Source organism: Columba livia, chromosome Z, assembly GCF_036013475.1.
Source record: "Columba livia isolate bColLiv1 breed racing homer chromosome Z, bColLiv1.pat.W.v2, whole genome shotgun sequence".
NCBI lineage: Eukaryota > Metazoa > Chordata > Aves > Columbiformes > Columbidae > Columba > Columba livia.
This window is the reverse complement of record NC_088642.1, coordinates 63,138,308-63,282,486: the sequence shown is the minus strand read 5'-3', so window position 1 is coordinate 63,282,486 and position 144,179 is coordinate 63,138,308. Positions and strand designations below refer to the sequence as shown.

General features: G+C 39.7%; 1 protein-coding gene and 1 long non-coding RNA gene across 39 annotated transcripts; one reads left to right on the top strand and one right to left on the bottom strand.

Moving 5' to 3' along the window:
• Nucleotides 1–27,307: 27,307 nt before the first annotated feature.
• LOC110360814 (uncharacterized) lies at nt 27,308–37,956 on the bottom strand. Its single transcript, XR_010468988.1, has 4 exons — nt 37,804–37,956; nt 32,879–32,948; nt 30,208–30,307; nt 27,308–29,624 (listed from the first exon to the last, which is right to left on the bottom strand). It is a non-coding gene; the product is annotated as an uncharacterized LOC110360814 (long non-coding RNA).
• Nucleotides 37,040–139,668, top strand: MPDZ (multiple PDZ domain crumbs cell polarity complex component). 38 transcript variants are annotated; one of them, XM_065046132.1, is made up of 50 exons: nt 37,042–37,132; nt 45,308–45,383; nt 45,975–46,141; nt 54,181–54,402; nt 55,260–55,399; nt 57,250–57,463; nt 59,362–59,490; nt 60,684–60,887; nt 66,448–66,562; nt 68,704–68,792; nt 74,983–75,178; nt 76,498–76,587; nt 78,796–78,875; nt 80,057–80,203; nt 80,865–81,032; nt 81,995–82,180; nt 84,834–85,043; nt 86,617–86,733; nt 89,236–89,394; nt 91,702–91,989; nt 92,903–93,026; nt 97,144–97,342; nt 100,225–100,266; nt 105,428–105,532; nt 106,331–106,423; nt 106,898–107,075; nt 109,143–109,253; nt 109,782–109,865; nt 112,557–112,658; nt 113,852–113,923; nt 116,545–116,707; nt 117,313–117,509; nt 119,234–119,325; nt 119,588–119,678; nt 120,017–120,097; nt 121,175–121,267; nt 121,359–121,433; nt 122,745–122,922; nt 126,203–126,348; nt 126,709–126,792; nt 126,900–127,093; nt 127,352–127,499; nt 130,645–130,731; nt 132,144–132,240; nt 132,883–132,923; nt 134,004–134,126; nt 135,015–135,119; nt 135,237–135,349; nt 136,429–136,552; nt 137,383–139,668. In XM_065046132.1, the coding sequence occupies exons 2-50, from the start codon at nt 45,368–45,370 to the stop codon at nt 137,527–137,529; spliced, it is 6,426 nt and encodes a 2,141-aa protein (XP_064902204.1). In that variant the 5' UTR covers nt 37,042–37,132; nt 45,308–45,367; the 3' UTR covers nt 137,530–139,668. The 38 variants fall into 38 exon arrangements, with proteins under 38 accessions (XP_064902175.1, XP_064902177.1, XP_064902184.1 ...); XM_065046093.1 differs by having other exon boundaries at nt 132,880–132,923; XM_065046099.1 differs by having other exon boundaries at nt 106,328–106,423; nt 126,900–127,021; nt 132,880–132,923.
• Nucleotides 139,669–144,179: the final 4,511 nt, after the last annotated feature.

The following is a 144,179-nucleotide window of genomic DNA, read 5'->3' as shown; positions in this document are numbered from 1 at the left end:
TTTAAAAAGCAATGTATTCAGGCCTCTGTGTCATTCTAGAATAATCACTATATATACTGAAGAAAAAATACTCTAAGTAAAAAAAAAAAAGTTCTATGAGAATAAATGGGATCTTTTTTTGCAGCCAGATAAACACACTTGCAGATGTCATTGCATGAGTGCTGCTCCAGAATTTTTAGTTCACTATAAATGGTTCTAGTCCAATATCCTACCCTCCTTACACTCATTTAAAACTGAATAAGAATTCAAATAAGGGTTAACCACCCACAAAGTCTGGCACAACAATAGAAGTACTCACTAACTTTTTTCTTACATGTTATTAGCAGAGGGAATTAAGGTTAAAGAGGTTCATTATGAAAATATAATTTTTAAGTCTTGACTCTCTGCCTTTTTTTCATTTCTTCTCAACAACTGAAAGCTTCCACATGCCCTTGTGGCCCTGCATAAACTTAATTCAATAAATATTTTAGATAGTGAATAACAGACATTCTTATGAACATGTCATTCAGCAAGACAAATACACTGTTTTGGTTTGCTGAATTGGAGTCCAGTAGTGGGAAAGAAAAAGGACTAATTTCTTGTCTATCTCTTACCTTTAGTCATCCATTGAAAACAGTTAAAATTGGACAAAGGCAACAACTATTTACAGACTTTTAAGATGCTTGGCTTCTAATTTAACAGTAGTATTTATTTCAGTTATTTTGAACATTTGTGGTAAAGAAATAGAGAAAAGATTACATTTTTAGTTTTCAAATGCAGAATGTAATGGGCTGAAATAACAGCGGTTTTTATTCCAGCCTAATTTTTGGATGTTAACATGCTAATGAATAGTTGAATCTTGGATGCTCCAACCAACACTAAATACAACTGCATAAAATTACTGTTATTAGGCTTGTGAAGGCATATCCAAAAATTGAAATTATCCAGGTTATTCTGCCTTCACATCCAGATACCTGCACATAAAATATTAGTGATGAGATTACAGAAATAACTCTGTAAATATGTAAATAACTTCAGTAGATTTTGGAGCTGTTGTTTTAAAGTATTGTGACATCATCTGGAAATGTTACAGTGAAAAGAATGGTCTGAAAAGCTGTTTTATTCAAGCTAATGGCAAAACTCCTGTTTTTTTAATAAAACAAGAATTTCACCTTTGAGACAAGTGCAATGCATTTTCCCCAAAACTACAAAGAAACTGTGGTAGTGCTCTGTGTTACTAAACTCTTCATCTGAAACTACCTGTCCAGGGAGGTTAAGATGAAAGCACAGAAGAGGGTATTGACCTCCAGCATTGTGAATCAAGACCCCATCAGATGCTGTCTGTGTGGATGTGCTAACACAGGTTGAACAGGAACTCAGTACTAAGAGAAGATGGCAATTACAGGATCATTAAAATGGAAGTTTGTCAGAGTTCTACTGCGCTGGTTTGCTGTATTGATTACCCATGCCTTTCAATAGAACTGTATTGTCATGCTATTAATACATAATTTCTTACCTGTGTTTATTAGAGTTAACTTCTTATGAGTTTTAGCTGCAATTGAAACCAGGGTGTTAGCAAATTAACAAGCACTGTCTTGCCCTTACTGCAACAGATCTGCATTTCTAAATCTTGTCTCTCCTTTCTATTGTCTAGGTTTCTGCCTTATTTTTTCTTCCTTAACAGCTAACTCTCAGTGTGCATACAATGTAGAGACAGAGGTCTTTAAATACCCATATGAATTGTACACATTGTTCCCCTGAAACAATGCAGATGGGGTGAGACAAGGTTTTTGCAGGATCAGAGCCGTAAATTATACTATGGGGCATGTTGAAAAGGAGATTCTGTGACTAGGTCCTCCTTCCCACTTTTGTCTACTAGATAGCATGGTAGAAGAAAAAAAAAATCTAATTTCAACTGGAAAACTAGTTTTAGAAAATAATTATTTGAGTAGCTGACATTCTATTTAATAAAGAGGGCCTCATCTTTCCAGATATGTTTTCCCAGCTCCGAGTCGCTTGTCTGAATACTTCATTTGCAAAGACATAATGTTCTCTGATTTAAAACAAAACATAACAAAAAATCCCGTACCCCACCAAAACTAATTTTCTTGATTTTATCTTGGCCAGACTGCTACATTTCTATAGAATTACATCCAGTCCAGAGAACAAACCATGCAGTCGGGTTTTTTCCAGGCATTCATAGCTTTTATTGTCTTTGGGTAAATTTTTATTTTGTGTAATGAGCCTGCGTGGGACCCTATCACACTTTACGTCTCTGTAATATTTCTGGGGTGAATGATCGAACAGCACAATGGTCTTCAGAAGTATTCTGATAATTCTCAAGTTGTCCTGGAGAGATATTGCTCACATCAGGAAGTCAAAGAAACCCCAATATTCATGCTCTGAGACACCAGAGCTTTATCTCCTGCTTCAAGAAAGAGTGGTGTCTCATTGTGATGGAGAGGGCCAAAATTCCTCTCCAGTGTCCAAGGACATTTCATATTAATTTTGTTCCCAGTGCTTTTCCCTGCTTTCAGTGTTTGCTCATTGAGGATGTTCCGTGTCATATTACTGCAGGAAGCTACAAACTTTTATCTAGTATCCACAAGTAACGAAAAAGACTGAACTTGTAAATGTGGAATCTGTTCTGTGGTGGTGGGACACAGCTGCACTTATCCCATCCAGCAGCAACCATGTGGCAAAAGATGGAGGATCTAAATGAAAGAATGGCATCTCGTCTGTTTAAAAATAAATACTAAATTATGGTACTGCTTTTTCAGCAAAGCTTAGGGTTTCTTTTAGTGGTACTTGCCATCTGTGCTGTTCGGTGGTCCCTGGCTTGAGTCTTGGCTGCCAGGAGGGGTGTCTCTTTCTGTTACCCATTCAAAGCCCAGCTAGACATCAGCACTCCTACAGCATAACCAGCAAGGCAGGTGAAAGTGAGTCATGAGCTTTGCACTGTCCATAGGGCCATGCTGGAAACCATTCATACACATAGGCTCAAGACTTTGTGTTACCTGACAAACCCTAGTTTTCAGCCCTGCACTAATACATTTAAATGCAGAATTCAGAGGATGGGTTGAGCTACCTTTAACCTTCCTCAGTGCAATGCTTAACAGGACAATCTGAGCTTCACATTGTTAAGGTTACAGAAGTCCAACTACACACTGTCAGGTAAACTGCAAAACAAAAATTACACACAGGCAAAATTTGGGAAAAATTTTCCCAGAAAGACATCCGATTACAATACTTTTATGAATGTCAAAAATAAGAAATTTGCCGGTCACATATTTTTCTATAAAGTATTTGCTTGTTTCTATTTAGTGTTATAGAACTGATCAGTCCTTAAACACTTGCCTTCCAAGCTCATGTTTTATCATGGACCTGCAAACAGACTGAAAATAACCAGCTAGTTAGAGAGACAGATGTAGCACAGAGCTTTTGTTCTTCTTCCTTTTTTTTCTTTTTTTTTCCTCCTTGGTTAAGTACACAGGTATCCAAACTAAATGTTCAAATTACCACAACCAACTCATATGTGCTATTTGTATGGCTTGCTAACAATTTCACACTTTTTAGGAAATTAATTTGCCTTTTAAAAATGAGGCTCTTGTGTTCAAATGTAGTGCCTACCCTTCAACTCAGTAGGTGCTTGATGGAGCTGAACAGCTGCAGCGGTCTGAAAAGAGTTGTTATTGTGCATTGCTCATTATGGTCCTGAGAGCAAGAAAAAACTGTGGCCAACCATCATGGCTCTCTATATTCACTGTTGGTGAGTACCCTCAAGTTGAGAAACTGATTCCACTGATTATTTTCCCATGTCTTGCTTTCCCCATGGTGATAGATCTCTGTGGACAAATCTCTCACGTAGTATTCATCCTTGAGATAGGAGAAGTGTAAGGGGTGCTGTTATGGGTGATACAGGTGGAAGACAAAGTGCTGATCTCTGATACTTCATCACTAGTTGGGGCATTTTTCTCTAGCTGTAACTCCCTGGTGATGTCTCAGGCTAGGTAGCATTAAATATCCATGTCCTGGTTTCAGCTGAGATAGAGTTTATTTTCTTCCTAGTACAATAGCTGGTATAGTGCTGTGTTTTTGATTTAGTATGAGAATAATGTTGATAACACACTGATGTTTTAGTTTTTACTAAGGAGTCAAGAACTTTTCAGCTTCTCACACCATGCCAGGTGCACAAGGAGCTGGGCAGAAGCATAGCCAGCACAGCTGACCCGAACTAGCCAAAGGGATATTTGATACCCTATGACATCATGCTCAGTATATATTTTGGGAGAAGAAGGAAGGAAAGACATTTGGAGTGATGGTATTTGACTTCCCAAGTAACCATTAAACATGATGGAGCCTGGCTTTCCTGGAGATGGCTAAACACCTGCCTGCAATGGGAAGTATGAATTCCTTATTTTGCTTTGTTTGCATGCACAGCTTTTGCATTACTTAGTAAATTGTCGTTATTTCGACCCGAGAGTTTTCTCACTTTTACTCTTCCAATTCTCTGTCCCACCCAACTGGGGGAGGATGAGCGAGTGGCTGTGTGGTGCTTAGTTGCCAGCTTGGGTTAAATCACAACAACTCACTATTTAGCCCACACTGCAGCCCATCTAGAAAGAGAAGGACATTGTATTGCAAGTGCTGACTCATTTTGAGTGCCAAGTGCAGTAGTCCTAGCCACAAAAAAATAATGCTACATTCAAGTGCATGCCATGTATTCTTCCCAACGTGCTCTTTAAGGCATCGTATTCTAACTAGGCAGGAGGTTCACATCTGATGATGACCAATGCTGTCTCCTTGCTTTGCTGGCTGGCAGGTGCAGGTAGTCCTGTGGAGGTAGCACAATTGGCCCCTGGGGATGAAAGAGTCCTTCACACCACTCAGCAGCAATCTCTCCTGACAATTAAGGAGATTTGTGGATAAAATCCAAGGGGAATTGCGACTCGTTTTCCTTGGCTGCAAGAATGAAGGCTCTGGTCTGTTCAGGCAGGGCTGCATACAGAGAAAAAAGGAAAAAGCTGTTTGCAAACACCTCCCTTTTGGGAGACAGAGATGAACCAGAGGCTATTTTAAGACTAAAACAAAAGTGGTACCTTTCAAAGAACAAAGCAAATTTTTTAACCCTTCAGCTCTTTCTAAACTAGCAGGTATTTGGAGTACTGTGCAGCATATTTAAAGGCTCGTGCCCCTATCATGGTATGTAAGTGCAACACCACTGAGAATTTGTGTGCTATTTATTCACTGTTGGTCACAATGACATGGCTTTGACATTCACATCATGAACAGTCTGGGACAAATGCAGCACCAAGGGGGACTAGAAAAACAGTGGTGTAGATGTTATATGAGGGAGTAGGTAGAGGGAGTAGAGGGAAACCCTGAAAGGCTTAGGTGTAGGGGCCTGCTTTCGACTGTCAGACAGGGCTGAGTGAGATCTAATTTAGTGATTTTAAGTGTATACTTGGGATATCAGCTAGAAAAACTGCCAATACCTTGACTGTCCTGCCCTCAAGGGTTGCAAGCTTCATTATGGATTTGAGGGCTTTGCAGGTAATATCTTCAAACCAGCTTGTTTGCTGCTCAGTGGCAGAGGTGCTGACTGTGGTTCTTTACAGGCAACACCTGGGACTGAGACAAAACCTACCTGAGAGTGAAGGAAGGTTACCCCTGTCTAAAATCAGAAACCTTATCCCTCCATCTCCTTTGCAGAGCTTGGGGAAGTCAAAGCAGGGAAGCTGTTGTAGCACCAATCCATGATAGATTAATAATCATTACTATTTCATGTTTCGCAGAAATCTGAGTTTTGAGGCTTTAAACTCACAATAGCCTCACAAAACGAGGCATGAGCATGGCCTTTTTGCATGAATTGAGTTTTTCACTTTAAAATACTGCAGGTTAGGCTCAATTGGACCTACATACACCTTCCCTATGCACAGCCCTGCCATCAAACTACTCTTTCTTATAGCTATTAAAAACCAGTGGAAGAAAGTAATCTTCCCACAGTGAAATGGTCCTTAATCAACATCAAGTTATTAACCAACATCAAGTGTTGCTCAGTAGCAACATTACTGTGTGTCTGTGAATCCAAGAGGAAAGGATATGACTTATTAGTAGCTCTGCAGGTGTATTATCAAGAAAACACTCTAGCAACTCCTCTAAACAGATTTATTTATCTGATCATACTAAATCTTAAAGTTGAAGAAAATAGCCTTCTTAGAAACTGGGGAGCATAGAATATCCAGGTTTTGCCCATTTTTTTTTTTTTTTTTTTTTTTTTCAGTTTTTATGTCTTCCAGGGGAATTTCGCCTTTGCCATCCCTACAAAAGGAGTTCCCCCTTCTAGTGATCTCTGTTCATTCAGCTATTACAATGTGATCTCAGAAATCCTTTAGTTTGCAAAGTAAGGGGTGGTAGGATCAAAATACATTTTTAGAGAGTAAATCATGCTCATATATCTCTGTTGCTTCCAGGCATCAACAGAATTATGTCTTATGTTACATTTCTACAGTAGCATCTCTTGCATTCCAAGAGAAATACAGCTTGTATTTCTGCAGTTAAGAAACAGGATGCCCTGATGCAAGACCACCAGTAGCTCTCTGGACTGCTCAAGTATGTGCCCATGCACAGGAATATTGCACTGTGAGCATAGCGTGAAGTCAGTTCCTCAAAAAAATCTTAAAATGGTCTTTAAAATCTGTTTTCTGTCCCCTTCCTCCACACTTCCATCCTCAAGTATGAGACGACCAGCAGGATTTTTTTTTTTTTTTTTGTGGTCATTGTGGTGTGATGTTAATTACAGGATTATCCTGGTCACTCCAGGACATGTAGCCAGCTGGTCTCTCTTCTATGTGTGGGTAATAAACACCATGCACATTTCCTGTTTCCTGATCTCACACTGAGATCTACATACGTAGATTTGATGGTTGATTTGAACATTTATCACTGTTTCCCAGATCATTTCCACCTTTTCGTCTCCCCAAAGCACACTCCTTCCTGAATTGTATCAAAGTAAAGTACATTTCTGGGTGGTGAACATTTGTTTCCGGACAGGTAACACGCAGCAGAAGCAGATAACTCTGGAGAGTTGATGTTTCAGCATGCAGATATTTTTGCAGAGCCACTAAATCCCAACACAGCTCCTGCACTTCCTACTGAAGCTGGCAAAAGAAACCCTCTTTGCCAGCTGGTATGGATCAAACTTTTCCTCACTCTTCATTTCACTTTGAGCTACATACCATACGGCAGTTGGTGGTGTGCCTAAATGTAAAGGAATAACAGTGCTGAATCCAAACAGGGAAGTTACATCTAGTCCATACGCACTGTATTTCCAGTGCTTCATCCAGTCTTATTTCATGTCTAGCACATGTGTGATGGCTTTAGTTGCACATAATGCCTTTGGCATGAACAGATGCACGGGAGCTTTATTTTATTAGCAACTTCATAGTTATAAGGTCTGCTTATTATTTGCTGATTCTTTTGTTCTTGTTTGGGATAGGCTTTTTTATAACTCTTCAAGCTTTGAGTACTCATTTTTTACTTTGTCTTAAACAATTCCTTTTCTTTAAAAGATATTTGCTTTTCAAAATAATTCCTGTTTCTGTTTAAAAATCTTAGTATTTGCAGAAGATGACATTTTGATGACAGTACAAACTGAAGTCTACTTTTTTGCCTGAAAACTCTTCTACCATGTATGGGAGCTAGATCTGCAAAAATCTGCTAGTCTGCATTGACCTGTTCCTTGAGGTACAGCTCTTAAAAAGAACTCTGTCCTCATACCTTGCTCACTCTTGTTTTTGATCCAGCTTGGATATTCAACAGAGGTGCCATTTAGAACAGGGTTTTTTTTATTATTATTTGAGAGAACTGAGAAAAGACCACTTCATAAAGGTCACTGATGTAACTTTTGTTGAACAATGTAGTCTGAGCAAGTGCTGGATTTTGCACCTGGGACACGGCAAACCTGGCTGTACATACAGACTGGGGAACAAGGTGCTGGAAAGCAGCCCCACAGAGGTTCTGAGTGTTCTGGTCACTGGCAAGTTGAACATGAGCCAGCAGTGCCTTGGCAGCCAAGAAGGCCGACTGTGTCCTGGGGTGCACCAAGCACAGCATTGCCAGATGGGCGAGGGAGGTGATTGTCCCACTCTGCTCTGCACTGGTGCAGCCTCACCTGGAGCAGTGTGTGCAGGTCTGGGCAACACAGGATTAAAAAAAAAAAAATATAAAGGTACTAGAGAGTGTCCAGAAAAGGGATATGAAGTTTTTGAAGGGTTTGGAGAGGAGGCCGTATGAGGAGCAGCTCAAGTCACAGCCTGGAGAAGAGGAGACTTAAGATGAGACCTCATAATGGCTACAGCTTCCTCGCAAGGGGAGTAACCAATGACAGAACTTGAGGGAATGACAAGAAGATGTGTCAGGGAAGGTTTAGGTTGGACATTGGGAAAAGGTTCTTCATCCAGAGGGTGGTGGAGCACTGGAACAGGCTCCCCAGGGAGGTGTCACAGCCCCAAGACTCACAATGTTTAAGAAGAGACGGGACAACACCCTCAGACACACTGTGTGAACTGTGGGGCTGTCGTATACAGGGACAGGAGTTGGACTCAATGATCCTTGTGGGTCCCTTCCAACTCAGGACATTCTATGATTCTCTGATTCTGTGATTTCAGTTATTTGAACTGCTCATCTTCACATGAAGGACTTTTTAGGCCATTAATTTTTTCAAACCCTTACACTAACATTTAGCTAACTGATCTCCTACCACTCTTCCCACAAAAATGCTTTGTGCTTATGTAACTCCTAAGTTTTCTGTCCACAAATTACAAAAGCAGTATCACTAAGCTTTAGTGGTGAGTTTTCAAACAGTGATGTAGGAGTTTTGCCTCGTGGTGCTTATTAAATGTCATGAGTCATATGACTAAATCCACTCATAAAATGAATTTGAAGTTTAAGGAATAGTCATTTTAAACCAATGGACATGAATCCAGAGCAAAGATAAATCACCCCTACCGGAAGGTATATTTAAGTGAACTGAACATACATAAGTTCCTGGGACCTCACAGGATGCACCCATGAGTGCTGAGAGAACTGGCCCAGGTCACTGTGAAATCATTCTTGGTTAGCTCTGAAAGGTCGCGGTGATCAGGCGAGATCCCTGATGACTTGAAGGCAGCAAATATCACTTCTGTCTTCAAGAAGGACAAGAAGGAGGATCTGGGGAGCTACAGGCTGGTCAGCCTCATCTCAATCCCTGGCAAGGTTATGGAGCAAATAATCCTGAAAAAAAATCCAAACATACTGAGGATAAGAAGGGGACAGAAGAAGTCACTATGGATTTATGAGAAGGAGATCATATCTGACCATTCTCATAGTCTTCTGCAATGAGACAATGGTCTCAGTAGATGAGGGGAAAGAAGTGGATGCTGTTTAGCTTGACTTTAGCAAGGCTTTTGTCACCTCCTCCCATAACATTATCACAGACAAGCTGATGAGGTACGGGATAGGTAAGTGCACAGTGAGGTGGATCGAAAGCTGTGGGAACAACTAGGCTCAAAGTGTTGTGCACAGCAGTACTAGGTCCAGCTGGAGACCAGTCACCATTGGTGTACTTAAGGGATTCATACTGGGTCCAACACTATTTCACACTTTCTTTAATAAACTGAATGATATGGCAAAGTGCATCCTCAGCAAATTTGCTGACAATAAAAAACCAGGAGGAGAAGGTGTTACACCGGCTGCCTGTGTTATCATTCAGAGGGACCTGCATAGGCTGGAGAAACAGGATGACAGGAACTCCGTGAAGTTCAACAAGGGGAAATGCAGAGTCTGCACCTGGTGAGGAAGAATTCCATGCACTGGCAGAGACTGAGGGCTCACTGGCTGGAAAGCAGCTTTGCAGAAGCAGCCCAGGGGGTCCTGGTGAACACCAAGTTGACCATGAGGCATCAATGCGCCACTCCCACAGAGAACTCCAACAGTGTCCAGGACCATATCAGAGGGAGTATTTCCAGCAAATCTGGGGATGTGATCCCGTCCCTCCACTCAGCACAGATGAGGCCTTACCTGGAGTTCTGGGTCCAGTGCTGGGCTCTCCAGTACAAGAGTGACATGGACATGCTGGAATGGGTTCAGTGAGGAGTCACAAAAAAGATGAAGTGTTTGAAGGATCTGCCATAAAAGGACAGGCAGAGACTGCTGGCACTATTTAGCCTGGAGAAGAATCAGGGGGTCTTATCTATGTGGATAATACCTGATGGGGCAACTGAAGAAGATGGAACGAGACTCAGTTGTGCTCAGGTAAAGGATGAGAAACAATGGGTATAAACTGAAATGCAGTAAATATTATTTAAACATAAGAAAAAACACTTTTTTTTTTTTTTTTTTAATTGCAATGGTAATCAAACACTTTAACAGAGCTCAGAGAGGCTGTGGAGTGTCTGTCCTTAGAGATAATCAAACCCAACTGGACATGTCCCTGAGCAACCTGCTGTAGCTGACCATGCTCTAAGCAGAGGTGGGACTGGGCAATCTCTAGAGGTGCTGGCCAGCCTCAGCCACACTGTGGTTCTGTGATTCTGTGACTCAGGGAATGAAATCCAATGAAAAATAAGTTTTCTTTATTTTTCTAGTAAATAAAATAACATGGACCTTAAGGGGTTGAGTAGCTTTGTTAAAAAATAAGTTACACAAGAGAGAAAATTCTTTCTCCATTTTGAAAGTTCCTGAACAGGTCAATTTTAGTAATAGAGGGGCAGTAAGAAGACTGTAAAATCAACTCCAAATGTTGTCACCTCCTTATTGCATTTGTGAAAACTGTTTAGTTCCATGTAGGTTATTTCTTAAGCCTTTCAAGTTCTTCATTTGACACCAAAAGATAAGATACCATATGCAAAATAGAAGGGATATTGTATGTCTTTCTAGTGACTCTTCACAAAATGTTCATTGAATATGTTTAAAAACTAGATTACATTTTTCTGGTAGATTATACCTGGGTTAATGCCAACTAGTCACATATTCCAAGAAAGGTGAAAATCTCCCCAAACTACAGGGAAATTAATGCTGCCAAAACTAGGTTGAATACTCTCCAAAAGTATTTCCAAATAAAACTCCTCCATTACTCAGTTGGATGCCAATAAACAGGTCAACTTTAAACCTAGGAACTTAAATACAGTGAAAGCCAAGAGCTCATTTGCTACATTTTCATGACAAGCAGGATTTTTTTTCTTTTTTAATTCAAGCTGTTAGAGGACACTTTCTAGATTAAGAAATAAGTTGCTTGTCCTGGTTTTACTTAAGTTATCAAATTTTGCGATATTACATAGAACAAAAGAACTGCCAAAAAAAGTTCTAAGGTTAATTCCTTCACAAAGAAATTGGTGAAAACATAGAGTCATAATTTTCATCTTTACCACTGTAACTGAGGAGATGATACATTTTTCATTCGGAAATATATTCTGAGTGCCTAGCAGTCTAGCTGTCCTTTCATACATTTTTTTTTCCTTTTTTTTTTTTTTTTTTTAATAGTGAAAGGTGGTCTAATGGTTAAATTTTTAGTAAATTAACTCATTATACTGCCTGTATTGAATCCAACTTGTCAGGCTGTCATGTGTGTAACTATGTAATTGGAATATCTTACGGAAAAAAGTAACAATAAAATATTGTAGTGTGCATAAAAATGAAATAATTAGGAAAAGTATCCAGTTATGAATGTAATTATTTTTCATTTTTAACATTTATTACACTTCATAAATTTAGATATTTTATGGATCTTTGATGTCTACCAGCATACCCTGTGCTGGATTTCGCTTCTGTGTTACTCCAGCGACTGTTGTGCAATACATCAGTGATATATTCAATCCCCCATGGGACCCTGTTGTGGATGGGGAGGGCATCTGACTTCATACAACTCAGGAGGGGGAAAACCAAAGAAGAATCAGAAAAACAGATATTTGGAAAAGCAGGATGAAAAAGAATGCCCTTAATAAAACTAATTGCAAATACAAACTGAAAAATAAATCAGAGAAATAGCTAAAGGAAAAACAAGGTAAAACAAACAAACAATAAAATCAAGGATTATGATTGTTACAGCATACATACACACAGTCTGCTATTAATTTCACAGAATCACAGAATCACAGAATGTTAGGGATTGGAAGGGACCTCAAAAGATCATCTAGTCCAATCCCCCCACCCGGAGCAGGAACACCTCAATGAGGCTACACAGGAATGTGTCCAGGTGGGTTCTGAATATCTCCAAAGAAGGAGACTCCACAACCACCCTGGGTAGCCTGTTGCAGTATCTGTCACCCTCACTGAGAAGAAGTTTCTTCTCAAATTTAAGTGGAACCTCTTGTGTTCCAGTTTGAACTCATTACCCCTTGTCCTATCATTGGTTGTCACCGAGAAGAGCCTGGCTCATCCTCATGATGCTCACCCTTTATATATTTGTAAACATTAATAAGGTCACCCCTCAGTCTCCTCTTCTCCAAGCTAAAGAGACCCAGCTCCCTCAGCCTTTCTTCATAAGGGAGGTGCTCCACTTCCTTCATCATCTTCATTGCCCTGTGCTGGACTCTCTCCAGCAGTTCCCTGTCGTTCCTGAACTGAGGGGCCCAGAACTGGACACAATGTTCCAGATGGGGTCTCACCAGGGCAGAGTAGAGGGGAAGAAGAACCTCTCTCGACCTACTAACAACCTCAATTCTAATACAACCCAGGATGCCATTGGCCTTCCTGGCCACAAGGGCACAGTGCTGGCTCATGGTCATCCTGTTGTCTACCAGGACCCCCAGGTCCCTTTCCCCTACACTGCTCTCTAATAGGTCATTCCCCAACTTATACTGGAACTTGGGCTTGTTCCTACACAGATGCAAGACTCTACACTTGCCCTTGTTACATTTCATTAAATTTTTCCCCACCCAACTCTCCAGCCTGTCCAGGTCTCTGGATGGCAGCACAGCCTTCTGGTGTGTCAGCCACTCCTCCCAGTTTGGTGTCATCAGCAAACTTGCTGACGATGCACTCTATTCCCTCGTCCAAATAATTGATGAATATACTGAATAACATCGGCCCCAGTACCGACCCCTGAGGCACTCCACTAGATACAGGCCTCCAACTAGATTCTGTCCCATTGACCACGACTCTCTGGCTTCCTTCCTTCAGCCAGTTCACAGTCCAACTCACTACTCGGTCATCCAGACAGCACTTTCTCAGTTTAGCTGTAAGGATGCTGTGGGAGACTGTGTCAAATGCCTTACTCAAGTCAAGGTGGACAACATCCACAGCCCTGCCATCATCCATCCACCTCCTCATGTCCTCATAAAAGTCAATGAGGTTGGTCAAGCATGACTTCCCCTTGGTGAAGCCATGTTGACTGCCCCTAATGACTCTCTTATCCTTGATATGCTTTGAGATGGCACCAAGGATAAGTTGTTCCATCAGTTTCCCAAGGATGGAGGTGAGGCTGACCAGTCTATAGTTACCTAGGTCCTCTTTCCTGCCCTTTTTGAAGACTGGAGTGACATTTGCTTTCCTCCAGTCCTCAGGCACCTCTCCTGTTTCCCAAGACTTGCCAAAGATGATGGAGAGTGGTCCAGCAATGACCTCAGCCAGCTCCCTCAGCACCCGCAGATGCATCCCATCTGGACCCATGGATTTATGGATGTCCAGGTTGCCTAATTGCTCCCTAACCCAGTCTTCATCAACCGAGGCAAACTCCTCCATTGTCCTGACTTCCTCTGGGACCTCAGCGGTACAGGGCTCCCCAGGACAGCCTCCAACAGAGTAGACAGAGACAAAGAAGGCATTCAGTAACTCTGCCTTCTCTGTGTCTTCTGTCACCAGGGCACCCACCTCGTTCATCAATGGGCCTATATTGCCTCTGGTGTTAGTTTTATTTGGTAAATGATCACAGACAAAAAGCTGTATTCTTTAGATTTCACCAGTGCACTGAACCTGCTGGAGAGATCAGAAGTCTACATCTGATGTAGGATTTTAAATACAGTAAGATTTTTTAAATTTTCATTCTAACTATTATATTCATACATCTTGTGGATGAACTGGAATTTTATATACACTAGTACAAAGGGGAAAAAAAATTCTGAAGCACCTCTACTGTTTCTTTCCCCCAACCCCTAGAAAGTGCTGGTATAGCTTTTTGGAGGGCTGAGATGATACCATATATAGAACTTTAGTGACTCACTTTAACTGTGCCATGAAACTCTCTGTGTCTTGGAGGAGGGAAAGAAGTGTAAGGAGTCAAGAGTATGAAGAAATACACTTCCTGCACTGCTCTGCTGGAAGAGCTTTCAGGATCTCAAGCAGTGTCAGCAGAGGGTATCCTCCAGTAGCATCAACCTCTCTGCATGGAGCCACTCTGCTGCTGCCCCATCTCTGCACCCCTGCCTGGTTTGGCACATCGCTGCTCTCCTTTCTGTTCCCCAGGCTTTGACCCAGAAATCTCAATTCTGACAGCAGGAAAAGATCAACCGTTTTAGCTCCTGGCTTAGTTCCCGCCACTTGCCCTCTCCAAAACTCTTACAGCCCAGATTGGCATTACCAAAAGGACATCAAGTGCCCATTCCACAGTAAAAATTCTGATGCCAGCAACAATATAAAATAGTCACAAAAACATCTCCAGGATGAAGGAAGATGGCTGGACAAGGAGGTGATGGGAGTGGGGTCAGGAGAAGAGAGCTCATGGCGGGGGCAGAGTGTGAGGGTTGTGGCCAACCGCGGGAGAAGGGCCAGGGAGAGGAATTTTGTATGCTTGCAGTACCTTGCTTCAGTAAGTGCACCACTGCCATTTAGCACAAACATTTTTGTGTCTGTTTTTTGTGAAAGTTTTCTGCTGATTTTAATGCAGGTTCTGATTACAGCTGATGGAACACACAGCAGTGTTCTAAGGATTCACAGATAAACACAAAGTAGGTTTTGAAACAAATTGGTTGGGGTTTTTGGTGTTGCTGGTGGTTTTTTTGTTGTTGTTCTGTTTTGTCTTTTTTTTTTTTTTTTTTCCCCCAATGTCTTAAAAGTTGTCTTGAAATAACTGAGCTTGATATTTCAAAATATGCCAGAGGACTGATTTACTCTTCACATAAAGATTCTTCTGACTTCCCTTCCAATTATACTATCGCTGTTAGCTGTGTCTAGATGTTTGCCTCTGTCAGTGCTAATAATGTTGCATATAACTTGTGCCTATGGAAGTCTATGGGATATAGAAGTAGTTTCTCAGATCTTTCTTTATCCTCCACTATGCCCTGGCAATTTTCCTTCACAGCTCCAGGCCAAGCAAGGGGAAAAAAAAAAAAAAACGTGTTTGCTTGCTGCATTGCTGACAGAAAACAAATGAAGTGAAGCAATTAATTCAAATAAAATTATTTTTGTTATTAGTGCTCCCATAGACAACTTCTACTATAGTTCAGCTTTAATGGAAAGATCACTCAGCTATGCTGTGAATTTCCACACACAGACAAGCACTAAAAATGGAAAGCCAATTTATATAAAAAGAAGAGCTATCCTTGCAAACCCTTTGTGTTGATCTAGCATCTGTCCTGGCCATACCAGCCAGCAGAGACCTCTAGAGGCAGCTCATGGCTCCATCCTTCTGCGCATTGGCATCCATCATACAGGAGATCCATCTAAATACTCCACCATCTGTGGGACAGCCATTTGCTCCCACGGTGCATACATGAAAGTCCCACAGCTTTCCCATTTCTGGACCATATGCTGCTCTCATTTATATCCCATGGATTTGGAACTGAGGCATAATGTAAATGGGAAAGCCTAGTTATCGGGATCTGCTGTTTAATTTATGCAGAACTGGGGCACTGTCATTCTGCAAATCATATGGTGCACATTTAGGAATTCATCATTTACATAAAGATGGGGGTGTCCTAAAAAAGTCATATGTGTATGAAGACACACATCTGAATCACAGAATTCACACCCAGATTTCTATTACTACCTCACCTGCAAATTCCACGATACTCACTTCTCACTTTTAGGTTAGATCATTATGGATACAAACACAAAATTTGCATCTGGGCTAGGTTTCCAAATGCCTTCAATATTTAGTTGCATCTGAGATTTTCAGTCAGCCAGTCTGCATCAAAAAAGGTCTTTTTCCTCAAAATTCCATGAAGACTCTTCTTTCTGTCTTTTAAAAGTACATTTTTGACCAATTGAATCTGAGAATAATTCAGTCCCCTCAAAATGATACACTTTATTCCTTCTTTTGTGAATTAAAAAATTGAGTTAGCTCTACCGTGGACATGAACTCTGTAATATGTGTTTCAAGTCAAAGGATGTTTAAATTTTTTTTTTTAAATTTTTGTTTTAAAAATTTGCCTTATAGGTCTGACAAGCATCAGCAGTCAAACTCAGCATATTGCTTCCATCAATGCACACTCATGCACAATTCTTTTACTTTTGTGACATATACTTTTAGTATGTTTGATTCGAAGTATTTAGAAGTGTTGTGAGCCTTTTGTTGATGTCAGACTGTTGAGGCCATGACATCACAGTCCGGAGGGCACCACCAAGTAATATGAGAGCAAATTGAACTTCGACACCTTTATGTGTGCCAGTCTCGAATAGCTAGGCACCTGATACTGTCTAGAAAAAAAGAGTGGAGAAGGCTGAAACATAGTAGACTCCTCATTGCATTTGCTACAATTTGCATTCCCTTGTGCCCTTCTTCCTACTAATATGCATGCCCTTGTGCTTCTCTCAGAAGACACGTTTTCTTCCTGTTGCCCTGACTGAAGGCCAGAACCACAATTCTTCAAGCAGTTGTGGGTTAGGAGCTCGGTGCCTAAATGCTTTGTGGATTTGAACTTCAATGCCTTCCTCCTGCCACCGTGAAACTTTTGCCTCTGCCATAAGCCACTGTACCACTGAGGCAAATAATTGAAAAACTGCTGGTGGCACCAGAGGACTTGTTTATTTTTGTTGCTATCAGGACCTTTAATAAGGTAGGCTGCTTTTCTTGTCTCATTTGTGGGTCTCTCTCATGACCTTCACTATTGAAGACCCCCTTCAATACAACAAGTGACCTAGCAGTCTTCAAAAAAGAGAAAAAAAGAAAAGGGACAAAGAGCTGCTGACTCCACTGTGTTACTCAGCTCACCCTTCCTTTACTTTTTGTGACACTACCATGCAATATGAAGGGTAGGCAAACACACGGGTACACACTCCAACTTAGCCTTTGAGTAAGCTAGCAAAGCTGCATATCTCATAAAGTTATGCTAAGCGTTCATTGCAAAGCTACAGATATTGGAGCACCTTGCTATCTCAGCACTGAGTTAGTATGTTGGGGCACAACTGGTACCTGGTGTATTCCCAGGAAGAAGTTGAGTAGGACAAAGGAGGGCTTAGCCAAGTTGCATATGTTGTTAAGTGATGCCACCATCTGGTGAGCTATCATTTTTCACAGCAGATTGTCATGACACCCTCCACCAGCTGAGCAGTCACTTCAAAGGCTATGCTTTGAGCTTAACTCACCTCTGTCCGGACAGATACCCCTCCAGGGACAAAGATCAGAACAACTGTCTTGGGGTCAGCCAGGGTGTGTGAAGGAAAGCAGGTGCTTCAGCAGCTAGCAGAGGAGACATGTGACAGTGATATCCTAGCTGCACGTCCCCTGCGTTTCTCTCGGTCTTTCTGATTTTCCTGCTGGGGTGAATTTTGTGAGCTAGTGGTGAGGCCAATCTACCTAAGGATTATTAAGGCACTGAAAGCTCTTGCACATGCAATAGCATGAAGAACCGTGGTGAAAGCAGGACAAAGTGAACACTCAGATAGGAAATATTAGCAAGGTCTCAATGATTATGCAGACTGTCAGTTCAAGACAGACACTGTGCTATCACTTTTTAAGGTAATTTTTAATTTTAAGTTAAAAGCAATAGTGCTTAACTAGATATAACCCTCTCCCACAGAAAGTCATAGAATCCTAGAATCATTTCTGTTGGAAGAGACCTTCAGGATCATCAAGTCCAACCATTACTCTGGGCAGCCTGTTCCAATGCCCAACAACCCTTTCCATGAAGAAGTTTTCCTGATATAAAATCTAAACCTTTCCTGGTGCAATCTGAGGCTTTTTCTTATTGTTCTATCACTTGTTACTTGGCAAAAGAGATCAACACCCCCCATGCTACAACCTCCTTTCAGGTAGTTGCAGACAGCGATAAGGTCTCCCCTCAGCCTCCTTTTCTCCAGGCAAAACAGCCCCAGCTCCCTCAGCTGCTCCTCGTCAGACTTGTTCTCCAGGGCCTTCACCAGCTTCATCGCCCTCCTCTGAACTCTCTCTAGTACCTCAGTGTCCTTCTTATGATGAGGGACCCAAAATTGAACACTGTATTCAAAGTGGGACCTCACCAGTGCTGAGTACAGTGGCACAATCACTTCTCTAGTCCTGCTGGTCACATTATTCCTGGTACAAGCCCATACTTGCTGTGTTATATCTAGTGAAATTTATCTTTTGTCTGATGGTTATAAACCTTCACAACAAGTGGAAATTTTTTTTCTCTTTCACAGAGAAAAGCCCTCCTTGTGTAGACCCTATTGTTGTGCTATTGACAGAAGTACTGGAGGAACTGGCAAAATGTTTTGTAGTGTTACATGTTATTTTCCCTTTGCTTTAACAGGTGTCTTGATTTTAAGAGGCTAGTCCATCCCTTCATAGAGAACAAATACTCTTCTCTGTCTTTGATCCTAACCCAGACTGTAAATTAAGTACTCTCCTAAGTGCCTGATTCCATCTCTCTTCTTTTGTGTTGATAGATTTGGTCAGAGAACCTGGTGTTACTGAGGCATTTCCATCCCAAGCTCTGTAACTATCCTCCTCTACTGGATATTATGTACTTCATACATCTTAGTGTCAGCTGCCTGGTAATGATCATCAATGTGGAGCTGATTATTGACTTTCAGGAGAAACACAGAGATTGTAAATAATACAGTCTCATAAGTTTGATGAAGACATGTTAAACTTTCTATGATTCATGAAGCAAAAAGAACGATATTAGTCAATAACAGAACTGCTGCTGATTATCCTGGCATCTTTAGAGAACAATGTGCATTTTTCAAAACACTCACAAAATAATCCATCTCATTGTAGAAAACTGATATTCGTGCGCAGCCAAGACACAGATAACAAGAGTCAGAGGGAAAAGACAGAAGCATGTGCTTTGGTGAAATTCCTCCATTTCATTGCTCTCTGATCTGAATTCCACCTTGAACATTCTCATATGAGTTTCTGAAGCCCTAAAGAAGTAGAACAATCTGCCCATAATGACTATGCTTAACTTGATAGTAGTATGTCCAAGTTTCTTTAAATACAGTCATTTAATGGAGATTTTTATGTCTCTCTGCTACTCCTTTGCTTTCAGATAAACATCTCAATGGATTACATTCTGTATCATGGCCATGGACTTTGGGTTTCGGACTGAGTTTTGTGTTCCTGGGTCAACAGTCAATGACATCACTAACACCTAAATTATCATGGAGAATATAATTATGTGTTCTGGTCTAGGTGTCAGGACCATCATCAGCTATTCTGGAAAGAAAAAAAGAACCAGCATCTTGGCATATGAAAACTTAAAATGAGGAAGAACAGCATCATGAGCTATTTTACTTTTTAATGTTATTATAAAACTACCCATTCAACATATCTGGTCCCACCAGCTCAACTGCCCATATAAGCCACCTTACGCATGTGTATTTGGGAAAAATATAGAGGTGTATAGAAGTATAAAAGGAATGTGAAATATGTGTGTGGGGTTCAAACTAAAGCACATTCTTCCTGCTTAGCTTGGATCTCATAATTTGCATGAATAAACTGTGATCACTTTGTCTATGTGGCATTTGAAGGCCTTGGAAAAGGATCATCTGTTGTGGCAACTAAAGCAGCTGACAGAGAAGGTACATATAATTTTTGATTCTCTTCTTTGGGGGATGCTACTGTCTTGTTTATTCCAAGGTAAGCAAAACCAGGCTGTGTTAAGGATTCAGTGTTCAGGGTATTGACACTTGATAAAGTTAATCCAGCCTGTTTTAAATCACAGGGTCACGTACCATTGTATGTGTGTGCAAAGTATACATAAGAAAAAGCAATTTTTATGTGGTATGCTGTTGTAGCTATTAGACTATCAGATTTGGTAGGCTGAGTATGGTATATTGCCCTAAATAAAGATTTTTGTTTATGTTGATGCTGCTCATGGTGTTAATTCAGGATTCCTGAAGGATTAGGGTTTACTCAGGATTTCAACCCAAGGAGAAAGACGTCAAAAAGAGAATGAGAGGAGGAGAAACAATACGAAAATACTGTGGGAGAAGAGTCTTTCCAGACCAGAGCTGATAAATGGGAGTTTGCCACGTCCCTATGCAGAGATCTGATGAAACAGTTTGGTTCTGCACTTGCCATTCTTGCCTCCTCTTTACTTTGGGGGTTAACCAATTCCAGGGTCTCTTCTTACTGACTACTTCAAGCTTTATTCAAACTTAGCCATCCCCTTGAAAGTCAGAGGAAAATTTTGTAATACAGTCTAAATGGAAGCGATAGTCCTCTCAGCTCTGGACTTGTCCTGGAAAGGTCAGAGAAAACTACAATTATCTTTGAAAAATTGTAGCCATGCCTTTGCACAGAATGCTAATCCCAGGTTTTATTTGGAACAAGCCAAGTCCTAATACCTATTTCTGTAAATGCTATGGATTCAGTAATGTACAATCAAGTGGTTTTGGAAATAAAATGGAAAATCAGAGCTGCTGTTCAGTAAGTAAAGGAAATGCCTAGAAAATACCTTTGAAATTTTTAACATTGGATATCTCTTCAAAGTCTTGACACTAAAAATGAATCAATTTTAAAAGTACAGATTCAGTCTCTCCCAAAACTGTCACATTAGGTGTCTCATGAAACACTAACTTTCATCAGTATACTTTCATTTATCTCTAGCAGTGAGCATGAAGAATATACTTCGCTATATTGCAGTGTTGAGTTCAATGATTGTACTGACATCTACTGGTATAATAATATTTGTAAGCATTATGTTTGATATTTGAAGGAAAAATTACAAGCTTGTTAAACTTTTTAGTTGTGGTATAAGAAAACATCATTCCCTGCAATAACCTTTTTTGTTTATTTTTTTTTTTTTTGGTTGGTTGGTTTCCTTTGTTTTGTGTTGGGTTTTTTGTTTCATTAAAATAGCCAACTATGCTATTATGCTCACATCCTGCTAATAAAGGACTACATTTTCAGGAACTACATTTTCATTGGAATGAATCTACCATAACCAGGGCTGCAATTTGAATATTTTGGTCAGTATTTTGGTTAATATTTTGGTTGGTTAGTATATCAACCAATTTTTCATTGTTTTGTTAGCACTTCCTAGTCATGCTTTGGAAGGAACTGGGCATACCGCAGGCTAATTCAGTACTACTCAAATGTCATTGCAGTGACATGAAGGGGATAGAACAGGATAGAACACAAATTTAACGGTAGGCACAGGTTTTCTGAGTCAGAGTTTAAATGCCCTAGCATTACATCAAAACTGCTGTATTATCACTCTGACAGTAGAGAGGTCCTGCAACACAGCATATGCATGAGGACAGAAAGACACCCATCTCTCTCCTGCAATCACTTCTGACTGAAGTTATTTTGACATTTCTTGGAGCTTTTAATTTATAGCTAGCTAAGCACATCATATCATAGTACCATAGAACCCCAGGTTGGAAGGACCTCAAGGATCATCTGGTTCAACCTTTCTTGACAAAAAGTTAGTCTAGACGGCCCAGCACCCTGCCCAGTTGAATCCTAAAAGTGTCAAATGTCAGGGAATCCACCACCTCCCTGACTAGATTACTCCAATGGTTCTTACAGTGAAAAATTTCCCTCTTGTGTCCAATCACAACCTTCCCAGGAGTAACTTGTGTTTCCCATATGTCTCTTTGTAAAAAGGGAGTCTCCATCTTCTTTGTAGCCATCCTTTAAATACTAGAACATGATGATGAAGTCTCTCCTAAGCCTTCTTTTCTCACGGCTGAACAAGCCCAGTTCTCTCAGCCTTTCCTCCTATGACAGGCTTCCCAGTCCTTCGATCGTCTTTGTGACTCTTCTCTGGACCTCTCCAGCCTGTCCATATCTTTTTTGCATAGCAGGGACGAAAACTGAATGCAGTATTCCGGTTGTGGCCTGAGAAGTTCTGAGTGGGATAATGACTTTTTATCTCTGCTGGTGATAGCCTTGTTGATCCAGCCCAGCATCCTTTTGGCTTTCTTTGCTGCAGCAGCACACTGCTCATTCATATTGAGCTTATTGTCCAACAGGACCACCAGATCCCTTTCCAGAGAGCTGTTCCCCAGCCAATTAAATCTCAGCCTGTGCTGCACTCCTGGATTATGTTTTCCCAGGTGCAAGAACTTAAACTTGTCCTTGTTGAATTTCATAAAGTTTTTGTTAGCCCTTTGCCATCCTGTCCAGGTCTTCCTGCAGGGTGGCTCTCACTTCTGAAGTGTCCACTTCCCCACTCAGTTTGGTGTCATCAGCAAATTTTATCAGGGTACACTCAATCCCATCATCCGGATCCCTTTAAACAGTGTTGGGCCCAATATCAGTCTCCGGGGAATCCCACCTCTGGCACACTGCCAGTTCATAAAGGAACCATTTACCACCACTCTCTGGGTGCATAAATGGAATGGAATGCCATATAGAAAGGAACATGCTAAAAAGCTGATGGACAGGGAACACTACACCTGAATTATTGATCTTCACAAATTTTCAAAATACAAAAAGCCAAACAAGCAAGAACTTTAAAAAGTAATAGAATTTCCAATGAAATGTATCCTCAGCCATTTTACACACAAAGGTTTCTTTCCAAACTTTAGTTTTTAGCCTTCTAATAGATAACTTTTGCTATATTTTAGATGTTTCTTCCTCAAAACCTGAGGAACAAAGAGGTATGGTAAGGTATCACCTTCTAAATAATGTCTCATTGCTAGATTTCAAGTCACATTTCACAATTTCAATTTTTGTTAATTTCTCTGATTGCAGAGCAACATTTTTATCTTGACTATAGGAGGGAAACAAAATGTGTACTGTGCCTATTCAGGAACGGAGAGAAAAGACCAAGAAAAGAGATCCTCTGAGACTTAATAAGAAATTTGTACGCTTTGGCTTTCAAAGGACCTTTGAAATGGTCTGTGGAATAGACCATTTGATAATGAAAATTGCAGGGTACGCATAGCAGCTGTTGCTTGATTTCCGTCTATGTTCATAATTAAATCTGCTTAATTAACAAGATGCACAAAACTCTAACATAACACATTATAGGACTGTGCTAAGTTGAAAAGAGCAACCCTTGAAATTATTCCTTTCTGTTTTACCTGCAGTCAGACAGGAACTACAGTTTTACATACTTCTTAAATATTATTATACTTTTTATCTCATGTTTTCAATTCTACCAAAATAGTATGAAAGTATGAAGTTTAAGATGGAGAAGCAGTAAACATAATAACTGATTAAATGCTTAATCTGGGAGGTGAAAATACTGACAGATGTCTTGATTACCAGTAGCTTTGGACATAAGGATATTTTGTACATGTGAAGATCCCATATTCTTTGTAAATCAAACATCATAATTACATTAGATAAATACTTTGATGCTTCAGTCATTATAATTGTAGCTTGCTGAGAGAAACTGCTGACCAATAACCATGTTTAATTCTTTGCCTTTACTGATGTGTAGTTTTCTAGAACTACAACAAATCACAAGCAATCTGGCCTAATCTGACCATCTTGACCTGACATGTTGTCAGTGTGGCACTACAGCAAGGCATTAGGAATATAAGCTAATTTATAATACATGGTTGTTATTTTTAAAATGTTTAAAATATTATTTGAAAAGGCATTTAAAAGACTAACTTATTGTTACTATAGTGACCATATGAAAAGCAGTGTATTAGTTAAAAAAAATCTCTTTTACAGTGTTTGTTTATGAGAATTACATTATTTATATTTCTCAATATGCAGTAATCCTTGCATATCACAGAATCATAGAATGGTTGAGGTTAGAAGGGACCTCTGGCGATCATCTACTCCAAACCACCTGTTAAAGCAGGTTCACCTAAAGAAGATTGCACAGGGATGTGTCCAGGTGGGTTTTGAATGTCTCCAGGGAAGGAGACTCTGCAACGTCTCTGGGCAGCCTGTTCCAGTGCTCTGTCACCCCCAAAATGAAGAAGTTTCTCATCGTATTCAGATGTATTCAGTCTGTGCCCATTGCCCCTCATCCTATGGTTGGGCACCACTGAAAAGAATCTGGTCCCATCCTCTTGACAGCCACCTTTGAGATATTTATAAGCATTGATATAAGCATTGATACCCTTCCAGCCTTCTCTTTTCCAGGCTGAACAGACCCAGCTCCATCAGTCTTTCCTCTTTAGAAAGATACTTCAGACCCCTAATCATCTTTGTAGTCCCCTGCTGGACTCCCTCCAGTAATTCCTTGTGCTTCTCAACGTGGGGAGCCCAGAACTGGACATAGTACTCCAGATGGGGCCCCACCAGGGCAGAGCAGAGGAGAAAGAGAACCTCCCTTGGCCTGCTGGTCAGGCTTTTCTTAATGCACCCCAGGTACCATCAGCTTTCTTGGCAACAGGGGCACATTGTTGACTCATGGTCAACCTGTTGTTGACCAGAACTCCTAAGTCCTTCTCTACAATGCTGCTTTCTAGCAGGTCAGCCCTAACCTGTACTGGTGCCTGGGGTTGTTCCTCCCCAGGTGCAGGACCCTGCATTTTCCCTTGTTGAACGTCATCAGGTTCTTCTCTGCCCAGTCCTCCAGACTGTGCAGGTCTCACTGAATGGCAGCACAGCCTTCCAGTGTGTCAGCCCTTCCACCCAGTTTGGTATCATCAGCAAACTTGCTGAGTGTGCACTCAGTCTCTTCATCCAGGTCATTGATGAACAGGTTGAACAAGACCAGACTGCGTACTGGCCCCTGGGGAACCCCACTAACTACAGGCCTCCCACCAGACTCTGCACCATTGATCACAACTCTCTGAGCTTTGCCATCCAGCCGGATCTCCATCCATCCTGCCATTCAAAAATGTCTATGGCTGTGGTAACCTAAATAAATAATAATAAATAATAAAACATAAATATTTGAAAATGAAAATTTAGTACTCTTAAACAGGCTTAAAGCTTACCTTTTATTTTCCAACTGTGAGAATATTGCAACAGAGCATGCTCTTTGTAAGAGAAGACAAAGGTGAGGATTCTGGTTAAGTTGTTACAGATGCTCTTAGCAACTTTTGATATATTTAGATATCACACTTAAATGCCTTTATGACTAAACTTTCCATCATATGCCTTATATATTGTAAAATTTTGACACCAATGGTCAAATCCACCATGTACTTTATGACAGCAGACTTGACACCCCCGTTTGACATACTTCAGTACTTAAAGTGAGGCTTACAAGAAGATGGAGAGACGTTTTTAACCAGAGCTCATAGTGACAGGACAGGGGGAAACAGCTTTAAACTGGAGGAGGCTAAGTTTAGATTGGACAAAAGGAATAAACTATTCACAGTGAGGATGGTGAGATGCTGGAACAGGCTGCCCAGAGTAGTTGCGGATGACCTGTCCCTGGAAATGTCAGGGTTGGATGGAGCTTTGAGCAACCTGATCTAGTGAAAGACATCCCTGCCTGTGGCAGGGGAGTTGAACGAGATGATGTTCAAAGGTCCCTTCTACACCAAACCATTCCACAATTATGTGATTTTACACGGTGGCTTCTTTTCGCAGATTATTGGTATAATCTGTTTTAACCAAACACACTCTCTAGTTAGCTACTGCACTTCTACAGTAAGGCATGCAGGCACTATCTGACTGTTTCTAATGAAGAGTATGAGAAAATTATGATCATAAATGTAATAAATATTTTCTCTCTGTCCTATTGTTTTTCATGTCTTCACATTTAAGTCCTGAATAGATTTTCTTCCATATTTTTTTCTAAGCTTTTATTGATCCCATGTAAACTCCTGTCCTGTGGATAGGAGCTCCACACCCTGCTCAAAAAATTATACCCTCCTACTTTAATTAGTAACTTTAATTTGAGGTCTCCTAGTACTTGCAGTGGAAGAGAAAATTAACTTTTTTCCCATTTTCCCTCTTTGTCTCATTTTCTGCTCTACAGTTTCCCTCAATCAGTGTTGGTTTCCTGTAAATCAAGGCTGTAGTAGCTATTACAGCATCTGTTGGGGAGAAGTGTTTGATGTTGGTATCAGTCAACAAATTTGTGTATTTTCAGCTTCAATCATTTTCACTGAAAACATTGTCTGTATTTTATTGTATTGTAAAACGGTGATGGTATGTTAGTCATCTGCATGCCCTGTGGATTGTTCATTACTTGTAGTGTATATCTGATAATCAAATATACCTACGTGATGCAACCATGTGGGTACCAGGAGCAGCATGATTATACTGGCAGTGTCCACCTGGGCTAAAATGCTCTGTTGCCCAGAACTCATTAGCCAAGTCAAGGTACCGCATTAATGTGCATTTACTGTTTTTGGTACCTAAGCCATCTCACAACACAACTAGGTTGCCTACATCTGCACAGCAGTGCAGCATTCCACATAGGCACATCTGAAGTGTTAGGTAGCAACAAGAAGTCAGGACTGGTTCCAGCGGCAGTTTGAACCACCTTGGGGACCAGTTCTGCAGAGAAACTACCAGAGAACTGACACTTCTGGTGCTTTATGAGCTTGTAATTTGTTCAGCAAGTTGCAGCAACAGATATTTGATTACACTATATGCCTCTCATCTGACACTTGGTAAATGTAGTCCTTAAATTTCTCTCGGTTTCTCTCGGGTGCTCAACTGATTTATTCACAATTTGGAAGATAAATTAAGATACCCCTTTTTGAGCCATCTGCCAAATTAATTTGAAGTACAAATCTCTTTTGTTAATACTCTCCAAGCTTCTATGCTAAAAGTCTATTGGATTTATTATTTCACTCATTGGAGAAACACTTATTAAGTTTTAACAGATGTTCAAATTCCTAAATTTCTAGAGTTTGCAATTCTCCCCTGATCTTAACAAGTGTCTTCAGTACCTCTGGGTTACAAGGCATTTATATTCTCACACAAAATTTGATTTCTCAAATCTCCCACAAAGTTTGAAAAATCACTTAACCCCTGACACACTTGTAAGGAAAATACCCTTGTAAATATTTCATGACTGTCACTGATGTACTTGGTACACACTCCCCTATCAGATTGTTGATGTTTATGGCTTAATGAAAGCTTGAGGCAGCTGTAAGTCAGAAGGTAAAACTGGTATAGATATTTTTATCAAGAATTTTTATATAATTGGGTATAAACAAACTGTTCCTGAAGAAAACTGCAGACGTAAAGTAAGTCTTATTACACTAATTGACTGTACAAAGTATTTTTGAGCATTTCCTTTACAATTCATACAAAAAGATTCAAATAAAGATGGTCCCAAAGTTCAGAGCCTTAAATGAAGTAAGAGACCTGTCTGGATGTTTTCTTGAAACAAAAAGTAGAAGGTAACAAATCTGGACTTGGATCCAAAGGAAATGCAATTGTCCAGCATGGTATGCACTTGCAAATATTTTAGATGCCTACTCCTTGATATGCTTTCAGGGACTTCATGGAAGTACGGAGCTACAGACAAAGAGCATTTGTTGTCTTACTATGTGATGGTGGGCCAAAAACTGACTTAGCAAGGAAGAACATAGACAGAGCTATTTAAATCTTTCTCCCTCCTGGGACTGAGGCACTTCCTATAATGTAAGGTTTATGGATCATCAATTTCTCTGGATACTTGATACCTGAATCAAGACCTTGCTCCTTTTCATGAAAAGCAGAGATGTTCACATATAAACAGAATAGTTCAGTAAACAGACTCTCCAGCTGTAGTGTAGCAGACCCTGATTCAATTTGTATTTCTCTTTTTGTTTGGACTGCAGTCTCTTCTGACCAGGAACACTGCTGGAGTGAGCTAGGTTAAAGACTTCTGGTTTCAAATGTCATTAACGCCATATATGAGGACTGTAAGATGGAACAGTCTTTGTGTCAAATGCAGGGGCTGTGTACAATCAGCATACCATTAGCTAGGATTGTCAAGGTTAATTTTGAAAGAAATGTGGGTATAAATCCCTTTGAAGAGCAATCTCAGTTCATTTGTCTGAATGCCAAACTCTTCCTTAAAATTGGTGGAGTAGGATGCCCTTTAGTTGTTGTGGTATCTGGGCAGAAAGATACCTTCTAGCAGACAAGTCTGAGTACAGTTCTCCAAAGCAGATGGAAAAATATTTGGTTTATTAATTGTAGGTGAGCTTACCTGAGGGTAGACCAGAAGTACATCAGGAAACAAAGATGGAGTCATCTAGGTAAATTCAACGTCACAAATGTAATGTTAATGGATCTCCAGGTGTGAAGACCCAGTCAGCAGCAGACGTGGAGGTGGCTGAGTTGGATGCAACAAAGCTGGCAGTCTTCTCTAGGTACTTACACAGATCTGGAGAAAGGCTTTTTGATCCCTCCAGCTTGAGTAAATTTGCTGAGAACTTTTTCTCCATAACTTTTCTGTGGATAGTTTAAATACATAGGTCCAACAACTGTTTCACTACAGAGAAATGGACAGTGGCATTATGAGAAAAAGCATCTGCAGAAGATGTCTACAGTGAGGGTGACCTTGCAGACACAGATGTCTGAAGGGACCAGCAATGTTCCTGCAGTGAAGTCCACGTGAGTTGTCCTGCATTAGGTCTCAGAAAAGGAGAACAATCACAGTAACCTGAAAGGAGGAAAAAGAAAGGCTGCTTGTAGCCACATGAGCGAGATGATGGACTCTGTGATGTATGGTAGGGCATTGTATGCAAACTAGTGATACAACTTTGTGTACAGCCAGTTCCAGCTAGTTTTTGCAAAGAGCAGTCCTAAGGACTACCTGGGTTGTCCTCCTGCTGCTGGCTTCCCTCCTGTCTCTCCTGTTGAGTTTTTCTTATTGAAAAACACTGAAGGGAGAGGGGGAGGTGTAGAAACATCTCTCCTGCTGTTTGCAGCAGCAGCTTTCTGCTGCTAGAGTAGCATTTTACAAACCAGATGTGCATTTGGGAAGTTCAAGAACTTTCTGTGTATGTTAAGACAATACAGGTTTATGAGATGAAATCGGTTGAATGTTTTTGTGCCCTTTATGTTCCCATGTTTGTGTAGTTGCCTGGGCATTTAGAAATCTGTTTTTCAAAACTCAAGAGAGAGGGATTTTTGTTTAGCTGCGTTTTGTTTATTTTCTGAAACTGCATTATTATTCTTCATTCCTCCTGCATACAAATTAGATTCAGAGTTCAAATATTATTAACTGCAGCTTTAAAATTCATCACTTCACAGTTGTTAAATCCGTTTCTTCTTGGTTTGTCCCCTTGGTAACAAAAATTAAAAGGCAACCACATAACGAAAGAGAAAAAAAGGCAGCTCATCTGAGCCTGTCTTTGCATAACACATTTTGAGATTCTGGCTGGTTGTAGACTTGATGTTGCCTCAAGCCAGAAAACTGGAGGAAGTTTACGTGTGCCTGGAGATCTTGTCCTATGTACCACACACCGTATGAATCCTTAAAAGACTGGAAAAAAAAAAAAAAAAAGGAGACTTAGCCAATTGCAGTGGCAACACCATCTAGCTGGAAAATGAAACATTTCTGCATACAAGTTATGAGTACAGATGGGCAACCATTTTATTGCTGAAAGTGAAGGCTTCAGCTTACTACAGTTGCATGTTTTTACATGGAATATTCATTCTTATTTTTACTGATGATGGAAGTTTCTGGCACTTACTGAACAGCTAAGGGCACATTTTCACATTTCATATCCGATTATTCAAGAGCTCCTCATAGCAATGCCACTGTGAGAAGGAAACCTTATAGATAAGAGAAGCAGCTGACCTTACCTGAAGTGCATTTTAACGGAAAAAAAAATGGATTTACTGAATCAGCTTCCTGCTCTAATACAGCTCTTTTCATGTTGGTGAGAGTAGAGTTGAACTAAATTTATATTTGTTTCATTTGCTAAAGTGATTTTGACTCAGTACTAAATTCATATTTAAGAATGAAGTAAAATGGACCTTTCAGTTGTCAGACATATGTATAAGTGGGTTTATTACAGAAACACCAACATTTTTAAGCCTTTTAGTCAGTTCAAACCCCCTACCTTGCTGTGTTTTTTTCAGTTTTCCTTAGTCCTTTCTTGACGGCATGTAGGAATAGTGAACTCCTTTGCAGCAGTCCAGTATGAGCAGAAGAAGGTAAGCCTGGCACCAATCAAAACAAATTGTAAGGACTTTTACATCAGTTAACCTGCCTGAGACCTTAAAAACTTGGTGAGTTACAGACATGCTCATTCACATCTGGGCCAACAGTCTGTAGCACAAAGCACCAGAAGTTTCTTCCTTTCATCCAGCTCACTGAATAGGAGATGTTCTCAATATGGGAAGGGTTCCTCCCACTCTTCCTGTTTTTACAGGTGCTGATCTTGCTAAACAAAATAGCATTGGTATAGGATGACAAGGATAATGGCTAATAAAGCCTTTTTCCTAGATAGCGTCTTTAAGAGATTAGAGCTATTTCCTTCAGAGACGACACCTGTCAAGCTCAAATGACTGGGTTAATGTGAATGAGTAATAAGAAATTTGCAGATTCCTAGGCAGAGGGATATGTACTCAGCATGTTTGGATTTTAGACTCAAAATCTCCATACCAACACCAACACCAACACCAAAAGCAACACTGTGTTGGCAATTCCTAGTCTGTAATAATAAAATATTAAACTCAACTACGTATTAATGGTATTAACTGCAGTTAATAACACTAGTAATACTAATAGTTTTAGTCCTAAACCAAAGTGCATAAACACAGTGAAAGAAGGACACAGATGTACATTTGTGTCTTTTCTGTACATGTAACTTAAAATGAGAGAGATGATGCAAAGCCATATGGAAACAGCCCCTTTGGAAAAGCATCTGTGGAAGGTCATGGAGAAGGGTTGTTTGCAAGGTCCCCCTGTACACCAATGACTTGGCAAAGTGATCTGTAACTCTTCATTGCCCTCTCAAACAGACTACAGTGTTGATGGTGATCCTCATCTGGGACTGGGAGATATAATTTTGATGGTCCAGTAGGCAGGGAACTGTTAACCCAAAATTGACAACATCATGACTGCTTCTGGCAATAAAAGGCTCAAGACTGCAAATGCAGAGCTGTATCTTTCCTCAGGTTTTAACCCCAAAAACTATTGAAAGAAAAACACCTTTTCAATTTCACAGTTTGGATCAGAAGCAAAGAATTGAAGGCAACGTACTCTGAAAGCTAATCTGCATCATATGCCGTATAGGGCAGGATCTCAGACGCACTGATTAGCTAAATCGTGCATACAGAGGAAAACACAAGCTATTTGGACAGTGATAAACTGCAGAGCCATATGACAAATCGACCTGCACATACTGCTCTGCTTTACTTTAGTTCCACCAATTCATCTTCAAGAGAATTTATTCTGAAAATATATCAACCTGCCGGAGAAATATATCCTTTTCTTCTTATAAACATTGTTTGCTCCCATGTAATGTACTGTAGTTTGTGTAGCTGTAAAACTGGATAATTACACAGAATTTTTTCAGATAAATTTATACCACTGCTCTTGATATCCCAACACTTAGGGAAGAGGTGTTATCATTTTCAGTCCATAACATTAATTAACATGATCAGCTGCATACAAACTCCTGAACTGTTCAGGTCAGTTCCTCCCATTCTGAGTTTTTTAAAATGCAATGAAATCTCATGTAGGACCCACCAATTTTTCTAACACAAAATTTATTAACACAAAATTAATTCCTTTTCATATACTAGAACAACTGTTGCATTGACAAGTACCCCATATCACATGTTGCTCTGGACTGTGTCCCTTGAGGCACTTCTGGAAGAAGTCTTTCAAATTAGATTTTCTAAGAGTGGGGTCTGTCAAGTATGTGGCCACCTTCAGCACAACACGAGATTTGGAAAAAAAAACAAGACACAAAAAAACCCCAAAAAAGCCCCACGTCATTTATCTAACAAAACCAGACTCTCCTTGTAGGTATTATACGTCTGAAAAATCTACGATAAGGTTAATAGGCTTTGTCACTCATTTGGCTGCACTTCTTTGCTATGGGCAAAGCCTGTGGTTTTAAACAATCCTGTTTGTGTGTAAATAAATGCCCTTTTAATTTGCCATAATTTCAAGTATTTTGTTTTGTAGTTATAACTAATTAACATACCTTTTATGATTTTTTTTTACTCTGTCTTACCTTACGGGGCATACTTTCTCTTCTACGCACATGTGTAACCTCCAATAGCAATAATAACAGTTATGAAGTATGTCCCCAGGGGAGACAATTTCCCTAAAAACCTTTAAAATGTAAATCTATGCACTATTCTTGCCAACATGTATGCTCCAGTAAGTTAAACTAGTATTCTATACTTGCCAGCATAATAATCAAGAAATTGAATAAATTTCAAGAACCAAAGTTAAGAGAAAGTTCTCAATTTTAACTCTGCATAACAACATGCATGGCATTACCTCCAACTGCATAGCAACTTCTTGCCATCTGACTTTTGAAGCATAACTTTTATGTTGAATTGATGGAGGAGAAGAGTGCTATATTTGACTGTATGCTTCTGCTAGTATGACTTCTGGAAAACGTAGCACAAAAAAGTATTGTAATCTAAAGAGCTCTATGAAAAATAAGAAAGATGGTGATCCAGCCTTGTTTGGATAGATAAGAATAGAATGCATAACAGCATACTTAATTTATCTAGATTAGCAGTTATAGCAATTAGAAACATAGTTACCTTTGATCTCAGATTGGTTTTCTACAGTTCAATTCCACTTAATGCAATGGATTACTCTTGGTTTGCACACCTGGAAATAAAATTGATCTACAATAATTATTACTATTTCCTAACAAGGAAGATTTTTATTAGTTGCATTTAACTTAAAACTTGAGTAAATGCTCTGGTGAAAAGTGTAATATTGTGTCTATGTATGCACAAATACACATGAATGTGCATTAACAAAATGATACTGTAATATTGAAGAACAGGGTTATAAAAGCAGAAACATCTTCAATTTTTAATTGAAGTAGTACTTATGAAAGGGTTTATTGGACTCTTTATGTTTTACTGTAAGTTCAGAGACAGGATTTTTAAAGTATAAATACAAAATAAATATTCCTAAGTCCTTCCTCTTGGAATTCTTCTAGGTTCCTAAAAAATATATTCTACCCATTCTGTGGTGGAGCACACAATATCAATACCCATACCAAGATACAATACCCCAAGTGATGGAACTAAACAATTACTGTTGTGAATGTGGGTGTTTTTGTTAGGAAATACATTGACTGGTGACATAAATGTTGTCAACTGTGTTTCATAGGCAATATCCTTCTCACAACCATATCCTGGGCTGCATCAAAAGAAGCATGATCAGCAGGTCTGAGGGAGGTGATTCTTCTCCCATATTCTGCTCCTGTGAGACCCCACCTGGAGTACTGTGCCCAGCTCTGGGGCCCTCAAGAGCCATAAGAGGGACACAGACTTGTTGGAGTGTTTACGGAAGAGAGCCATGTAGATGATCAGAGGGCTGGAGCACCTCTCCTGAGAAGACAGGTTGAGAGAGTTGGAGTTGCTCAGCCTGGAGAAGGCTCTGAGGAGGCCTTATAGCAGCCTTCTAATACCTAAAGGGGACCTAAGAAGAAAGCTGGAGATAGACTTTTTATGAGGGTATGTAGACATAGGACATGGGATAATGAATTTAAACTGAAAGCGGGCAGATTTACTTTAGATACAAGGAAGAAATTCTTCACCAGGAGGGTGGGAGGCACTGGCACAGGCTGGCCAGAGAAGCTGTGGGTGTCCCATCCCTGGAGGTGTTCAAGGCCAGGTTGGATGGGACTTCGAGCAACTTGGTCTAGTGGAAGGTGTCCCTACCTATGGTAGGGGCGGTGGAATTAGATAATCTTTAAGTTTGCTTCCAACCCAAACCATTGTATTATTCTATGAATGATTTAATGGACACACAGCCATGTTTTGGTGCCTTTGTTATTTTTCTAAAGACTTTTTCATGAGTTTACTTCTCCTTCATGTTTTCTAATAAATCTAAGGAGTACATCGTCAATACTAATTGCTGCTATTTTACCAGCAGTAAGGCAGACATCTCATCTGACATCTCATCCAATATTGAAGTGTCTACCATGAGTATATTATAAACTGGCCTGAGAAATGAAATATTACTGGAGATTAATACTGGATAACACAAAATGTAAATACAGCAATTATTTTTGTAGCTTGTAAACACTTTTAGACTTGAACTACAAAGTAGATTGTCCTTCTTCACATTTTAAAGACAGCATCTCTCAAAATTACACAATGTAAATGGCCACACTACTTACACTAACATAACCATGCCATAATTGAAATGTTATGTGTCACTGTACATCACTGTACATCACCTAGCCCACCCTGGAATCATTAATACTTTGAGACCTTCTTTTTCTGGGAATGGGCTGGAGAGTCAACATGGTTTCCTCATTTTGGAATCAGTGAAATGACTGTCTTTTTGTCCTACTTTATAACACTTCTGGCAAATGAGTAAATATTAATTGCTAGTTATCTTTCCAAACCTGTTAGCAAGTATATCCACAAGACCACTAGTGTACTCCAACTCCTAATAGTTTGCTTTGCTGGAACAGTGTCTGCATGACTCTTCTTCAGAGTCATCAGCTACAGTACACCAGAGCTCATTATGTTATTGTGATGCAAATTCAAATTACAGACAAGCTGTATGTTTACTGAGACGGCTAAGTTTGTGAGTACAGTTATGTTAGCACAATTATACTCATGAAAATATTTTTAATACATGGAAAACCTAACGTAGCATGATGTTTTAAACTCCAGTAGGTATAATCTACTTAGTATATACTTCAAGGGACTTGACAAAATCTGAACATAAATTAAAATGAAATTCTACTTGAGAACAGCCATTTGCATGTTAAAAAATTATCAGAAAGGTATATCCCATACAAACACAAATTGCACTGGGAAGAGCTATTACACAGCTGATGTTACACACCAGGAAGCAAGTATGATTGCACTTAATATTGACCTGGTTTTACCTCCAAATAAACTTACTAGAGTCACTGTATTTTATTTCAGTGTGATGCTATGGTTAAAGCCTGAACAACAGAAAAAATTACAATAGCTGTCTAATTTTGGACTTATATACTGTCGCTTATTTATGGAACAATCATACCTGCAAACACATTGTACCTTATTTTTAAGATTTCATTCTGGATTCAATAAAGGCTTATGTAACACAGGAAGCTCGTGGGACAGCTTTCTGGTGGAAAGCTGGAGGGCACATTCAATGTCCTAGCTCTAGCATACAGAGACCCTGTATTTGATTTAAAAAAAACCACACTCTGGATCAAACAAACTAACCTGTGAATAAAATATTAAAATTTATTTTTTTCTTAGTTAAGAAGTGGAAGAATGACTGTTAAACTGGTGTAATTACATTCACATTTTGATATATAGCAGATTAAAAGGTAGTTAACCATTTGGAATTCTTTGATCTGTCAGCAGTAATAAGCAAGAGAACTATTGTTTGAAGGGTTAACTTTTTTCCAGACGTTAATCTTGCAAATTAAAAACAAAAAATCCATGCAATGTACAAAGAGCCGTGTTTCCTAAAGTTTATATCGTAAATGTTCTCCTCGTGAAAGTGTTTGTACAAGAACTGCATTTATTAATCCTCTCAAACAAACAGGACATCATTCCATTCTACCTCCAAAACAATAACTTTCTGTGTATTGTTTGTGGGGAAAATAGAAACATCTCAAACAACTACCACTTCAATATGATGTCGCTTACAGTTAAAATCCATTTGGAGAAAGAACCAAACCAAATCGGAAGGCAAGCAGATGAAAAGCACACCAGCCCTCCGCAGAGGCAGGGCCGCCATCCCCAGCAGAACAGCCGGATGCCTTCCCCTGTGCAAGGCGCTACCTCCACGGAGCTGCATCTGCGACAAAGAATTATCTCCTGGCAAGAAGGGGAGACTGTGATCCTGATAACGTTGGCTAGGTGAAGCAAAGTTAACAAACAACAAAGTACTTCCACTTTTTGCAGAACTTTTTTTTTTTTTTCTGGTGGCCATTGCAAACACTCCTGTATTATTGTGCTTTATTCTTACAACGTATCTGCATACGTGGAAAGTGCACAGACAACATCGTCTTAAGACACCGAAGAGCTGTTTCTTAGGCAAAATCATCCTTTCATTAGCCCTATGACCTTATTTAATACTTTATCTAACTTTATCATGGGTTGTTTGCTATGCGCGGTTTTGGGGTTTTTATTATTATTTTTTTTTATTTCCAAACACTTCTCATTTTCCTCCGTTCCAGCCCAGTCTCATCTTGTTGAACCAGTAGGGGTAAAGCCGGTGGACATCGGTTCAGCAAGAAGGAGCAGACCCTGCGGGCACCCAGTCCCGGCCGGAGGAGGAAGGCACCCCCTGAAAGAGGCGGGTGGGGGTGAGCCGCCGCCGACTTCATTTCACGAAGCCGGGCAGGGAACACCACGGCAGCCCAGCTTCTCGGTGTCATCCCCGGCAAGGCGTACGCTCCGCCGCTCGGCCCCGTCTGCCGCCTCGCCTGGAGCCGCGGCGAGAGAAACTCTGCAGGAAGGGCTAAGACGGGACACGCCAAGGACGCAGCGGGCCGGGGAGCCCCGAGCGTGGCACCCCGACTACCCTGAAACTCCCGCCCCCGTTGTCGGGATGCGCCCGCAGTTCCGCTCTGCGCTGCCGGCGGCCGCCCGAGTCCTGGGGGATCACCGCTCCCGAACACCCACCGCCGGGGAAGCCGCGCGGGGCCGGGGCCGGGGCCGGGCCTGGCCGGGGGGGCGGCGGGGCAGGATTAGGTTTCAGGCCGCCGGGGCGTGCCTGAGCGCGCTTCCCCCGCGGCGCGGCTCGGCGCCGTTACTTGGGGGCGGGAAGGGCGAAGGCGGGGAGCGGGGCCGGGCTGCCAGGCCCGCTGAGCCGCTGGGGTAAGCGCAGCGCTGGGCCGGGCGGCGGGCTGCGGGGCGAGCCCGCCTGTGTCGTCCTGCGGGGATGCGGGCAGGGGCCAGCAGTGTTGCTGGAGTTTTGAGTGGCCTTTTAAAATGTGTTTATCTCGCGAAGTTTAATTTATCATTGTTCTGTTGGTCAGCCGGATTTCGCGGGGGCTGGGGACGCGGTTGGAGAAGGAGAGAGGCCGTCGAGCTGCGGGGGGCCTGAGCCTTTTTCTCCCGCGCCCCGGGCAGAGCGGTTCGCGGGCGGCGGGGAGCGGCGCCGGGGCTGGGTTGGGCTGCTGCTCCGGCCCGGGGCGGGCAGGCGGGCGGCGGCCTGGGGCGGCCTGGCGGGCAGTCGTCGCGTAAACAAAAGCTGAGCTTCCCCCGCTGCTGCGGGCAGCGCTGCGCACCCGGCCCCCCTCCTCTTCTCCCCTCCCTGTTTTAACCCCAGGGGGAGTGTGTGCTGCGGGGAGGGCTCCTCATCTGCAGCCGCCACAGACCTGCGGGCGGCCGCGGCCCGGGGAGGCTGCTGCGCGCAGCGGCCCTCGCCCATCCCCTGCGGCCGGGGGCCTTGGGACTCGCTCGGAGCGCAGAGGCCCGAGCGAAGCCCGCGGCTTCCCCCACGGCGGGTGTGCCGGCTCCTGGTGGAGCGGCGGCCGTGCCGGTACCTGTTGCCGCGCTTTTGCCGGCGCTTCTGGCTCGTCCACACCCTGCTGTAGCTCTCGAGCATCGCCACGGGTTTGCGTTTAAACGCGAGCGTTTTGTCAGAGTGGAGGCGGAGGGGCGACGCACAAGCCTCAGTTGTGCCCTGTGATGGGTCTGGTTGTGCGAAAGAAAGGGCCTTGTTTTTGGGACGGTTTGTTTCTCATGTGGTGTCCCCCCTTGCTGCCGGTACCTGTCTGAATTACTGGAAAGCGCAATAGGGATAAAGAAAATACAAGGGAAGAACTCACAAAGCCAGCCATTTGAACTCTGTTTACCACGTTTAACAGATTCGATTTGCCATTTGACAGGGCAGTGTTGTATTCTCCTGTCACTTCTATCAACATTGCCTCATCTCTGCATATTTTTGCTTCTTAACACATGCAGAAGATTTTGTCAGTATAAGCTATTGAACAGGAAACGTCATTACAGACTATGGTGCCAGAAAGGGTAGCAGAAGTCTCTTGGAGGAGCACAGCAGTGATTTACTGTAATCCAGTTGAAGGGTCTGAATGTTGCCATTGTGGAAGTCAATTGTGTAAAGCCTTGTGGTTTCTGTATCAGCTCTGCATTTTCCAAGATAACAGCAACTCGCTGTGATCGAGGATTCTAAACTGGAAAAGGGGAAAGTGTTGAAATATTTTTGGAAATGTTATTTGATGTGGAAATGAAAAAAAAAAAAACAAACATTAGAAGAATGTAGAATGAAAATATCTAAGGACATATCCACCTTTACTATCAAGATTTTTTATGACAGAGGACTTCACCTTATTTTTTTTAATTTTCAAAATTGTTATCCATTTTTAGTATACATATTTTTTTGTCTCTCTATTTTGTTAGCAGTACCATGCATGTAACATCTACTGATTAGCATGGGTGTTTCTAATGGCTTCCTTTGTGCTTTCGAGAAGCTTTTTCGTCAGGAACTGGAGACATTCTTTCCTCTGCACAAAAGTGCACTAGGAAAGTTAGATCAATATCAGCACTAGGGAAAAGAGAACTGCACTATTTACGTACTAATAGACGATCTTTATATTCCGTCTGGATCTATGTCTGAATTCTTCAGAGAAGAACACCATACAACTTCTCAGTTGCTCCAGTTGCTGTGAATGGCTTTGTTTTAATAGATAACACTTTAATTAGTGTATTGAGAACCATTATAAAGACCTTTTAATTCATCAGTTCCATGTTTCATGTTAGAAAACGTAAAATTCTGTGGAGTGCATCCAATAAATTTTCTAATTGGGCTTATATCTGAGCACCCTGCTGGAGCAGTTTGAGCCGATACAATGCCATGCTGGCAGTATCTCATCATTGGGAAGGACAGTTTTGTTTCACTTTTAGCATTCCCAAGGAGTCAATATATGAATATGCCATTTTTTTTTCCCAGTGTCTTCTTTTCACATAGAAATTGCTTTGGAGGAGCATTGTTTTCTGCTTATGGAATAACAGGTCTAGACAGTATTTGGGTATTTATTTTGTAAGCTTTTCAGACACTGTCGTTATGTCTGAGAAATACCTTGCGTGGTAGGCTTGTTACATACTGTAGTGATTTTCTGCATTGCTTGCCTGTTGTCACAGTATACAATGATGAGTTTGTGTTTTCAGTTTGTAAGGAAGATGGTGACTCTTTGTTGAGGCTTACTGGCAGCCATTCAGTGGGGCTTCTTATTTATTCCTTTATGTATGCTGTTGTCACTTCTGTGAAGAATGCATTGTACATTAAGAAGTGCAACTGCTGTAGGAATGACGTTTCATCGAATTTCACTGAGTTTAATGAATATGATAGTTGATTGCATATGCTGAAAACATAAAGAGACAATACCGTGCCTGAGTTTCGTACATTCAGTGTATGTAGTGTCACTTATATTCTGCATGTATGAAAATGTTACTTTTCAGTTTCTGAAGCTAATCCTGTATTTCAAAAATTAGAATAAAGTGATTCTAATTCATCTCAATTTAAAATATTTACTGAAAGATTTTGTTTGTTTTGTTTTTGTTTGATTTTTTGTGTGTGTGTTTTTGTTTGTTTGTTTGGTAAACAGATGATCGTTAGTTTTCTTAACCAATGAAACCTCTAAAAAGCCCCACCAGCAAAAGTTCCCCTACTATGAGGTTTTTGCAATAACCTTTGCTTTTGAATGACCTGTATCACACATGTTTATCAGTAGGTGAAAGCATTAAGTATAGTTTGGGCCCATTTCCAAGTTGCAATTATAACTTGCACATCAGCTAACGTGGGTATTATGCTCATGTCAGGCTCTTTACTGTGTTACAGAATATTATTAATTAAACAGAAGCAAACAGATTGCTTGTTCATCCCGAAGCATTGGCAATAACCTTAATACATTACTGTGATGTGTACAGAAGCTTAAAAATATCTCAATGTTCAAAATACTACAAAACACTACAAAAAAAGTACTACAAAACTACTTATAGCCTTAGTACAGGCTGTGTGTTAGCTTCCGGACTGCCTTTTTCGTTCTGCTTTGAATGTTTCAGAACAATTTCTCATTAGCATAGCTTTTAAATGTAAATTTCAGGCTTCTGGTGCCTGCCTGTTACATTCCAGGTAGTCAGTGGAAATTTGCTTTGTTCCTTGTGGAGCAGTCCACGTTCATCTTGCTCGTATTAAATCCTTAATTTGAATCGGTTCTCTCTTCTGTCATGCAGAAGCATGCAGTCCAGGGTCTCATGGCTGATGAAACCAAGTGGTTGATGTTAATTTGGCGAGCTGACATCCTATCAGTAAATGGGAAGGCTAGCCTTTTTTCCTCGTCTTTCTTCCTTTCCACTTTTTGTTTATCCTCCTTTACCTGCTGGTCACTGCAGTCTTGCATTTGTTTCCCCACGCTTTTGCTGCATTCTCCAGTATGTGTATCGCTTTTGTCACGATTAGTGAAGGCTGTATGAGTCAGGCTACAGATGTCAAGTCCTTGTAACATTGCTTGTAATCCTAGAAAGTGCTGTGTGCAACAGCAAAATTGTCTTTGTGACAGTGGAAGGATACATAGAAAAGATCTTTCAATTTACTGTGAATGGTTTCAGCTGCCTTTATACTGAGAAGACTCCCCATAAGGAGTCTGGGCATGACCTTAATTTTCTTCCCAGAGATGGTACCCAGTGTGCAGGAGGTAACTGGGCGAAACAGAAGAGCTGGTGGAAATCGCAAGCAAAGCAGAAGATTTAACAGCAATTAGTTGTCTTCCATGCCCTGTGTTGTTGCGTTTCCATTCCTGCACCACACAGTGCTAAAGTAACATGCCTGTTTGAGTGATAGCCAGAAAGTAGGGGTGTGAAATGACAAGGGATAAAAATTAGGTATGGAAGGATATCTCTAGCCTAGCCAAGTCCAGGCCCAGGTGTTGAAATTTAGTTTAGAAGTTTTGAAATACTCTTTATAACAGCTATAAAATGCAAGTTGTGATTACTGTGCTGCTTAATTGAAACACTTAGTGGTTTTTTTCTATTCTGAGGCAACTCCTAGCTTAAGTTTAGTCCTGGAGACCACTCTTAGGATATGCATTTCCTCTGTGTCCTCAGGGCACTTCAAGTAATGCAGGAGATACAGAGCAAAGCCTATTACTGTGTTTTCTATCTTTGGCATTGCATGTTTGCTAATCCACTACCATGAGCATTAGTTTCCAGGGTATTATCTGAAATGGCTTTAAGAAATAGTAGATGGAGTATCTGTCAGTGAAACACAGTAAGGTTCCGTGTGGGAGCTACATGATCAGGTGTGAAAGAGTGAACAGTGGAAGTGGGTCATCTTTCCCTTCTCATGAATTGTTTGGCTGTTTAGCTAAGTGGCTTGCATGGTTGCAGTGAAAAGGAGGTGCTTAACCTAAATTTTGTGTATGTTTTTTAAAATTCTGACACCTGTGTATTTTAGTGTTTTAGGAGTGGTCAGAAAGAAACCAGAGCTGCAGCATGCCAGCTGTGTGCTGGCAACCAAACTTGTGGAAAAAGGGCAGCATAAAGAGTGGAGACAACACATTTTTGTTTGTTAGCATGGGAAGAACCAAATTTCAGGAGTGCAGGTTTGAAAGAGATCATCTTTAACTTTTTTGCATGCTAAGTAGAAGATGGCATGTTTCTCATCGTGTACTTGTCTAAGATTACTTGTGCCTTCTACATTCCTGTTATAAAACAAGGGGAAAAGGAGAAGGTGCTTTTTTATTTTTTTAAGTCACATCTTTCACGTACCTGTGCCTTTAAAAACTTGAAAGTGAATTTAGCTTGTTATTCACTTAGCTGTATTTCTTCAGGTTGCCAATAAAAAAAGTCTTAGACAGTCTGTGTTCCTATTACTGTGAAGAGTTTAATGAACTTTAGCACTGAAATACAAAAATAGTTAAATCTACTTTGAGCTAAGCTAGTAAGCTCTTTGAGATGTGAACAGTATTTGTATCATGTATAGAAGAGCCGGTTTTGGCTTCAGACTCCTGTGATATAGACTGCTAAGAGTCTGCAAAATGAGAGAATCAGAAATAACTTCCCATTTGCGCATCTAGAAGTCTGTGAGGGCGTTATAAAAATATTCATTATAACAAATTATAGATTTGTGCCTTTCAGCAAATAATCATGCATGCTTCCATATTTCTCCCCTGTGCATTATTGTTAAAATGCTGGAGAGCAAGTGGGTTTACAGACCAGGACTGCAGCTGTAGTGGGCAGTGGTTACGTATGGGAATGTCTCTGTCCTGCATTTTGGACAGATGCGTGCTTGCTTCACATGTATTTCGGCTATGTTAATGTGCTACTAAGCTGGTGCTGACAGATCCCACTTGTTCGCATGGCTGTGGCACAGCAGGAGCACAGTCACGTGGCTTTTCACCATTTCAGAGTGCGGCCAGAGCAGACTGGTCATCTTGAACTGCGACATGTAGAAATGCTGGTGTGCCTCAATGTGTTGCTTCTGCGTCAGAGGAAGCGTCCTGAAGGAGAACATCCTGACAGCAGTTCTGATCTTGCTTCTGCGTAGTGCTGCAGTCAACAAAAGCATTAAGCTGGTCAGCTGAGGAGGGATTCCCTGCTAGTAGAAACAAAAATAAGGAGAATTAAACTGAGACTTAAAAATGGGTTTGCTAATGCTAAGACAGCTCTAGACCAGTATTTCTACCTCTGAAGTGTGATGTAAATAGAAAGTATTTAACAAGTGTCTTAGGAGAGGTAAGGACTTTTCATTTCAAATTAGATAGGATCATCTCCATCTACAGAGCGCGTTTAGAACATGTGTGCACTTTAGAAAGCTTCCATCATAAATCATCAGAGTTTGTACCTCTGGGATTTCACAAACATAGTGGTGACACTTGTAACACACGACTTTCACAGCACACCAAGAATGAGATTTTAGACAAGTTGGATCATAACAGAAAGCAATATCCAACTACTCTGAAAAATACAGAGTTTTTGCAGTTGCACCTCTTCTTGAGATTCTTGGGGAGCTAAGTCACAATGGTAACCCAGTATTTTTCCTGATCAGTTTTCTTGGAAGATGAGAAATAAACATACAGTGCCATGTGCTTGTGCATATAGTACTGTGATAAACAGGACTGTGGCACTGAAATAGCTGAAAAATACTCTATTTTATTTTTTCCTGCACAGTTCTCTGGTTGCCTCCACAACACAGCCCCATGAGTAGCTGTGGAAGAAGAACTGGAACAGTGAAACAGGAAAGAACTGCTTTGGTTGGCATTGCCACTGAGAAAAACACCTGCAAACCTGACATAAATACCTCTGTTTGTAAATAGGGACTCTGAATGGAGGAAGTGTTCATGATTTGTTCATCTAGAAGGAAAAGTCATGAGTGATAAGGTTTGGGGAAGCCACCTTCCTTCATAATATTTAAATGATCTCATCTAGCTCTTCCCATGTAAAACAGACATTTTTTTGTCTTGCTTAATGGGGTGACGAGGTCAGAACACAAGGTGAAAACACAAGGTATTTGGTTTGGGTTTCAGATTTGGTAATCAGGTGCTGGGATTTGCCTTGGCAAGTGAGAAAACATTAATGAAGGCTTATTTTTTACTGATATGCGTAATTTGGATCATGGAATAAGGTTACTTTGACAAATTCAGATTCAGAGGATTTGAGTGCCTCTCCCTAAGTGGTACACTGTTGTAAAGAGGATGATCGGCAATTCTATACCAATGTATTGGAAAATTCAAATGCAATACAATAAACTGTTATGACACCTCAGACATATGTAAACTAGGGAAGTCTTGGCAATGGAACTTGAAATCATTTTTAACTCATTTGATTTGGGATTTCTGCAGAAACCGCAAATAATACAGGCTTGTCAAAATGTTCATCCTGGCTTGTGTTCCTTCTAAGTGCCTCCATCTAACAGCTGTTTTCTTGCTTTTATTGCGAGGATTGATTCATGCTTGTCTTGCTCGGGTTCTGTTATAAGTAATGGTCCTGTTGAATTTTAGTTAGGCTGTCTTACCCAGAGATCTGTCAACACCATTCCTTGCCCTATTTTTCTCCAAAGTTTCAAGAAAAACTCTTTTTTTCCTGAGCATTTAGGCATCACAGCTCCCTGCATATTGGTAAGGTTAGTGGATTCAAGTTGGAATACTGTACTGAACTGCTTTCTTATTATCCAGAAAACAAAGGCACCGTTGTTAAAGATGACAAAATGCACAGCTGAGTTCATAAACCTGTAGTGATACTTGAACTCCTTACTTCTCATCTATCCATCTCCATCAACATATTCTGCTACTACAAAATTCTAAGCAGTTGCAGACACAGTTGGGAAAAATAATAAACCATGGCGAACACCACCACCACCACAAGTCAAACCCCCAAAAGCAATAAAAAAGAATAAACAAAGCCATTTCAGAATTTCTTCCTCCCAGTGTAGAATTTGCTGCCTAGAAAACCATGCTGGCAAAAATCCAGCTGCCGTACAGATCTGAGTTTCGGTTCCAATAGCTGTTAATTGTGGAGGCTGTATCGTGAGAGTCTTGCAAGTCTGTGTAGCATGAAGACCTTCTGACTTACATTACATTTCTTTATGAAAGGTGACTTTGAAAAAACATACTATGGTTCATGCACCTGAAATTGTCAACATAGAACTTGAAAACTGATCCCGCAGGGAATGTTTTTTATGAATCACTGTAAAGGAAAGTAATGAAACTGTAAAGTATCAGTGACAGCTATGATTCATAGCTTCTGATTAAAGCGATGTTGTGCAACAGTATGCAGCAGCAGCTTTGTCATGCAATGCAAAAATATTACAAAGTATATTCCTAAAAGCAATTTTCAGGTAGGCTTTAAGCTCCGAAGTGACTCAGAATATGGTCACATCAGAGGTTATTTTAATTATCCAAGGAGACGTGGGTTTTTTTGTGGATTGTAATTTTGCAGGTCTGTTTCTTGTTTGCAGAAATCAAGCCTTTTTTTCTTCTTCAGGGCTTAGTGCTTCTCTAAATGTGACCCTTTTCCCTTTCTGTTGTTTTTCAGGAAAGTACTGTATTTGCTGCCACTTCCGGTTATTGGAATAGAATCTGAGAAGCAGAAAACATGTTGGAAACAATTGGTAACCTTTTTTATTTGTATTGCTATATTTTTGTGGCCAAATCAAGTGTGCATAATAGATTCAGGACATTTGTATGAGAGAGGTTTTGTAAAAAAATATCTGCTGTGCTTAGAAATACGTGACATAAATTTGAGTTTTTGTATTTTGTGTCTGAAAACAAAAGGTGCACCCTCATTTGCTTAGTGTTTCAATTCTTAGCCTTTTGTCTTGATTTCATTGTTTTAACCTTTAATAGAAATAAAAAGTTTGTATGAAAAAGGCAAATGTTTTCTGTTGTGGCTGGTTTTGTCACTACATATTTAAAATGGCCTGTAGCCACAGTTCCCATAACTAAATTTTAATAAAGCCTGTTTCACTTTTGTAACACAGTTCTAGATGGAGAAAAATGTAATTTTCACCGGCTTCTGCTTTGTGCTCTGCCTCTGACTTCCTAATTCATTAGATGTGTTTGGGCTTGGATTTTTATTCAGAACTGAACCATTAAAGTCCTCTGTAGTTCGAGCAGTAAGGAGGGATATGTTTAAACCTGTTACCTGCTTGTATGTGTCTTGTTTCTGAACTGCTGCTGACTAGGAATGGTTATCACTACAGATACACATCGGGCCCTCCAGGCCATGGAGCGCTTACAGGCAAAACTTCGGGATCGAGGTGACATTGCAAATGAGGAAAAGCTGAGCTTATTAAAATCAGTGCTGCAGAGTCCTCTCTTTAACCAAATTCTCAACCTTCAGACTTCAGTTCAACAACTGCGAGACCAGGTAGGAAAAGCAGCCTGCAAGGCGCAAGAGAAAAATTGCTAAGAAGGTGCAAAAATATGTATGTCTCTGCTTGTTGAATAATGAAATCAAGTAGCCTAAATTAAACATCAGATCCAAAGCTTCAGGGAACCAAGCGGGACATATTCATTGCCTTTCCTGGGCTTTTTGGGAGCCCATAGTTTGTGTATGTGGTTTTTTTTAGGTATATGGTTGTTACTTCTGGTGTGCGTAGTTGGGAAGTGATGATACTGTGTAATGAGTTAGCATAAGGCTTTCTGTTCTGTCCTTCAAAAGGAACATGTTTTGTATGAGGTCTTAAGATTATTTGCCTGGGAGCCTTTTATTGCTTTTTGTCTCTTACCCTGCTAAAATGAGAATATAAAAGGGCAGCTGTGGAATGTTGACTTCATAAGAAAATGAAGATCTGTTTTTTTGTACAGGAATGAAAGAGCAAAGAGAAGCAAGGGCTTGTATCGCTTTTTTCCTTGCTCAGCGTTTTAAGTAAAAGTATTACTTTTCTACATGTCTTTGGTGAGGATAAGAAAAGGGACAGCAACTCAGCTATATTGACTTGATTATTTATTACTGTAATTTCTTTGTCAGCACAATTGGAACTTGAAGAATATAAAAAGCAGTTCAGTAACTGCATTAGGACTAAACTGTGTATCTGGCTTTGCGAATAGTTGTTTTGTTGACTCCTGCAAGATAGGCAGCTTTGTGGCTGGTATGCAAAAATGCTGAAGTCGGAGGATGAAGCCCCTGCCCACCGACGTTGTCATCACTGTGGAGCCGCATCTGGTCCCTGAATGGACTGTGGCTGGTGAGGCGTCCTCACGATTTTGACGCTGCTAAAACTGTGTGGCATAAGAGCACAGTCTAGCTTTTTATTGCTTCTTGTAGATCATCTTGATTCTATTTAGCACAGACAAGAAATACGTTAGAAAGGTGTCCACACTCTTCTACATTACTGTGTTTTTCACAGTTTGCATGTTTTGTATGTAAAGACTTGATGGCATTGGAGTGGTTTAAAAAATCTAGGAAAAAAAACTGTTCTGATGGTTGGTTTGCTATTTGAAAAGGAGACTTTAACAGCGACATCCAGAAATAATGTGAATTATGTTGTGATGACTTTGGGAACATCCAGTGAGAAATAAAAGTGCTCCTGAAGCATTAATGGGTATTTGGTAAAAAGGCAAATTAAATTTTCACTTCCAGACATTAGCTGTGAAATTAGAGGATGCTTCTCTTTTTGAATACAAACATCTAAATAGGTAAAACGAAGCAGCTGATACTACAGATAGGTAATTTGAAAAGAAAGTGATAATTTTACCTTTTTCTGTAATGCTTCAAGTTTATCTTTGCAGTAACTTCAGTGGCCTGTGCGTGTTGTATTGAACATATCCAGTCTAGTTGACAGGGCAGCTGTTTGTATGTGAATTCTCTTCTTGAGATGTGCGTATACGAACACTTGCATGTGCAAATGTTTGTTTCTAGCTATTCTTAGATTTGGGTCAGCTCTTCAAGAAACTGTCATGTATTTGCTCTACAGAATCATGTCTTCCTTGCAATATAACAGGAGAATGTTTCTGCTTTATTTAATTGTTTATAAAGCATTTTGTAATAAGACAAAGAATAAAATCATGAAACAGGCGCTCATTTTAAAAAATACTGTCTTTCTTGGCATTTTCGAAGGCTCAGTTTGGTCCAAAGTCACCCTTCAGTTTTATTTTTGTGGCTGGGGAGGCACTATGCTCTTGAAGGTACCTGCAGGTTGGTGAAAACTGAAAGGCATGTGAATAGTGACCAGGCTTTTTGGCCGAGCTGTGCCAGACTAAGGAAGGAAACAAGTTGTTTCCCAAGCACTTGCAATCAGAGCTATGTTTGAGACAGGATGACAAGTGGTGCTGAGCTGTTGAGTGATTTGGCTTTGCAGTCTATACGCCTTTGAACCAAAGATGGCTGAATTTTTTGGATGTTTAACGATAAGCTGCACTGAAAGTTGAACGGGGGCCTGTTTCTTGTCAAGGTGAAGTGTGATGCTCAACTGCTCATATGTTTTTAACTAGTTTATGAGTTTTTAAAGAGCCACGAGACTATTGCAAAATTATAAGGAGAAGGCCATCTTTTTAGGAAAGTATAGATTGAAAGAGAGGATGGGGCAGAGGAGCAATAATGGCAATCTACTTTCTAAATCAAACTGATTCCTTGCAAGCATCCCAACAGAAGTGGCCTCAATAAATTTTGGGGTAGGATATATTCCTGTCTCGAAGCCCTGTGTCTGGAAGGCATAGAGATGATAGTGAGAGCCTGGTTTTCTGTTTGTGCAGCGAGTCTGGAAAATGAGCTGGCAAATCTTGGAAACATCTGTCATATTTTTCTAGCAAAAAATAGGATGCAAATATACAGTTTTAGCAGACAAATATTGCTTGCATTCCAGTGAGAGTTACTACAATTTTTTATGGTCTAAAATGGTAGACTTTCTTTTCTTTCTCTCCCTGCCCTCTCCCTCCCCCCTATAAGTGATCTTTCAAGCGGATAAGTGATCTTTCAAGCACCAAAAGATCTGAAAGAGTGTGTGTTTCTGCATGCAGGGAGGTGTTTCAGATTTGCTGTCCTATTTCCTTAAAGCTTCTGTGTGTTGATTGGAAACTGATCTCCTTCATTGTTGGTGTGTGCTTAACAAGAGCCTCTTGAGTTTGCATTTGTGTTACATGCAGTGTTGTGGACTGAGTGGCATCTTGCTTCATCTGGATGTTGGTGAGGCATGATGCTAAAGTCAGCAAATCTGATGCTTTGGTATTTATTGGCAGGTGCTTGAAAGACTTTTTTCTTAAACAGGCAAGCAGTATTTGCTTGCACTGCAAATCTGTCGTTGTGAAGTTAAGAACTGAAGTGAGAAAAGTCTAAGGACAGCAAAGGGTTGGTTTTTTTTGAGAATGGCTATCCTGACTTCGCTGTTCACTGGAGTTGAGCAGGGAAGGAACCAGGTCTTTTTCTGGCTCTTTATATCCATATTCTTCAATGAATACTTGTTTTCTTCTGCTGAAGAGCAGTCTCCTTATTTGAAGATAAGGGAGCGATAGAAGAGAAAAAGAGAGATTGTCGTGTTTTGAACATTTCAAGAATACTTCATTTTCTTTACAAGATATTTTAAAGAAAATACTCAGACTGTGCTGGTAGTCCTCTCCCGCTTCTCATCCTGTCCTTTTTGTCTCTCCCTTGTCTGCCTCCTCCTCCCCTCTTCCTCCCCTCCTCCTTCCACTCCACTCAGGGCTCTGCCAGAGCAAAATACTCTTCCCTTGGCTAGGCTGCATTCCTCAGATTCTTTTTGCTTGTGAGTTTGACCAGCTTGAACTGCTTGTTCGCAATGCAGTAATGGAGAATAGTCCCTCTGCAGCCCAGCACATAGAGGGTTGCATGGGATAGCAATGCTTAGTGTCAGCACTAGTGTGAATTTAGGGAAGAAGTGGAGAAAGCATGTCTTTTCATATTGCCTGTAGCTCTTTTTGTTAAAAGAATATGCTGAACAACTGTGACTAAGCATTGTTTGATTGCATTTAGTGTCTACCTGTGCAACTAACTTGAGTTTTATCATACTCGCTGGTATTTGTGAATTTTTGTCTTGTACCAAATTATGTCCACATTGCAGATGTTATATACAGTAAGGAGAAAGCAAATCAAAGAAAATCAGGATAAGCCAAATTATAAAACAAAGCAGCGTTCTTTCATATGATACTTATATAATCCCAGTGCTGTAAAGCTACTTCTTGATGGAATTATGGTGATTTTATTACTACAAAGTACTGTAATTTATATATTATTAAAAATATTTCATGCAAACACGAGAGCATCGTCTTTCTAAGATTTCCACTTGTGGTTTATTGCTCCCCCTGGAATGGCCTATACTTCTGTGGTTAGCAGGAATATACACTGTTTCTTCTCAACTCTTACATGCCTGCATTTCAGAGGGAACAGGGAAAAAAGTGATTATCACATTTCTGCATGTAATTTGTCTGCAGATTCTGAACTTCTACCTTTAGGGTCATTATAAATGTCATTTTAAACCAGAAATGTTTTAAAGTGTATGGGCATGTGTGTGTTTTTTGTGTGCACACGCAAACACAAACACACAGAGCTTTATTCTGTTAACAGTTACACATTTTTTCTTAAGAGTTTTGTTTTTTTTTTCTTGGAGTTTCACAAATCAGAAACCACTTTATTTGAGGTAGACTTCCCATGTTAGGCACATCCTCCATTGAATGTGTGACTGTGTTTGTTTAAAAAGGTTTGATTAAAATGAGGTGGTGTTATCAATTCTTCTTGAAGAGGTGGTGTTTGATACTGTGTTGTAGCTGTGCTGTGATCACAGTTGTACTGAAGATTTGAGGTGAAGCTTTTAAAAGTTCTAGATAAACTGGTGTCAACTGGAGAGTAATTTGTACCTTTTCCTGCTATAGATAGTGTGCAGCACTTCTTTTTGGAGGCATTTTAACTGTCATGCAAATAAAAAGCATCCAGTGTTTTCAGAATAATGGAGTTAATAATTAGTTATGGAAGATGTCTTAGAAAAACATGAACAATTTCCATCTTCTGGTTTGTAAGGGAGAAGAAATGTGAGAGATCGGTTAATGCCTATATGTTTGCAGTGATGTCCCAGCTCATGCAAGTATGCAGAAGGGGTCAAATGTCAGACTGAGAAAGGTGGGCACTCTGTTGCCAGTTTAAACAGGATTTGGTGTATGAAACATACAAGGTAAAACTAAAATATGGATCTACCTGGTGCTATACTTCTATTCTAGCATGGGAATGTGTGAGTTTTATATCAGAAAGAAAAACATAAATCTCTAGGAGACTGTCTTATCTTAACTGACCAACTCTTCAAACTCACCTAGAGAAGAAAATGGTGATTACTTGGGATACGTTAAGGTGGAAGTTAGTGTGCCCATCATGGCTGGCCCGCTGTTTGAACACTACAAACAGTGAAATGCGCTGTCTAAAGCAGTCCTCTGTTTAGCAGTATCAGCAGAACATATGTAGAACATAGTGTAAGTTGGGCATAGAGTTCCTCTACATACTGGGATATTGAGTGGTACGAGAAGGACAATTCATAGTAGGGGTAATGTGTCATACTCAATAACCTTTTATTTTTTTATACATAACTCCATTTTTTTCTTTGCTGTTTGTGCATAAAGGGAAGTGTATGTTACAGAAAAACAATATAATGATGTAAACACCATATATATACCATTCATGCTGTTCTGAAAATGTCATATTGTAGGATTATTGTGTCTTGGTTGTTCTGATTTTTTGTGCATTGCATGATTTTTCCAGCGTTACAACTTGCTCCCTTCATATTTCTGTGTAAAGGAGTGCTCTAGATACAGGCAAAGAGGGGTTTCACAGGCTGGGATTTTCTGTATGTTAGCAGTCTGCACATCATGTGGTAACATGGAAGAAACTGAAAGTGAAATTCATGAGGAAGATGGAAGGGAAACAGACAGTGGAGGGGGCACAGCAACAGTTCCTCAGCTGCAGTCAGTTTCTTTGGCTTAAAATTATGTTTCTGTCCTTTTTTCCTTACATGGCTCTTTCTTTATAAAGCAGAAAGGGATTTCTGTATATAGTCTCAAATTTTGCTCTTAGTGTTATTGTAGGATATTCTTTCTTTTCCTTCTTTTGTCTTAGCAGATGACTACACACTCCGTTCAAAGCAAGGAATTCAGGCTCATTTGGGTTTTACAAGACTATCAGTAATACCAGTGACCTTTCCCCTTATGCCATCCTGAAGAACGAAACCTCAGGAAGCTCCTGCCACATTAAAAGGTTCCCCAGACAGAGTGATTCTGTGCTTAGAGCAGTGCTAAATGACACTGAAGGCATTTCATGTATTTGTTGCTAGGTTTAATCATATTGACTGGAGTCATTAGCACTCTGAGCTGCTGAGCCTTGCCTACTTAGTTTGTGGTTATGACTCCAAAGGCTGCACTGAAGAGGTTATGTGAACTCTCACTAATCTACATTGGACAGAATCAGTAGGTTTTGCTCATACTGTAATTTAGAAAATAAACGTATATCCCTGACTTACTGACATTTCTCATACCAGACCCATATACTATGGTTCTGAAGTGCGCATGACAAATAGTTTGGATTTGCATCTCATATACTCTCAGGTTGATTTTTCTTGCTATGGGCATGCAAAAGTGTTCTTAAATATAAGCAATGCAAGACTGGCTAATTACAGTGTTGTTAGATACTCTTACTAATAATAATGTGAACCATGATAGTTTTTTGTGGGAAGGAGCGTGTCAGCATGGTACGTAAGAAGATTTGAGGGTGGAGGAAATGAGGCACCTTAATTGACCAAATTCAGTGATATATTTTTATACATTGAAATGCGTGACATTGGGAAGGTGGAGGTAAGTTAACCTGTTGTGTGGTTACACAGTGTGGCATACACATTATTAGTTACAAATTCAGGGATATAATGTAAGGGGAGGTCTTGAGTTGAGGGAAGGGCAGAATTCGATTATGTCTCTGGGTGTTGTTACGTGTAATGAACTGTGAAACACGGCTTATCCACCTGTGCCTCACAGGCTTGCTGAAATGACTGTGTGTGATTAAAGAAAGTGCATGTGTGCACATTTTAGGTGTTATGATTTGTTTGAAACATAACCCAGGTGATTCCTCACAAATGTGGACAACAGAATGTAATCACTTTGTGATGGAAATCACTGAGTTCCAAACATGCTGGTTTCCTCTTTCCATTTTTTTATGACAGACCAGGCAAATTGCTGTTCAGGACTTTTCCTTGCTGCCTTTTGGTATTTTTTTCTGTAACCTGAGGTTCTTCCCAGGCACATGAGGTGTCCAATATATGATGTTTGTTCCATTACGTTTTCCTAAAGCACCCAGCTGAGAAGGAATTGTGTGATGGAGAATGATACTGACCTTTTCATGACTGGACTTTTGGGAGAAACATGCTTATACAGTTGAGACTGCAGTAGATGTTTTAGAACACATTTACAGTTTTGAAATTTTCTGTTGGTACTTGAAGTTTTAAAATAAGGCTTCAAGGAAGTGGAATCCCACTCTTTTTTATTGTCATGCAGAACCCTAGAAAACTTTTGCTATAAAACTATGAAAAGTATTTGAGGCTGCAGTGTGCTCATCCTATATTGTGGGTAATGTGCCAGGCAAGCATGTAATAGATTGATGTGGAGTAAAATACTGCTTGTTGACAGTCAACAAGCAGGTCGGAAAACAGCCAAGTGAGGGCTCCAGCTTCACCTGAGCTTTATGCATTTGTATAAAGTGGTGTCTCTGTTCCTCTGTGACTAGAGTGGTTGGCAGAAACCTGTTTGCAAGTAGGTAATTTACTATGGTTGGGCAAAGTGGAGCATTTTCTTATTTTCTTTTCTGATCTAAGGAAAGCATGGTGTCAAGGCTGCCTGTATAAAGGTATGACTGTGGTTTGCAGATCAGCCTGGTGTTTTTAGACTGGTTCAGTAATTTTGTATTTAATTTTACCTCATGTAGAAGGTCATACTGGCAGCCATAGATCATAGTGATGCAGAAACTCTGATTAGTGAAATATGTTCTGTACGTAGCCCATGAGGTGTCTTTCTTTTGTTCATCAAAATACACATACCATTTTTTAAAAATTTTCTTGTAAAATAATTGATAAATTTGTTTTGAAAAATACTGGTACTGTAGAAGAAGTCTGTTTACACTTGCTTGCCTCTACAGTTGTGTTGGAGTACTTCAAGCTGCTATGCTGATATGAACAAGATAATTTTAGGCAGACCATGGAAAATAATTTTAGATTATTTTAATAGATTTCTTTCATGTTTCATGCTGATAATTCACAACTTTACATCTGTTATAAATATTGAATATTTTTGTTTTTAAAGTGTCTTTTTAAAATTGCCGATTGGGATTTCGAATATTTTTAACAAGCAATTTGCCTATCATAATGCTCTTTGATAAAGGAAAGTTTTCTGCTGTGTCTACAAATGTACATTGCCATCAATCTTTTACAGGTAAATATTACACCTTCCATACATTCCACTGGTGAATTCCCCCAGCTTCTCCATCATGGTGTGAACATGGGGTCCTTGCCACATAATGAGTCATATTTGTTGGCTCAGCAGAATGGCAGCCCAGCTAACGTGCTTGAAGCATCAGTGAGATCCATTACTCCTCAGATTAATGGGAAGTCCTCTGGTGATGATTTTGAGCAGCTGATCAGAAATATGTCCCAGGTAAGCATGTCATCTCGTAACCGTAAAATGTGGATCACTGATTATCTGGAAGATTAAAATACATGTATGTTTCTTTAAAAGCAACTTTGTTATTAGGCAAACCAGACCTCACTTGCTATATAAAACAAAACTAAACTTTTTAATTTGAGGAGCAATTGGTAAATGAGAAAACAGTTGCAAAAGTCGTCTTGATATTGTCACTGTTGAGTTATTGTCCTTAGCTGGGCAGCATGCCTCTCACAGATCAGCACGCATTTATCTTTCTGTGCTCATTTTAGGACTGCCTCTCTGTGCATGAGAGAGCTGCTTGGTCAGACCGTGCTCTTGTGTGCATAACTAATGCAAGCTAGTTCAGTGACTTGCTTGGAAATAGATGGAAAATTCCTTTTTGGCCTTGCTACACATTGTTCTGTAATCTTACTGCTTTTCTGTGATAGACAGAAATGTTGTACAAGTCATTTCAGTGGCTGGAGCTGAAAATGGCCAGGCATATTTATTCTAGCAGTTTTCTCATTAACCTGTAGTAGAGCCAGATAGTTTTCCTGGTGAGCCTTTTGCACTTTTTTCCCCTCTTTCTGAAATTCATTCTCTTTTTCTAGTTCTGCTTGAAAGTTGACCTATTCCCTCTGAAGTTTTATAAACACATAGTCACTATTAAACATGAACTCTATATTGCACTGTTTCTTGATTTCCTCTTCTGGGCCATAATAAACTCTATTTCAGTTATTAGCTAGTGTAGCCTTGTCCAGCTGTAGCTGTCAAATTAGAAACTAATTTCCAAGGTGTTTACCACATTCCTTAATGCTGCTTTTCAACATTTTTAACATTTGTAACCTTTTTAAAATTTTACTGAGCAGGGTCGTCATGTTGAGACCATTGAACTTATTAAACCTGTAAGTGGTGGTCTGGGCTTCAGTGTCGTGGGACTCAAGAGTGAAAACAGGGGAGAGCTGGGAATATTTGTGCAAGAAATCCAGGAAGGAAGTGTGGCGCATAGGTAAGATTACTACTGGAATATTTTACTGTACCAGGGGTTAACACAACACTGTGATTTAGTTGTTTCATTGCTGTTACTTTTGTGGTACAAGGGCACGTGTCTCTTGTGTTCGAAGACATACATCACAACAGATTTAAAATTCCTCATCACTACAATTTATGTAACATCGGAACAGGGCAGTGTTTGATCAGTCGTAACTAGTAGGGTTGTTTGTGAGGTGGAGTGCCACTGAGCAGGTGTGAAATCCAGCTTTTATGTCAAGCAACGCTTTACCTAAAGTTGTTGGACTCGTAGAAGAGATATTCAGCTTATGTTATCAGAAACTCAGGAATAATAATAGCTTGATGAAAGTAGGTTTTCGACTTTAATCCTGATTCCATAAGTAGCATTGAGAGAAGAACAGTGTGAGGAAGATGAACTTGGTGGTGGATGGCAGCAGCTCTGGTTCACTGCAGAGCAGTGGCGTTTATCACTGTGTATGGATTTGCTGCTCAGGATCCTGGCTAGAGATGCTTTGTGATGCACTTTGTATGTTGGGTAGGGCAGCTGGGTTATCTTGGTGCTATTTCTCACTATGCTGTCCAGGGAAATTTTCTGATCATTTGTGATCTGAACACTGTCCTTTTAACAGAGGGCAGAATGTGGACTGCAGAGTTTGTTCTATTACAAAAAAGCAACGTGCTCTGTGTCATTCCAACTTTTTAAATCTGCCTAAATTCCAATTTATTTTTTCTTTTTTACCTCCGAGAGGTCTGTGCTTTTACTTGTCTTACTCCTCTTACTCCATGGAGTTGAGACCTGTCTTTACCGAATCAGGTCCTGCCTGTTTGATTTCACTGGTGGGAGCAGCTGTTACAGGGCTCATAAATCAGAAAGGCCCTGGCAGTAGTAAGTCTTTGGGAGCACTCTGAAAAACAGTTCAAAGCAAAATATTATGGCTTGGAGGTAAATAGTCTTTGTCCTGAATGCTGTTGAGTACCTTGGCTTCTACACTGTACGTGCTCACAAAAGCTGGTGTAACAGGGATCCTTGTTTTCTTTTCTGCCCTTTGTTTCCAAAGCATTGCCACTTAGGGATATTAAATACAAGATTCCAGAGTTTTTCTGCTTTGTTGCAGAAGCAATAGAAATGGTTGAGGAGGCAGAGGGTAACTCATCTATGTAGGTTTCATACACTTCCTTTGAAGGAGGTCTGAGAAAGGTCTGAGTATGTAATTTTACAGTAGTGCTTCCTTTGTCAGAAAGTGAAGAGTTATTTTTTTATTTTGTTCAGGCCTTTCTCCCCTCATTTAAAAGGGTTCCGTTTTGTCATTTTTTTGTTCTTTCTCTCTCTGCCTCTTCTTCTTTTTTGCTTTTTTAAATTTTTTTTCCCCTTGGTTTTGTGCAAAACAAAATCAGTTTCTCTACCATCGTGATGAAAGCGTGTTCCACTCCATGATTTGATGAATATTCAGAATGGGCGCACTGAACAAAGTGGAGCACTTGGTCTGTTAAGCAAGAGGCTCAAAGTCAAGAATAAACATAAGTTCCCAGGCTATGGTTGGGAGTGACTGAGATCTAATATGCTTAGTCTCGGATGGGGGTACAAGGAGAAGAAAGCTAGCTAGGGGGTAGTAGCCAGGGGAGAGTGGCAGTGGGATTAGCTTCAAAGGAAGTGATCACCAGGGTGCCGCATCAGCTCCTTTCAGCAAAACTGCAGGGAGAGATTAAAAAGTGGGGGGAATACAGAACAGGTTATTAAAAATACTGGAAAACTGTCAAAATATTGTAATTTCTGTGGCAACACTTCTTTGGTTTTTCTTGTTTTTTTTATTTTGTTGTCCCTCTTCCCTGTTTACATGTATGTAACAGAGATGGAAAGCTGAAGGAAGCAGATCAAATCCTTGCTATTAACGGACAAGCCCTTGATCAGACAATTACACATCAACAGGCTATCAGCATCCTACAGAAAGCAAAAGATAATGTCCAGCTAGTTGTGGCCAGAGGCACTTTCCCTCAGCTAATCAGTCCTGTAGTTTCCCCATCTCCATCTGCTGCTAGCACAGTTTCAGCCCATTCCAATCCGGTGAGTATACCCCAAATGTCTGTGTATTCATTTCTGGACATATATGCGCTTACCGCATCTAGTATTTTGAGACATTTCTTTGTTGCTTGTATATACATTTCTTTGCAGTTCTTGAGGTTTTTCATCTATTCATCTTTGTTGATCCTTTTCCTGTGCAGAGTAGAAAATATCCAGGCTTGCTAGGGGGAAGTTAATCATGGCTGTATTCCTTCTCCCCATTTACCAAACTCTCTGTATCCACCTTACTTTATGAGCTTTATTTTGAGGTAGCAATAAACAGGATCTTTTTTTCTCTTTCCATTCTGCTAGAGCAAACAATATTTTTGAGGCATTTCAATCTGATGTGCACCACCAGCCGAGTGGGTGCTTCTCTGTTTGCTTCTCTGTTAGCAGTGGGGCTCATGTAGAGCTACAGGAGAAAGCCATGAAAATGCCGTGTCCAGGGACACACTAGGATCCCAGAGAACAGCTCTGCTACATTTCCTTTCTTTTGAAAGCTTTTGCATAGGTAGGTGTAGAGAACATTGCTCAGAAACGTGGTGATCTTCACCGCACTTTTTCTTCTGGTGCTGTCCTTGTGTAATGGCTTATCCTGAGATGACATGGCCTATGCTCGGTTTCTGTAGGTTTCACCGTTGAGTCATCTGTCACCCTTTAAGGCAGTCGATACCCGGAAGCATACGGAGCAACCAGTCTGGAAAAAGCAGCCATGTCAGTGTTTATTTTAGTCCTTAGCACAAAACTTTTAGTGAAGGTATTTCAGAATGTTTTGTTTCTTCTGTGTGCAGGAATAAAGCTGGTTGGCCTAACTTTTCCTGTCAGCACACAATAGAGGCCCGCTTTCTTCTAGTATTCCTGTGATGCACATTTTTCTCTGTGTGATTGCCTCCATGTTCTACCAACAGCGTCCATTGCTTGAAAAAATGTTCCTTTCAAACCTACCACAGTGCCTTCTGTTTTTTTTTCTTATGCATGCCTTCCCCAGTCCTTGTGTTCTCTTCACTTTCAAACGCTGGGGGAAAGCAGCTTATCTGGAGCTGTTCTTTTTCCTTCAGGCTTTGCTTGATTGTCCTTGGTTAAGACTGTGGATTCTTGAACAGGTACTAAAGGGCTTTTAGTTTGAAGAACCTTGGCTATTCCAAAATAACTGTTTATTTTCAAGATCCTATCTGGTGGAGTACCAGCTGCAGTTTTACATTTCAGATGAGCTTACAATGTGGTTTGTTCTTCAGGAGAAACAATACCAGGAGCTTCCAGTTGTCCCTTCAGTACCGCCTCATACCAGTGAGCTCTTCTGTCACAGCAGTTTTGCTTCTGTCAGAACATGAAGCCTCCCATCAGAGCTACTTCATTCCAGTGCTGTTGATATGAGACAACCCAGAAATCTTTGTTTGTTATACAAGGGGCAATTCTTCTCATGCATACTTCACAATACCTGGTGCTGCTTTCAGCCTTAACCTCTGAATTTGCTTTATTCTTTCTTCTGTGCTTTGTTATAATGGCCAGTGTGAACATGCACCTATCTGAAGATTTTAGTTTTCAGCCTTGTGAGGTTTTCAGGCAGCTGTATTTTTCTCACTGATTGCAGGTGGACATGGAGGTGGACAGTCCTAGGTTGCTGCTTAAATTCGTTCAGCAAGTGATTGAAAGGCCTGACCTACTACCTAGCTCTGGTTTGTACCAGAGAAGTTCCAGCTGTTGTGGAATGAGCAAGTTATTGCTTAAATGTTATGTAATCGTATACCTAATAGTAATTTTTAGAAAGGTCCCATATTTCCACCTTCCTCCCGCCTTCCTTTATTCAAAAACATACCCAAGAAATAAGAGAAAATATTTTTCAAGTTTTAATATGTATGTCCTTATTTAAATCATTTGCAATTTATATTTATTCCTTTTAGGTGCACTGGCAGCATGTTGAGACCATTGAGTTGGTGAACGATGGCTCAGGTTTGGGATTTGGAATAGTTGGAGGAAAGTCAACTGGAGTGATTGTTAAAACCATCCTCCCAGGAGGGGTTGCTGATCAGGTAAATGCAACCTACCCTTCTGTTTATAGTTCAGTAAGGTGTGAAGTTACTCTTTTATAATCATGCTAAGTAGTGGTAGCTATTTTCCTCATAAGTGTGAAAAAGAGAGGCCTGGTGGTGAAGTTTATCCTCAGTAAAAGTGTGTTTAGTGCAGGGATCTCTGTATTTGAATATAAAAGCTGGATTAGGCTCTAAATCACATTTTCAAACCTCTTACATCGTACATGTGTTGTGCCAATGCATTTAGACTCCTAATTTTTTCATTAACATACTGGTTGTAATCCAGAGGTGGGGAGGCACCAAACACTTGCTCTGCCTGAACAGCTGAGAAGAGCATCTGCTTCTCTCCACTGGGCTTACTGAAGCTTGGAGGAAGTGTGTGGCTTCATGTGTCTTCCTCAGGACATAGGCTCTGCTCCTGCCTGGAGAACTTGTGAGAACTGAATTTGGTGATCACAGTCCATTTCAAGCTTGCCCTGTGGACAAGTGTCTAGGATGGTGTTTATGAAGGTCGAGGACTGAACAGGCACAGAGACTGGTCAGTCTTCCAGCCACAGAAATGGTGCCTGCTAACAGGGGCTGGAGATGCATGGACAGGATTTACTGCTGCACTCTTTCCCTGAGCAGGTAGATTGGTTCCTTTTACAGACCTGTATAATGCTTTTCATATGGGCGAGATTCGTGTGAAGCTTTTTTATTTATTAAAGATAAATTGCTAGGAGAGTTAAACACTGTAAAGCAATATAGATAGCTGGATCACAGTAAGGGAGAAATGCATTTTAGTTTGAAATTACAGTTAATCCTGAGGACCAGTTTTTAAACAGAAGTGCAAAGCCGAATATAAGTTTGTATCCTGTCTTTTGGAAGTGCGTTTGGAAATAACTTGAAGTTCTCTAGTCTAAATGCAGTTGACAGTAACTATAACCATATGCATTTTTTTCTGTGCTTGACTGCTTGAAAAAGGATGCCCTGGATATTTCTGGGGAAAAGGCCTAGTAAAATTAGTATGTCATTGTGCAACCTACTTTTCTTCTCCATGTTACCTGCATATTGACTGGCCTCCAACCCCAAAAGTCAGCTGGTTCATATGTCTTAAAAGTGACTAAAGCTATGTGGTCTTTTTCTAATTGTATGGGACATGAGAAGAATGGCAGGATGATAATTTATTTTTTCTGCCATTATTCTTCCTTCAGCATGGGAGATTGTGTAGTGGAGACCACATCTTGAAAATTGGTGATACGGACCTGGCTGGAATGAGCAGTGAGCAGGTGGCACAAGTTCTGAGGCAGTGTGGAAATCGAGTGAAACTGGTAATTGCAAGAGGTCCTATTGAGGAGCCACCTCCACCAGCAGTCCCTCCAGGTACACCAGTACCCATCTCCACACCAGAGAAACAGGTAATCAACAGTGAACATATGTAACTCATGGCAGACTTTTACTGCAGACTTCCTTTTAACTACTGTTTGAATGTCTGTCACGCTGATGTTCTCAAAAACCAGGATTTTCTTTCCCAGTATTGGTGTTCTCAGCTGACAGTCTGGGACAATTATATGTCAGGAGTCCATAATGCAAGGACCTATATGCTTGTAGCCTTTTGGGATGAAAGCTTAGGACTTCCGTATGTATGATCAAATAACTTCTGATTCTTGGTTGCTTGTGATTGTGCAATAATACTTTGGGAGTAACTGAACCTGTGCAGTCTTTTCTTCAGACAGACAAAGCTGGCTCTGCAGCATTTCTCTGTCTGCCTGTCCATTTCCTTTCAAGGAACATTTCTTATTTCAATATCATTGCAACCATTCATCAGACAGTTCCTCCCTGTGCTAGCCAGCACACAGATGCTTCTTTCCTGCATCACCTGACATTGCTCATTTGCTAGACATCTTCCAAAGAAAGTCAGCCAGCTGCTACCCTTATTCCCCTGCTGATGATAATGCTTTCTGTGCTATTACTCCTCTACAACTGTCAGCCACTTAAAAAATGCTGTAAACATTATCATGTCCTGTCACCTCAAAGCCTCTACAAACAGGTCATTTGTATGTTTACAGCAAAGCCTGGTTTCACGAGAGCCAGGAACAGTAGTGTTTTGTCACATACAGTTATGAGCAGATATACTTAAATGTGGTTACATGTAGTGACTGAGTGAAGAAAAGGTAATTGTTTCTGAGCTTACAACTAAATACAATAATTTTTTAATTTACTTTTTCCCATTGTTTTTCTAGACATTTCATTCCTAGTTACAAATCACATTTCAGATAGGTCACTTTGGAAGCAAAAAATCTTTAACAATTTTTGCATGATTACGATTATCTTCTCTCTGTCTTCTGTAGTGGTATCTGTGGAAAACAAATGTATTAATTCTGTCTACTGTGGCTTTAAGGCAAAGAAAGTTAATCGTAACATGGAGTCTTCTGAGTATCTAAGAGAGACAGTCTGGTATTTCTGTGTCTCTATATCACTCAAAGGCATGAAAATCTGGCTGTATTTTAGGTAAAGGGATCAGTATTTAGCCCATATATTAATTATGTGAAAAGCAGCAGTCTCAGAAGCTGAATTTGATAATTTCATCTGTGTATGTTCCTTCAATATTTGCCTTTCTGAGGTGATACGGTGCAATGTTGAAGGCTGTATCTGCAGCTGCAGGATATATAGTCTTTCTAGTACCAAGGAAATAACTCAAAGCCACCAAGTAGCAAAATGTGACTTTTTTGACACCTTCCTCTCCATTCTCATCCTTTTCAGTACCTTGTTCCTGGCACATCTTTCCTGGCAGGAGGCAGGCTATCTCAAAACTGCTGCAGTCAGCATGAAGTTTTGTTTTTGAAGGGAGCGCCCAGTTGATGGTGCTGCAAGCCATATTAATTTGGGCCTGGAGTGAAGATGATGATGGAAACAGCTTGGTTTGTCTGTTTTTTCCTGGCAGATACAGGGTGGATGAAGACTACATGATGCTCTTAAAGCTATTAGTCAGTGCAGAATGGCTTTCCAAAATGAGCACTTCTCATTATGTCCCTTGTAGATGTCTATCCTGTAAAAAATTATGAGGTTACGGAAATTGGAGCAGTTTTTTAGTGACATTGCCTGTGGCCAAAATACTCCTGTATTATCAAAAGGAGAGGAAGAAATTTATTCTTCTTGTGTTTGACTGTGGTTTTGTGTGGAGTTACTTAGATGAAGAACTGAAGTCAGATTTGCCTTTGTAAAGTAACATCATACATAGCTCTACTGAAGTCGTCTTATTTTGGCACATGCTACTCATCTGGTCAGACTGGGTTTAGTTTGGATCTGTCTGGTTGCAGTATTTGTACTTTAAAAAAATATTAGCTGCTATCTGTCATGCAGGATGGACAGAATAAAATCAGATTATAGCAGGATCTTGATAGATATCTATAATGTTTATGAAATCCCATTTGAATATGTGCATGAATATTGATGTCCACATAAATACACTGAAACTGAAGCTTGGTAAATGTAATCATATACTGATATATATCAGTTATAGAAGTGGCTAGTAAGTATCTGGTGTACACAGCTGAAAGATGAAAAATTACCCCCACAAACTTTTTAAAAAGTTGAAATTTAATTTTATAGGTAGATTTTAAAAATTTTAATATGAAATCAATATTGTTGAAATGGGATTATAATACATATTGTACTGCCACTAACAATAAATAAATGAATTCATTACCCTAAACATTCTTTGTTATTGAAATTCAGAGGATTGTAGTAGATGTTAGTGGATATTGTCATTATTTAACTAGCTGGAAGTATAATTGCTGCTTTCAAAACCAGAATTTTTAAGTCTTTCAAAAGGAAAATATATAATTGCCTCAGTAGAAAATGCTTTTATTATGTTTTAAATTTGTCATGGACAGGAAAAAATAGCTAGTTATTTAGTAGGAATTTAAGTAAATAGAATACAAATTGTAATTTTGATCTTTTTGAATAACACAGCACTCTAAAGCTGGTTCTGAGGAGGTCCAAGAACATCAGCAAGCTACATATTCTAACATTTAAGCATGGTTTGTGTAACTTACTGTACAAGAGATTAATTGTTTAATTTATACAAATTTCACCCGTTGATTTTGTCACCAAAACGTTGTGTAGGTTAGAGGGTAATATCCCAGGGACAGTGAGGGATGGAGGGAATGATCTCCCTTGCTTTACAGTGAAGAATGGTGGCCAAAACCAGCAACAGCATCCTGGAGTGCATCAATAGTGTGGCCAGCAGGACTAGGGAAGTGATTATCCCCCAGTACTCGGCACTGGTGAGGCTGCAGCTTGAATACTGTGTTCAGTTTTGGGCCCCTTACTACAAGAAAGACAATGGGGTGCTGGAGCAAGTTCAGGGAGGGGCAACGAAGTTGGTGAAGGATCTGCAGAGCAAGTCTTATGAGGAGCCACTGAGAGAACTGGGGTCGTTTAGCCTTGAAAAAGGAGATTGAGAAGAGACCTTATGGCTCTTCACAACTACCTGAAAGGAGGTTGTAGGCATGGAGGGCATTGGTCTCTTCTCCCAAGTATTAAGTGATAGGATGAGAGGAAATGGCCTCAGGTTGTGCCAGGAGAGGTTTAAAATGGATATTAGGAAAAATTTCTTCACAGAAAGAGTTGTGAAGCACTAGAACAGGTTGCCCAGGGAAGTGGTTCAGTCACCGTTCCTGGAGATGTTTAAAATTACAGAATCACAGAATGGGTGGGGTTGGAAAGGACCTCTGGTAATCATCTAGTCCAACCCACCTGTTAAAGCAGGTTCACCTAAAGAAGATTGCACAGGAATGTGTACAGGTGGGTTTTGAATGTTTCCAGAGAAGGAGACTCTGCAACCTCCCTGGGCAGCCTGTTCCAGTGCTCTGTCACCCTCAAAGTGAAGAAGTTTCTCTTCATATTCAGATGGAACCTCCTGTGCTTTGGTCTGTGCCCATTGCCCCTCATCCTATAGTTGGGCACCAGTGAAAAGAGTCTGGTCCCATCCCCTTGACATCCACCCGAGAGATATTTATAAGCACTGGTGAGATTGCCTCTCAGCCTTCCCCAGGCTGAACAGACCCAGCTCTCTCAGTCTCTCCCCTTTAGAAAGATGCTTCAAACCCCTCATCAGTTTTGTAGCCTGGTGCTGGACTCCCTCCTGTAATTCTTTGTCCTTCTTAAACTGGGGAGCCCAGAACTGGACACAAGTACTCCAGATGAGGCCTCACCAAGGCAGGGTGGAGGGGGAGGAGAGCCTCCCTCAACCTGCTGGTCAGGCTTTTCTTAATGCACCCCAGGCACCATTGGCTTTCTTGGCCACAAGGGCACATTGCTGGCCTGTTCTCCACCAGGACTCCTAAGTCCTTCTCTGCTTTCCAGCAGGTCCACCCCTAACCTGTACTGGTGCTTCGGGTTGTTCCTCCCCAGGTGTAGGACCCTACACTTGCCCTTGTTGATCTGCATCAGGTTCTTCTCTGCCCAGTCCTCCAGACTGTCCAGGTCTCGTTGAGTGTCAGCACAGCCTTCTGGCATGTCAACCCTTCCACCCAGTTTGGTATCATCAGCAAACTTGCTGAGAGTGCACTCAGTCTCTTCATCCAGGTCATTGATGAAAAGGTTTAACAGAACCGGACCTAAATTGAGCCCCGGGGAACCCCACTAACTACAGGCCTCCCACCAGACTCTGCACCATTGATCACAACTCTCTGAGCTCTGCCATCCAGCCAGATCTCCATCCATCTCATCCAACCTGCACTTCCTGAGCTTACCTATGAGAATGTTTTGAGAGACTGTGTCAGAAACTTGCTAAAGTCAAGGTAGACAACATCCACTGCTCTCCTCTCATCTACCCAGCCCATCATACCATCATAGAAGGCTGTCAGGTTTGTCAAACATGATTTCCCCTTAGTGAATCCATGCTGACTTCTCCTGACAACCTTATTTTCCTCCACATGCTTGGAGATGATGTCCGGAATAAGTAGTTCCATCACCTTTCCAGGGATGGAGGTGAGGCTGACTGGCCTGTAGTCTCCTGGGTCCTCCTTGCCCTTTCTGAAGACTGGAGTGATGCTGGTTTTCTTCCAGTCCTCAGGCACCTCTCCTGTTCTCCACGACCTTTCAAAAATGACGGAGAGCTGCCTAGCAGTAGTATCTGCCAGCTCTCTTGGCAGTCATGGGTACATCCCATCAGGGCCCGTGGATCTGTAGGTGTCCAGTTTGTCTAAGTGAACTCTAAACTGATCCTTCTCGAGCAAGGGAAAGCCTTCCTGTTGCCAGACTTGCTCTCTTACTTCCAGGGTCTGGGATTCTGGAGAACCTGTCTTAGCAGTCAAGGACTCAACTCATTCTTCATCCCCCTCAGGCAGAGTTTGATTCATTCAAGTTGCTCTCTCACATAAAGAGCAACTCTTCCACCTTGCCTTGCTAGCCTATCTTTCCTAAAAAGTACATAGGCCTCCATAACAACATTCCAGTCATGTGAGCTATCTCATGTCTCTGTAATAGCAATGAGATCACGGCCCTGCAACTGCACATCGATCTCTCATTCTTGTTTATTCCCTATGCTACATGTTGGTGTACAGACACTTCAGAGAGGTACTCTGAGCATGAGGGTTTCTCATGAGGGGTGCAGAAGGATCCACTGTAATCATATGTACCCTTGAGGTGGTTGGCCTTCTCATCTTGGGTGGCAGCTAAGGAATATCTGTTGCTGCTCTTGTTGATGTGTAGTTGTATAGATGAGGTTCCTGGGGACATGGTATAGTGCCATATTTAGGTTAGTGGTTGGACTCCATGATCTTTAGGGTCTCTTCCAACCTGAATGATTCTATATCTATAGTTTCTCTGCTGAATACCAAATAATAGCAGAAGCAAATTTGGTACTTTATTTTTTTACATTTGTGTACAAGTTATGTGTTTATGACATCAAAGAATGTGGTGGATCTTTAAAGAAAAAAGGTTCCTTTCTAATAATGCTTTTCTTTTTAGGCAGATGCTTCTGTTGACAGCAGTGAAGATGGGGAGAAATTTAATGTTGAACTCACTAAAAACATCCAGGGATTAGGAATAACTATTGCTGGTTACGTTGGAGACAAAACATCAGGTAGTAATTGATTCCCGTAGTTTAGTATACAATCTGTTGTGTGCTATGGTGTATGTGCATCAAAGTCTTGATTATAGTTTTGATACAGCATATCTAAAAAATCATTGATCATCTAAAATCTTTTTAAAGTTCGTAAATAAAAGGGAATTGTTTTTCCTTTTATGAGAAGGACATTCAGATTAGAAGCAATCAGTTTTATTATAAATTCCCACCTCAGCATTATTTAATTCACTCTTGGCTAACGCTTGTGCTTTTATGTTTTTACAAAACACTTCTAAAATAGATTGAGGCATTTTAATTGGAACTGCTTGGGATTTTTATAATACATTACATTTTCATTTTTTAAAAGGCTCTTGAAAGATAGTGCATTAGTTTTCTGAAGATATTGTTATTACTTTTTAAACAATGTGTGTAGTACTGCTGGCAGATCAAGAATTCCTTAGTGACTTCTGGATGCGATAAATATTTGTTGACCTCTGGGCTGTTGCAGACAGTAATTCAGTTAATTTAAATAGAGAAGTGCAACAGTGTTCATGTACAGTTCTGTATTTTACTTTGTAATTTCCACTATGTTTTTTAGAAAAACAATCCAGAACTCTGTTAGGTCTCCCTGTGGGGGATTTGGCAAATGCAGTACTGCTAGTAATGGATCATTGTTGAATGTGTTCTAAAACATCTCAAAGAGTTGGTGGTTTGACTTCTACCCATGTATATATTGTTAGAAAAATGTGTGGATAGATTTGTCACATGTTATTGGCAGTTCATAATCTGTTGGCTTTCAGAAGCTGCACTAAATTTTAACAACCTGTTCCATAGGACAGGATGGTCACTGTTTGTGTAAGTCCACTCAAAACTTACTTCTAAGCAGCTTCCAGTTGAATCTTTAAAAGGCAAATTAAGTTGTACAACATGTGGTAGATCATATAGCATATTTTAAATTATTTAGTGTTGGAGTTTCTTCAGTCTTCGATTTTAAATTACTGTGCTGCATTTAAAAATACTCCTGCTTAGGAACTAATTGAGCATGTCATTTAATTTTGTGACTTAACAGTTAAAGAAAAACTTTGCTGTCAGAGAAGCAGTAATAAAATACTGCATTACAATAACTGCAGCTGAATCTTTCATGAATGACAAATAGCAACTTGTCACGTTACCATCCAGCTGTTACAGGATATAAAAATTTTTGGTAGTTAGTAGGACTAGCCATTCAATTATTCACAAAACCTGGGGGGGGGGAACAAAACAAAAAACAAAACGACAACAAAAAAAAAACAAAACAGAAAAGAATTGCCAATGTCATGACTTAAATATATCTGTAGCTGCATATAGTAATTAGAACAAAACATAGATTTCACCCTCCTTCCTGCTAACTTTTGTAATATTGAGGCCCAGTAGAACATGAATTTCAGGTCTACAAAGGCACTGGGATTTCTTGACAGCTGTTAAAACCCACTTGTTGGAGCTTTTGTTGAAAGTAGACTCTGTTAAAGTTTCTGATACCGATGTTGCAGGCTGGTGATCCTCAGACCTGATCTTATGCCAGTCTAAAATGGTTCTGTTTAGGATTTTTTTTCTTTTTTTTTTTTTTTAATTGGCTGAAATACTGACAACTGTAGTTAAAAGCCTGTTCAAACCTAAGTTGTAGTCCTGTTGGCTTGTAATTTTATGCATTTGGTTATCCAAACTTGCATTTCCTTAAACAGTTATTAAGTACATAGAAAATACAGAATTTACCAGTTTAGTGTACTCAAACTGAATTTTTTGTCCTGTAGTTTTAAATCTCGCCAAGAGTCGGGGTACTTTTTTGTCAGTATTGATTTCAACATTTAGATTAAAATATGTCAGAATGTTTCTTCTTTGCAGCAAGAATTTGGAATTTCGCATTGTAGGATTTTAAATGAAATCTGGTCCAATGCAAGCTTACATTGATCAAAATCATCCTTTAGGAAAATAATAATATACATGTTTTACTTGAAGCTTATATTTTTGTGGTGATTCTTTCCTTATCTTACCTGGGATTGTATTTTCTTTCTTTTTCTCCATTTGATTGGTGGCATTAATTGGAGGTTGTTGCATTATATAATTTGTTTCTTAATAAATTAGTTAATTTAATTTTATATTTTATTTTTTTTTAATCCCAGAACCCTCTGGTATCTTTGTGAAAAGCATTACAAAAGGCAGTGCTGTTGAACATGATGGCAGAATCCATGTGGGAGATCAAATTATTGTTGTAAGTAAACACAGAAAGAAATTAGCTCACTTGTCTGCAAAACTCTGCTTCTTTAAGTTGTATGCTTGTGTAGTACTTTTTTGAAACATTTAGGACTGATATTGAAATGGTGAGTCCTTTTTTTGACTGAGTATTCAGTCACATTATCTTTCTGATTATCAATCTGTGTGTAACATGTTTCTTAAGAAGTTCTGTGTTATATGTAGGAGCTTTGAAAGGTAGAGTTTCAAAGTTTGATTAAGTACCTGTTTCCAGAATTATTTTTAAAAGTATGTTGTTAAAGCCTTAGATAGTCAGAGTAAGACGAAAATATTTTTGTGAGTCAGCTGTTGTGTGGTAAAAGTCAGGTCATAAATGCAGGAACCATGTTTTCGTGGCTGTTGTAGATCTGGCCTTGCATTTGTGTGAGGACAGCACTGAGGAAAAGTTACGGTCTCTCCCCAAGTACAAATGTGCCTGTGTATTTATAAATAGAAGTATATATAGGTTTTATAATGATTTAAATGGTGAGTACAAATGCCTAAAATTGATTATTCCGAAATTTGGTTTCTTCTTCTATTGTGGATGCAGGAGGAGAAAGAGATTTGTGACCTCAGACAAAACGATAATAATAATAATTTTGTAAATATGGTTTGTTTAATTATGGAGGAAAGATTAAATAACCCCAGCTCAATTTTAATTACTTTTTATATTTAGAAGAGCCCAGAGTTAGAAGAAGTTCAAAGAAGGGCAACAAAATGACCAAGGGTCTGGAGGGAGTAATACTTCATGATGGAGAAATTAAAATAATGGAATATGTCTGTTTTATAGATAGACCAAAACAACTACAGGAGTCAGGAATATAGTATTGTTAGAAGTATTTTAGAATTTAAAGGCATTGAGGGGTGAGACAGAGACAGGACAGGATCACGTCAAGTCAGCTGATGGGAGCCAGCCCAGCGAGAGCCAGAGCCGGCGGGGTTCAGCCGACCACGAGGTTCAGCCGAGATTAGGAAGCTCAGAGGTAAACGTATAGGGACAGCGTGATTCCCGTGGAGTCCTGATCCCTGCAGCCCCGGCAGCCATTGCGAGAGAGCGGCTGACATGGGGGGGCGTTCCCGCGGTGACGGTGACCACACCCCTTGCCTTGAAAAATCCTTTGGGAGGGCAGCAACTAGTCGCTGCCCACCAGGTGCAAGGGAGGAGCAACCACCTTGTGTAGTGGGTGAGTCCCACCCACACTGTGCCGCAGCAGCAGGTGTGGTAGCTTGTGTAGCAGGGTGCAGAGAGCAGTTGTCGCTTGTCAGCCCCTCTAACTTATTGCCAGCATCCCAGACTGCTGACGACCATGGTCGCCTCCAGGAGGAGAGCTTGTCTGAAACAGACTGTGGCTATGCAGACTGAGGAGGTTCTGTCCTGAACGGTGGCTGTTCAGGTCTCCGGCTGCAGGGAGTGCCAGAGCCTGCTGCTGCCAGGGGAGGGAGGCCAGCTCTCCACCTGTGTGAGGTGTGAGCAGGTGCAAGATCTGCTTGACATGGTTGTGAAACTTAGGGAGGAGGTTGAGGCGCTGAGGACCATCAGGGAGCACGAAAGGGAGATCGACTGGTGGAGTAACACCCTGACGTGCCAGTCGGAACGGTCCCAGGGAGGTACCCCCCAAAAGGAGATGGACCTCCTGCCCTCTTGGACAGAGGTGGAAGTCCTGAGACGGCCCCACCCTTGTTGCTGTCGGGCAGAGGTAGGGGACCTAAAAGACGACGAGGGTTGGAAGTGTATTCCGGTTCGGCGTCACCGGCAGCCCCCCTCCCTGCCTGCTTTGTCTCCCCAGGTGCCCCTCCGTAATAGGTTTGAGGCCCTGGATCTTGAAGAAGAGGTAGGTGAGGAGGTGGTGCCAAGCCTGCCTACAAGATCACATAGGAAGAGGCGGTTGACTTCACAACTTAAGACTGCCTCTGATAAGAAAGAAAGAAGGGTGATTGTAATAGGAAATTCCCTTCTGAAAGGAACAGAGGGCCCAATATGCAGGGTTGACCCTCATCTTAGGGAAGTTCGTAGTCTACCTGGAGCCCGGATCAAGGATATCACTAGAGAGCTCCCCAAACTGGTGCGCCCGACAGACTACTACCCGCTGCTGGTCTTCCAGACAGATGGGGAGGAAGCTGCTTCCCGTAGTTTGAGGGGAATGAAGAACGATTTCAAGGTCTTGGGAAGGATGGTGAAAGACTCAGGGGCTCAAGTGATCTTCTCTTCACTCCTTCCATCTTCAAGGGACGATGTGGGATGCAATAGGAAAATTCAGTCTCTTAATGGTTGGCTCCAAGACTGGTGCTACAGGCAGGGCTTTGGATTTTTTGACAATGGTTGGTTTTATAAGTCACCAGTCTGGACAGTGTCACATGGGAAAGGTTTATCTAGCAGGGGCAAAAGGATGCTGGGGCAGGAATTAGCTGGGCTCATTTGGAGAGCTTTAAACTAGGCTCTAAGGGGGATGGGGTTGTAGCTGGGCTTGTCCCAGTGGGGCAGCATTCTAAAACTGATGAGGACCGGGTGGCCTCCTATGCCCCAGGGAGAAATCGGTGTGCTCTGCTCGCTCCCTGAAATGCCTGTACACAAATGCGCTCAGCATGGGGAATAAGCAGGAGGAGTTAGAATCCTATGTTCGGTCGGGAGATTATGATCTGGTGGCAATTAGGGAAACATGGTGGGACAGTTCACATGACTGGAATGTGGTCATGGATGGCTATGCCCTTTTCAGGAAAGACAGGCCAGCCAGGCGTGGTGGTGGAGTTGCTCTCTATGTGAGAGAGCAACTACAATGTACTAAATTCTGCCCAGGAGTGGATGACGAGCGAGTTGAGAGTGTATGGGTCAGGATCAAGGGGCAGGCTGGCAGGGGTGACACTGTTGTGGGCGTCTGTTACAGGCCACCAGATCAGGCTGAGGAAGTTGATGAGGCTTTCTATGGGCAGTTGAGAGTGGCCTCACAGTCACAGGCCCTGGTTGTTGTGGGGGATTTTAACTTCCTTGATGTTTGCTGGAAGGACCATTCAGCCAGCCAGCCACAGTCCAGGAGATTCCTCCAGTGCATTGATGATAACTTCCTCATGTAGATGGTGGAGGAGCCGACTAGGAGAGGTGCACTGCTGGATCTCCTCCTCACTAACAAGGAGGGTCTGGTCGAAGCAGTAAAGGTTGAGGGCTGCCTGGGTTGCAGTGACCACGAGATGGTGGAGTTCAGCATCTTGGGTGGCAGGAACAGAATAGCAAGTAGAATTGCAACCCTGGACTTTAGCAGGGCTAACTTTGGCCTTTTCAAGCAATTGCTGGGGGAAATCCCATGGGCAAGACTCCTTGAAGGAAAAGGGGCCCAAGATAGCTGGGTTGCATTCAGAGATTGCTTCTTCCACGCTCAGGATCAGAGCATCCCCACACGAAGGAAGTCAAGGAAGGGAGCCAGGAGGCCTGCGTGGTTGAATAGGGATCTGTTGGGTATGCTCAAACAGAAGAGGAGAGTTTACAGGTCATGGAAGCAGGGGCTGGCCACTTGGGAAGAATATAAGGCTGCTGTTAGAGGATGTAGGAAGGCAGCTAGGATAGCCAAGGCCTCCTTAGAATTACAGCTGGCGAGAGGGGTCAAGGACAGCAAAAAGAACTTTTTCAAATACATAGCAGATAAAACTAATACCAGAGGCAGTGTAGGCCCACTGATGAATGGGGTGGGTGCCCTGGTGGCAGAAGATACAGAGAAGGCAGAATTACTGAATGCCTTCTTTGTCTCTGTCTACTCTGCTGGAGGCTGTCCTGGGGAGCCCTGTACCCCTGAGATCCCGGATGAAGCCAGGTCAATGGAGGAGTTTGCTTAAGTCGATGAGGACTGGGTTAGGGAGCAATTAAATAGTCTGGACATCTATAAATCCATGGGTCCAGATGGGATGCATCCGCGGGTGCTGAGGGAGCTGGCTGAAGTCATTGCTGGACTGCTCTCCATCATCTTTGCCAAGTCTTGGGAAAGGGGGGAGGTGCCCGAGGATTGGAGGAAAGTAAATGTCACTCCAGTCTTCAAAAAGGGCAAGAAGGAGGACCCAGGTAATTATAGACCGGTCAGCCTCACCTCTGTCCCTGGGGAAGTAATGGAACAGCTTATCCTTGGTGCCATCTCAAGGCATATCAAGGATAAGAGGGTTATTAGGGGCAGTCATTATGGCTTTACCAAGGGTAAGTCATGCTTGACCAACCTCATAGCCTTTTATGAGAAGGTAAGAAGGTGGATGGATGATGGCAGAGCGGTGGATGTGGTCTACCTTGACTTCAGTAAAGCCTTTGACACAGTCTCCCACAGTATCCTCACGGCTAAGTTGAGGAGGTGTGGTCTAGACAATAATGAGGTGGGTTGCAAACTGGCGTAAGGAGAGAAGCCAGAGAGTGGTAGTCAATGGTGCGGAGTCTAGTTGGAGGCCAGTATCTAGTGGAGTGCCTCAGGGGTCAGTACTGGGGCCAATATTATTCAATATATTCATTAACGATTTAGACGAGGGAATAGAGTGTACTATCAGCAAGTTTGCTGATGACACTAAGCTGGGAGGAGTGGCTGACACGCCAGAAGGCTGTGCTGCCATCCAGCGGGACCTGGACAGGCTGGAGAGTTGGGCGGGGAATAACCTGATGAAATTTAACAAGGGAAAGTGTAGAGTCCTGCATCTGGGCAGGAACAACCCCAGGTTCCAGTATAGGTTAGGAAATTACATATTAGAGAGCAGTGTAGGGGAAAGATACCTGGGGGTCCTGGTGAACAACAGGATGACCATGAGCCAGCACTGTGCCCTTGTGGCCAGGAAGGCCAATGGCATCCTGGGGTGTATTACAAGGGGGGTGGTTAGTAGATCAAGAGAGGTTCTCCTTCCCCTCTACTCTGCCCTGGTGAGACCCCATCTGGAATATTGTGTCCAGTTCTGGGCCCCTCAGTTCCAGAAGGACAGGGAACTGCTGGAGAGGGTCCAGTGTAGGGCAACGAAGATGTTTAAGGGAGTGGAGCACCTCCCTTATGAAGAAAGGCTGACGGAGCTGGGTCTCTTTAGTTTGGAGAAGAGGAGACTAAGCAGGGACCTTATTAATGTTTATAAATATATAAAGGGTGAGTGCCATGAGGATGGAGCCAGGCTCTTCTCGGTGGCAAACAATGATAGGACAAGGGGTAATGGGATCAAGCTGGAACACAAGAGGTTCCGCTTAAATTTGAGAAAAAACTTCTTCTCAGTGAGGGTGACAGAGCACTGGAACAGGCTGCCCAGGGAGGTTGTGGAGTCTCCTTCTCTGGAGACATTCAAAACCCGCCTGGACGTGTTCCTGTGCGACCTCACCTAGGCGTTACTGCTCCAGCAGGGGGATTGGACTAGATGATCTTTTGAGGTCCCTTCCAATCCCAAACATACTGTGATACTGTGATACTGTGATGTGGAGTTCTCAGGGAGAAGAGGAATTAGCAGTGGCATGTATTGGGGACAATGGGATGAAACTGAGCAGTGCCGAAGTCTTGGGTTTCAGAAAAAAAATCGTGAGTTAATGAGATAATGGAGTAGCTTCAAACAAAAGAAGCCAAAATCTTGTTCTTTAAAATTTAAAACGATGGACCCAGAGATAACATCTTGCTGCCTGGGACAGCGTTCGATTGGGAAATTTGACTTCATGGTGTTCAGTACTAGACTTCTCTGTGTCTGATGTTACTTGGCCTCAGAATGACTGTGCTCTGTAGTTCTTCCTACCACAGTGGACAGATGTGTCTCTCCTCACCCTCCCCTCCTCAGCGCCCCTGGCCATGTCTGTGTTGGTTTATTCACCCAGTACTTTCTCCTCTGAGGCGGGGATGGTGGGAGGTCAGGCAGACAGGCTGCACAGCATGCCCTGCGCAGCACATGCTGTGTCTTCTCCCACCTCACAGAGCAGATCTGCCTGGCCCTACTGTGGTGGGCACCCAAAGCGCTACTCCTGACTTTGCTGTGGTACTGGTTGTTACATCTCTGTGGGGTACATATGCTGGTGAAAGTGCTTAGTGCATCTAATGTCATTAAGTTGGCCAGGTTTTTGTTCTTGTGCTTCCATCTCTTTGTGCTCAGGCTAACAGAAGCTGAGAGTTTGCCATATTATTTTGTGCTGAACATTTTTTTTTTTTTTCTGGGTGATGTCTTGTGAGCTGAAAAGCTGCTTTATCCTGCAGGTGGATGGAACAAATCTTCAGGGTTTTACTAACCAGCAAGCAGTTGATGTTTTGCGGCACACGGGACAAACGGTTCGGCTCACTTTGATCAGAAGAGGGCTTAAGCAGGAAAATCATATTCATCCCCAGGAGGACTTCAATGCTGCTGTTGAAAAGGACTTACTGTTCCAAACAATGGATAGTAGCGCAGCCAAAGGTAATTAAAACTGGCTTTGCTTTAAAGTTGGCTTGAAACATTTTTCTTCTCAATTGCAAACTGGAAATAAAATGGGCCGGATTCAACCTGTGTAGCTATTAGTGATGGGAGGGCTGCTGTACATGAGGGGAGAATTGGGTCTACTATGGTTAGATTAATCTTTTAGACACAGTGGTATTATTTGCTGCATTTTCAAAGTGAGTGTTGAAAGCTCTGCACTACTTTGCACTTCTGGCTGAATTGCTTAAAGACTTTGATCCCGCAAATCTTCAAATGGTAAGAAGGCAGTGAATGTTTTATTTGTGCTCAAGGGTGAAAGCTGCATTCAAGAACAAGCAAAGAGATACCATCCACAATGAGCAAAAGCAAGTCTCAGTTCCTTTCACTCTTCCATGTCAATTTCACAAACTTGAGGTATGAGAGGAGTAGCCTATATCTAGAGATTATTAATAGTGTGATAGGGCATTAACTGTATAGGTGTACAAAGTTCAGAAGCCAATGACCAATATTCATTTTGCTGCTGATGAGGTGAGATTAGTGAAACTTAAATTTAGACTGTGCAAATCTTGAAGGATATGTGCCAGATCCTGAAAGTCAGTGTGTTTGGATAGAGTATCTGCATAGAGGCTGGATGCACAAACCAATTTTTTTTTAGCTACTTGTGTTACAGGTTGATATCAGCAGAAGTATATCACAGTTTGTAGACTGAGACATAATCCTCACCTTTCACAAGATTTTGAAAGACCCAGTAGTATGATGTCTGTATGGCACCCTCTCATTCCAACCTCTAGCACAAGTTTATTCAGCCTAGAGATGTACAAGAGAGCTGACAGCCAGCAACATACCTAACAGAACTCTGTCGTAGGAGAGTCTTTCTACAAGTGAAAAGTCCATCAGGTATGCCAGTCTCCAAGTCTGTAGCATTTTTTTTTTTTTGGTGTCAGCTTCCTGAATTGCACAAAGGGAAAAAGAGGAAGAAAACCAAAAGATAATACAAGAGTGCTAAAGAACATTATATGTAGATGCTTTCCAGTAACTTTTCTTTCAGTCATAGAGTTTCAGCTACTGATAGCTGTGCTTTTTTCTTTTTTTTTTTTTTTTCCCCTTCTTATTTCATTGAAAAATTCACTGGAGAAGGCAAAACTTTAACAGAAGACAAAATGTCTTTAAATATGGCATTTCTTCCAGCCCCATCATGCCAGATTTCATTTGCTAAATATAGGTCCAGTTAATAGAGACTCAGTGCCCTGAGGCATGCCTGTGAGCTTGATGAGTGTTTAAAGACATGAAGTAGCTGAAAAGACTTCTTCTTTTTCCAGATAACAGTGAAACAGAACAGGGATCCCCATCACTGCCATGCAGTGCCACTGTGGTAAAGATTGGAGAGGACATGAAACAACTGGAAACAGGTTCACAACGTTTAATATTTTATTCTCTGAAAATGTGCGTGGTGGTGCTTATACAAAGATCAGGTGTTCTGTGTGCCTTTCTATCTCTTCTGTCCTATGTAGCTGAGGTACAGCTAGAAACTGAAAGTATTCATAGGTTGGATATTAGGAGAAATTATTCATGGAAAGGGTTGTCAAGCACTGGAACAGGCTGCCCAGGGAAGTGGTTGAGTCACCATCCCTGGAGGTGTTTAAAAGACATATAGATGAAGTTCTTGGGGACATGGTTTAGTGCCAGTGTTAGGTTGATGGTTGGACTCGAGGATCTTGCAGATCTCTTCCAACCAAAATGCTTCTGTGATTCTGTGATTCCATACATGTAAGCATGTGCTATTCAGTGCTGTAACATCATTGACTACTGTATGTCTCTGAAACTAATTACGTGTCAAAGATGTCACATGAAGCAGTCTGCCTTTGCTATATGCTCAGCCCTCTTTTTAGTCTAGTTTTGTATTTCTACTCTTTTTAATCTAGTTGTGTATTAAACTTTTCCCCCTCCTCATTCCACAACATGCCTTACCTTTCTAGCTGACTGCAGCTTCCCGGCTATAGTCCCAGGACTTCTACCTCTTCTCGTCAGCTTCCTTTTCAAAAATTCCTGAGCTTTTATTCATTTCAATCTGTGTTATCTGATAATGTTTGAAATGAAGTCAGTTCTGATGCTCTGCTTTGCTCTGATGTTTTCCTTACTCTTTGTGGAAATTCTTACTTCCTAATGGGTATTTTGCTTTCCCTCTTGAGCTGTTAGGTCACTGTGCTGCATTTCAGAAGTCCCAATGTGATTATATGCTTTCCAGATTGAGACAGCACTTCATGGTTTTCTAGCATTATGTTACTTCCTGAGCTAGAAGGCAGCGGAAAAGCATCACCCATATGAGTTCTGTAATATTTATCTTTTCATAACTCATGCTTTCCATTATCCTGGATAGCTGAAGAATTTCTTCTTAACACCTTTCCTTCAAATACTGCAAGGTCTCTGCTTTGGGGAAAGTATTATCATATTTGAAGGCCACACAACACCTGCCTCTATTTTTAGTAATGTTTTAGTAATGTTCCTGAGCAATGACTAGGTTAAAAACACTGTCTGAAGCTGTCAGTCACTTAAAATTCTCACTAAAAGTCAGTGAGAGTTGAAAACTTGATCTTATAATGAAGATTCTAGTCTTTGCCTGTGACAAGCATTCAGATCTGAAGAGTTTGATACTTAGTGTAGGCACAGTACAAACCATGGATCTTGAATATGTAGGATCCTGTTAAGTCTGCCATGTTTGCTGACTATTCTGTCTTAATACTGCTTTTTATTGTTTCCTGCCGTAGAGTCTAAACAGTGTCAGTGAGGGGAAAATGAGCAGGAGGAAAGCATTCCTCTGTTTTTTTCACCCTGCAGATAAACTTTCAATCAAGCTAAGAGCTGCTGCAGTTTTCTGCCTAGCCTGTTGTATTTTTCACAGCATCATTCCTTTTTTCCCCTCATTGCCTTCCAATTTCATTTCTGCTCTTTAGCTATTAGAATTATTTCTCAATTTATGTGTGCATATCTGTGAATGTAACAAAAAAAAAAAAAAAAGAGCTAGGACTTGAGATATCTCACTGCCCTCTAGGGTCCGTGGTTTCAAAAAATCTGTTACAGTTGTGCTCATAGTCTTGAAAGTACAAAACTTCCAGATTTTGTTCGAAAACTTTCCTTGGACACTGTAAAATGCAGGATCTGTATGCAGTATCACATAGGTGAGTATTTCATCCATCCCCCTTAATTGATCTGTGATCAGCCCACATACAGTCTGGTTTAACAAATGCCTGGGGCATGTGACTTCTTCATTTGCTTTGTGTCCATTATCTCATAAAGTTGCATTAAATTCACTCAACCCTGAGGCTGTTTTAAGTGTGTGTTCTTTCTTCCCAGCTATTCACACCAAAGTTTTTGTCTGAACTTCACGTCTGTCAAGTTAGTTTTACAGGGGCAGGATCCAATACTATTTTGCAAGTTTTTTCCTCTGGTAAACCCAATCCTGGTGAGACAAAACATGTCAAGTTTTTAGTTATATTTAGGAGAGTTCTGGCATAATGGGAATGATTATGTAGTCTTGCATAGTTCATATATTTTATCAGTTGTAGGAATAAATAGCTTATTTTATTTTTTGTCACAGTAATCTCAGACATAACTTTTAGATTTCCAGCTAACTCCTACGGAAGAAGCAGCTACGAAGGCAAAGTGGCAGAGGATTATGGGTTCAAATTATGAAATAGTGGTAGGTAAATTTTGATTACTCTTACTAAATACCATTTTATCTGTCTACCTATGATGTTGCTAACATACAGATGCAGGTGTCTTTGTACTGATTTTTTTCCACTATTTATAAAAATCATACATAAGCTCCTTAATCTGTTGAGATGATTTTAATTATAAATTTTGAACATAGGTATATCTTCTTCTGTATTGATTGTATTGCCTATGAGTATCGTTGCACAGATTTCCTAGCTTCAAGAGGATAAATGTGTATTAGAGGAAAAAAAATAATATTTAAGGTGAACTTCAAAGCTCCCTTTGTTAGCCAGAATTTGAAGCTAGTGCTTGAAATGCCTACCCATTCTGCATACTGAATGAACTGTTTGATGTAATGATCTAAATAATGCATAGGAGGTTTCCTGTAGATACAGTTGAAAAGCAGTATCTGAGTTTAGGACTTAGTTCAAAATTCTGTGCCAAAGCTGTGATCTCTGTCAAAGTATGTATTATTAGTTATATTTTTGTCATACACTGTTCACACTTGTTTATGCTGAGGTGGTGTGGGATCAAAGTTTCAGTTTTTATCTGACCGACCCCTGATACAAGGATTTGTCACATTTTTACACAAATGCATTGCAGACCCTCTTCCTTATCTGGCACAGATCATACTGGACTTGGCTCTGTTTCAGTTTCTGTGCTTAAGGGACTTTCCTTCTTCTTATGTAAGAGTCTGAAGCACCACATAAAGGAAGGTAAAACAGAGTCTTTGATGCTGGTTTTCTGTCCATGTGCATGGGGCAACATAATTGTATTACTCCAAACAGTGTTTTGCTCTGTTGTGGTTTCTGGGTAAAAATTAGTGAATCTGTGACAGTAGTTTCCTTTCCAGAATAGTCTGCTATTTTGTGATAGTATAACTTTCACTGAATATTACCTGCGGATTTTAGTTTTTACCTGGTATTTTGTTTTCCCTCTCAATACTTTTCTTATTGGGAAGTTAAAATTTCATTTTTTTTTCTTTTATGCTGCAGGTATTGTTGAAAAACCTAGGCTAGTAACAGTTTAACAGTCTACATTAGACCTGACAGTATTTCTGGTTTCTCATTTCTGGAATATTCACCTCATTGTATTTAAATTTAAATGGAAGGTAACAGGTACAGCTGTAAATGTGTCTAAAGTAATAATTTCTTTATCTTACTTTAGGTGGCTGTAGTTAACAAATTTAGTGAAAGCAGTGGGTTAGGGATAAGCCTTGAAGCTACAGTGGGACATCATTTCATCAGATCCATCTTACCAGAGGGTCCAGTTGGACGAAGTGGCAAGCTGTTCAGTGGAGATGAGCTGCTGGAAGTAAGGAAAAATGCTGTCTTATCTTAGTCTGCATTCAATAAGATTTTTCAGCAGTGACTTGTTTCTCACAGGTTATGACTTTGGGAATGTATCATATTTAACTACATACCAGGTGTAACCAGAAGGGCTTGAGCAGTCACTTCATATGTGAATTTATGTGAATGCGTATGCTTACATGCATTTCTCCCATGACACCTGATTTTTTAAATATGGTTCAAAATCACCAGAAAAGAATACCTAGCAAAAGCATTGATTCAATAGGAACACCTTACACAGTGAAGAGACTAAGTAGCTCTTTACTTTTCTAAATAGTTTTCTTAGAATTAAAATGTGAATTTGGTCCACGTGAATGCAAGAAACATGAAGTGACAGAGTATGTAGTGTTCGTAGGGTGGTGTGCAATCAATTTGTGAGACTATCCATTCAGTTCAAACTTAAGTATGTGTTGATTCTCAGCACAAAATTTAGTAGAAATTAAGGGTTGGCAATGTCCATTAATGTGTCAGGTTTGATTTTTTTTTTTTTTTTTTTTTTTTTTTTTGGTTTGTGGGTTTTTTTGTTTGTTTTTTAATCAGGTGTTTAGTGGTTTGGGATTTTTTTTCTTTTTAACCGATTTTTGTGCATTGTATTTTTAAGCACTGTGTTTCTTTTATTTATTAAGGTGAATGAGATCTCTTTGCTTGGAGAAAACCACAAGGATGTGGTCAATATCTTGAAAGAACTGCCTATTAAAGTGACAATGGTGTGCTGTCGTCCGGTAGCTCCCCCCATCACTCACCCAGAAGTTCTGGAGAGTCTAAGTCTATCTGAGGTGCAGCTCACAGAAAAGGTATTTTGTCTTTTAGAAAGTCACTTAGAAAATGACTGTTTCTTTGACCAAACCGTGCAAAGTTATTGTACAAGATTAGAGATATGATGTAATATTTTAGGACTTGGAACTAGGTAAGTAGAAAAAGGCAAATCATGTTCATCAGCCATACTTAAGGCCAATCAGAGACGTCAATCCTGGTAGGTCATGTGCAGAAATATTCTGTGATGCAGGTCTCTCTTCCCAAGGCCTTAACTTATGTTTTGCAGGTGGGCCGTGGGAGTATGGTAAGCTGAACCGTGTGTTCTTTAGAATCTGAAGAAATTTAATCTGGTTTATACTTTGCCTTCTGGGTTTGTGTTGTGCAGAAGTGCATATGTGGTCACTGACAGACACACTTCTTTCACTCATAAGTGCAAAACTCTGGGCAACTTGATGTACTAAACACGTGCCAATGGTCTGCTGTACAAAGCAATAGCATTTGTATGAAAAGACACACAGTTTGACTTCTGGGTGAGGCATCCAGTTCAGCTTGTTGTTACTAAGCTTTCCTGTGAAACCAAGGGAAGAGTGTCTGGGTCTGTTCTCCTTTTTTAAACGGTCTGAGTCTTGTCAGTGCTATTATGTTCAGATCATGGCATATTTTTAGATATACTGTCTAATAACAGGTGTTTGCTGTACATTTGAAATACATTTACTCATGAAGTTTTCTGAAGGTTTGAGTTTGACAGAAATTCCATTTTGTAAGTATTTTTTCCAGTGACTACTTTCATATACTTGCAACATAGTTATTTTGTTACAAGCATATGTGAATTCAGTGCTGGGTTTATCAGGTTTCTTTGTTAACTTTGCTGAGTGCTTACACTTTCTCTGTGTTTAGACATCACATAGTTTTTATGTTGTTCTTTCTGAACAGAGTTTTATCTCTTCACATTCACAAATATTTACATTTTATTGATGAACATTCACTGTTTTTTTCTCAGGCTCATGTAGATCTTGGATTCATTGGCTCCTCAGACACAGAAGGAACAGCTTTGGAAATAGCTGATGAAGGTCAGAGTATGGAAGAAGTGCAAAGCTCATCTTTGGCGATGTGGGAAACAGAAGTGCAGCGTATTGAACTGGAGAAAGGGAGTGTGGGACTGGGATTTAGCATACTGGACTACCAGGTAACTTCTGCGCTCTTGAGGACAAAATACTTTGTATTGTTTGTATCTCACAATATGATCTAAGCATGTATTTTAAGGTTAAGTGTTAATGGAATCTAAGCAATACAGTAAAGCTAAATGGATGTCACTGCTGGTCGGTATATTACTTATTCCTCTTACTGTAGTAAGGTTACAGGTTCTAAGGGTAATGGTGATATTGATCCAGAAAAACAGGTGATCCATAATATACTAAAGACTTCAGAGAGCTCATCTGCCAGTGCCTCTGGGGCAATGAATGATGTGATCAGAATATTCAGGCATTTAGCCATGTGTTTTGCACCTGCAGTTAGGTGCTTAGGGCAGGATCCAATAAAGGACTTAGGTTCTTAAAGCAGGATTTACTAAAATCCAGAACTGCAATTCTGAAATGGCTTGCTTAGCTGCTGTCTGTCCAGGATGTGCCCTAACCCCCATTCACTTTGTGTTAGACTTCAAAATTCCTCAGTATCTCAAGTTGTGATTCTTGGTGTGTCCTGATGAACAGCTCATTGCCTGTCTCCTGCCTGCGCCTGATAGAGATCCCAGAATAAATGTTCTTCCTGTTTCCACTTGTCACAGTGGGTAATTTTTAATCTGTTCAAAGTCAAGTAATTTCTCCCTGTGATCAGCATAGGCTTTTGCCCAGCTCTTTGATGGTGCTGCAGGACCCAGTCTCCTCCCAAGCCTCTGCTGGATCTTGTCCCTAAGAATTTATGCATTTGTTCTGGAGGTTACTTCCATGTGGAAATTAGTAGTAGTATTTTGCATTTGCACACTGGTACAGATGAGGAGCAGTGTAGTTTAATAATCTGAAGGGTGAAGGCATAGTCAAATATATGTTTTATGAAATGGTAATTACTTTTTAATGTGTTGCTCATGATGCTCTGCAGTGAAACACCATGGCCAAGCCTGAGTATTTGGAGTCCATGTCAGCACCATGTTTTTGCTTCAGCCTTTTCTGAAGCATTGACACAAATGGTGGTTGCTTGTGTGGTTAGTTACTTTATTTTTTTTATGGGTAGTAATACTAAAAAGTTACGGGAAATACCTTAAATTGTTTCATATGTTTTGCAAATGTGAGTTTCATTACATTATAGCTGTAGTCAGCTTTCTGAAAATTACATTTTTTTAATGTTATGTTTGTGATTTGTCCTATGCTGTCTCCTTTGAGATGTGGTTAGAATGTTTCATTTTGCCACTGAAGTTTCTGCTTTTGTCTAAGACTGTGGACAATAAGTTTATAGTGAGATTTATCTTTGTATTTAATTTTCAATGAAAGGTGACTAAAGTTAAGAACAATTATATTTCTACTAATACATTCCTCATGTTTTATATAGTGGTAAACCTGTGGGAAAGTCTACATAATTTCTTGTACCCAGGAAAGACTATAGCATACACTAAAGATGTGATTTTTTTCAAAAAATGTGTTGTGCAGTGTCATTTAAAGTGACAGTGTAAATACTTGTTAAAATAGTGAGGAAGACATCAGTGTTCAGGCTTAAGTTCTTTCTCTGGCAATGCCAGTAATATTTCCACTTGTGATGTGTTTTATGGCTCTTTTTACTGTGTTAACTGCCATGGAGTATTAGGGTCTTAGTGTCCTTCCCTCTCTCCTTTCCTCAACATCTCTCCTTCATCAGTCTCCAAGTCCTGTGGTTTTAGGTGCTGCCTTGACATTGTTCAGCTTTCCAGATGCACATCTTGGCATAGAAAGTTGTTACAGTTGCATGCCAGTTTGTAGATGTTTGCTTTTCTGTTCCTTTTGCTATCAGTCAAGCTCATACATTATTACATTTATTGGCTTTTTTCTGTGCAAATGAATTTCCTTTTGTTGGAAATGTGAACATGTAATAATGTTCCTTGGGAATGCAGTTCTATAAAGAATCAGGCAAATGTGTGCCTCTATGATAATTGTTATAACAGAGTCATATGTTCCTGGTTTTGTATTTGGTAGTATTTGATGCTATAATTTTTATAAAAATCAATGTTTTGAGGGATGGGGACTTCTACTCAGTTTTCTTTTTTAAAAGCAAACAGCATTTCATTGTGTCTTGTTGATTAGAGTGCTGTATTGGTATGTTCCTATCTCCCATAAAGTGGGAGTGTTTAGTTAGGCATGAACAAGGACTTGCCTCTTAAAAAGTGCTTTCTCAGCTAAGCAAGATCTGGTGCCATGAAATACAAGAGAGTTGTTGAAAATAAGCCCTTTGTTCCACCAGAAGTGCACATGTTAACTTTGCCCCAGGCTGCACTGCCCAGCTGTATTCTTAAACCACGGAGTGTAAGGGAGGATGAAGTCTGCAATGTTGTCATCGCAGTAGGAAGTATTTGAATTTCTGGTGTGTAATTACTCATTACAGTAAGAACAGCACTCTGCAATTTAGCAGTATTTTAATCTGAAGATACGTGATGGGACATCACCTAGAAAGGAGTAATAACTTTCACATTTAAAAATTAAAAATAGGTGGAAGTCTAAATATATGGGCAGTGTGGACAGGAGGGTATGATCCTGATGAGAATTCTGCTGGGGCAGAGCTCCAACTTTTTTAGTAACCAAACTCTGCATAAAAATTAGCCTCTCAAAACATAAAAGAGTAAATAAAATGAAATATTTTTCTTCCTTTTATTTATTTAGGATCCTGTTAATCCAGCAAACACCGTAATTGTGATTCGCTCCTTAGTTCCTGGGGGAGTGGCTGAGCAAGATGGCAGACTTCTTCCTGGGGATCGGCTTATGTTTGTCAACGATATCAACCTGGAGAATGGCAGCCTGGAGGAAGCAGTACAAGCACTGAAAGGAGCCCCAGCAGGAACAGTTAAAATAGGAGTTGCCAAACCACTGCCTGTAAGGATTTGGGAGTTTGATGGGTACTTTTCATGTCATTTAAGCTGGTACTTGATGATCGTGACTTCTGCATACACTTTGTTTGCATTGGGGTGCTGCTGGGTGACTTGAAACATCCAGAAAATGTTTTTAAACTGTCCTGTATCTCCTTGCATGTAGGAGTGGCCTGTATAGTGTATGACTGGTGTAGTGATTGCAGGACCTGGCATACCTGTCTTGCAGCTGAGAAAACAGCGAAGCATCTTGCAACCAGCACAATCTTTCAGGGCTGCCAGGCATACTTTTGTACACTTTACAGGAATCTCTGAATGTATGAGGTGGTGATGTCAGTTTTTTGTGATTTGCCTGGAATTTGCCCGTGCCTTTGCTTTGCAAGGTATTGTACATACACAGTCTTTGTTTTTAGACTGTGCACTTTAAAGAATGGTGAGTAGTCTTCAGTTTGTATATCTCAGACTGGTTATTTTAGTACAGCCATAAATAATTTCAGGCTTGATTTAGAAGGTGGTCTGTAGCAATTAGAAGAATGAAATTGAAGGAGACCTAGGGTTACTGAGATACTGTTTTACAGTAAGGATGCTAATGGACTAGTGTCTCTGGTGTGTTAAATCCAAATCAGTAGAACAGCATCAGTTTATACATACAAAGAAGATACTTTTCACTATGAGCCCAAATGCAGTCTTTGGGGTTCATTTTTGCTTTTCATGAAATTGTAATCTTTGTGGATGCAGATATCAAATTTCCTTCCTAGTGGATCCATGTGGAGCAAGTGGGTGGGAATGGCTGATGTTTAATAAGAGGGAACTTTTTAAACTTTCTTTGTTAAATTCATTTTTTTGTAGTGGAGACTCTGTTACACACTAAAATGTCTTACAAACTGACATTTTCATACTTAAGAAGATGTCACTCTAAAAGAGAAAATGCATGAGGCTTTCGTTGCTCTTCCTAGTATTTTGTAAACATTCAGTATTTACACTTCAGTATTTCATGTATTATGCCTGACAACTAATTAAACATTGTGGATAGTCACTGGCTTCTTTGTAGTACTAGACAAACACATCTAGCATGAAATTATGTTGGGAAAGGCTACTGGTTGTTAGTCGGAACGATGTTTTGTCCTCTTGAGGCTCTTCACCTGGCGGATACAATCTAAAAACACAGACAGTGGATGCAGTCTTCCTGCCTCCTAACAAGATTACTTTGTGCTAGCAAGGTTGTAAAGGCCTCTGCTGTTAGGCTCTTTCTGTGACGGCAACTCTGAACAGCACTTTTAGTATATGTTTAATAAGAGCAGAAATTGAAAATTAATTCAGACTAAGCTTTGGGCCCTGGTTTAGCTGAATAGGCCTTTTTTGTTACTTGGAGATGAAAAAAATGAAATGTGAAGCTGAATCAGTTCAGGTAATTAAAAAAAAAATTGTCTTTTTACCTGCCCAACACTGTGACTGTGATTGAAATGAACTCTTTGCTGCATTTGGAATTCGTTTGCCTCTCTAAACCCCGACACGTAACGTGCTCTGCACGCCCTGTGTCCTGGCCACTCATCCAACTCAGAGCTTCATTCTTTCTGCAGCTTTCACCAGAGGAGGGCTATGTCTCTGCTAAGGAAGATTGCTTTTTCTACACTTCACAGTCACTTGAGGAGGAGGGGCCAGCTGATGCAGCCCTCTTCCATGCTGAGCTGGCTCTGGTTAGTGGCCCAACTTACCGAAGATTTCCTAAGTCTTTGCATTTTGTAATGAAAGGGGTTGCTTTGTCACTGTTCATGCTTATTTTTTAGTGTTTACTGTCACTGCAGTACTCATCCACCATAGTTGCGATGGGTCTTCACATGGTAGAAACTGGCACCTGGAGATTTTGGCTATTTGCATGTGCTGTGAATCTGGCCTATGATGTTATAGTTGCTGGGAAAAAAGGAAGTATTTTTCTGAGATTTTCAAAAGTGAATGGCTACCCACTTCTCTTTGCATGCACTGAGTATCCCTTTGAAAATCTCATCTCGTGTAGAGAAATATTCATGTACTTATTTTGTAAATAAATCTGTCTATATATCGCGACACATTACTTCTCTACCTTAAAAAGTTTTTAGAACTCTCTTTTTGCATGCAAGCTGGTTTTAAAAGGAATGCTGTCTGTCTTCAAAAGCTGCCAATGCTTCCTCCTGGTAGTATTCTTTAGACTTCAGCATCAATCAGTGATTATGAGATTTGCGGGGTCGAAAGTGTTCACTTCTACACATAATGCGGCTTACCTGAGCATTCAGTGCCTTACATAGCCCAGAAGTTACCGGCAAGAACTCAGATAAAAAATACAAAGGAAATGGGACTCTACAAAAACAAACAAACAGCAATAACAATCAAACAAAAAAACCCAAACCAAAAAACCCCAATATAAATATATTCTAGTGTGTCATCTTCATTTTCTGGGGTCATGAGTAGGGAAGCAGTTTCTACTAAACATCAGAACCTAATTCACTAGAAAAAAGAACAAAATTAAACAAAAACCTGAAAGGAATTCTTCCAAGGCAAAAAATCTCTGAATTACTGATTCCAGTATGTTTGGGTTTTTTTCACATTTGCAAATGCCAAGCTGATTTTAGTAACTTACTTTTAAACATGACTGCCTGTTCTTTCTTCTGCAGTTTGTTATCAACTACCTTGCTATAGTAGTTAGATAATAGGATTTACCTTATTCTATTCGTTGAGAAGTATGAAGAAGCCAGGTTAGATATTATAAACATCCTTTAATTAAAGATGTGTTGAAAAGATCATATTAAAATTTAAGTATTTAGAAATTTGACTTCTAGCTATGATTCATACAAAAAAATTTAAATTGTCAAAGAACAATGAAAATATGTGGCAGAGAATAATATGCTTAAATTGTCAGCTCTGTCTAATTAAATGTGCAAAATACGAAATTGAATGTGCGGTCAGCCGGTTGAAGATGTGTTTGCAGAGTGCGCTTATAAGATACTGTATTTCATAGGTAAATCTGCACTCATATTTTACAAGTCTGTCCCTGTTTTTCGCAATCCTTTTTTTAGGGCATAGCTTTGTTAACACTAGTTTGCACTTTCTAGATAGCCGAGAGTAAGTTACACCAAAGAAGCGGTTTGAATTATCTGTTTAATCTTCAAGGTTGAGACAATAAAAAATAGGTCATTTGTACTACAAAAAGAATTCAAAATCACAGAATCACTCCAGATTGTTGCTGCTTCTGTTGTGAATCTGGCATAATGAATTCATAGTATGATTAACCACAGAAACCCGGCACTTAGATCCCATCTCTGCAGATGGGTGCACATCATACAGGTTTAGGGTATGGTCTTGGCTCTGAACTCACTGGTAATTTTTTTAAGCATATGCTGCCTTCTTGAGTTCTGCTAAGTAAGATGAAATTATAATCAAAATCTACTATGTGAAGCATCATAAATGAAGTCTTTTAGGACTTAATTTTATTCTAGTATTGAAAGTATATGAGTAGTCTCAAAATAAATTGTATTCCATTTACAAAACAGGCAAAAAATACTCCCCATGTCCATGTCTGGAACTCTTTTATAATTTTCTCATGTAAGATGGGAGAATTGTCCTTATTAATCCTGTTGTCAAATGTAAAATATTTTTGAAATCTTAAAAAATCATGTAATAAATGTTTCTTTTAAATGTATTGGAAAGCACTGCAGTTTCCAGAAGATCATTTGTTGTACTCTTTTAAAAACAATCAAACCCATGAAGTTGTATGGAGGTAACATTCCTGATAGCTAGCACTAAGTGAAGCTCATTACTTTTTCAGTGCTAATTCTTGTTAGAGAAAATTAAGTAAAAAAGAAAAAAAAAAGCCCTAATCAAACCAAAATTTTCATGCCGAGGAGTATAGCAGAATTGTCCCAGCACTTCATACTTCTATTAACAGGCATCAGCCTGCCTCAGCCCTGCAACTCATTCCACTTGAAACTCTCACTTTACTTCAGATAGTCTTTGCAACCTCTGAAGATGTAGTAACATAAATTGTAACTGGAAGCAGAAACGTTTCTTACTGTTCTGTGCTAATATAAAATCAATGTAAAACATGGTGGTGGGGGGGGACGGAAAGAAAAGGGAAGTGTCAGTCAGTAGCAACTGAGGTGCATGTGTTTGGGGCTTATGTGCTGTGAAGGTAACAGCCTGGCTGATTGAATTGCTTTTGTTATTAGGTGGACTCTGGCGAGGCAGATCTAGCGGATGAGCCCACATTTGAATCTCAGTGTTCTGTAGAGAGTGACGTCTTCGAGGCTTCAATGATAGCTCTGCATGGCAGTGCCTGTATCAGTGACCTCAACTACAGCTTCCCTTCTTCATTCCCAACTCCCAAGGTAAAAAGGGGGATGGTTTTATTGATGACAAACTGATTATAAGTGTGGAAAAGCTGTATTATTAGATATAAATGTTTTATGTCATCCTGGTTCAAACTGCACTGTTTCTTACCAGATTAAAGTGTGGCTTTGTTTAAGGTAATGCTGCTGTCTTTCAGGCATCTGTGTTGAAGATAGAGGCTGCTAGAAGGTTGATAGCTTGGATTTGTGTTTTTTGTAGCCACATAAAGTATGGTGAGGTGTTTGTAGTGTTACAGCTGTGGTAAGCAGTCTGTTATAAAAATTTAATTATTATTACTTCAGAGAATAGTGAAGAGTGGTAACACAAAAGAACTGCATTATTCTATGGTATTTTAGGTATGAAAAGCAAGAGTAAGTTTTAATCCTGAGCTTTGCTTTTATGCTTCATAGTATGTTTGCTAGTACATTTTCTGTGTTCTTGAATTAAATGTCCATAATAATACTATAATTACATGTAAAACTGTATATATCAGACCTCTGATTACTAATAATTTCTATTTAAAGTCGATAAGTTACTTAAGAGTATTACAACGACCAGTATCTTCCTTCTTGCTGGTCACATACCCATACTGACTTGATTGTATCAGATTTAGTGTTTTGTTTCTCTCCGTGGTTTTTCATGCTCCTTTTTCTTGGCAATCTATAAATTCATTTCAGTAATCCAGAGTCTTCCAAGTAATTTCTCTTAGCAGTCATCTTTGAAAGCAACGTTGTAGGGATTTATTCCAGGGTTTACAGTCTGTGATCTTGAATAGAGTAGCTGCTGCTTTTTCCTGCACACCTGAGCTGCAGTAACTCCCTTTATCTGTTCTGGAATATGCTCAACCCTTATGAGGCACTGGTTAGGAAGCTAAATTAATCTTCTAATGGTTTCTCTTAATCCACAGAAAAGCACATCTCTGCTGTGCCAGTGAGACAGATTGCATTGTTTAACTCTATAATTGTTACCTAAATGGATTATGCATTTTGCGTGCTAAGAAGCATTTTATGAGATAGAGGCTGGATTACGTTATATATCACGTTGATGCTCTAGGAAGTCTTAAGTTATTTTCAGTGTTGACTTAGAGCAGGTTTCGTTTTACATGGTTTATTTAAAGGTTATGGTCCTCGCTTTTCAGTGTTCCTCTCTGTGCCACTATGAAGTGAATACAAAGTTCTCATCAAGTAACATTTTATGCTTCGCAGTTACGAGTGACTCCACAAAGTAACCATAGCAAGAATACCTGCTCATAAAATAAGACTTCTGAAGCAAGTGAAATGCAGTAAAGTTTTTAAAAGTGCTATTAGATACTATGAGGAATGGAAGGATATTTAAGCTATTGCTTACTGCAGGGCATTTGACAGGTTCTGAATGCCTTTGGTGTCACTTTGAAAACAGGTCATGAAAAAGAATACTTAAAGTCAGAGTAATGCAGATGCACTAATGAGACTGCATGTTGCTGTAGTTATAAATTCCTGAAATATTTTGTCTTCAAATATTACTGCATTGGATATTTTTTTTTTTCAAGTGAAACAAAAATGGGCATATATGGCAACTCTAATATGTATATGTGGCATATGGAATAAATCTTGAAAACGACCTTGGTCTTGTTTTCACTGATTTTGAAAGGGATACAAAAAAGACTTAAAAGTAGATATCTCAACTTACTTTGAAAGCCAATGAAATAAGACAAATGGATTGTAGTTGTGGTGTTCTGTTCTCCAAAACGTTGGAAATTATTTTGTTGATTGCATCATACAGATTAGTTGTATTTAGATTAGTTGTATTTAAAATATGTTTCTACTCAGTTAAATGGATGATTAGTGTTAGGGAAGTTTTCTATTCCCTAAAAATTAGATTGTATGCTTATTGTCTGAGCTGCTTGAAATTGCGCTTTGCTTGCTAAGTGTTTTGCAAGTAAAGACCTTGGTCTTGCAGAATTCTTCTACCTAAGATAGACATCTGGATGCTTTAATATTAGTAACTTGCTGGAATTGTTGAGAATGTGTGACTGGACATTACTTTGCTGAAATTACTGGGGATTTATTGATGAGTACCAAATTAGAACTTGGCCTTCAGCAGTAACCTTATTTTCATTGATTTCTGGTGTTTTAAAACAGAAGAAATTGTCTGAGGAACCAAGTAAATTTTATAGTAAAATGCCTGTAGTGACCTGTTGCAGACACTGATGTTACAACAAATATATTTAAATTCTGTGAGATTAATTTAATATTTTAGCATGGAATGTACTTTTAAATTACACCACAAGAGAGTGTTGATTGTTTTTTGTCTCCTGTGTTTAACAGTCTGTTGAAGAGGAATGTTCAAATGCTGCAACTGATTTCTTTGCATCTGACAAGAATCTGTACAACATGGATCGGAATCAGAGAGTGAGGGAACAGAAGTCTGTAGTGGACAATAGCCTAGAAACCACAAATGGTTTTACTAAAAAGGATATTCTGCCTCCGGATGTTTCGGATATCAACCAAAATGAAAGTGAAAACACAGCAACATGGACTGCATCTCAGACAACAACAGAAATTGCACTAAATACAAGCCTTGCTACTACCATGCAGTTTGATCCCACTGGAAAAGTAAAGATTTTTTTTTTTTTTTAAACTAATAATTAAACTCATGGCAAAGCTATATTAAACCACAGAATTGTCTATAGAAATCAACACTGGCCAACAGCCATGTATGGTTGTTTGATTATAAATGTCCATCAGATGTGGTAGTTTGCATCAAAACTTACAGATTTAGACCTGTCCAAAGCAGTAGATAATGTATGGTGTGAAGATAGTAAAGTCCCAGAGTCTGGTCATACAGTGGTATATAAAAGTCTGTTTATGCTTCACAGCACTAATACTGCTGTACCACAGTGTACCCACTGCGCAGGCCAGGGGACATTTCTTATCCCCTGTTAACCCCTGCAGAGGGATGGGTGCATGGAGGAGGTGCACAGCTGGAAACCAGACCTGAGAAGCCCAGGAGTAGTGCTGTGCGGTACTTGCATCCTGATGTTCGCACAGGTCTGTGTAGTTCAGCTCACAAACTGGCCTGTGATGCCACAGTATGCAAACATAATGTTCCTTTATATGACAGTGACTGTGACATGTATTTATTTTTTTTGTCCACTCAGTGATTTATTAGAAAATTCTTAAAAGAGTTGCAATGTCTTACAAGATGTGTTTCTTTAGCACTGGCAGATTGTCAGACATCTGTGGTGAAAAAGTCTGAGTGCCCTTGAATTCATCCCACTAATTTTTAAGAGTGTTATTGATGTCCCTAAATTAAAAGCATACTTTGTGGTAGATTTGCTGTATTACCTGAATGAAAATAGAAACCTCATGTTTGATCTTTGATGGACTGACTTCTCCAGTGTCTGTAAGGAGTCTGTGTTAACTACACGCCCAGCTTTTGTATAAGGTAAAATGGGTTGAGATCAGTATGTCCAATTCTATTTTTATCTCACTATTCTGAACTGATATTATTTTTCCCTTGTGTTAGGATCAAGTGCTTTTAATGGAAAAGAGATGGCCATTAGCTTCAGAAGGAAGTTCTACAACCCCAAATTCAGTCAAAAACATGTATGAGAAGACTATCACAATTGCAAAAGGCAATTCAAGTCTAGGTAAGCTAGCTAACATTTTTTGTAACCTCTTCAGATGTATGGCTTTCTCTTTTTCTCACGTGTTCCCTGTTTTACTAGTAAAGACTAAAGATTTTATTTCTAGTGAGGAAAGCACAGGATATTCATTTGCTGCTCTTACCCTGTTTACCATGAACATCAAAGTAAATTGTCCAGTCTCACTGAGAATTTTTTTTCCTGTGAAAGAGTTTAGTCATTCCTAAATGTTAACGATTTTAATATGTTGTTTTTTAATGTCTGCACATTTATATAATATAGGGGAAGATCGAGATATAGCCAGGGAATGCTGTAGGAGAACACTTTGGTCAAAGAGCTGCAGACTAGACTTTCAAATATATGTAAGAACACAAAACCAGAATGATTTTTGAGGATGGTCAAAAGTGTGTAAACAAGCTGTTCACTTTCTTCGTACATATTTGTACTTGTGTCTTAAATGCCTTAGTGTTTCTGAAAATCGGGTCGTAGATGTATTTAATGGGTAATATTTTTAGCTCAATGATATTATAATCTTGTAGAGAATTCAGAGTTTTAGATATCTGCAATCTGCAACTTCCTGAGCGTACTGACTAGAGACACGTTTTGGATTGAACAGGCACAACAGATGGAACTGTTTTTTGTTGTCCTGTCCTGGTCTCTGGTGTGGTCTTGGGCAGTGTGAGAGGGAACACAGGAATAACATCCTCCCAGGGATTTTCTCAGAGCCCACACAGGACAGGAGTTGTGGTGGGAGGCAGTGACGCTCCTCTCCCGTTGCTGGCCAGTGTGTTTATTTGCTTCAGTTTAGGTTCCTGTTGCTGTTTCGTCTGGCCAACTGCTTGTCTTTGAAGACTGTGTTGTTGGTAGGTCAGGAGTTTGTGTGGGTGCTGGCTGTTTGTGGTGATTCCACAAATGCTTTATGATCGGTTCTCCACAGAAGACACCCCGAAGGGAGCCCATGGGCCTCTTGTTCATAAACCATCACCACTTGGGACTTCCTTCTTGTGCAGAGGTGGGTGGGATGCTGTGATGCTGTAATTCATTCTACCTGGAATAGACTGCCATCTGATGGGTGGATGCTCAGTCTGCTCCATATCCCCTTCTACTTTGTGATACAATCAGCATCCAAACTGGATCAAGAGCTGATCTGGTTTAAAATTGTCCTCTGCAATATAAAACTGTAGGCAAAGCTGATGTGAGTATAAGTTTTGTCTTTCATTGGTGTGAAGTAGCTGGGTAACTACTGCCTTTATTGATCTCATTGCCAGGCTATATAAAGCGCAGGTCACAGTGCGGTTCCAGGCATTTAGATTTTTTAAGAAAGTTTTATTTGCAATAACCTCTTAACGGAGCAGTGTTTTTCATGTATGTCTATCAGTATTTTAAGTGCAAAGAACAAAGCAAATTTCGTGTCAAGCATAATAAAGCATAAAAATACAAACTTGGGTCAGGATGCACACTGACAGACATTACATGCATGAAAAGTAAGACTGGCCTCTCATGTATACATGGTATGAAAGTGAATGCTTTCTCCTGGCTTTTGACTGTAGTCTTTTTCTTCCAGTCTCAGTGTGCTCTGGCCTGGGCATGGTGACCAATTTACACACATGGCTGCACTGCTTTTAACTTTGAGTTTTACAAAAGGGGCTAAATCATGAGCTGTGAGTGATGTTGAAAGCTGCAGCTGCATCAATTATTTCAGTTGAAAACTGTCACTTCTTTTTTCCTTTTAAATGGTGTCACCCATAGCTTGCAACAGTTCTTCAAATCCAGCCACAGCTGGAGCTCTGACCTTTTGATTGCGATTTTTAAAAGGTAAGGGGACAGACCACTTACATGCAATAAGAGCTGAAATGCCTTTGTCCTGTGTGATATATTTGGCACTTGACAATGGCATTTGCATTTTTAACCTGAAACTGTAGCTATCCCAAGTGTGACATCAGCCTTGCAGATCTGTTGTAAAGGAGGATGTCAGCATAGAAACTGGGGTTTGGTTCTTCTAAAGTGATATTACACTAGCTTCACTAATACTGTTGTTTGTTGCTGGCTTAACCAAGCAGCAAAATTAGGTTCCGAATTTCAAACCACATTTCAGCTGTTTCTTAGAAGGTTTCCTTTTCTGTACATGCTGCCTGTTTCTGTTGCAGGGTTGTGTTTACATTCAGATCTGACTGAGTAACCTGTGTGATCAGATCTGTCAAGAGATGGTTGCTGGAAAGAGTGTGTGAGTGTAAACACTGGGGGAACCACCCCAGTACAGCACCTGTAAATACCATCTGTAATGTGCTCAACATTATAACATCACTTATCTAAAGGCTCGGTTATAGCAGTTTACCTCTGCTGTTTCTAGTAGCAAGGCAATAAATCAGTGGCATTGTGTGTCTGATATACCCATGTTCAAATGACACCTGACCACAGCTGATGTAATTACCTGGCAAATTGTAAATATAAATCTTGAGTCAATTGTAACACTGTATTCTTTCATCAGTTTAATATAAAATGCCATCATGAAGATGGGTTTTTCAGTCTTTCCAGAAGATAAACCTTGATTTCTTCATACCAAAATAGAAAGGTACATGTTCTCCTGTGTCTTAAGCAGCTTATTGGGCAGTTCCTTTCTAGTCAGGGCCACCTTCTCATACTCTAGACAGCTTTGTTAATCTCAACTACAAGCTGGTTTGAGGAGCCATCACTATTAAGAAAATTTTATTATCCTAGAAAGCACAAATAAATATCCAGAGTAGTGTTGTTTAAATGGGTAACAGTATTTTTTTTTCCTCTGAGATAAATAGGCAGATGTTTTTATGGTTGTCTGCTGTAGGTAGCCTGGGGCTTAAAGCTGCCTTCTAAACTCTGTTCAACCAGGGTCTAAGATCACAGAGTAAAGTGTTCAGTCTGTTATGTTCTGTAGCCATGTTTGTATATATAAGTGGTTAGAATTTTATCATAGCCAGTGTCTTTGAGTCTGGAAAACACCATATGGCTTGCAGAGACACAGCTACACTCCTGGTGCTTGATAGCCTGATGTTTACATGCAAAGCCAGGAGAACACATACTAGAATATTCACTGCCTCCTTCTTCAATAGGTGTTCCTTTATAACGTGCTCTCACTTCAGTGGCTTTGTCTTGTTGGTAAAGGAAAGCTTCCATGTTAGCACATAAAAAAAAAAAAAAAAACCAGACATTGACAGTATTAAGATGGTAGAAATCCACTGGGTAGACCTCCAGGTTGCCAGCCCTTCAGTTACCTTTTCATTGTCTTAGTGAAGAACAGCTTTTTGTGAAACTGTCATCAGGGTTGATTTCGTGAGCTCCAGCTGCCCTGAAAGTAATACTGACGACTCATGCATGTGAGAACAGTCACAAAGATGTAAAGCCACAAGTAGGTCCCTATGGGCTCCACATGAGGGAGGGGGGAGAAGAGCATCTTTTGTCTCATTTTCTGTTAGTGAGAAGAAAGAGGAGTTAAGTGGTGTCTATAAACATTGAGAAGTAGTGTCCTGCTGTGCCAGAGGTGGGATTGTGGTGTAACTCAGATAGTGGACTGTACCCATCAGTAGTGCATGGACTCTGACAGAAACCAGAATGCTCTTCTGGGTCTAAGCAATGGCCCGCCTATGGGAGCAGGAAGGCTGCCACTGTCTCAGTGGGACCTGATTCAGGCCTTCTGTTGAAAATAAATGTGTGGTTGTACTTGGCCTGTGCACCTAATCAACTGTTTAATCATTTCACCTCTTTTCCAAAGACAACTATCATAAACTAAATTGAAATATGGTGTATAAACTCAGTGAAACATTCAGAAGAGTGGTAAATTTGACTGGTTTAGAAGCGTTTTCATTACATTTTTTATTTTCTACTTAAATTTTCCCGTCTTAGTTTTTTTATGTTGAGCCTGGCATGTGAAGTAACACAAGGTAACGATAATGTGATTGTGATTTGTAAGTGCTGTCCCCTGTTGGAAAGAAGGAAATGCCAGGAGGAACAACACTTCAGACTTACTGGCACTGGCAGGTTGGCTGGCTAGCTTTTACGTCCCATGCCCCAAGTTATATTTTTTTCCCTTGGCACTCAGAGCTGGGACCCAAATGATGTTATTAACTGTGTTGTGCATTTTTCACTATAGGTATGACAGTAAGTTCTAATAAGGATGGCTCAGGAATGATAGTCCGCAGCATCATCCATGGAGGCTCAATAAGTCGCGATGGACGGATTGGTGTGGGAGACTGCATCCTGTCCATTAATGAAGAATCAACCACGAACTTAACAAATGCACAAGCCCGGGCTATGCTAAGGAGGCATTCACTTATTGGACCAGATATAAAGTAGGTAAAACTACATGATGAATTGTGGTAGGAAGAGGCTAATAATCAAAGTCTGGTTATTTATGCAAGTGTTCTAAATTAAAATTGTCTGGTTTTACAACGTGAATTTACTTTTAATTTACAGCTTCAGGAGGATAATTCACCTTCAGATTACAGCTTCTTGGGTTTGAAAGATAAAATCACTTGTGTGAGAGGCTTTGGTTGTTCTTAGAAAAGTTATTACTATCATTAGTAATCATCATCATTACTGCCCTTCCTGGTTTTAATGAAAGAATGGGATTAGTCAGAGTTTTGCATTCATAGTATGACTCCTCTAAAGAAAGTCAGAATTTCCTCAAGGTGTTTGGTTTTCTCAAAGGTGGACTGTCGTGGCCAGTGATTTCATTTGATGGAGATCTTTGTAATGGTTTTGGCTGCCAGACAGAAAGTATGACACATGGTGTTAATGCAGAAATGTAATACTTTAAACATTTTCAGTACATCTGTGAAAAACAGCAGAAATTGTCTGTTTTGTGAAGTCACTTCCAAGTTTTTATTAGTACATACAAAGGAGCTTGTTGCTGTAGTGCATACATATCTGCTCTTGACAATACTATTTTAAACTTGCAGTAGTGAATATAAGCTTTGGAAAGTCTACTTGCTTGATGAGAAAGTTTCTTCTTCTCAAATTCACTCAGTTTACAGAATTTTAACTTTATCTTGGAGTATAATTCTTTCTGGCTGATGTGGTTATAGAGTTAACTTTGCCCACACACGCTATCTAGAAATGAAGTTGTTCTAAGCTTGTGGATGGTGCTCTACACACACCAGTGCTGGGTTTGCAGCTTAAAAAATCTAGTAGCTGCTTTTCTCAAACCTATGGTAACATGGATTGAGTCAGATCTGTAAATGGGACTAGTGAAGATGTTTGTGATAGAAACCTATACTTATTTAGGGGGGTCACCTTGAAAGGGATCAGTTCAGTCTCAGTGCAGTTGCAGGTAACTGTGTGGTTTCTGACAGTTTAAAATGGACTACAGAACATTGCATTCTTCCCCAGAAGTATTCTAGCTTTGAAGAGACCTAGCATTTTGTAAACGGGTAGCCAGAGTATCTTCATTGTGGATGGTAGGTTTAATTTGCTGCCCCATAGCTGTCATATGTTTAGGATTATGATTTAATGCCAGCTTGTTTAAATATTGGGGTATGCTCATATAATGAATTACATTATTGTCAATGCTGTCATGAATATGAGCGAGTCAGTGTTGGTAAAATATGGCATTGATTATTATTGTAGTCTTTCAAACTGTATTATAATTCTGACTGCCATGACTGAAATCAGTTGGTATGTATGCGTGCATGTGTGTGTATGTCTGCTTAGATACACAGATGCCATAGCACCATTCTTCGCTGAAGAGTCTTTTATTAGTGCCACAGTTACATGATCAAACACAGATGTGTTCATTATTTGTGCTTACCCTTTAACAGCTGCTGCATTTTACACTAGTGTGACTCTATGGGGTTTTTTAATAGTCTTAGTCTTTCACAGATATGTCAGAAATACCAAAACTTTGTCTCAGATGTGAATATTCAGATTTTCTAGAAAAAGTACATGCTCTTTCTGAAACGTCTCACAGAAAAGGGGCAGTTGCTATTCATGTTCTTAAGAATTTTGTCTTTCATTTTATATTTATGTTCTTCAGTGCATTCCCATCATAAGAGTTTAAAGTGAAGCTATCTTCTGCACTTCAAAGAAATGAAAGACCAAATCCTTTGGTAGCTTCTAAAGGAGTCTTGTAAGAATAAAGACAGCATTTTGGGGCCTACATAATTTTAGTACAAAATTTTTCAGCATAATTAAACTTTTCTGTAATTTGTACTATCAGAGGTATTATACAAGATCCCAGAAAAATATTGTGATACAAACATGTTGGTAAAGTCCCAAATCAGAAATTTGGAGATATGGAACATTATCTCATGATAGCTCTTGTTTGCTGAGAGGAATACAGACCTGCGTAGATGTCATTTCAGAGCTAATGTAGTGCACCACCATGCAGGATTTGCGATTTAAGGGGCAGTATTTCAAATAAGCAAATTGAGTCTCTTTGGTGTCTTCCTCAGGAAATGGGGTTTCACAGCATTCAGGTATGGCTGTCTTGATGTCATTCTTCTTAATCCATACAGGGCTGCAAATTTTGCACCTTAACTTACAGACTGATTTTTTTTTGGGGTAGAAGAGTGTCCCCCAGGAGTGATTAAGCTGAATTATTTTAATTTCAAAGCAGTGTTTTAGTGGCAAACATCATTTGGTGAGAAAACATAAAGCTGTTCTTACTTGACACAAAGAGGCTGCTTTAAATTTTAATAAAGGAAATTTGATTTTGAATCGTTTAAGAATCAGAAATCTGAGTTTCAGACTTAGATTTTTTTTTTTTTCTGCTTTGTGTGTAGAAAACCAGATGTGTGGCTTTGCCAGAATGCATTCCATTTCACTTCTCACTCCACCTTGCCAGAAGCTCTTGTATTTCTGTAAAAATAGCCAGGGTTTTGTGTTCAGCAGCAGCTGCTTGTAACATCTGTCAGATAATTACAGAGCTGAATCAGAATTCACCTGCATGAAGGGTGGGGATGAATTCTTGATCAAGAAATAGAAGATAGATTACATTTCCATTTTTTGTGCTTGTTAATACCATTGCTATAGACAACAATAAAGAGCAGATGCTTTCTGAGGGAGGTGTAGATGAACCAGTGGAGAATGGGGGGAAAAAAAAGAAAAGGAGAAAAAAAGAAAAAGCAGCTCATACTTTTAACTACATAAATATGCCTCTCACATTCAGCATGAGACACTGATATTTGTTAACATCATTGTAAAAAGATGCTGCATCATATGCTTCACATTCTAGATCTTCTCCAGCACCTGTTGATGATCAGGCCCTCTTTTATGTGTGAGTATTGGCGATTCAGAAACTCATTATGGCTCTATGTTGCAATTTGTCTGTAAAATCATTCCATGCTTTTATGACATCCATAGTAATGTCAGGGATATATCCAGATACAGGTACATATTCTGTGTGTGTGTCTGTGTATGTGCATGCACATGTGGCTGCACATGTGGATGTTTGTATATATATTTTTTTTCAAGTATTAGTGTGTGTATTTGTGTATGGTTATGGCTTTCAGCTTGAAGATTGGAGTGTACTTCTTAAGACTGGTATGAAAAAAGTTCTAAACAATTGTTGATAATATTTTAAAATTTCACCTGTGACAGCCATCTTAGATGTGCTCAGAGCACGTGTGTGTGTCTGTGTATGTCTGTGTGTATGTATAGGGTTCACTGCTAGAATTGACATGAGTATCATGTACTGATATCTGGATTAATCTCAGTGTCATATTTTCTGTGGCACTTATATTTTACTTCCTTCATATATGAAAAGGTTCAAATTAGACCTTAAGTGTTAATGACAGTAATTTGTCCTGAACATTTTCCATACTTTGTTATTTGGTTTGTTGGTGTTTCAAGGTTTTGTGTGACTGTTCAGTCAAGCATGTGATAAATGTTCCTCTGTACTGCATGTGGTGTTGTGTTTATGAGATATTTTCATATGTACACTCTTTGGTGTTTTCATTGTCACTGCTTTCATTGCTAGTGCATATCTCTGGGTGCGGGAGGGTGGTTGCATCTCTCAAAAAAGGAAGCCAGAACACTTTCTCCTTCAAACTTTACAGCTGCGAAAGAGAGGAAATGACTAAACTCTGCATATACTTTCCCTTGAAATTGTTGAACTTTAACTTCTCTTCCAGATAAGAAATGAAACAACATAATAGAGCAGTCGCTCACTTGTTTTGTGTCTTCATCCCTGTTGCCTGCCAGTTGTTTTTCTTACTCTCTTCCCTGTGACTGTATTAAGGAAATTACCAGTCCGTTTTGCAGCTGAACCATCTGGGTGCCTAGGTGGATTTTTATTTCCACTTTACAGCACAAGGATCAACAGAGTTGACCAGAGGAGCCCAAGACCCTTCTTGTTTTGGGCCACTCATCACCCCAGTCGCATGCTGAGCTGTTCAGGATGATGCTAAATATCTTCAGACATCACTGTGACCTCCAGGAGTGAGCTACAGTAGCTATACAGCAAGTGATGGAATTGATAACTGTGGATTGTCTGTCCATATAGTACTAAACAGCGAAAAAATTGCTGGCAAATATAAATCCAAGGTCTTTAGTACAAACTGGCCTTGCTGTCTGTCACACAACGCAGGAGGCAGGACTGACAGCCACTTAGTAAAGACAACTTTCTGGTATACGTATTTCCTAAAACTAAGTTTCAGCAAAGCTTGTTTTTTTGTATAACCTTTCCCTTCATTAATAACATGCAAAGGAGAGAGAGGGGAGGATGGCAGGCACATAAGTAATACAGCTTAGCTAACAGAAGCAGCTAGGGAAACCTTTGTAGTTAACTGAACTTTGGAAATCATAAGTGAGAAACAAAGGTGAACTCCTACACAGAATATACCTTTTTATTTAGTTTTCTTTGTTATGCTTTTTTTTTTTTTCCAAAATGCAAATAAGCGATTTGGTTTATATTTCTAAAGTAGCTGAAGCATTATTGAAGTTTAGCGGTAGATAAGAATAAAGAGTTAAAAACATATTGAATGTTCCCTTTGAGTGCTTGCAATTAGACAATTAGAACGGTAGTTAGGCACTAGAATAGAAATAATGTAATTTTCCAAAGACAGCTCCCATTGATGCTATCTAAATGTGACTTGTCTGTGGGAATCAATTAGATAATTCAGTTGCTCAATTTTAAATCATTTTTCAAAACGGTGGAGTGAACCTCTTTTCTTCCAAGTTCCTGTGCTGTACACAGAAAGGGAAGCTTTCCCACCTAGAGAGCTTTTTGGAGGTATTTGTAAATAGTACATAAGGCTGTTTTAGTTCATCCTTTGAGGCATACCTTTTGGATGTCCCAGCACAATGTCAGTTATTCATTCATACAATGAAAACCAGCAGGGTGTCCCAGAAGTTGGAGTGCATGTGGTTTACCTCCCCCTTAGATGATCTCTAATGCTGATGTCGCACAGAAGTATGAGGTAAGGACTACTCCTACCCTTGGAACTTGAGACCCTGCATAATTGTTTGCCATGTGCTCCTTGAACAAAAGGACTGGATAACAGTTTAAAAATGTTGGATGCTCTGCTGTCAATCATTGTACTCTACTGTCTACACCCAGGCTGAATCTGGGCATATCTGTTTCCTTTTTAGGAGTCTGCCATTCTCCTTTCCATACTTGGAACAATATCTTCCAGCTGCAGTTTAGCATGAAAAGGATTGTCCAAGCCTTCTGAGACAGCAGAAGTGTTGCTTGCAGTTCTGGTTTCTTTACTGCAGCTGTCTTTCAGGGGAAAATACATTATTTACTGCTTACTTTTGCAGGGTGAAAATTGATGAATTTGACAGGGATAAAATGGGTGAATGTAACAGGGTGAATGATATGTTTTCTTTCATTGAAATGTAGCTTGCACATCTCATAGCTTTTGTAGAGGCAAGGTATTCTTATGCACTTAGTGCATGGTGCTTCTGCAGCAGCATTGCCCCATGAGGGTTTTGAGACCATAGTATTAATCCTAGCTCCTTGCTATAGTTCAGTGCATTTGGAGTTGAAGATGGCTAAGAAGTAGTAGTGATTATTTCCAAAAACTCTTTCCCCCCTTTCTTCTCTCCATTTCCCTGATAGGGCTTTGCAGATAACTGCTGCATGTCTTGCATGTTTCCCAGTGCTGGAGTGCCCTCAGGAAAGACTGCTAAGAGTCAGTGATCTTGTGCTGAATGTTTGTTCCCTAGTGTGTGTTAACTCCCCAGCAGTTCAAAATAAAAACACTTTTCTGTCAAGGACATAATGCTTGTATGTTTGAAAAGTGGCCAAAGAAAAAAAGGGAGGAGTCTTAAGGAAAATAAGATGTTTATATTATTGATGGTTTAGAAATTTGCATTAAAAGAACTGGAGAGTTCCTCCTTGTCACAGTTTAAACTGATCTGGCAATCACAACCACGATAGCCACTTGCTCACTTCCCTCCCCAGTCCCAAATAAGGGAGACAATCAAAAGGAAGGAAGGAGCTCAGAAATTGAGATAAACAGTTTAATAAAAGAACAAAATAATACTGATAAAACACTACTACTACTACTATATATCTATACCTATATCTTTACCTATACCTATATCTATATCTATATATATAAAATGGAAATAGAATATAAAATAAAATATACTCAATGCAGTTCCTCACAAACCCCGTACTTACCGAGCAGCCAGTCTGAGGGGAAGAGAGAAAAGGGCAGAAAGACCCAGAGACATCTGCAAAACAGCCAGGTGGCAAAAGGCCAAACTAAAAAGAGCTCCCAAACAGAACTCCACTGAAATTAAACAGAACTGGAACAGGCCTCCTTCTCCCCCTCTGTCTCCCTAACTGGAAAAATTCCAACTCTCCTTAAATATGAAGCATGACGCTAAGGGAATTGAGTATTTTCATTGATCAGTCTGGATGTCAGTCAAAGTCTGCCACATCTATTCCCCATTCCCAGCTGCCTCACATTGCGGGGCAGAGAGCTCAGAAGAGTCCTTGGCTCCCAGACAACAACAACTGAAAAAACATTGTCCTGGGGTGTTATCTTCTTGTTCTCAAACGAAATCTGAACAACGGCCATGCTAGCTACAAAAAGGAAAATTAACTCACTTTCAGTCAAAACAACACACTCTTATTCATCACCTAGGCACCTATTTATGCATCTTCTGCACTTCTCTAGATATGGTAGATGTGAAAGGAGGTAGGGAATATGATTGGGCACAGATGAAGAAGACAAAGGAAGATGTTCCTTATGATAATTTTGGTAAAATGTTTTTGGACTGACAGCATTAGTCATTTAAAAGTTTATTTGCTCTACCTTATACTGCTTGCTGTGCTCAGCAGAAAACCAGCAAGAGTGGGAATCAGTGGCAGCCAGGGAATAATAGACAGAAGAGGACTCCAGTCAGGGAGTGATGGACAGGAGAGGGCTTCAAGTAAGTAAGTGAGAGAGTGGAAGCTGAAGGAGTGTCTCCTCAGCAGCTTACGTGTCCTTGTGAAGTGGCCCAGATTTTTTTCCTCTATCTGTTCTGTGGGGAAATACGTTTATATTTCTTCTAACCGTGTGATGGATGGGAGGACAGCCTTTTTTTTGTGTTTTCTGTCAGCCTTCTTGGCAAACTTGGATCTGATAGCTAAGCTGCTTATAAAACAACTAAAACTTTTTAAGAAAACTAAGCAAGGAGGGCCATCTAAGTAGCCCTGTTTAGATCATGATTTCGTTTTGCATGTAGAGGGAAGTTTTTAAAGAAGTATTCTTCATGCCTTAATGTTTTTTTTTTTTCTCTTTGTTTCCCCCTCCTCAGTCTATTGGTCCATTTCTTTTCTGGCATTCAAACGTGATGGGGTTATACCAGGGCTTCAGGAATCTGCATGTAATTTGGCTGATGAAACATGACTGTCTGACTGTCCCAAGCTGGTTGAAAGTGCATGAAGGGGTGAAGGAATGATTTGAGCAGGGTATTGCTCCTGGTGGCATAGGTGGTGTGCTGTAGCACATTCGTATGTCCAAACTCACACAGTATTGTTCACCACCAGCGCAGAAGCTTGAGATAGAATCAAAACTGCCCAGGAAAGCACAGAACCTTCTGCAAGCGAACTTCCAGAAGCTGTTTAATCCAACACTTGGAATGTTAATGGTGCATCACACCTTATGCATCATTCAGTGTTTGTTTTTGCACGAGGAATCTGTTTCAACTAAAGCTAGCTTGTCCCTATTACACTCTTGTCACTGTCCAAGCACCATTTTCTTAAAATGAAGTGACCAGCCCTCAGAAAATAATGTGCTGTTCAGCTACCTAATTTAACCATAAATGCATATTTGTTGCACAGTCACAGAGGATTAGCTCCTGTTCCCGACATACCAGCATTATGGCTGTGAAGTCAATGACTGTGTGAAGTAGTCTAGAGTGCCTTCCGCATACGCATTCCTCACACCCATCCAACAGTCCTCATGCTACTTTAATCGTGTCCCATTTTGTTGCAGTATTACATATGTGCCAGCAGAAAATTTAGACGAATACAGGGCCAGTTTGGGACAACAGACAGAGGGAGCTGTGCCACTTGAACTTTTTCCTTCACATGCTGTCAGGTGAGTCAAAAGACTTACTGTTTTCTCCCATAGGGCTCTCAGTTGTAAGTCTTTCCATATACTTGTCACAGCTGAGGAAGATAAGTTTTATTTTAGAAAAGCTGAAAGATGGATGATTTTATTCAGACCAGCAACCATTACACTGAAAAGCTGTTCAGAACATGATTTTAGCTTTGACTAGCAATTTTTTTTGACATTTTTACGAGGCTGTTTTATAGCTGTTTGATCTACCCGAAAAGGAGATTGAACCTGCCTTATCCTAAACATCTTTAAATACTGTGCAATTTAATTTATGTATTGCCACAAATACTCAGTGCTTCCAACGTGAGAATTTGGCATTTATGTTCTCTCCAGAACACATAGTGAAAAGAATTAGTTATGCTGTCCTTTTCCTTGATTTTCAAAAATTTGTAATTGTAGGCCAGAATATTCAAAGTAACTAATAACTTTTGTTTACTTGAAATTTATGTCTAAAAGCAGTTTTTTAATGTTGCTGTTGTAATTTCTTCCATTTTGGAAACAATAAGTAATTACCTTCAGCTTTGACTTGGTTCTATTTCCAAAATACAATCTTCTGTGGTTGTCAGTTGATAGCAACTGAATTGCAGAGATAAGTGGACATGGAATCCCCCAATACTATATTTATTCTAACAGACACGTGAAAATAAGTTTTTTACATGAATCCTGTCTACAAATTCTAATGCTGGCATGGTGATCCGCTACATGAAATTTTGCAGTGAAATGTAGGTATTAGGTGGGTTCTTTAAAAATTATTTTCTTGTTCCTCTTCATCAGCAGGGAACTCCCAGAGCTTCCAGAACGTGAAGAGGGTGAGGGAGAAGAAAGTGAATTTCAAAATGCAGCTTTCACTAACTGGAACCAGCCTAGAAAGTGAGTGCAGATCTATTTGTGCAGTATAAAATCTAATCTGCAATTCAAAAATATTGTAACTTGTAATATATTTTAAGAGGAATAAGGAAACAACAGAATTGCTGCACTTTTGTATATTGTGCATTGCAGGAGTTGATTTTTACTGCCATTTGGCTGGATCCTTGCAATCTAGCAGTTTCTTGATTGCTTTATGCTTTAGCAATATATCTTTGTAGGCTGACTCTCTGGAAACCAGTAAGAGGAGATGAAGAGAAGGATTCAAATTTTTGATTAGAATCCAAAATGAAGTGAACAGTAGACATAATCACGGACTTTCTGAGCGATTCAGTAGATATCTCCTGATAAAACTTTCCAAGGAGGAGTTATTTCTGAATGTTTTTAAACCATTGTGCAAATCCAGGTGTCTTCAGTGTGCAGCACTGTCATAATCCCAACAGATTTTGTTTTATTTTGGTGCTTGTTTTGTCACAACAGGGTTGAGCTCTGGAGAGAGCCCAGCAAGTCACTGGGGATCAGCATTGTTGGAGGACGAGGGATGGGTAGCCGCCTGAGTAATGGAGAAATGATGAGGGGGATCTTTATCAAGCATATCCTGGAAGACAGCCCAGCTGGCCGAAATGGAACACTGAAAACTGGAGATCGGATCGTGGAGGTACAAGCCAAGTGCCTTTTGCTTGCAATACCCTCAGCATCTCTGGAGACACTGAGATGGATGTGTGATCGTGGCCCAACAGCTGTGTAATTGCTCCAGCTGGCACCACTTGAGCCATACAGAGTGTAGTACCATCTGCTGATGTTTGTGTGCAGACAACTTTAAGTTGAATATACATCCTAAAGCATAGATGACTGACTGTGTGAGCATGAATCTACAAAGTCTGCAGTTCTACCTGCCTGTTTTAAAGCCAGAATGTATAGGAAAAAGCTTAAGTTTAGTGAAGCTGAAAGATTTTACCATAGCAACAGAAGTGGCCAGTGAATAGCAAATCACGCAGATGCCAAGATTGTTTCTCCCTTAAAGAATCTTAATCAAATCACTTCATATTTGTGTATCTTGTGCAGGAATTAAGGGAGATAAAGTTTGTTTCCTGGTGACATGAAGAATGCTGCGTTTGATCCAGAGGAAGTTACGAGCATTGTGCACATGCATGAGGACAGGGTAGCCAGTGATGTTGCAGGGAGGGATTTATCTAAATTTCTTTTCTGCTTAGACAATCCTGTGCTCGTGCAGCCACTTCAAGATATTGAAGAATGAACACACTGAAAGGAGTGTGTAATTCCTGTGGTGATTATCAGTCAGTCATTTCCCTGTTTCCAGTGTTCCATTAGGAACTGCACTTGTTTTCATTCTGCTGGATGTCATAAGCTGACTGTCCATCAGTAAGAACATAGCCAGCAGGGTGATGGAGGTGGTGATACTCGCCCGGATCAGACTGGGCTTGCTTTAAATTGCAGTTTATTGTCTGCTACAAGAGCCATATAAAGGCTCTGGAATTAATACCTTAATGTAGGTAGTACTTTCTACAACAGGGTGAAAGAGTTTCCAGTGTATAACAAGTTCAGAGGTAGAATTTTGCTTGATGGCCACAAGGTTAAAGAGCATTCATTATGTCTGAATACCTGGATTTTTATGTGATTGCCTGTGACAATGATGCTTGTAGAAGTTGAAGTAGGTGAGTGAAATTAAGTAAGCAATGCTTTGTTAATGTGACTGTTCATGAAGAGATTCCTTCAGTTTCTCAAGTTGTGGCATATCTAGGCTTTTCTCTCTGCTACTGCATACAGTATTTCAGAGAGGGAATTGGAGACCCTTAGTGTTATTGTTCAGTTCTTCATAGGTTTAGAATTTTCTCAGTTTGTTTTTGTTCTCTCTTTATTTACATTGGATGGTAGAGTTAGACAGTTAAAAGGCAGGGGTAATCCTCATTATATAACTTCATGTGCAAGAATTGCCACTAACAAATAACCTTTCCATGTTAGCTTCTGGCTTTTATTGTGGTCGTTGTGACAATGCTTTACTGATGCTAACTTCACCATAATATGGTTCTTGTCTGGATTGCAAGGCAACCTGTTTTACACACCAATACAGAAGAAGGCGTGAAGAAAAGTGACCAGAGAAAAAAGTGTCCTTAGCCGTCCTTTGTAAATGCTTTATTCTAGAAGAGAGAAAGTTTTCAGCTCTGATCTAGAAGTCTGACTTCTAGGTAAATTGTCTAGAAGATAAAATCGGTCTTACCAAAAAAGAATGTAAAAAAAATGGAAAAAAGTACACTGTACTGACATAATACTCCATAGTGAAAGACCCTCCAGCACCTAACAAGTTTCAGTTTGTAAATCTCATGAAGCCCTGGGAGGTAGGTAATTCTCAGATAGGAGTTACAGGAAGCGATATTTGGCAAATGCTAGCACTCTCCTCAGATTACTTCATCAATTCTTATTATCATATCTCTTCTGTTTCGTTGCCTGTGGAAAAACTGAAGGAGCCTGAACCAAGAATGTTGGAAAACCTGTTTTTGAAACCATGGAGAATATTTATTTGATGTCCTTTCAGGGCTTTTGGAAATCTCAAACCTGTGTGTGTGAGACCTCAGGCCAAGTCAATAGAAACCAGTAACAGAGGTTTGGGCGTAGATTTTAGTCAGAGCTCCCTAACGAGAAACAAAAGCTGACTCATGGTTCTTGTAGCTTCTTGCAATGTTAAGATGAGGCCTTCCAATTACAGGTGGATGGAATTGACCTCAGAGATGCCAGCCATGAACAAGCTGTGGAAGCCATACGGAAGGCAGGCAATCCTGTAGTCTTTATGGTACAGAGCATTATAAGCAGACCAAGGGTAAGCATAAAGCATATGAGAAGAGATGTAATACCTAGTAATAGATGAAACTAATGTTCAAGGTGGTGGTGTTTGGGAATGGGATACTTAATCCTGTAAGTTCCATCTCAGCTATTGTAGGAACAAAGATTTGATTTAAGTATTATTTCCATTTAGAATGAAATCGATTTGGATTTGGAATTACCCTCCAGCACGCCGTCCTCAAACTATTTTGAAAAGCCTCAAGAAAGATAATTTGTTGGGGGGCAGAGTAGGAGTCTTAACTAAAACCAGCTCTTAGAGATTGACAGCATGTCTGAGGAGCGCATGCAGAAATACAGCACCTGTTAAAAAATTCATTGGACATTAATGAAAGGACTTAGAAGTACACGGAAGTTTTCCGTCACTAAGCTGCATGGACATTGCAGAGAAAAGCTTCTGAGCTTTAATATAGGTTGCTTGCATCACTAGAAACTAAACTTCCTCTTTGTAGAATTTGTGTAAGCTGCATGTTTATTTACTAGTTGTCTCATAACTCTTGTTCCCCAGCCAGAGTCTCTTTATAGCTCTTCTTCAGCTTCTGCTCCCTGTGGGCAGAAAACTACTAACCCATTTTATCATCAGTCATCCAAGGTAAAGTTGCATGAAAAATCTGTGTTGAACATTGGTTACTGATACTCAAGCTACTAAAATAAGGCTTTTTCATTTGCTGTGATGTGAACAAAATTTCCACTGCTGAATGTTTAGGCCGTTTTGGGGTGGGAATTATGCCATTACTTTATCAGAATTTATTTAGAGAATGCTGCTCTGCTCTTTTTAATTGTAGTTCTTTGTTCTTCTTCTTTTCCAGTTATTAAGCTTGTTGGTTATTTCTGCACTGTTTATTAACAAACCCTTGTTTCTCTGTAAGCAGAAACGTTGGAAATGCTCTTACTGTACACGATTTGTGTTGTGATCTTCGTAAATGGGATTATATTTATTGTCTTTTTTTGAAACTTGCATCTGTACTTTATAATAAGATCCTAAAAGAGAATTTCCTGCCTTCATTCATGTGCAGTCACCCAGATAGCTAGCTGCCTGCATTTAATATGGTACCACTGTATATTTAGCAAGGCAGTCAGTTTCAAGTGATGCTAATGAGTCAGTTTCTTCCCCTTTATTTTCTTCATTCAGGCTCCTGAAGTTGTTAAAGAGATCTTAAGTGTACTCTAAAATAGGCCAAATAAAGTACTCCAGAATAGCCCAAATAAAACAAGCAGGCTGTGAAAAACTAGTTGATGTATCGTTTTGCTGGAAAGCAGTTATCCATCAAATCTGTGCTTCATACTATACTGCTCTGAGTATTGCTGAGTAAGAATTAATATATCACCATGGTTATGGATAATTTGTAGGGTTACAGCATTATGCTGTATGAAATGCTTGCTTTTTTTTTGATACCTTAGCATCCTAGACACATTAATAAAATGCTGAAAACAAGTTAGTTGAAAAATGAAAATGAAGGTAAAATAAATCCTGTTACTTTAGGGTTTGTTTTTGGAAACAAACAAACAAAAAACCCCAGCAAAACAAAACACCACAACAACAAAACCAAACCTCTAACAAACAGAAAAAAAAAAAGAAACAAAAAACAAACAACAACAACAAAACAGTAAAAGGAAAAATAGCCTTTATTTTAGTATTTGCTTTTCATGTCCCAGACTGGGCAAGAAAGCATGCTTCATGCACACTGTTTAAAACCTAGCTGTTTAGGCAAACTCAGATGCTCCGTATTTTATCACGGTAGTCAGTATATTAATACAATGCAGCTGCATGGATTACATTTTGAGCTAGCAGTAGTATTTTAGGTGCTATGCCCTCATTACACAAAATACAAAAGGCAAGATTCTGAATTACTGTGTCTAATCTTTTGTTTTCTCTTTTACTAGGATTCCACTGTTTATGTACAAAATGTTTGTGATGCTTATTTTAGTTGCTTAAAATTTCATCAAGATACAATTTAAAAATTGTTTATAGATGACAAATGTAATAGTAAAAGTGTAATAGGATCATTGCACTAGCAAATTACTTTTCCCAGACTTCTCTTTATTAAAGACAAAATCAAATGTGAATCACGTGTGTAAACAGAAAGTGATGGTGTACAGCAGGGAAACTGCTTGTTCGCTGAGTGAGTCGCCAGTGAAGAAACATTGTTTATGCACAGCTCTGCTTTCTTGTTGCTGAAGATACTGTAGAACCAAGACATATCTTGTCTTACCAAATTACATTACCTTTTGTTTTGCAGAATGAGACGAGGATACACATTTAAGGATGCATTTTCTCTTTTCAGGAGTGTTTAAGATACCAGAGTTTTTAAACAGCAACATGTATCTGGATTAAATTACCACGATACAAATTTATCAGTTGATGCTACAAGTCTTTCACATTCTTTTCTGCTTATTATGCTTTTTATTTTCCAGCAATGTTAAACATACAGCCCTTATACATTGAGGCAATTGCCAGATGGATACACCTAGTGTAGAAATTATTTTTAAGTATACACTGAGCACTATTTCCAACATAGTATGCAAAGTCAGAATTGTCCCCTCTTTATAAAACTGGTTCCAATCTCAAATAGATAACAGTATAAAATTATATCCTTTAATTTTGTCTAAATAGGAAAACTCTTTTTGTGTTAAATAATAATAAAAAAGTACCTTGTATTGTTTAAAGAGGAATTAAATTCTGTTAAATTCAGAAAGTTAATAGATGCATGCACACACGTACAAAGCGATCTGTAAAAGTTATTATTAGATATTAAGTCTGTGTAGAGATGCCTAATAATATTAAACCTCCTCTTTTGCAAGTTCACAGTGAGCGTGTTACCACAAGAGGTAAATCAAATTATGACAATCTGTGGTTTTTAAAATAAAACTAAATCTACTGCATTATTACAAATTATTTTGTTTATTCTAATCCAGAAACCCACCATTTTATAATTAACTAACGCCTAAGACTATCCCAGAAGCTGAGATTCTTGGACAAAATTGTACAAATAGCAGAGCAAGTAAATTTTCTGTTGTTCATGTTGCTGAACTCTTCACTTCATGCACTTTGTGTGCTAGAACAGATATGAGGATCGGTGCATTTCCTCTATGCTGTGCTAACCATAGCTGATACAAACATGGAGCAAATACAGTTTTGCTCATTTTCACGTCTGTAGCAAAGTGCGGGAAGCAGACATTTTTTGGTTATCTCAAACTGCTAAAAGTGTATTTTGCTTATGAGTCACAAAGGGTTAGTTTAAAAATGTTTTTGCTTAGTTTGCTTATTATGTTTTCTTTTTAGAACCCTGCCCTGCCTTTTCCACAGAACAGTCTTTTCTGTAGGCCAGCTCTCTTCAGCAGTACTAACCCGTTTGCTGATTCTTCTCAGTTCAACACTAACAAGGTTGGATGATGACACCCCATCATCTTTTGACTCACAAAACATTATATGTGTGCTTTTTTGCTGTTAGTGTCTCTCTGCATTTAAATTATTTTATATCAGTTTGGGTAAAATATTTTGCTGATGAGAGTGAAAATTCTGTGTAGTGAATTAAAATGACACATGCATATAGGAAGGTTTTGAAGAAGTAAAAAATTGCCAGCTCCATTAATCATAACCACTGATTCTGATCTAATCAGAGCTACCAAAGGAGTAGGCTCTCAGTTACAAAATCAGTCCCTGCGGTATATCTTAAAATACTCTCTCATCAGTGTGAAGTGTTTTGCTGCTATGTACTTCATTATCTTTTTATGTGGTTTGGACTTTCCAGCTTTGAGATCCCTTTTTTCTTTTTGCGTGAAAAGAAAACATTGGCAGTTTTCATCTTATGATGCTGAAACTATTTTCCCTCTGCTTCTTCAAAATGCTTTTAATGCGCTATGAACAGGATGCTGATAGCTTTGGAAACATGAAAAAAATTAGATTCTGTTTTTTGTAGTTAGTGCTTACTGCATGTTATTCATATTGGGAACAGAGTTAACCTTTAACACAATAATAAAGGCTTAATTCTTATGTGCATGCGTTTCTGATTTAATAAAATAATTTCTAGCTCATTATACATCTTGGGAGTGATTGTGCCCTTTGTCTATTTTCCCATGTTGTCAAATATATCAAATGTACAATGAACATTTATAATATGATATGTATAATTGCATGTGTGTTTTTTTAAATCTGTCTTTGTATTTGTACAGTTCTGAGGAGAGAGAGTAGAAGCATGACATAAATGCCAGCTTGTATTTTCTATATTTTCTAAAGTATTTCTGAAAAAAATTACACATATTTTAGAGAAAACCTGATGTTTATGCAGAGAAAACCTAATGATTTTGCAGTTTGTGCATAGTTTCTTTTTTTTTTTTTTTTAATTGGAATAAGAATGTTTGCTTCTGCTGAACTAAGGTTCATACGCAGTAAGAAACTTTGCTGAATCAGGGTCCTTAATAACCCCTTGAATACTTCTGTCCATTTATAAATGGACTTAATATTAAGTTGCTGCATTTAGCAAAATGAATCCATAATTGCAAATGAGTTATTGGTTAATAATGCCGTGTGTTGCCAAGGTACTGTAACATGTGGATTGCTGTTTTCTGTTACTGTAGGAGGTATCGAATCCAATTAGGGTTACCTTCCGTTGTTCCCCAACTAACCCTTTTGCTCCCACACCATTCAAGGTTTGTCTTGATTCCAGTGAGTGGGTCCTACCATACTTGTGTTGTACGTTTGTACATGGCCTGTGATACCTTCCGGGGTGTTGCTTCCTCCTGCACCTGTGCCTCCTGTGTTGAAAGTGATACTGCTCCAAAATTGCTGCCATTTTTAATATTTGCTTGGCTGTGATCAGAGTGACCCTGGTAGACAGATGGGTTCTTGCAGTGCTCGATGCTTTGCGTTGGAAATGAAATACTGTGCCACGGCACGCTGAAAGTATTTCATGAGTTAAAGCATTTTAGGTTTTGTGTGTGTGGCCCGATTCAGGGAGCAAAAGTCTTATGTGTGTGTAAACTGCGGGATCCAGCTCCAGCTGCTGACAGTGCATGCGTGGCAGGCTGAGTTCTGGAGGCATTGTAGCGTCCTTTCTACCCTTCTAACAAAGGAGCCTTGCTTTTACTTCCATTTCAGCATTTCTTTAAACACCAGATGTGTTCAGATTTATGTGCATATGCACGGAGTTACAGAAATAAGCATTTTTTTGTCAATCAGATTATGGTGGCTGCAGTTCGTAGGTGCTCATCTGTCAAAATGTAGCCATACGTCAACATTTTATAAATCTTCTAGAGTTTCTTGACAGGAAGTTTTTGTTCTTTTTAGTCATGTTTTCTTTAATTTTGTGAAGTTCTTTGATACTTCCACTTACCAGAAGTACCACCAAGTGGATATGATAATCTTGGTTTTAAAACACAGAGACTATTCTAAGACTATTCTAAGGTCTGCTGATCTGGTCTGCTCTCACACTGTATTTCCTCATTTTTTCTGTGTGTTATGTTGCTTTCTAGTTAAAACACTAGGAAGCACTCTGAAAAATATGTGTTTCTAGAAGTGCTCTCCCTTTCACCCCTCCTTGAAGTAGAGATATGTCACCGGCCTTTCTCTATGACAGATACGTGATTTTTCTATTGTGAAATATCACTTTGAATGTTGTTATGTAGTGTTTCCACCCTACTCTGATTCTGATGGTTAACAATGTCTCTGCTAGAATTTCACTGCTTCGGTGGACATTTATGTCTGCCCTGTAACTATTAGTATGGTTTAGAGTATAATTTGCATACAATGTAAATACTTCCTGCATGAAGCTTTAGTGATGCAATGTATCATCTCAGCAGGATGCCGTTGTCTTGAAGTACAGACCAATGTGACTGATAGGATACAAAAAATCACATGGCATTTTTTATATAAATGTTTGGCTTGGATTCCATATTGCAATTTCCCACACTTTTGACATTTAATGACTTCTTAGTTAAGCTCCTAGAACAAGTTCCCAAATGAAAGGAAAATCTTTTTCAAGGAGAAGCAGAATGAGGGAGCTGAAATAGGGCATTTGCATTTTCTATAAGTCTTTGGAGTATACAGAGGATGAAGGTAACTTACTTTCCCTGAGAGATGGGACTTTCCTTAAATCTCAGTATGACTAAATTGGTAACTTCTTGTGTTTTTTCAACACCTTCAATTTAAATCACACTGAACTTTTCCAAGGTGTATGTTGTTATCCATTTCACTGTTGCCTCTGATGAAGAAATTGTCTCAGTGTTTTTAGCACCCAGAGACACCATCTGAGATATTGTTTTCAGACTTTTGCTAATGGAGGCAATGAAAGCTGAAATGATGAGAACAGGGCTATGAAGTTAGGGCAACACCTGAAAATCCTAATGCTGGAGAAATACTTGGTTTTCATCTGAAGTTTTTGTTGTTCACATCAACAGCCGATCTGCCAAGTATCAAAGTCTCTTGGGCATGCATAAGCTTCAGAATGATGATACTCAAACCTGAGTTTCTTGCCTGCATGTTTACTCTGAACAAGCCAAAATGATGTGAATTATGATCACTTAGTGAAATCCCTGATGAGAGTCAATATTCCTCAGAGAAACTAACTTTAACTGTTACATTGCAGTAGTCATGTTTATACTATTAGCTTCTTGTGAATATGAATACACCATATACATCAAGACCAAAAGTATTATTCTCCTTTGTGATTTAATCTGTATCCTCCTTTATTTGATCTCCCCTCTGCAGCTTACAGAAGACCAGTAAATTATGACTGAAAAAGTCTAGTTACTGTAGATTTCTTCTGTTATTGTATGTTTCGGTTTGTTTTTAAATTGTCCCTTCAGTTAATAGACTAGTTATTTTCTTTTTTCTGGAGGCATTTTTGAAAGCATTTTCCTTTCTTTCTTTTTGGCTTCCAAAGCATATCATAAGAAGAAATTATATGCCATGGCTTTTAAAAATAAAATTGAGTAAAAATCCTTTACAAATATGTCATTCAAAAAAAAAAAATCTCTGAAGTCTTCTTAAGAGACTTTTTCTGAAATATAAAGTAGCACATAAAACTTTACTGAATTGGGCTATTATTGTGAGTTCTGTTTGCTTCTGAATATGTTTTGGAGTGATGTTATATCTTACCTTGTGTTTGTTTATATCTTTGATATCTTGCAGCCTTTTCGTGCAGTGTTATTCATTTAGAATTCCAGCTGCTTGGTATTTAAATGTCAAAGCCATAGTCATCGCCATTTCGACATTTTTGCCCTAAACAGAGTCTGCAGATGCTCAACCACTGCATTTTTCTTATTCTTCACAGGCATTCAATCAATCCGATTTAGAGCCGGAAAAGACTTCGCATTGTAACTTGCCTCTGGCCCCTCCTCCACCATTTTCAGGAATGAGCTGTGATGTTGTACTATCATCTTCTAGCAGAGTCCCAGAGGATGTGGAGAAGGAGGATGAGTTTGGTTACAGCTGGAGTAAGTTTATCCTGTGTGATAATGTTTGAAAGATTCAATGGTGAAATAGCCCTGTAGCAGAAGACACGAGGGTTCCACCTTGAACTACTTTGTTCTCATGTGCTTCATGGTTTGGGTGTTAAGTGTTGCTCTCAGGTTTCAGTTGTACTTGACCAGATGAACATGGCAGAAATAAAACTAATTTTTTTCTTCATTGCACTCTGATCTCTATTTTCTTCCATGATCCATATTCACTATTTCACATGTAGGACTGTTGAAAGAATTTCAGTGTAGTCTAGGTAACTGATGGCAGTGATTGATTTGGTAGCTTCTGTTACCTCAAGTTGTAAGTGGAGAGAAGATTATTGCCTTTTTATGGTGTCTTTTTTTAAGATAAGCTTTAATGTTTTCTGAAGGTAGAAGGAAAGCAAGGAGGTAGAAATACTGTTATAAATCATCTAAGGATTAGCTTAAAATAAAGTATGTTGTACACTTAAAATTATCTTAACCAGTTTGGGATTGTTCAGTTAGACACTGCCCACTGGACACTGATCTTGATTCTCTCAGTGACTTGTGAAACTTTCTAATGTATATCCAATCTCTGCTGCCCACACCTTTACATTTAGAAAAGATCATGCAGCGCTATGGAAATCTACCAGGGGAGCTACACGTGATTGAGCTGGAAAAAGGAAGGACAGGCCTGGGACTTAGTCTTGCTGGTAACAAAGACCGATCCAGGATGAGTGTCTTTATAGTGGGAATTGATCCAAATGGAGCAGCTGGCAAAGATGGCAGGTTACAGATTGCAGATGAGCTACTAGAGGTGAGTTTTTGCAGTTTTTACTGAAACTCAAATATTACTGACTTAGAATGCACTGAAATATTATATTCTTGCTGCAGTATAGGTGTTCTTCAGTGGACCTTGAAACCTCCAAGTTATCTGAGTTGACATCACTGTGCTATCAGATTTTCATTCTGGTGTATGCCAAATAGTGGCAGCTGGGACTGTTTTTTTTCCTGGTTGTAGTAGTACTAAGTAAAGGGATGTGTGTATTTTAAATGAATAAAAATGCAAGATGACAGCAGTTTCAGGTTTATGGAGGTGTATGAAAGGGGAGTGCGTTGCAGATCATGGAAAAAATTGAAGTTCTTTATTCCATCCATTTGTGGAGTGCTCCAGACTTTCTAATTACTTTTCTATGTACTGAAAGTGTGATAGTATCAGAATATTTTTGTGTTGTGTGAAATATAAAATAGAGATTAAGCTGGAGAAACAGGAACAGGTCCATTTGTATTGTAGACTTTCATCTCATGACATGTTCAGTCTGTTTCCTAGTGGCTTTGTGTAATTTCAAAACTGTGAGTGGAGGCGTTTGAGGGTGCAGTGAGGAGATGATACAGGGAGGGAATGGTAAGGCTGGCAGTTGCAGACTAGGAGAGAAACTAAGGGATTTTTGGCACTGTGGACCTAGTCTTATGGAGGGGCCTGTGAGCTGCAGACTCCAGTGTTACCTGCTAGGTAATTCTCTTGGATCAGTTAAAATCTGTTTTCAAAGTCTTGATGTTGTAGATGCTGACTGTCCTCAGAAGACATTGAAACATATCAGACTGAGCCTGCTCTCATTTGATTGCTTGCTTACTGTCCACACAATAAACCTACAAACTGATGCCAAGAGATTGTCTGAACTTCTTACAAGAGGAAACACCTGAGTTTGCTCATGTTCTCATGTAGCTGTCCATCAGCTGTGGTGGACCTGCCCCGTCCCCCAGCTGACAGCCTGACCACAAGCCCATGGCAAGCACTGGAAGCAGTGCTGCATCTATCACTCACTGTTCACTGCTTCTCTGCTTCTGTTACAACAGTACTACCTCGGTGTGTGTTGCATTATTTTTCCCTTTGTGTAGGTCCACCCTATCCTTTTCCAGTCATTCAGTTTTCTTAGAGTAGATTTGTGCACTGCAGTTTTCCACTTCCAAGAACAAATGCAACTAATAAAATGTGAATAGTGGCCTTAGGTTGCAAATTCATGCTCCAATCATATCTGAATCATAGAAGCTTCAAGGGGTTTCAGTGAGTCTGCTCAGCCAAATGAAGGTAATGATTGTCAGGTCAAATCTTTAGATGGCAAATGCATTGGTGTTTACACTCCTGTGTATAAACTGCCTGGCTCAGACCTGAAATTCGATAAATAGCAATCTCATTGCTAGATAGAAGCGGTTCATTTATTTGCATGGTTAGAATTTCCCATGGCCCTGCTTTACCAGCACATTAGTCGTGAGGTGATCAATGGCAAGTGGAAATAGATTATGTGCCTGGTCAACTCAGAAAATTACACTTTTAGCACTGTGACAGTGTTAGTCTGAAATCAAACTATAAGGTTTTACTCGAAGAAGGGAGTGAAAGCAGGACACAACATACTCTGTTACTGTAGTATGATTTCTGCTTTAGTGATGTAGGGTAAGGGAGCTTTTTAAGGCTTAAAAATTAGTTTAAGTATAAAGGAACTAATATATTTTGAGAAGTAATTGCTACCTTCCTTTGTATAGATAAATGGGCAAATACTCTATGGAAGAACTCATCAGAATGCTTCATCAATAATCAAATGTGCACCATCTAAAGTAAAAATTATCTTTATCAGGTAAGTTCTGGTTAAAGGTTTGGCTAATAAGGTTTATTTTTAATCTTCTTAAGTTTTGCACAGTGTTTCTCTTAATTTTGGTAAGGTAGTTGTGATTTTGAACCCAGTTCTTAGTAGTTAAATATGTCTTGAGTCTCTTGTTTAGATATTTGCATTGTAAGAGACAGATAAAAAGTAAAAGAAAGTGCTAGACTTAAACTTCTAAGAGTATGGTGCTGCATTACTACATTCTTACTATATTCTTTAACTGAATCTATTGTAGAAATAAAGATGCAGTAAATCAGATGGCTGTTTGCCCTGCGAAGTCAGTAGAGGCTTCACAGTGTACTTCAGGGACACTTCAACATCAAGAGGTAAACTTTTTTTTTTCGCATTTGATTCAGATGCTAACATTGTTCTGGAGAGAGGAGTGCCTTGTCTTCTTAGCAAATGCTACAAAGAAAAAAATGATGAAGGGAAGAACAAATGGGATTTCACTAAATCTGCTAAATTTAGTACAGTTGCACTCAATTCTGTTTTACTTTATGTTCATCTAAACCACAGGAAATCTAACATTCCTGTAAATATGGTTATAGCAGTTTAAATGAATCCAGAAGAGAGTCAGACCCACTTTAAATGTTTGTGCGCTACTTCATTTTGATGGAAAATGTTGAATATAGTGGCTCACAGTTACATTTTCATTTTCTATTAGATTGATATAAGTGCTGCAAACTCCGGTGTGTGTTCTGACTTGAGTTCTTGTAAAAACATCCAGTATGTGGAACTCCCTAAGGTATGTGCTGAAAATTCAGTTTAGATCAACCACATTTGTATTCCCCAGTGTTCTTTTTTGTGATGGAGTCCCTCTTATGACAAACAAACTTTGTCCCATGCTTACTGTAAGTCGGAATAGAGATTTCTAGAGGTCCTCTCTTTCTATTTGTGAATGGATGTCAAGGCTTTCCTGATGACTGTCTTTGCAAATCTCATGAGTCTCTTCACGCTCTGTGTCTCTGGAAGAAGTCACTTCTTGTCCTATTTGCAAAACTTTTAGTAACGAGCTGCTGGTGGTGTCCTCAGGTAAAATTGTTGCCTTGGGTGTTCAAAGTAAATAAATTAGCAGATTATAAGCACCAAATTCCCCCAAACAGCATACATGTTTAGCAGAAATTGTGCAGCTGGGAGAAAATAGTTCTGTAACTATGAAGCTGCTAAATGAGGGTGGAAAAATTGCTGATTCTGCCTGTTGACATGGAGAAGACAAGCTGCATTCGGTGGATGTAAGGATGGACACTTGCAGACTGTTGGTAAATTTTTCTCCTTGGAAGACATCTAACCTTCCATTACTAGCCAGGAGAATAAGTTACAGATGATGGTATCCAGATGATTTAGTTCTAGATGAAAGCATTAGGGAAATTTCACTCTGCCACAAACATTTAATAGTTAGTTGGAAAGAACATATATTATTCCATCCTCTGTATTTTCCACTGTATATATTTTTTCTGTGTTTTCAAATAATTAATTTAAGCTATATCATGAAGTTTTATTTACCTCAGTTTGTATTTTCCAAATATTTTGTTTCTTAGTCCTGTTTATGAATTTAACAACTGAATCACAGTTGACCTTGTAAGTTTCAAAGTAGTGGATTTTAATTTAGAAGTTTTTCAGATTTATCTCGGTAGCCATTATGTTGTTTGTAGGTTGGCAAAGCCTATTTCAGGAGTTTATTAGTTTAAAACAAAGATATTGATGCATTGTGAACACTCAAACTTTTGTTAATGTCTGAAGGCTTTACTGGTCTTTAGTAAATGTATTGCAACATTTTGATAAACACAGTACCTCACCACTTACATTTTTCTGTTTGCCTCAGGATCAAGGAGGTTTGGGAATTGCCATTAGTGAAGAAGACACAATTAATGGAGTAGTTATTAAGAGCTTAACAGATCACGGTGCAGCAGCAAAGGTGGGAGAACATTTAAAATCCAAACAAGGAATGAGAATGGTTCTTGGAGTAGCATCCAGAGCTCATATTTTTTATTCTGTGTTGTTTCTAGGATGGACGAATCAAAGTTGGAGATCAGATCCTGGCAGTGGATGATGAAATTGTTGTGGGATATCCAGTAGAAAAGGTGCTTCTGAAGTATCAGCAACATTAGAGTAATCACACCACTTAATGTAGGAGGTGATTGTGTCTTAAACAGACCAGTGCTATTTTACAGTAATGCAGTACATGAATCGTCTGCCTCTGTGCTACAAATGTGATCTTTTTTTTCCGTGTGGTTCAGATCTGATGACTGAAAGGCACTTAGTTGTGAGATAAAAGCTATGAACTATCACTCAATAATGCCTCTTCATAACTACTCCACTTTAAAAGAATTAGAACTAGTAAAATTAATATGTGTAAATTGACATCCATGAGTTGCATCAGTGGTAAATCAGGTCATAAACTGTGCTTATATATGGGGAGTGTCTCTAATAATGACCGCATTATATTCCAAGCCTTGCATTTAGCCCTTTGGAAGAAACTATCTCTATTCCTAAGTAACAAGATTTATTTCTAACTTCGAGCTCTGCAAGCTCAGTTTGGCTTCTGTAATGAATCAAGGAGGGCTTTTTACTAGCACATACTTTGCTACCAAGAAAAGTGAGTCTTTAGGCATGAGACGATCACTTTCTGTTTGTTAAAGGGCATTAGGAAAGCATGCATCTTATTCTTTGGTGTGCTGCAATCTCTGAAGCAGTTAAATGAGTAAGAGAGTTGCCTGCAGAGAAGTAGGTAGGCTTTGGAAGAAGAGACAGAGAGATTGAATAAATAAGTTCTGAAAGTACGTCTCATTCTACTGAAATGTGAAGTCTAAGGAGGATTTGGTGTCATCTCTGTGAGATGGCAATTAATTTTGAATGTTCTTCAGTATCTCCTTAAACTAGGTTTTGAATTGCTCGTGAGTGTCCTCTCCCTCACATAGTTCAGGTAATATTTTCAGGTTTTCCTTCCAGCTGAGCATCTAGTTAAGGACTTAGGATGGCAGCAGCACACTTGTTTTAGTTAGTAGATGTTTTGACATTGACTTCTGTGGGATCAGAATTGGGCTTCACACAGGCATTAAAACATAACACCAGTTTTCCACTTTTTCTAAGAATTGCTATAAACAGTATTTTGTCGAGATAAGCCATTGAAAGACTGACACATTCTCATCTGATATAGTTTGGCGAAGTTTCATGCAAGCTACTTGATTAATATCAGCCAGGTCAGGCCCACAATTAACTCTATTGCTGTTACTTACAAAAAACATCAATATTTGTTCTGGTTCATTACCAAGAAAACCTGCAGGGTTGTGACTTGTAGCTTCAGGTTGCAGAATAGTTCTTCTGCTTTATTTTTATTTTACAACTGAACAGTCTGCGTACACTCTTCACTAGCTTTTCTCTTTGTTGTTCAGTTTATTAGCCTCCTGAAGACTCCCAAAACTATGGTGAGACTTACCGTCAGCTCAGCAGAGACGGATAGCCTTACTGCAGCACCAGTCCCTTCCAGCACTGCTCCAGCAGAGAGGAAGAATATGCATCCACCAGCAACTGTCCCCTCTTCTAGCTCGCCAGAACCAGAAGCAGTCAAAAGTAAGATTCTCTTTGTGTGTCTGTCCTCACTGAGGTTGTGACATGAGAAGGAAGACCCAGCTTGTAAACAAGTTTTCTCTTTTTGTATGCACTCAGCTGTCTTCTGAGTTGTACTTTCTAGTAGTTTTAAATTACAGTTCCATCTAAATAAAGCAGTGAGGCTCCACACTAAAGACCTAACTCTTGCCTTCCCACCGACCACTGCTGTAGAAGCAGGAGGATGGAGGAATTTCCTTCTCTCTCCCAAGGGCTGTGCAGCAGGTGCCTCTGTCATGGTTGTCTAGACCTGAGTGGGAAGCATTCCTTTAAATGAGGGAGAGAAGTAATCTTTCCTAGAAAGTCATCTTTCCTAGAACAGGGGAATGCTTGAGATTGTCTTGCCATTTATGACTAGCCACCTTTGACTCTCCCCCTTTAGAATGGAGGGTCAAGATGCCAGTGATTGATGATGGCTATTGGTTAAGCAGCACAGTACTAAGAAGCTAATAATAACTTAATTGAGCAGCGCACGCACCACGGTGAATTTATATGTTCATCACTTCACATATTACTGAGTCACATATCTATTGCTCATAACTAACATTGGTATTGATACGCAAATACACTACTATAAAGAAATCTTACAAAACACATGGGAGACCTACTAGGTAACAAGAGTACTGTCTTCCCTTCTGCATTTATTTTTAGGGTGAAATCTATTGCTTTGTCCAAGTCTATCCATTCTATCTCCACCCTGGCACATCAAGTTTTAGGAATAAAGACCTGATGGAGATTTCAAGAGTGCTGCCTCCAGTATCCTGACGATTTATGTTTGCAAGCTTCACTACCATTTACAGACATCCACAACCCAGCTGGAAGATTTACCTCTTCTTGTTTCTCCACCTGATTTTATAATTTATTCCCCAACTTTCTTTTACCAAGTCCATCTTTTTGCTGCTCCCTCGCCTTGTTTTCTCTGCACAAATTCCTTCCAAATTACTAACCTATCCCTAACTACTTTTTCCCTGTTAGTGTGATTTCTCCTACATCCCTACCTAAATTTAATGTTTTCAGTAGTGCTATGTAGGCAGTTTTTGAACCAATATTGATGCAGCTATCTAGATGAGGTCAGCCTTGCATACCAAGACTCCTTTTCAGTTCTTCAGTTTGTGTTTCATGTACATTTTATGCCTTCTTGACTCCCCTTACTTAGCTCAAATTAAGCATGCACCATTGCTCATCGTACACGTGAAGAACTTGCATAACAGAGCAGCGGAGTAACCTGTTTATTCTTGCACAGAAGCTTTACCCTTAAAAAAATCTTAGTTGCCCTCTGGTTCCCTTCAGAGGCCAAGCCTCTTAGTCTTGAGGCTTATTGCTCCTGCAGGACCTAATGCTCACACTATACCTAAGTATTTGTCTAAAATAAATTGATATTTCTGAAGGCCCAAGTCCTCTGTTAGTTTCAGTGAAGCTTCATTTAGTGAGTACCCTTTCCAAGTGCTTCTGAAGGATTTAGATGACTGGTTTTATTTTTTGGAAAAAATGTAATTTTCGTATTTCTTTAAAGCACAGGGGACATCAGTGAGAGATAATCTGAATGTCCCGGATCGTTCAATGGCTGATTCTTTCCTTTAGTTGCTGCATGATATCTGCTTGTAGTATTTTTAGGTATTTTTTTGTCTTCAAAGGATACAGAACTGACTAAAATACTGAAGCAAAGATCCATTTGTGACATACCAGGGATACTGAATTTACAGATAAATTGCTACATAGGTGTCATGGAGGCACCCCAAAAGTCAGTGTTAGGTGGACAGCAAGTTCCAAAACAGACTTAATTCCAGCTGGAAAAGTGTAGCAAATAAACCGATTAGAAACAGGGTTTTATACAAGCATTTAGCACTCCGACAACATAAAATACAGGTTCGGATATCAGTTGAGGAGATTATTGGGTTACAATAACATAAGAATAATGAGGATATACAACATGCACGCATACGCTCACAAGAAACAAAACCAGAGGCCTCTTATTCAAGGGTATGCAGACGAAATAATTGCTTGCCTGCATGAGGTAAGGGTTCCCACTTGCCTTTGTTAGGCAAGGACTCATTCAAGGATATATCCAGCAGAGAAAAATAACCACTCACCAAATGAGGATGTGAGACACACTGAATCCCGGGAATTTTCCTTAGATGGCATCCCAGTCTAAGGGGAGGGCTCCAGTTCACAGAGTGCTGCTCTGAGAAGACCACTCAAAGGAAATCTTCAGTGGGGACCCTGTTTTATAGCCTGGTCAGATCTGGCTGTGGTCATTACCATGTACTCCAAAAGCTTCTCTGCTTCTCTGGGCAGCTCCTTTGTTGAGGACCCTGTCAATTGACTGAGGGTCCCACACTTCCTGCCCCCCAGCTGGGTGGAGGTGAAGTCACCCTGCCCCTAGGTGGGGACATTGTGACTTTGAGCACCATCCAAAGTGTATACATGGAGATAGGCACAGTCTGGCATTGAAGGTGCTAAAGAGACGTTAATTGTCCCATTGAAGGCTCTGGATCTCAGAGGGATGTGCAGCTGTCACAGTAGAGATACCATATGTATTTACACTATGAGAATATACATATTTATGCCACAAAACTTACTGTTTTCAAAAACCATGTCAGTGGCCAATTAAAAGTTTGACCAGTGTAAAAAGTTATTTTTGAGGGCCAGTAAATATAATGATACGTATAAAACCTTTGACTTGACCATGGATTTCTGGACTTGTGAAATACCACTAGATTTGAATCATACTTAACATTCTTTCTTCTGGTACAGATCTGAGTCTGAGACAGAACATTTAGTTAGATGGATCTTGACTTGACCCATCGCAAAAGTTCAAGACCAACATCCTTGAGTGCGTGTATTTGAAACATACTGTGTACTTCATTTACCTCTGATCTACCTTGAATAGTTGCTGGTATAGTTGTTTAAATGAAATTCTATCCTAAATAGAATCTTCTGTCTACAATAGCTTATTTGGCTATTCAGACTGTGTGAGTCAACTTGATAGTACAAATTAAGCACAGCATGTGTGATATTTTATCAGTAAGCTCAAAACTGTGATCCAGGTACTCAATGATATAAAACCAGGACAACTGCGATTGAAACTACAGGGTAGCACTTGTCTGAGGGAAGAGTTGGCACCAGGTCAGCTGTTCAGCTGTCACTGTAGAGCTGTTGATGGACTCTCAAAATGCTGTTTTAAATTCCATTTTCTAATATCAAGCCCTCTTATTGTAACCAGGATGTTTAATTGTTGTTTTAGATACAAGTAGATCTTCAACTCCAGCCATGTTAGCCTCTGACCCAGCTACTTGTCTCATCATTCCTGGATGTGAAACAACCATTGATATCTCCAAAGGACGTACTGGTCTTGGTCTGAGCATTGTTGGAGGAGCAGACACTTTGCTGGTTGGTTGAAAAAATACGTGTGTCACTCAAGTGAAATAAAAACAATTAAATTAAAACATTGGGTAGATGAGACTTTTCTCTTCATTTGTTCCTGTAGCATTTATAGAAAGATACCAAAAATACCAGTTCAGGGGGAAAAAAAAAAAAAAAAAAAAAAAGAAGAAAAAAAGAAAAGAAAAAGCACTTTTAAAATTGAAAGTATAAATAAACTTCTTAAATATTTTTGTAATTTGTTCATCATACATAGGCTGTTTTTGTTTATCACTGATGAATTATACTAAGAATTTTCAGTTGCTCTTGTTTCAAAGTATGGGTGTGTTCTTTCAACATGCAATTTATTTTTGTTTTATATATCCACAGGGAGCAATCATTATCCATGAAGTATATGAAGAAGGAGCAGCATTTAAAGATGGGAGACTGTGGGCCGGAGATCAGATATTAGAGGTATGTTGGTTTCTTTGGTCACTTCTGTTGTCATCTGCTAGCTAGGTGTCTTCTGTTTGTCTGCTGGAAAGTCCTGCAGACTTTATAATTGAATGCTTTCATTGCAGGTGAATGGGATTGACCTCAGGAATGCCACACACGATGAAGCGATAAATGTCCTCCGACAGACTCCCCAAAAAGTCCGTCTGACTGTGTACAGGGATGAGGCCCAGTACAAGGAGGAAGACATGTATGATGTACTCAATATAGAGCTCCAAAAGAAGCCTGGCAAAGGCCTTGGGCTGAGTATTGTTGGGAAAAGGTGTGAATGTACCTGGGCAGTCAGTGTCTGGGACTTGCTGGGCATGCTCATGTTTCTGTTGGGGTCTGGTGCTCGGATCTGTGGGCTTGAAGGCCATAAATGTGATTTTGTGCCTAAGCCAGTTGACCATTCCTAGAGGAACTGGCCCAGTCTTACTCAACAGAAAAATGAGACAATGTTCAGTGTGTTCCCAAGAGCAAGCCCTGAAAATGGCTCTCAAACAATACTGTAATGCAAAATCCATGTCTGTATTTGCAGAAATGATACAGGGGTGTTTGTGTCAGACATCGTCAAAGGAGGCATAGCGGATACAGATGGGAGGTTGATGCAAGGAGACCAGATACTGACGGTGAATGGAGAAGATGTTCGAAATGCTAACCAGGAGGCTGTTGCAGCTTTGCTAAAGGTATTGGAAAAGAGGAAGTGGATAGAAGTGGAGAACTGAGATCCAGATTTTTTGAAGGCTTAATTTTTATTCAATCTGAGTTCATACTGTTATTGAGATGTCAGTAAGAATGAGCTGTGGATCCTGATTTAAGCTTCCTGAAGTCTAAAGCATTTCGATTTTGATACTTTGCCTGATGAAAGTGGGAGTAGTGGTGGTGCAGTGCATCTTGTGTTTATAGGACAATAGAAGACCATTACCTAGAGCAACTTAAAACTTAATACTATATTTTCTTCAGCAACCTGGTGACTGGGTAACTATTTCACATTTTAGAAAGACACACAGAACTGACTTTAAATAACGGAGAATTCATCAGGGTATTTGTGCCAAAAAGCAGTTATTTTCACAGTTGATAATGTTAATTTCTTTTTTTGCTGTGTATGGCTAGTGTCACCTTACATCTGTTAAATACTATAATACATTTTCCAGTGACCACAGCTCTAGTATAAGAAATTGCTTTCTCACAAAGATACCTGTAGTAAACTCCTGTCTGTGGCTTTTGGAACCAGAATTTCTGTTCTCAATACATTTGGTGCTTCTGATGTCCTCCCCCTATGTCCAAATCAGAATGAAGTCAGATATACAACATTTCCTGTGGTCTGGCAGGAAGTCCAGCTGGTCAGCCAGCTTGTCTGTTTTCCATCCAGGATTTTGAGACATTCCCGCTGCATGGTAAGGATTCCATTGAGTCAGCATTTTCCAGTGGAAAGCTGTTCCACTGGAAAAAATTTAACAGCCACTACTCATAACTGACTCTTGGATACATAGACATATGATCATACTTCTTTGTGCTCACATTCAAAGGTATATTTTTCTAGGTCTTGAAAAGTTCCTTGAGATTTTGCTTTCTTTTTTTTTTTTTTGAGGAGGAGGAGGGGAGATTAGAAAGGGGAAGTAGGAGCACATTTTCTGTAGTTTTCGGCATGTGCCTGTAAGTGAGAATTCCAGAACAGGGTCTGTGTTCTGGCAGTGAACTTATTAGTGTACTCTCCTGGAGTAATCATACTTTTCCACTCTTAACCTGATACCTCATTTTATTTCAAGTTAGTAAATTTCTTCTTCATGTGCTGCACTTATACATCTCCTCTAAATTAAAACTCCATTTTATATGGAAAGTTGCTCTCATTTTGGCAAGCATTTTGGAGTCCAATTGATTCTTAGTTTGCATGTATCATTCATATATTTGTGTTTTAAATACTTCATCCCACTCAGTAGTACTTGCAATTAATTGTCCTATTCCTGAGAAAAGATGCTTTTAAAATACTTCAGATACATTATTGTTAGTGATTCTGTTTTGTTCATGCAGTATGAATGGAGTAAAGCACAATCACTCACATGTAAGCAGTTACCTTTTTTTAGTTCAGGTATCAGTTCTCTTTTCATTCATGAGAGTAAAATCTAGGAGCAAATTGTCTTTAATTGCCTGAAATGTATTATGCTGGAAAATTATTTACAATCTTTGGAATTTTTATTTTAAGTAGCTTGGGACCCTTAGAATGTGTCATCAGGCTGAGAATCCCACCTGTTCTTGCAGTGTTTAAGTATCCATAAAACATGTGAAAAGCTGGTCATTTCTTCCCCTTATTTGACTTACGGATTTATTAAACGGGAGATTCCAGGGAGAGAGAGAAAGCTGTAATAAAACTAAATGTGAACTGATTTATTCACAAGTTCAGTTGGAAAGTATTATCTCACGCTTTCACACATAGTAAGTTCAAAACTGATTTATGGGTTTGCATTTTATGTGAGGATGTGGTAATTTTAGGTACATAGGTTACTTCCTCAGTTTTCCATTTTGGACAAGAGTAGTCCATATGGTTTAATATGAGTCAATTCATAAAAGCAGGAAAGAATGTTTTTTCTGGAGGCCTGATGAAGTCTTTCCCAGGACACAGAAAAATTATCTTTTTTTTTTTTTTTTAAATAAAAAGCAATTTACTAGTAAATCTCTTCTAGTGTCAGCCCTAAGAAAACAGCAACAGGATATGAGGTATGGAAACCCTATTTGAATGGGTATGTCCTGTTGTTGGCTTCAATATATTGGTCTTTTTTATTATTGTGAATTTTTCTGACAAATACATGAACTTTTCTCAGGGTAATACAGATAAAGCATGATAAATAAAGGCAAATGTATGTAATAATAAGTTACTTGTATACAGGAGTTCATGCTAGCAGCTTCCCAGTGGAAGAAAGAAGAAAAACCAAAGTAGCAGTGAAAATCAGAAATTTCTGTATTTGAACAGGTTGCAGATAGGTGGACTTCTTTTGGCACTACTTGTAATATTTCAGAAGTCCAGTTTTCTTAATGTTAATTGGGATAATAACTTACGTATCTCTTTCCAGAATCTGCCTACCGTCTTGATTTCATGATATTTGATTGCAGGGTGAATTTTCCTTGAATACATGCATTTTATACAGACATGTAAATACTTTATAAGGAAAAGCTTAAAGAGCAATGGGAGGATTTTTCAGTGTGCAAACAGTCTGTATCACCTATCTTCCTGTTGGGAGTCAGCTGCAGAAATGTCACTTAAACTACAGATAGAGGTTTGGAAAACTTCTTGTCCAAAATTTCTTTAGTTATGGACACAGAGTAATAGATAATTTCAAGAGCAGGGTAGAGATGACTGACTGCTGGTTTAAATACCACATTCTTAGTTATATGAACAGAAATAATGATTAATACCTTGAGGTGTTACACTGTTTTTAGTGCTTATTGTGAAAATGTTCCATTTCACTATTCCTTGAAAAATACCATATTGAAAATATAATTTAACATTACATTTGAGAAGACAAAACTACTCCCTGTTAGATTAAATGTAACTGAATTAGCCTTCTTGTGTGATTTTCACATCTGTATTGTAATACTGGTTAATCCAGAAAGTACCTTGCTCAGTACTGAATATCCTCGTCGGCTTGGTTTATGTGGCTCTGATCCTGCCATGAGCTCTGTCTGCTCAGAGCTCATCACGGGGTTGTTAGCTTGTTATTTTCCCCTCTGTCCGTATTTTTTTCTTCTTTCACCATCTAATAAGTGTCTTAAATATTGTCATAGGCTTTAATGTTGTAGATAGAAGAGATGTCTTATAAATGACTGGTTCTTTAGTGTTCACTAGGTACGGTAAGACTAGAGGTCGGAAGAATAAAAGCTGGTTCATTCCACTCTGAGAGGAGAACATCACAGAGCAGCCAGGTGTGTAACTGTAAAACTGTTTAGTTTGGAAGAAATAACATGTAGTTAAATAATGAAAGCTAATAAAAAGAGTTGGTTTTTTATAATGACAATGATTTTCCACATACCTGCTCCAACATGAAGAAAAGTAGGAGTTTTTATGTACTTTGCAGCTTTTTGGTAACCATTTTATGTGTTCACTTTAGCATATTTTATCTGTTAAAGACATGATCCAGCCAAAAATGTATTCCAGAAATGGTTTTGCTGTGTTGCCTAGTTGTTTTCTTATGGCTTCAGGCTGGGAAGCAGAGAGAGTTCTGATTCTCATTGATACCAGAAGAACTTGGAGCAGACTTTAAATCTTTCTGTTGCTTTAGGGGCACTTGGCATGCCATGAAGTATTGTTGAATAAACTTAGTGATTTTCTCCGCTCCTTACATATTCTTACCATAATCTCAGTCATAAGAAGCAGGAAACTTGCACCCTTCCCATCAGGCTTCTGTCAAGTTTAGTCATTTTATAGTTGGTCTAATGGTGGAGTACTACAAACTGGCATCAGTTTCTGTATTTGAATGCATCCTTCATGTGGCAGCAACTCACGTAATGGTTCTCTCCAGTAGGACCTATATTTCTGAAAGCTCACAAGTTGCCTTGGAACTTTCTCTGGTTATAAGCTGGATATGCAGATCATCAAGTACCAAAGATAGTTTTAAGACAAATCATAATTAAATAATTTCAAGTGAGAAGGTTAAGACTGGATAAGGCTGAAATGTTAGGCTGTCTTCAAAATGGGTAATGACAAACAAGATGAAAACCTACAGGCTCTGAGTGGTCTTAATAAACTGTTAAGTAAGAAGAAGCTGACAGTGTTGAATGTTTTGAAGAGTCTTTAGCAATAAATGAATTACTTTCACCATGAGCCATGTTGTTCCTTTAGATACCCCTGCAGGTATAGTGAAAATCTTCTGGTAATTGTGCAGGTGAAGCTGAGTAGAGAGTCTCATCTTGGTTTTGGCTGATGGATTGGGTGAACATGAGAGTACATCAGGATGTATAACAATCTGTCTTTTATGTTCTGTCCCTATCTTGGTAATCATGGCTGACTTTTGCACCAGAAGATCTCTTTGAGGTGATAGAAGGTGCAAGCATAAGGACATATTCTGGCCCTCAAAAAAAAAAAAAAAAAAGCCTGACACTTGAAAGCATTGCATGGGGTTGTAGAGGTGCAATCTCTTGTTGGTATAATGATGTTTCAAACAAGGAGCCCTCTAGACTGGCCAAGAAATATGTGTAGGTTCACCGTATCAGATTTAACTGTGCACAGAAAAAGTACAAGACGGCAAAATCCACTGAAGAAAGTGGGTTACAGTTTTACTTTTATCAATTAGGTGTCTGAAGCTGCTTGTCTAATCCCAGTCTAATGCTGTATTTAGGTCAGTGAAGGAAGTGGCAGTCTGTCATCATTCAGTATCCCAGTTTCTGGGTCCAGTGCACCTGAGGTCTTTGAAAGTACTCTGAAGAAGAATACCAGTAAGATTTCTTTGGTGCTTTTATACAAGTGAGCTGGTAGCTGAGATCTTTCACTTTCTCTGAAATGTTGTCATTATGTGCCGTAGTCCTCAGCTATTAAAATGCTGCAGGACTGGTTGTTGTGCAGTACCTCTTATATATCTGTGAATGTCTTTTTATAAAAGGAGCTAACACCTTGTTATACGAGCAGTTTAGAGGTTGAGAATCTAAGTTGAGCCATGATTTTCTTTTTAATCTAAATATATCTTCAGTCAAGCTGTCTCATTCACAGAAATTGAGATACTGTGTGGTTAAATAAGAACAGATGTTGGAATAGCTGTCTCATGTTCAAATTTAGAACTAAGTTACTTTCTGACAAATGTATTGCTAACAAAGAGTATTTTTTTTCTATTTTATTTGAGCATGCTTAGCAGTCTTATTCCAAAAGTTATTTAAATGGAGAGAATGAAGGACTTTTTCACCTATTCTAGAAGTATTGCAATCCTATTAATGTAGTGACAGCCACAGTCAAAATCTGCTTAAAACATATGTTTAAAATAAACCAGCAGGAAGTTAGAATCATCATAGCAGTTTATCTAACTTTAGTGGAAAAGTTTCCTAGTAATACTAGTTTAACTTTTTTTAAAATTCATTTCACAGCAGCTTCTGAAATACAGGGACTAAGAACAGTTGAAATAAAAAAGGTAAGTTACAGCATGAAGTAGTATTTATCAGGAACAGGTTTTGTAGTTGTTGTCAATAGATGTGTTTACAGAAAGGAAGTAGTCTGGCCCTGGTAATCATTTTGAGAGAGGAATTGATGTGGCATTAGCTAATTAATTGACCTGTCTTTTCAGGTCAAAACTCCATTGCCTATATTTTTATCTAAAATCATTGTAATTTTTGCTATGACATTTTGTGACCTGTTTTAAGAGCAAAAGAAGGATTAGTGAGAGATAATGGGACCTAGCTTTACTCTTATCAGACTGAGTTAAATCCAGACTGTGTTCTAGTGAAGTGAAGGGAACTGTACTGAAGTTGCAAGCCCATTGGTTTGTATTTCGTATTTTTCTTCATATATATTTTTAATGGGTAGGCTCTCACATGACAGCTGCCAGGTTTCCAGCTGTGAAATTCAATCAGCTTCCTTATTTACGAGAACGTGAGATCTCAGTCAGACTGCTTCTGATTGTCCAAAATATTGTTTAGCTTTATGTGACATGTAGTTCACTTGATTACATGGGTTGTAGTTATCCATTCTGTTTGTAGAGTAGAATCTGCAAATACCAGTTTACAATAGCAGTTTTTGCAGTTAGGCAGTAGGCTGTTGTACAGTAGTGAACAGCTAGTTTTGTTCTTCAACAACAGGACACTAGGGGGAGCGTGAAGATTAATTCTGGTCTTTGGGAGGTTCATAATAGGAGATTAATGTACACAATATTGAGGACAAGCAATCCCATCTGTTCTGTTTTCCTTGCCTGTACTTTCTATGCTGACATTAAGGGTCTGACACTGAATTCTGTGGGTATTTAGTTTGGTTAAGATAAAACATAGAACTAAGTCAGCAAATTGTCATGTACCAGTGATAGGAAGAAACGTATGTTGTTCTCTCTGGGATTTCCTGAATTGGTGGATAGTGTATTAACTTAAAAAATGGCTAGAGACATCAGAATTCTGATTTTCATAAGATAGAGGCTTTAGTATTTTTTTGAGATAAGCCTACAATTCTCTGTATGTGCTTTTCTTTCCAGAAAAATCTGATTTTTTTTTCATGACAATAACAGGGTCCTGCCGATTCACTAGGAGTGAGCATTGCTGGAGGTGTAGGAAGTCCTCTTGGAGATGTTCCTATATTTATTGCCATGATGCATCCAAATGGAGTAGCAGCTCAGACTCAGAAACTCAGAGTAAGTTAATTGTTAAGAAGGTTGTAAAGTTTGCGTGGGTAATGCACAGCAATTACTCTAGGCAGGTAATAAATTAAGAGTTTAATGATACAGTCAGAAGTGCTTCTGGCTGTGACAAGAGTTTTCACTGTTTGGATTGATGAAACAGTAACTGAAATTAGTAACTTGGTAAAAGGTAATTGCTGAAATATACTAACTGTGGGAAGGAAATCCTAAAGAAACCTTGGATCCTAGAGGGAACCATTCTGTGAAAACTAAAGGTAGAGAGAGTGGTTCAGAGTGATGAATGCCGTAAGTGAGCCCGTCTGATGAGTGTGGTTGTTCCTGCAACTCTGTGTATATGGACTGTTTTATCTCTCCTGTTTTCTATGCTTATCTGTCAGAGTTCTTATCTGATCAAGCACTTAGATGGCTACTGTATCTAGTGTGTACCAGAGATGGTTGAATTTGACTTGTACTCTTTGGAAAACAGACAGTTTTATTTCAGGATGAATTCCAACATACAATCTCTGGTGATAATCTACTACCTCAGCCTGTCTATCTTCAGGTGACGTGCAAAATGCACCTTATTTTTCACATGTTCTATATTTCTAGAGTGTTAGGATCAATTCTGTAAAGCATCAGTACTTTTTACACTGAATACACTAAACCAGTGTAATTTGCTGATGGTGATATTCAATTTTCTACCCTTGTATTGGGTCATTATATAGTTCAAAGATTATTTGCCTTCACGAGAAAATATACTGTGAAGAGTTGCTAATTTCTTTCTTCCTGCCCTATATCACTGATGAAATCTGGCTAAATGCAAGTACAGTGTTTTGCTGTTGACAAGGGAATCTATGTAACTAAATTTTTTCTTAGTTAGATTTTCTACATTTTCTTCTGCAGGTTGGGGACAGGATTGTTAGCATCTGTGGAACATCTACCGAGGGCATGACTCACTCTCAAGCTGTTAGTCTCTTAAAAAATGCTTCAGGCACTATTGAATTGCAGGTAAAAAATCTTCAGTGACATTTGGAATATTTTCTGAATTCTATTTTGCCAGGTACTACAATGAATTGTTTTAGTGTCAGCATTCTCATTTTACTGGTTTATGAACTCTGTTCCTAGGTTGTAGCTGGAGGAGAAGTAAGTGTCGTGACTGGTCAGCAGCAGGATCCACCTACGTCCAGTCTTTCGTTTGCGGGACTGAATTCAACCAGCATTTTTCAGGATGATTTAGGGTCAGTAACTGTAGAATATACAACCTTTTTAGCCTGATAATTTGGGTGAAACTCAAGCTAAAAAATGTAACAAGTTGTAGAAAATGATGGATGAATTGTTTGACTTAATAGTGACATACACATGTGGTATACATGGGACCTGTAGGTCCTCTTCTGCATTTTTCATGATATGATTTGCTGTGCTGCTTTATTTTGCCCCTCTGTAAGAGTTATGATGTTATTTGATTTCTTCTCTGTAAATACAGTCTCCTTTGTTTCACTGAGCCTTGGTAGCCAGGATTAATTGATACACCCAAAATATTTTTTCTCAGACCTAAATAGCAAGGCCTTTTCCACAGGGGAACCTGTGTTTCCTTGATGTACTTTCTAGCACTGTGCAGTCAGGAGCATCAAACTTTTCTGGTATACAAGGTATACTGTTTCTGCTTTACTGCAAGGTACTTCTATGTAAACAAGTTTTGCCTAAAACTCTGTCATAGATCAGAGGCATTTTTCTTCTAGTAACAGGGAAAGAGAGACTGTGGCTCTTTAGCCACACAGATCTATTTCAAAAGATAGAACTTCAAAATTTCTTGAAGTCAAAGTATATGTGGGTAAATATAAATGCTCTGTATAAATGCATACATACAAATGCAGAGTCATGTATTAGAGGAGAAGAGAAACAATTAAACCTTACAACATAAACTCTTGGGGCTAATTTTAGACTTTTTTTAGGAGATACAGTGGGCTACAGGATTTTTAAAGTAGATGTTTATTATGGAGATTCGTGGTACTGTTTTTGCATATCTGCTTCACTATTAAGCAGTTTTAGTGGGACACGGCAGCCATAACTATGCCCTGAGCTGGTTGCAAGAGGTGTTTGAAATAGCTACCTTTAAATAATAACTAGGGCATTAGACAGTTATGGTGTTTTATGTGAGCCAAAATAGCCAGTTCGTTATAATAAAAACATTTGTAGTTACAGTGGGAAGGGAAATGTATTGCTTAGCTTGAAAGGAAAAACATTTTGTGTTGAATATTCTATTTGTTTAAATCATAAGTTCAGAAAACATCACAATACTCGGTTTTCCTTTTCTTAGACCTCCTCAGTACAAGACCATTACTCTGGATAGAGGACCAGATGGCTTGGGCTTTAGTATTGTGGGTGGTTATGGCAGTCCCCATGGAGACTTACCCATTTATGTGAAGACAGTGTTTGCAAAAGTAAGTGTAAATTTGTTCAATCAATCCATTTATTAATTACTTCACAGCAGCTACTACCTTAAAACATGACCTGATTTTGAAGCCAAAGGATTGTTAAAGTTTATCGCAGTTTCTGTGATGCAGGTGCTGGTCAAAATGTACTTGGGGGATTCAAAGGCTATAGTCCTAGGAAAATTCGGAATTTCCAAATGCATGTGACTCTGCATATACACATTTCATAACTGAAATTGTGCACATACTTAGAAAAACAACCCCTTTGCCATATGTTTAGAGTGACTTTTCTTCAGGTAGTAGAACAGACTTCTTTTATCTGTTGTGACTGAGAGTCTGAAAGGTAGACCAAGATAAAATAATTGACCTCAGGCTGGACCTTTGGGGAAGTTCAGGTACTGACCTGGGTTTGATAGTTTGCACTGCCCTAGGAAATAACCTTGAGTCAGAAAAAATTGAAATCAATAATCCCAGACTTTTCTGGTAAATAAAAGTACAGAGCTGGGTTTTGATTTCTAAATTTCTTACACCAGTTGCTGAAAACGTCTTCAGATCTTGAAAATCTTACTTCTGTGATAGCAGAGTTTAAATGTTATACTAGCTGAACACACAGGGTTAACTGAATATAAAAATTCGTAGATCTGATTTCTGGATATTGTGAAACTTAGGGCAGTGCATACTGCAGCGCTAGCAGGCTATACTACAATTTACTGTAATTGAATCATTGAAAATTAAAAAAAAAAATTGAGGGTTTTTGTGCACTGAACCCATCTTAGGCTGTAAGGACAGTGTGGCAAGGAGAGAAAGAAATGTCTGCATTACATGTTGTATCGTTTCAGGGTGCGGCAGCAGAAGATGGACGCCTGAAGAGAGGGGATCAGATCATTGCTGTGAATGGGCAGAGTTTAGAAGGGGTGACCCATGAGGAAGCAGTTGCTATTCTGAAAAGAACAAAAGGAACAGTCACTTTGACTGTTTTGTCATGAACTGGCTGCCCAAGGGGTTAGGGTCAACAGGACTATATTATTTACATTCGGCATAGCAGAGAGAATGGGAATGTTTATATAGGCTTTTTGCTCTTACAGCTTCACAGGTTTGTGTTACAACACTGAAGAAAAGTAACATTTCAACATATTTTTGTGTACAATATTAGTACTTCTCTTACTGTCAGACCACTGGGATGGAGTTACATGAGCTGTGGAAAGACGTGGATATTTTTGCTATTAGTATTATAATGGATGCTGTAAGCAACCAAAAAAATTGAATGTTTGCATTAATAACCACACCACAAAACTGGAGTGTTTTGCTAAGAGACTTTGAATATTTGAAGTATGCTGGAAAAATGATAAAATCACCAAGTCAACAAGGGGGTGGCATGGGCAGCAGTACTCAGAAGAGAGAAATAAGTCTATTGAAAAAAGTACAAACAAAGTATGGAATTTTAGGAAAAGAAGGAAAAGCATGTAGCCAGGAGAAGATGATTAATGGACTTAGATGGCTGTATTTTTTCACAGTGCCCAAGTAGAAGTAGCTGGGAGGGTGACTGGTGTAAGCTTCTTTGTCTGTTTGTGTGTTTAAATTTTATAAGTCATGATGTATAAAAAAACCAAGCAAACTGTGCTTTAGTTTGGCTTTTTGTTTGGTTGTTTTTGTGGTTTTGTTTTGTTTTTTCCTGTGTTTGGGGTTTTGTTTTGTTTTGTTTTTCCTGTGTGTATGTTTTGTTGTTCTTGTTGATTTAGGCAGGGGGATGTATGTGTTTGTTTTGAAAGGAGAGGAGTTGTGCTCAGGGCTGAAAAATCCATTTGCTATTGGAAACTGCTCCTGGTGAATGAGAGTGCCCACAACTGCAGTATTAGAAGAACTAGACTTTTATAATAGTAGTGTTTTCTAGCCTATGTGGGTGTGAAATCAACCTTCCCAATATGAAATGTGTGTAAGTGAAGGTTGTCCTCTGCCAACATGCAATATTAACTGCAGGCTCTGTGCTGATGTTTCTGCAAGCTGCTTGAATCAGAGATGCGAACAAACTGCTCAGGGCAGGTTTACTTAGCTGCAGAGACTTTTGGATATTGGTAAAGCTGAGGTGGAGGAAGTGATGTTATGGCGTTGCTGGCATTATTAGTAGCAGCAAAAGTAGAGTCCTCCTTGGAGTGAGGAGGCCTAAAACCAGGAGTTGGGGGTGGGTAAAAGGCTGAAAATCCCTCCCAATGGAGGAGAGCAGTGAGACAGCAGTGAAGGTCTTCCCACATCAGCATTGAGCAGAAGAGGAGATTTGAGGGCTTCAAATATTGTTTTGGGGATATTAATTTTAGAGGCACAAATACAAGACAGTGTCTGCTAAGTACAATGCAGTCATTGAGCTGTTCTTTGGGCAGCAGTGTGGTCAGTAGATTTATCAGCATCCTCAGTTTCCTAAGCTGGGTTTCTAACTAAAACTTTAGCCAGAAACCACACTCACTGAAACCCTTGGCGGATTGTAGGCTGACTTTGCCTCTGCTCCTGCAAACTGGCTGTTAGAAATCTGGCAGATGGAGCACACTTTGCCTGTGATTTACCTTCCTGCAGAAAAAATTCACCAAGTCTTTTAAGAGAGAAAGATACCTAGCTAACTAGCATGCTAATTAGCAACAAGACCTTTTGTGTTAATTAGCAAAAATAAATTGTAGCAAGAAGGCCACCATGTTAGTTGTCATTTAAGAGAAATCTGAACTGAAAATGCTGGCAATGATCAAGCTATTATTTGGGGATAATACAAAAGACTAGCTTTTGTTTTAGAGGGACACAAAAACCAGTATTAGAAATGTCTGTGAATTAGTATTAAAAATTGATAGCTAGGTCTAAGTGTAATAACTAAAAAAATGCATTTTGTCTCTTTATTCTAGAAGTTACACTGTGATAGGATAAGATGAAAGAAAACAGGTGGTACTGTTACTGATGCTGTTGTTACTCAATTGCTATTCTGTACTCATTCCTTGGTTAGCATGAAAAATGCCTACAGTAGAGTATGTAAAGTCACTTCGCATAGTATCTATATTTGTAACAGAAGTAGTGTACAGATATTTTGTTACTGCTGTGTTGGAAGATTTAAGTGAATAAATTTCAAACTGTCATGTTAAAGAAATAAAGTTGCAGGTGTGTCTCTGGTTGCTTTACAACTGCATGTTTGCATTGTTCATACTGTTTTGAAAGGTTTATTCAAAAAGATCTGAAGTAATAAAAAAAGGCATTACTTTTTGTATGAAACTTGAAGTATCTGCTAAAAATTGCTCTTTTTTTTTGATTTAAAGTCACAGAGCCTGTGACTGTGCTTTGAGCTGTGACCCACACTGCTGCTTCGGAGCACAGCTTCCCAGCCCCCTCCCTGTTGGGAAACCTGTTGTGTGACCACAGCTTAGTGCTGCCACGCACTGGGTCATGAAGTGAAATAAACTTGGCAGGCTTAGAACGTTTGGTTTTCTTTGGCATTTGGTATTCAACTCAACTTTCATATCACAGAGGTTAGTCCTGTAAGATGCTAGGTACCATGGCCCCAGTTCTACCAACTATTCAATTTTTGGTTACATTTTTTCCATGTGACTGTATTAACTATGGGACTTGATAGGGTAGGAGCTGGATGGCCTGGCATCTTAATGGCTCCATCCCATTCTCTTTTCAGGTATCCAGCCCTTTCTTTTAACTCTGCTTGCCTCTTAGATAATCTTAGAGTGGTATTAATGAAAGAGACTGTAGCTTTCTGTAATCGTGGGTCTGGGGAAAGGACAGCTGGCTTGTCAGAATGAACATAGTTCATTCCTTGGCAGCAAGCAGGTATCGTTGGTATGACTTCTTTCCTGCTCGTTCCTCTGCTGGATTTTATTTCTGGATTAGCTTTACAGAAGCAATAGTCCTGGTAATTCTCAATTTGGAGTGTGCTTGAAATTTAGTAGCCTTTGAGGATCCCCTTGCCTTCCCCCTGTCCAGCCTATTTTATAAGGAAAAAAAAAAAGTTGTTGTCTTTGTTCTTAAGTGGCAAAAAGATGTTTTACTGACAGGGACTTGCAGGTAATGTAGAGGAACTTTGTACTTCTAATAATGTGTTACAAAGAAAGCTTTTTCTCAAAGTGAGAGTGACATTGGAAGCATTGGAAGGAGGCTGGTGGTGGTTTCCCACACAAATCCTTTTCTTGCTTTTTAAAAACAAATTATTTGAAGCATCTGAAATATTCGTGTGTATGGAGCACTTCTGTATTAGACACCGCTTCAAACTACTACTAAGAGATAAAAATCTTCACTTTCCTTACAAATGCTTTTAAAACTGTGAACACTTGTCCTTATCACATTCAACACCTGTGGTGTATATACAAGCTATTTTTAATTCATTTTGAATTGTAGATTGTGCATCTTCCTCAAAAGCTGTGTAGATCTTTGTTTTAATGCAAGGTTACATGTTAACTTGTGAAGGCGTGCCACCAATGTTCAGCAAAATGTGAACAGTGTCATAGAATCATGGAATAGTTTGGGACTGGAAAGGACCTTTAAAGGTCATCTAGTCCAACCCCCTGCAATGAGCGGGGACATCTTCAACTAGATCAGGCTGCTCAGAGTCCCATCCAGCCTGGCCTTGAAAGTCTCCAGGGATGGGGCATCTACCACCTCTCTGGGCAACCTGTGCCAGTGTTTTACCACCCTCGTAAAACATTTTTCCTCATGTCTAGTCTGAATCTCCCCTTTTGGTTTAAAACTGTTAGCCCATGTCCTATCACAACAGGCCCTACAAAAAAGTCTGTCCTCATCTTTCTTATAGGCCCCTTTTAAGCACTGAATAGACACAATAAGGTCTCCCTGGAGCCTTCTCCAGGCTGAACAACCCCAGCTATCTCAGCCTGTCTTTGCAGGATAGGTCCTACATCCCTATCATCATGGCCTGGGCTGCAAGCTCACGTTGTCAGCTCATGTCCAGCTTTTCATACACAGGTACCCCCAAGTCCTCGGCAGGGCTGCTTTTAATCCCTTCATCCTCAGGCCTGTATTGAAAGCGGGGGGTTGCCCTGACCCAGGTGCAGGACCTTGCACTTGGCCTTGTTGAACCTTCTGAGTTTCACATGGGCCCACTTCTCGAGCTTGTCCAGGTCCCTCTGGATTGCATCCTGTCCCTCAGTCATGTAAACTGCACCTCTCAGCTTGGTGTCATCCACAAATTTGCTAAAGGTGCACTTGATCCCACTGTCTATGTCATTGATGAAGATATTAAACAATACTGGTCCCATTGTGGACCCCCATGGGACACCACTTGTCACCAGTGTCCACCCAGACATCGTGCCATTGACTGCTACTCTCTGGGTGACATGATCCAGCCAGTTCCTCATTCATCCAAACAGTCCACACATCAAATCCATACCTCTCCAATTTAAAGAGAAGGGTGTTGTGGGGAACCGTGTCAAAGGCTTTACAGAAGTCCAGATAGACAATATCACTAGCCTTTTGTCTGCCTTTGTAGTTCCTCTTAACTAATAAACCACCAAGGGCGAGTCCTGCCTCACCAGCCTGATAACCTTCTACACTGGAGGAACTAATTTCTGATCAGTCTCTGCCTTCAGATAGGTAGTTTAAATATAACCATTAAATAAAGGGAGTGTTTGAATCACATACAATAAATCTTATCGGTGCTCTTAGCTGAGTGCGCTACACTGAATACTTTAAATGCTTGCAGTTAGATGTCCAGTTTACCCACAGACAGACGAAGCAAAGGTTTTTTGTCAAGATGGGAGGCTTTGAAGTTGTCAGCGGTTGTTAATGTGTTCTGGTGTTTCAGTCTTTGGTGGTTTATTAGTTAAGATTACAGTTTATTAAGTGTAGTCTAGTGTAGTTAAGAGTGCACTTTGAGAAAGACAGGCATTATAGCTAAAAAGGAGTGAGTGTTACTCATTAGTATTTCTGTGGGATGTGGAATAACTTGTTGAGACTCTCAGCACTGGTCAACCACGGAGTATTACAGTTTGGACTGTTTTCATAGTGTGTATTTATGCATTCTCACTGTTCATAACCACAGAAGAATGCATGGTACCAGGACTGGGAGGACTGAGACCCCACGGTACTTTTTCAGGATGCTTTATCAGGTTTCCACTACAGCACACCAGACAGAAACAAGGGAGCCTGCGTTTCTTGTTGGGCACTTTGCCTGACCACTTAGGCTGAGGCACATTAAAGGCCTTTGCTGGCTGTAACTTGCAGGTACCTTCTCATCACAGGGATGCCATAGCCACCTCATCCAGCACTTCATAGTTTCACATTATTGGGGACCTTACAAAAAGCAATGGGAGCAGCATTGTGGGTAGTTAATAGGAAATTAGTTTTTCTCTGTGTTGGGAAAGTCTTTGACTGAAACTGTAAAAAACACACACATTTTGATTTGAAAAAAGTTATTAATGACTCAGTGTTAGATGTGAGTATGTCTGATGGGAGTAGAAAGGTCAGTGTTGCAGATGAGTTTTATAAATACCAACATAATCCTAATGGTTAAAGCCGTGAATGCATACTGGAAAGTCTTGTTTGTGACAGGAACCACTGAGGAAAGATGATAATAAAGATTGTCATATGGGGAAATCATTAACTTTTGATACTGTCACCAAGACCAGAAGATGGTTAGAAGTGATAGTGTTCGTATTTTTGTCATGCATTTTTAGTAAGTGCAACGCCTACCCTTTTTTCCTACATTTTATACTTTTTCCCAAATGTAAAGTGCCTGCAAAGAGCTAATAAAGTGTTACTCTTCTTATATTCTTGGAGTGAAAAAATGACTCAGTCGTTGTTTTAAATATGTAATTTTTATTGATTTTATCGAATATATACAAATACAAGTAGTGAAGGAAAATGTCACTTTTAATTTTAGAATGCCCTTGGGGAACCTAAGCAACTCCCAAGCTAGCGTCCAGGCCAGACACTTCACTTTCGGTAGGTGAGGGCTTAAATAGGACAAGTGACACATTAGATGTACTAAATTAGCGTTGTTTCATGGTGATCTTAAATGCTGAATAATATCAGCTGCATGTGCAGCTGCTTATTTGAATGGACCTAGATGGTTCACCGCTTGAATTCCTGTTTCCTGAAAAAGTTACTGTAAAGAGAAGGCTCTACCATTTCCCTTGGAAGTCATGCTCTAATGGAAAATAAAACGTTTTGGAAGAACAACTCTAAGCTTCTCTCTGTATGAGAAATTCTGAGTTTTAGGCCCCAGGCAGGAACAAGCTCTGATGCTTTTCCTGACAGACTTGCTCTCTGAGAGATGTGGTGGTTAGAAACCCATCCCTGAGTGTAGCAAACTCCAGGGCACTCCGGGATGGGATTGATGTGTATTCAGCTCAGTCAGCATACTGGTGTGTTCCACGAATCTCACTAGCTTCCCTTTCAGTCATAGAAGTCAGCGGTTTGTTGGTTGATTGATTCTGGGGTTTTATTAAGATCTAGCCTTGAATGTCTTGGCTTTAATTGAAACACTATGTGGAGGTCCTGCATTTGTTCTACCTTTATCTCCAGTTCTGTCATATAGAAACACAGAACAGTTTGTGCTGGAAGGGACCTTTAAATGACATCGAGTCCAACCCTTCTCCAGTGGACATCTTCTACTCAATCAGGTTGCTCAGTGCCCAGTGCAGCCTGG

Bases quoted from the DNA above. Each gene is read 5' to 3' on its own strand.
- MPDZ (XM_065046092.1), top strand. The intron at 85,044-86,616 runs GTAAGGATTTGG...TTCTTTCTGCAG, and splicing joins GAGTTGCCAAACCACTGCCT to CTTTCACCAGAGGAGGGCTA. The intron at 127,094-127,351 runs GTGTGAATGTAC...CTGTATTTGCAG, and splicing joins CTGAGTATTGTTGGGAAAAG to AAATGATACAGGGGTGTTTG.